Here is a 144,179-nt window from a genome sequence, read left to right on the forward strand (position 1 = left end):
CTCTGAATTCACTTCAGGTAGGTAACTCTGGTTTTCATTGCTATCCAGCTCTGACCTTTCTATCACACTTCAGTCCTTTTCAGACTGTCATAAGGAATGGAGGGCAACAAATACAGAATTCATGCTGGTAGGATTCCAGCTCAGTGAAGAGATGGAATTGCTCCTCTTTGGTATCTTCTCCCTGTTATATGCCTTCAACCTGCTGGCAAATGGCATGATCTTGGGACTCATTTCCCTAGACCCCAGACTGCACTCCCCCATGTACTACTTCCTTTCTCATCTGGCCATCATTGACATATCCTATGCTTCCAGCAATTTGCCCAGTTTGCTGGAAAACCTACTGAAACACAAAAATACTATCTCCTGTTTCTCATGCACTATGCAGATGCTTCTCATTTTGAGTTTGGTTCTATAGAGTGCCTGATTTTGGTGGTGATGTCCTATGACAAGTCCGTGGCAGTCTGCCACCCCCTCCAGTACACTGGCATCATGAACTGGGGATTGTGCATGGTCCTAGCCATCACTTCCTGGGCATGTAGATTTTCCCTGGCTCTAGTACAAGTAATTCTCTTACTTCTTCTGTGGGCCCCAGGAGTTGAACCACTTCTATGAAATTCGCTTTGTCCTCAAATTGGCCTGTGGTGAAACCTGGATCAATGAAATATTCCTCTTTGCTGATGGTGTGTTTATCTTAACTGTGCCCCTTTCCCTGATGCTGGTCTCCTACGTGCGCAACCTGTGGGCCATCCTGAAGATCCAGTCAAAGAAGGGCCACAAGAAAGCCTTTTCCACCTGCTCCTCCCACCTCTGTGTGGTTGGGTTCTACTTTGGCATCGCCATGATGGTTTATATGGTCGCCGACAATAGTCAATGAGAGGAGCAGCTGAAGATCCTTTTCCTGTTTTACACTGTCTTCAACCCATTGCTGAACCCCCTTGTCTACAGTTTAAGGAATGTTCAAGTGAAGGCTGCCTTCCGCAGAGTATTGCAGAAAAAGCGGACAATGTGAAGCAGGGTACAACTTGGTTCGGTGGATTTTTCTCCTTAAGAGATATGATTGCTGTTGCAAAAAACTAAATTGCTGGATCATATGGTAATTCTGTTTTTAGTTTTTTAAGGAATCTCCTTACTACTCTACATAGTGGCTGTATCAGTTTACATTCCCACCAACAGTGCAAGAGGGTTCCCTCTTCTCCACACCCTCTCCAGCATTTGTTGTTTGTAGATTTTCTGATGATGCCTATTCTAACTGGTGTGAGGTGATACCTCATTGTAGTTTTGATTTGCATTTCTCTAATAATCAGTGATGTTGAGCAGCTTTTCATGTGCTTCTTGGCCATCTGCATGTCTTCTTTGGAGAAATGTCTATTTAGGTCTTCTGCCCATTTTTGGATTGGGTTGTTTGTTTTTTTAACATTGAGCTGCATGAACTGGTTATATATTTTGGAGATTAATCCTTTGTCCATTTATTCATTTGCAAATATTTTCTACCATTCTGAGGATTGTCTTTTCATCTTGTTTATAGTTTCCTTTGCTGTGCAAAAGCTTTTAAGTTTCATTAGGTCCCATTTGTTTATTTTTGTTTTTATTTCCATTACTCTAGGAGGTGGGTCAAAAAAGATCTTGTTGTGATTAATGTAAAAGAGTGTTATTCCTATGTTTTCCTCTAAGAGTTTTATAGTGTCCGGTCTTACATTTAGGTCTTTAATCCATTTTGAGTTTATTTTCCTGTATGGTGTTAGGGAGTGTTATAATTTCATTCTTTTACATGCAGCTGTCCAGTTTTCCCAGCACCACTTATTGAAGAGACTGTCTTTTCTCCATTGTATATCCTTGCCTCCTTTGTCAGAGATTAGTTGACCGTATGTGCATGATTTTATCTCTGGGCTTTCTATCCTGTTCCATTGATCTATATTTCTGTTTTTGTGCCAGAACCATATTGTCTTGATTACTGCAGCTTTGTAGTATGGTCTGAAGTCAGGGAATCTGGTTTCTCCAGCTCCGTTATTTTCTTTTCCCTCCGGATTGCTTTGGCTATGTGGGGTCTTTTGTGTCTCCATACAAATTTTAAGATTTTGTTGTCCTAGTTATGTAAAAAATCCCGTTGGTTATTTGATAGGGATTGCATTGAATCTGCAGATTGCTTTGGGTAGTATAGTTATTTTCACAGTATGGATTCTTCCAATCCAAGAACATGGTATATTTCTCCACCTGTTTGTGTCATCTTTGATTTCTTTCATCAGTGTCTTATAGTTTTCTGAGTACAGGCCTTTTACTTCCTTAGGTAAGTTTATTCCTAGGTGTTTTATTCTTTTTGTTGCAGTGGTGAATGGGATTGTTTCCTTTATTTCTCTTTCTGATCTTTCATTGTTAGTATATAGGAATGCAAGAGATTTCTGTGCATTAATTTTGTATCCTGCAACTTTACCAAATTCATTGATTAGTAGAGTTCTGGCGGCATCTTTAGGATTCTGTATGTATGGTGTCATGTCCTCTGCAAACAGTGACAGTTTTACCTCTTCTTTTCCAGTTTGTATTCCTTTAATTTCTTTTTCTTCTCTGATTGCCGTGGCTAGGACTTCCAAAACTGTGTTGAATAACAGTGGTGAGAGTGGACATCCTTGTCTTTTTCCTCATCTTAGATGAAATGGTTTCAGTTTTTCATCATTGAGAATGATGTTGGCTGTGGATTTGTCATATATGGCCTTTATTATGTTGAGGTAGATTCCCTCCATGCTCATTTTCTGGAGAGTTTTATCAGAAATGGATGCTGAATTTTGTCAGAGATTTTTCTGCATCTATTGAGATGATTATATAGTTTTTATTCTTCAATTTGTTAATGTGGTTAACAATCACTGATTGATTTGCAGATATTGAAAAATCCTTGTATCCCTGAGATAAATCCCACTAGATCATGGTGTATGATCTTTTTAATATATTGTGGGATTTGGTTTGCAAGTATTTTGTTGAGGACTTTTGCCTCTATGTTCATCAGTGACATTGCCTTGTAATTTTCTTTTTTTGTGGTATCTTTGTCTGGTTTTGGTATCAGCATGATGGTGGCCTTATAGAATGAGTTTAGAAGTGTTCCTTTCTCTGCAATTTTTGGAATAGTTTCAGAAGCATACTTGTTAACTCTTCTCTAAATGTTTGATAGAATTTACCTGTGAAGACAACTGGTCCTGAACTTTTGTTTGTTGTGAGTTTTTTGATCACACATTCCATTACAGTACTTGTAATTAGACTGTTCATATTTTTTATTTCTTCCTGTTCAGTCTTAGGAGATTGTACCTTTCTAAGAATTTGTCCATTTCTTCTAGGTTGTCCATTTTATTGGCATACAGTTGCTTGTAGTAGTCTCTTACGGTCCACAAATTTTTCTGATGTTTTAAACTTGGACATTGGTCTTTCCCTGCCCTCAGACTGAAACTTACACTATCAGCTACCCTAGCTCCTCAGCCTTTGGATTCATACTGAAACTACAGCACTATTCTCCTGGATCTCCAGCTTAATGACTGCAGATCTGGGGACTTCTCAGCCTTGAACAGGGAGAAATGAGACAGTGGGACAGGGCAGAGAGGTCCGACTTGGGGTTTCAGCTGTGGCTTCCCTCCACCCCTGGCTACCAAGCTGCAGAGAAGGCAGTAGCTGGTGCCCCTGCAGGCTGCCCCAATCTCTCTCTCGAGTTTCCCATTCTGACCAGATATGTTCAAGACAAAATAGGAGCAGAGACATTTGACACAGAAATTGCTGGAGAGAAGTTCTCGAGTAGGAAAGAGGGATGGAATTTATAGTATAATTTGTAGGCTGGCCTTCTCTGGGGAAAAACTAGTAACTCCACAGGAAGGGCAGAGAAGTTGAGATAAATGCACAAATTCAGCAACTCAGTCAGTGTGTTAGTTAGGATTGCACAAACTGTCATCTGATTGCTTTTTATGGTCTCAGTTACTCTCATTCAGTAGCTAAGACTGTGGGTGGAAGGATTTATGGGAAGTTTAAAGAAAGAGAAAATAATTAAAAAAAAAACCCTGAGAGAAGAGACTAGGAAATACACTATGATTTCTGGGAGCATCAAGGGCCAATCAATGTAAATACTCATGAATTTAAGGGATCTGAGTCATCATGTTTGTTTGTTGTCCTGTGTTTCTATAGGTTCAGGAAAAGCCATCCATCATCTAAATCCAATGCTTACAACACTGTGCTTACAACAGAGAGGGGATAATGGCCTCTCCAGATATAGTATATACATTTAGGGGGCAAATATTTTTGAAATTGGGGAAATACTTAAGGTGTAGCTTAAAGCAGGGAAGCATTCAGGCAATTGGATTCAACCTACATGAGTTTCCAAGTAATGATTAATATTTGCAATGGAAAAGTTTGATAATTATTGCACATTCGCACTTTTCAGCAGACAGAGATTGTTCACTCCCTGAGAAAGATATAGTCCTTTGAGGGGCTACCTTAATAAGCTCCATGGGGGTCACATTTATTACATCATGAATCTTTCCCAAAGTAAGATATGGAGACAGGAACAATTTCAAGATCAAGTACATAACACATTCGTATCCTTGGGGATTTTACTATGGGAGATAATCAGTAACGTATGACTTATCTGTTAAATTTTTATACCAAGATCCTCGAGCACAGACATCTTTGCCATTCTTCATGAGTTCTAACTTCTCTGCATGAGCAGGTGCACACATCTATGCACACACACACACACACACACACTCACACATGCACACCTGTACACTATCAAAGATAACAAAGCAGGAGAGCCAAGAGGGGAAGGGGAGGTTTTGCACTGCTTTGTAGGAAAGACCTAGAATGGTGGGAATATGATTTGTAATTCGTTCCCTGGACTCCACAGGAATGTCTCTGGGGAATGGGTTGGTTTTAGTTGATCAGACTATAAAGCCTATATATATATATATATATATATATATATATATATATATATATATATATATATAAGTTCCTTATCCTCCCTGTGTCCTCTCCTCTCCATCAGGGTAGAAGAGGTATCTGGGACTCATCACACACTGCACTCGCTTCAGGAAGCAGGTGACTCAGCTCCAACCATTCCCCATCTTTGTGAGTTTTCCTGTACATTCAAGCTCATTTTGGGAAAAATACTAGAAGTAGTACCCACTCCCTCTTTGAAGAAATCATTATTTTTATACCAGTTAATGGTTTACAGAGGAGCAAGATAGAAGGCTGGCAGAAGTCATCAGGTTTAGAAAGAAGAAAAAGGCACCTTCATGAGACCCCTTTCTTGCACTGTGCCTGGGGTCTCAGAGTAACATCTGAATCCCATGCTGTCTAAACATAGTTTTCTTATTCCTCTTAATCAGAGCCCCTCCCCGGTCACACTTATGGGAAGCAACTGGTGAAAATTGATGTCCCTGAGTCATGATATAAAACTGAACAGGCTATAAGAGCCCTCTAATTCTGTTGCCTCCTTTTAAAAATGATGAAGCTGGAGGTGGGGTGTGTAATTTGTCCTTCACTAGCTTTAATTTCTTCCTCTGCTGAGGACCATCTTCTTACACTACGTACTGGAAATATCCTCCTGCCAGAGAAGTGAGGAACATTAGCATCCTTTTCTTTGCTGCCCACGAGGGAGGTGTTAAGTGGAAGGGAGAGACTTTGAGGTTAAATTTATATAAGCTTACAACAAGAAACAGAAAGAGAGTTTATTCTCTTCCGAGGTTATGAGTCATACCCAGGGAAATATGTGTAGGAATTCTGGAGGCTTCTGAGATTGGTGAGAGTTGGTAAGGATTGAGGAGAACAGGTGAAGCTTTCCTGAGAGGTCATTTTAAGAGCTTTTGAAAATGGGCGTAGGTTCAGGAGTTAGAGCAGAGGATTTGTTATCTGCGCATGTAATTCATTCTTGGCCCTGGTAGTTGATAGAGTGGACAATATATTTCTCTAATTTCATAATGCACACCTATAACGTGGTGACAACATATTAATCAATTCACAAGATTAAATAAAATACCATGTATGGTGTATATACCTGAGGTTCTGAAACACAGTAAACACTAATCAACATGTGTCATTATGATAATCTCATCGCTTTGCATCCCAATCTCATTCTTCAGTAGATGAAAATATGCATCTACTTGAGGGGACGTAGTCCCCTTAGAAGTGGCAACACAGGCTCTAGTCACCTGTTTATTGGATATTAGGGAGATACAGATCTTAATAAGCCACCAGGGGGTAAGAAGTTTGAATTAGCAAAGCTATTGTATGGCCAAGTGTTATGTCCTCTACATTGTGATATTTGCTTCAGGTTACGGCCTTTGAGAGGTTTGAAAATATATTTCCATTCTGTGATAACATATCTGCTCCTGACTTTTCCCAGAATATTTCCTGCACAAACAATCAAACACGAGTGATCTTTGTTTTCCTCCAGGGAGAATGTTCATCAAAACTTTTTTCCCTCAGGAAAGATGTTTATAGGTGTCATGACTAATGGGTCCTCCTTGGAACATCTAAGTTCTCAAGAGAGTTATGAGAATTGTTTGTATTGAACCAATTATAAAATACAACCTTTGGCAGAGGCAAACTATTACATTTAGAATGAATAAACAATAAGGTCCTACTGTATAGCACAGGGAACTATATCCAATCTCCTAGGATAAACCATAATGGAAAATACTGTTTTAAAAAAAGAAGGTATATATGTGTATAACTGAGTCACTTTGCTGTACAGCAGAGACTGACACAACACTGTAAATCAACTATGCTTCAATTTTTTAAAAAAAGAAAAAGAAAAAGAGAAAACCCCAAACTTTGCTCCCAAAAGTGGAGAGAATACAGCTTTATGATTCTCCATCATCATCAGAAAGTGAAGCAAATATTTTCAACTCTGGAATTTCTCACTATGGAGACTACTATAAAGAGGAACAGTCTACTTTCTGTGGGACGGTCTGTAGGTTAAGGTTGAATCTTAAGGTAACAGCCAGAACTAACACCATCATATGTAGCATTAGTAGTAGTAGTTTTAATTAATAGAACTCCCTCTTGAGCCTCCCTCCCACCCTCCCTCTCCCACCCCTCTAGGTCGTGGCAAAGCACAAAGCCAATCTCCCTGTGCTATGCGGCTGCTTCACGCTGGTTAAGAATAGTCTTACTTTTGATGTCAGTTACATAAGGAAAAATTCTTAGATTAGACCCTAAAATTGAGAGGAAAATCACTACATTGGATAGAGTTTTAAAATAGTTTTATGTATGAGCAATGGTAAATGTTTCATAACAAACTTTCTAAAGGGGGAGGAGGGAGCCTTACAATTTCAAGCAATCAGTGTGTCATCACTGTGCACAGAGTGGGAAAGGCAAAAGAACCATCAGTGCTAGTCAGCCAGCAAAAAACAGTTCCCTCAAATGTTGCAGCTACAGAGGTCATCAGATGTCCCAGTAATGCCCCATATTTACGAGCTCTCTTTAAAATTAGAATGACTACATGTGACTGTTTCTGGCCTAAAAAGTGAGCAAAAGTAACATCAGTCATTTCCAAGCTAAAGGTGTTAGGAGCAGATATGCATCTTCATCTGTTTCCCGACTGTGATCCACTATGTTCCACAGGGCACAGCTGCAAGATCACAGCGGGCTGCCTTGCCCACATCTGAAGTTGTTTGAGTGTAAAATACATATTGCTATACAAGACATTGACGACTCAAGGAGTATCTGTTGTGTTGTGGCAGCTGGGTATCGTGTAGGAGGATTAAAATGCAGTGTATATGAAGGAGTTGCCGTTTGGAAAACTTCAAAAACCTAGAAAGTAAGATATGAAAACGGGATGTGTCAACGATTTGGGATTTGAGGACAGTTAAATCAAGGCTCAAGGCAGAGGGTAGAATGAGACAAGGTCTCAAGGTTGGTGATTATGGGAGGATCAAGGTCTGCATATTGTTAGTCAGATTGTCCCCTGTGGGATCCTGCAGAAGCAGACACCACGGTGGAGTTTGGCATGCAGGATATTTATTAGGGAGTAACATTGGAGAATGAAGGGGAGGCAGGAAACCTGCAATGTCAGTCAGTGCAACAGAGGCTCATTCAACCCCACAGCCAACTGTGAAACACATTTTTCCCACGTTGGCTCAGACTGTGGGGCCATTAAATCCCCACCACCATCAGCCATGGGTTGTGGGCAGTACCAGAAGCACGTGCACAATCTGTGATGGGATGAGGCCTCTCTGCAGTCTAGGTAGCCCTGAAGGAGCTGATTGCTGGAGGCCACCTACTGGCATCCGGGGCAAAGCAGTCCTCTCTTGAAGTCACGGCTCTCCTTCTCCACCACCCAGGTTGAATTCAAGTTCAAGGAGTCTCTATTTTTCTTTTTTTGTTGTTGTTGTTTTCTTATTTACCACTTATCAAGTAATTGTAAGAAAACCCCCAAAGTAGCAGGTTATTCCCCGTTTGAGCCAGAGGTTTAAAGAGAATGCCTCTTAGGAGTCAGCATGATAGAAATGCCCTTCAGGTAGGGCAACTACCAGGGAAGGATGAATTAAGCTTTACAAACTGCTGTCATTTCCCACTGAGGGTTTCTTGCCCAGGTGAAGCTTTAGATTATCTAACTGCTTGGCTTGCTTTTACTTCTTTCTTAGCAAGCAAATAAAGCATCCTTTGCCTCACCAGTTCCATTCCTAGGAATATATGCTAAGCTTTTAAGTTAAAGGATAGATAGGTAGGTAGATAGGTAGATAGATAGACATACATACATACACATTTTGTATATATACACACATATATCGCACACATACACACATGCATGTACATTTTTTGCCCCATAACACATCATGGCGAATAAAATGGACATAGTCCAAAACTTAATTGTCAAAAAATGAGATTCACTAAGTTACATTGTATGTATGAATGAAAAAAAAGCTGCTTCACTGTTAAATGAATGTCATAGAAGATTTTTCACATGAGAAAGTGTTCATAAATGTTATTGCCAAAGGAAAAACAAAGGATAGGTATAATATTTGTTTCTTATCGCTTTAAAATTTCTAATATATAGCCGGTAGATATATATGTATTACAAAGACTAGATATTCACATATCAAAATAATTAAAATGCTTACCTTTACATCATAGATTTCTTAGTCATTTATATGACATTTTATTTTTCTGTTTCTAGAAAGTAGAAAATTGAATATAGTATCATCAGATATGACATGGATCTTCTTATTTTCACTATGACTCAGTCTTTTGAAACTGTGACCTGTGACCTAAAATCGTGAGGAGTCAGCAAATTTTTCATACAGAAAGAAAAATAAGTAAAGGTACTAAGTGAATAACTAAAATAAAATTCTAGAATTGTAAGATTTTTTTTTTTTTTTTTTTTTTGCGGTACGCGGGCCTCTCACTGTTGTGGCCTCTCCCGTTGCGGAGCACAGGCTCCGGACGCGCAGGCTCAGCGGCCATGGCTCACAGACCCAGCCGCTCCGCGGCATGTGGGATCTTCCTGGACCAGGGCACGAACCCGTGTCCCCTGAATCGGCAGGCAGACTCTCAACCACTGCGCCACCGGGGAAGCCCTAGAATTGTAAGATTTTTTAAGCTAAAAATAAATCATCAGTTCATGTAAATATTGTTAAAGTACTGAAATAATTAGTTTCTTTATAAGGAAACAGAAAAGCTGAAGTAGAGGATCAAGAATAAAATTACTGACTCTATTACCCCACAATATTATTTTTACACTATGGTAAATACTTTGTCCTTCCTTTATAAATGTGGTTCTGAAATATTTGCTACATTAAGACTGAAAATAATTGAAACAGAACAGAAATTAGTATGTGTTTCCTCTGAATTCTTTTGAATTAAATAACTTCAAGTTTTATTAATTCTTTGGACTAATCTTTCTGTCATCCTTCTGTCCTTGGCAGACTATCTTTAGATGTGACGTGGGTCGCATCTTGGTAGGATTTCCACTCAGTGCAGAGATGGCAGTGATCCTCTTCTGAATGTTCTATTTTCTGCCTTCAGCCTGCTGGGGAATGGCATGATCTCTGGACTCATCTGTCTGCATCCCAGATGGCACAGCCTAGTGTAATTCTTCCTCTCTTACCTGTCATCATTGACATGTCCTATGCTTCCAACAGTGTCCCTGAGATGTTGGTAAACTTAGCAGATCTGAATAGAACCCTCTCCTTTGTTCCATGCATAATGCAGACATTTTTGTATTTGACTTTTGCTCACATCGAGTGCCCGACGTTCGTGGCGATGTTCTATGATAGGTTTGCGGTGCTTTGTCGTCCCCTCCAGTACACTGTCATCATGAACTGGAGAGCATGCACGGTCCTGGCCATCACTTCCTGGACATGTGGATTGATCCTGGCTCTGGTACATGCAGTTCTCCTTCTAAGGTTGTCCTTCTGTGAGTCCTAGGAAGTGGACCATGTCTTCTATGAAATCCTACCTGTCCTCACACTGGCCTGTGCTGACCCATGGATCAGTGAAGCTGTCATCTTTGCTGCCTGTGTATTCGTCTTAGGTCCCTTTGCTTGGCGCTGGTCTCCTATTCTAGCAGCCTCTGGACCATCCTGAGTATCCAGTCAGGAGAGGGCTGAAGAAAAGCCTTCTTTCTTCACCTGCTCCTCCCACCATGGTGTGGTTGGGCTTTTCTTTGGCACTGACATGGCACTGGTATGGTCCCCGTACTCTAGTCAAAGAGGAAATAAGAGAAAAAGCTGTTATTGTTTCACAGTGTCTTCAGTCCAATGCTGGACCCCCTCATCTACAGTCTCAGGAATGCTAAGGTGAAAGGTGCTCCAGGGAGGGAACAGCAGAAGAGGTCCATGTGAGGGGTGGATAGAACTTTTGGCTAAGTAGAGCCTTCTTCCTTTGGAATGTGGTCGGAGGATGACTTCAAGGTCAGAAAAATTACCTAACAGCAAAATTTGATAAGAGAATCTGAATTGTCCAAGACACTACCTGAAAATAGGAAGAATTTTGATGTGCAGGTTTCATCTCTTGTGTTAAGCATTTTTGTCCAGAGATGAGACATCTGGATTATCAATATGCTTAAAGCCATAAAAATCTAAAGAGCACAATTTTTTCAAGAAATGGATTAATAGCTTATTTTTTAAATTCTTGTTGTTTAATTATTGAAACAATGTCATTACACTAAGTAACCAATTCAATCATAAGCATTCACATCGCCTGGTAACAAGTGTTAGTTTTCAGGGAAATGAACACCCAGAAGGAAAATTCCTGGCTGCAGAATGTTGCTCAATACATACAATCATTGCAGAACTAAATGTCTCTACAATACCAGTTATGAGTCAAGTGAAGACAGGACTGGGATTCACTGTTGGATAGCGAATAATTTCCAAGTCGTCTGACAAGAGTTGAAAAATACGTAGTATTGACCAAAAAAAGATAACACTGTCTCATAACCCATTATAGAAATGTTTCCGTCCCTCCTTTACTTCTGCTTTGATTTTTACCTCTCACCTACATTCTCTGTCTCCCATTTATGTTTTACAACATGCATAATTAAATGCAGATTTATTTTCTAATTACCTCACTTTCCTACTATTTTTATATCTCTTAACAAGGTTTCCTCTGAAGCTTCTGCCTTTTTATTTTCAAGACTAGCAGAGTATTTTCAGGCAATAATATTTCACTTTATTATGTCTCTCAACCATTAAAAAAATAAAAAGTTAAATAGTAAACAAATATATAGTGGAATATAGTAACATATTAGAGACTTGACTTCTTAATGGGCAAAGATAAACCACACTAATGATTATGCATGGAGTGGGACTTCCAGAAAATGTCATGCAAAATGACCATTACTTCTAAAACAAACTTTCCACTCCTGGATGAGATTTTCCCTCATGAAACCAAATTATTAAAACCCCTTTTTTTCAGTAATCTTGTAACTACTATATTTTAATTAAAATTTTAAGTGCAGGGAAAAGATTTTCTAGATTCACATGAAAAATAAATTAGTATGTGTCTTGACTATACCAAAATAGCTGGTATTAGATTTACCCTCCCACCATATACAGCTATACAATCTCAACAACATATAGAAAACAACTTTTGTCAATTGTTGAAGAAATGGAGGGGATGCATATGAGGTGAATACATTGGCCCAAACTCTCCCAGAAAGGCATTTTCCTGGACTTTGTACAGGAATATGGAACCCAAGGAGGGATCAGTGGTCTTGGTGACCGGAGGAAGCAATGATTAGAGTTCAAGGCTGCTAGATCAGTTAGGAATTGGGGGTCAACATCCAATATGAGGAGAGCAATAGAGAGAGAATCCTAGAAATATTCATGTTAAAATGTCATTTGTTTCCTGAGTTAACTCCCTAGCTGTGTAAAAATGGGCTAAGGAGAGACCTAGCAGAAAGTAGCAGCAGCAGCTGGAAGACTGAAAGAAGAAAAAAAACCTCACAAATTCCTGGGGAGATGTTAGAGTTCAGATCCAGCCAGAATGGGAAGAGATTGGTCAAAAGCAGACAGAACAAAACAAAACTTAGAAACTCAGATGGGGCTCTAGAAATTCCATGTCTTGGGAGAATTCCCATGTCCTGGGACTAGGGGCTATGTTACTTACCATAACACAGCTAAAACTGAACCTTAAGAGGAGCAAGGTGATCTTCAAGTAGTCTAACTGCTCTCCAGAAAAAAAAAAAATCTCAAAACTCTTGAGAGTTTCTATAGCATATTATCCATAACTTCAACATTTAAAAAAATCCCTAAACATGCAAAAAATGATTGGTAAGAGATAGTAAGTTACTAGGAAAAAACAGATCGTTCAGATATTGGAGTTAATAGAAAAGGATATTAAAATATCTGTAATTGATATAAAAGAAATAAAGGAGAGAATAGATGACAACATGTAGTATTTCGATTGAAAATAAGAATCTGATTTTAAAAGTCCAGTTACCATTCTAAATCTTTCCATAAAAGAAATCTGACAAATAACTCATTAGATGTATTTTACAGAAGACAGGCTACAACTGATGTCAAGATTAGTGAAGTTAAAAACAGTTCAATAGGGCTTCCCTGGTGGTGCAGTGGTTGAGAGTTCGCCTGCCGATGCAGGGGACGCAGGTTCGTGCCCCGGTCCGGGAAGATCCCACATGCCGCAGAGTGGCTGCGCCCGTGAGCCATGGCCGCTGAGCCTGCGCGTCTGGAGCCTGTGCTCTCCGACAGGAGAGGCCACAACAGTGAGAGGCCCGCGTACTGCCAAAAAAAAACAACAAAAAAATACAGTTCAATATATATTGCCAAAACTAAAGAGAGAAAAAAATAAAGAACTCAAGAGGGCAAAATGAAGTTGTAAGAAAGAGTCAAAAGGTCTAACATACATGTAATTGGAGTCCCATAAGGAAAAAAGAGGGAAAAATGGGACAGGTGAATTACTTGAAAAAAAATAATGACAAGAAGTTCTAAAATCTGATAGGCAATATCAACACACTGATTTAAGAAGCTTGGGAGAACTCAAACAGGATAAATATAAGTAAAACCTCACTGAGAAATATATTAGTCAAATTGCTGAAAATGAAAGGTAAAGAAAAAACATTACAACTGGCCAGGAAAAAAAAAATCCATTACTTTCAAGGGAACAACAATAAGATTATAGCTGACTTCTTAACAAACATCATGGAAGACAAAATAAAATGGAATACCATCTTAAATTACTGAAATTAAAAACTGTCAACATAGAATTCTATACACAACAAAGCTGATCTTTAAAAATGAATTCTCTAAACAGAAAAAAAGGAAACTTGGAATATTAGGAAGAAAGAACATGGTAAGAGAAATTATGAGTAAGTTCCATAGGCTTTCCTTATCCTCTTGAGTTTCTCAATTATGTTTGATGGTTCAAGCCAAAATTATATCTTTTTTTGGTACTTTTCTAAATTTATGGAGAGGAAATATTGAAGAAAATTATAAATTGGAGAGAGTAAAGAGATGCAAAAGGAGATAATATTTCTATACTTCATTCAAGCTGGTAAAAAGTGACATCAATTGACTGTTATATATATATACACACACATATATAATATAATATCTAGACCAAGCACTAAACTATAAAAAGCAACCAAAAAGCTATACAAAGAAATATACTAAAAACACTATAGATAAATCAAAATGGAATTCTAAAACAATATTCAAGTAACCCACAGGAAAAATAAAAAATAGAGAGTTGAGACTGAAAACAAAACAAAATAAGACTTAAGCCCTAAAGTATCAATAATTAGATTTGATATAAATGGTCTAGATGCATCAATTTAAAGACAGAGAATGACAGTGTATTAAAAAGCATGACCCTTACTTCTGTTTCTTGAATGCCGTCTATGAGAAACTCACTTCAAGTTTAGCAACATAGGTGGGTGGACTTAAAGAATGGAAAAAGATATATCATGTAAACATTAATGGAAGGAAAGCATGAGTAGCTATATTAATATGAGATAAAGCAAAGAAAATTTTCAGAAACAAAGAGGAACTTTACGTAATAAAGAGTTTAATCCACCAAGTAGACATAGCGATCCTAAACGTGTACCACCAAACAAAAGAGTTGCAAAATATATGATACAAAAATGTAGACAAATCCACACATGGTTAGAGACTTCAGCACTGCCATTTCAGAACCTGATAGAACAACTAGAGAGAAAATCAGCAAGAATACGGAAGAACTCAACAGCTCCATCAACGAAAAGAATCTAATAGTCATTTATAGAACATTCCATAAAATTTATAGAACAACAGCAGAATGCACATTCTTTTCAAGGGCTGACAGAACAGTTAGATCTATTCTAGCCTGTAAAAACACCTCACCAAATTTAAAAGAAATAATCATATGGAGTAAATTCTTCAACCACAATGGAATCAAACTAGAAATCAATATAAGAAAGACAGAAAAATCTCCAACACTTGGAAATTTTAAAATACACTTTAAAAAAACTTATAAGTCAAAGAAGAAGTCTCAAGAGAAATAAAGAAAATATATTGAACTGAATGAAAATAAAAACACAACATTTCAAAGTTCAGAGAGGGAAACATACCAATAAATGTGTACATTAGGAAAGAGGAAAAGTTTCAGATGAGTAATAGATGTCCTTACCTCAAGAACCTAGAAAAAGAAGAGCAAAACAAATTCAAAGCAAGCAGAGGGTGGGAATTAATGAAGATTAGAACAGAAAACACTGAAATTTTAAGCAAAAAAATCAGTAAAGCAAAGAGCTGTTTCTTTTAACGAATCAATAAAATTTAGAAATTTTATCAGTAAATCAGTGAAGCAAAGAGCTGTTTCTTTTAACGAATCAATAAAATTTAGAAAACTCTAGCAGGATTTATAAGGGAAAGACACAACCTAAAAATATGAGAATGAAACAGGGCATCACTGCAGACATCAAAGGATAATAAAGGAAATTGTAAACAACTCAACACATATAAATTTGACCACTTAGACAAAATGGAACACTTCCTCAAAAAAAAGCAATCACAACTCACCCAATATGAACAGACAATTTTCATAGCACTATAACCATATAATATGAATTAAGAAAAGTTAATTAATAATTTTAAAATACCAAAAATCAAATTTAGGAAAGCGAAGACTTATGTTTACACAAACACACCCCGCCCCCCCAAAAAGACCCTGTACGTGTATGTTTATAGCAGCTTTTTTTGTAATAGCTCAAAACTGAAACAATCAACAGGCGAATAGTTAAACTGGGATACATAGAATATGGCTCAGTAATACAAAGGAGCAGACCACTGACACATGTATCAACCTGGTTGAATCTCCAGAGAATTATGCTAAGCGGGGGGGCGGGGGGAAGCCAAGCACAAAAGATTATCTACTAATCGAACTGTATGATTACATTTATGTACTAATTTTGAAATATCAAAATTATATAGAACAGATTTGTGGTTAAGGACGGAGTGGGTGTGGGAGGGAAGTCGATGTGGCTAGAAAAAGGCAACATGAGAGATTCTTGTGCTGATGAAAATGTTATGCACCTTGACAATATAGTGATTATGATATTGTATCATAGTTTTGAGAGATGTTACCAGTGGGGAACCCACATTCTGGAAAAAGATGTCCTCAGTACCTATATTCAACAAAATGCTCATGTCCAGACTCTTTAAAGAATGCTTACAAATTAACAAGAGGGGAAAAAAAAAAACCCTCAAAAATTGGGCAAAAGATTTGAACAGGCACTTCATACAAAAGGATATCTAGGGCTTCCCTGGTGGCACAGTGGTTGAGAGTCCGCCTGCCGATGCAGGGGACACGGGTTCGTGCCCCGGTCCAGAAAGATCCCACATGCCGCGGAGCGGCTAGGCCCGTGAGCCATGGTCGCTGGGCCTGCGCATCCGGAGCCTGTGCTCCGCAACGGGAGAGGCCACAGCAGTGAGAGGCACGCGTATCGCAAAAAAAAAAAAAAAAAAAGGATATCTAAAAGGTCAACGAGCATATGATAATGTGTTCAATACAATTACTCATCAATAAAATATAAATAAAATCACAGAGAAATACCACAGTGGTTAAAATTACAAAATTAATATCAAGTGCTGGTAGGAATGTAAAATTATAAATCCACACTGGAAAACTGTTTGGCAATACCTACTAAAAATAAATCTGTGCCTATCCTATGGTTTGGTAATGCTATTCCTTGGTATATACGCAGTGAAAACATGTATAAGAATATTCATAGAAACTTAAGTTACAATAGCCAAAAACTAGAAATAACCCAAATGTCCATGAACAGTAGAATAGGTGAATGAATTTTGGAATGTTTGTATTGAATATTATGCAGCATAAAAAAGAATGAACTTCTGATACCCAAACAACGTGGGTGAATCTCAAAAACATTATATTGGGTGAAAGAAGCCAGAGACAAAAGCATCCATAGTGTGTAATTTATTTATATGAGATTCAAAAACAGGCAAAACTAATCTATGTGATGGAAGTCAGAATAGTGGTTACCTCGGAGTAGGAAAGTGATTTCTAGCGATGAGGTGGTCACAGGAATTTTCTCTTGTGATGGAGATGCTCTGTACTTTCGTCTGGATGGTGCTTCCACACGTGTATTGATATATGAAAATTCATTGAACTATACAGTTAATATTTATAGCTCTAGCACTTGGAACTTTTGACTGGCAGACCATGTGGATCTGAAGGTATCTCTGGTAGATAAAGATGTCTCTGGTAAGCCCCAATGGGTGAATCATGGGACAGGCCACAGGGACTCCGCATCAAAGCTTTCCATCTCCAGCAGAAGACAATACACCTTTCTCAACACCATTCCTCACCTATTGCTGAGACTTGGGAGAGACTAATCATAGAGTATCCAGTTACTATAAATCCAGAGTTGCCTGTCTTGAACTGAGATGCTATCAGACTCACCAAATCATAGGAGAGAGTCATCACAGCAATCACGCATCATATACTGAATGTGGTATAACGTAGGACAAGAGCAGGTGCAGAAGACAAAGTAAGTTGGATGGACAGTTGGCCCAGATCCCCATATCACCTGTATCACTGATGCTTCTCTCTAATGTATGTATGTATTTTTGTGTATGTGTGTGTGCACACGTGTGTATTATCTCCAAGAGATTTCCTACAGCCAGTTGACAATTTAGGAAGAAAGGCCTGATACAAGGATGATTTGGCTAGATATATTGGTGCAATATATGTAACACTCAGGTGGGGGGCCTTAAAGGTAATTAATGAGGGTAAACTTGTCATTGCCCATAGCTAGCCATTCAACTATTCCTCTACCTTGTGGAGAGAAAAGTTTCCTGAGATAAGATATTCATGGACTCCTGAAAAATGGCAAATGTGTTGATTGACTGATAATGGATCTGGAAGGAGGACAGTTGGAATATTGGGTGAATGGAGGTATGGGAAAAAGATGTGGGATGGTACACAAAGTGTATGAATCTGTACATCCCATATTCATGCCAATCAGAGACATCATTGCAGAAGAGGCATTAAACAACCAGGTATAGCCAGTAAGTGTCAGGCAGCCTCTGCTTTCAGCCACTCCAGTGATTACACAGTGAGCACACAAATGCATTAGGCATGGTAACAGAGGTGGGGGCTTTGCACCAGCACAGTCTGCACCTCACCAAGGCTGCTTTACTGTGCTGAGTATCTGTTCTCAATATGGTACCTTCCTCTTAAGGAGACCAATAAGTCAGTTGGCGACATGCTGATTCCTTCTACCCTACAAAGGGCAATGATTCACTGTGAGTGCAGATGACACACATCACAGGTGTGACTTTCCCTTTCTTGTGTGCGGTATCTTGATTAGTACCTCTTGGAGGGCCATTAGATTATCTGATTTCTGATATGGTTTCCCACATAGTATCATCTCAGTCCAATAGGCCTATTTCACAGCAAAGGAAGTGACAAAGGGCAAATGACCAAGGGATTCACGGGTTCCAACACATATTGCATTGCTCAGAACTTGTAGACCTGATAGAAATTGTAACCTGACACACAGATTTAAGGCAGTGGACTGTTGATAACACCCTGAAGAATTGGAATACTGTATTCCTCCAGTATAGACTGGGATAGTAGTATTTGCCTACTCCGATAGGTAGAATACCTATAACCAGCCCCACCATAAGGGTAGAGAGGACAGGAGTTGGCCCTCTGCTTTTACAGAGCTCTATCTTTCCCATAGGGCAGGTCCGGAAATTATCAAAAAGGGAAGTTTTTCAAAAGTAAGCTTCACTCAGCCCTTGGGCCTTATTCATTCACCCTCCAGGCAGATCACCGAGCTGCGGGCCATGTCCACCGTGAAACCCTAACAGGGGCGCCCACACGTTTCCGGATCTGTGCTCAAGGATGCAGCTTCTGAGTCGCTATCTAAAATGATTTCATGGTTATCGCCTTTGAATACAAGTTTATTCTCCTATAAGGTTCACGGCAGCTGGGAAACAGGACTATGTACGTTAAAAGAAATATGGCTTTGGGAGTTAAGGTCAGGTTTCTATTTCACTGTCAGACGATAACCAGGGATGAATCTCTGCATCTCCTGAGTGCCTCTTGAATGTTTGGGAGCTGGAACAACATAAAAATTCATGAAACTATAATAAATTCCTATATTTGGGTACCTGTAATATGGGGTCACCAGAGTGACTTAATATGTATGTATCCTTTTAATTATGAAGGTATTTCCTGTTCTTATCTTAACCTCTAAAGATCTCGCTATTTCTCTGGCTTCCTCAGAGACAGAGACTGCCAATCCTCTTCAGTCTCAGAAGGGGAACAGTGGTTGGCTTCTTTACGTCTCTATGGGGAGCACGCTGGTGTAAGTGAGACCTACTGTCTCATGCCCTACACAAAGCCCTCATGACAATTGAGAAGGTGCCCTGTGGAGATAATAAATGAATAAAGCCTTCTCTTCTTTTAGGCAACATGAAAAGCCAATATCCTTCCTTGGCAGTTCTCAGAGGAGGAACAAGCCTTCCAGCACCATCAGGAAATTTAGCCACACCAGGTATGTTTGCTTTTTCTGCATGAAGATTTTGTGAGGTCCTTACACAAAAATCATCCCTAGATACACAAGTTTCTTAATTACTTTTGTGAGTTCTGGTCAAATATATTTTAGCATCATTTTCATTGCCTGTTAGCTTTCACTGTCACTCTTCAATATCATGCAAAAGTATATTTTTATTAATGCTCAAATTTTTCTCATTGATAGTAAAAATAGTAGGCTGAGTAAAAGATACTATTAAGCAATATATCAATATGTTAATATAATCAATATATGAATGGTTATTTTTTACTGGTAGCTATTTTTAAGGTAACGAGATAAGTGTGTACGACTTTCTGGTAAATGTTTAATATTAATCAAAAAAGTCCACTACCTTTTAATTTTAAAAACTAGGCTTAAAGTACCACTAGGCTTAAAGAACCACTGCAGAGACAGTATCTAAAACCACGTATAGAGGGAAGTCAAATATCTAAATATATAAGGACAAATATTCAGTTATTGGATAAGTGTACAAATAGTTATGTATTTATGTACAGTATTATGAGACCAGAGTCTAAGCAGTTAGTATGTGTTCAGAGTTCCTATCATTGATAGCTCCACCCTCAGAACATTGGTAGGTATGTAATAGGAAATCAATAAATACCAAATTATTTTATTTTCAAACTTCTGGACCTGACACTTATCATTGGAATAGCAATAGGGGAGTAAGAAGGCAAATGGGATGATTTTTAAATGGGTTGATAATTTTATAGCCATTTAAATGGAGAATTACTTCTCACTCTTGCTCTGTTCAAGACAAGATGATTTTACATTAAAAAACGGGAATAGGGCTTCCCTGGTGGCGCAGTGGTTGAGAGTCCGCCTGCCGATGCAGGGGACACGGGTTCGTGCCCCGGTCCGGGAGGATCCCGCGTGCCGTGGAGCGGCTGGGCATGTGAGCCATGGCCGCTGGGCCTGTGCGTCCAGAACCTGTGCTCCACAACGGGAGAGGCCACAACAGTGAGAGGCCCGTGTAATGCAAAAAAAAAATGGGAATAAAATTTAAGCAAGAAGGGCAATATCACGTTTCTACGTACATTCTAATTGTGGAATCATAGAATAAGAAAGATGATTTAGTTCAATGTCTCAAGGAATTTAAAGACCCCTTTGCAGCATCCCTCACAGAAGTCCTCTAGCTATTGCCAATCACGTGCAGAGACAGTATCCAAAACTGGGTATTTCTAGAGTGTTTATCAATATTGAGTCAAAATCTAACAAAGTTACTGAATCTGTTTTTGTGTTTAGATAAACAACACAGTACAAATCTATTCAGTCATTCATATAAATGTTCATCTAAGTATTTTGAAAAGCTAAATATGAAAAAATAGACTTTAGGCTGAAAATAAGTCATTATATTTGAACAAGAAGAGATTTTGTGCAATATTAGTTGTGGAGGTGACAACAGATGCAGGAGTAGAAAGTGTGTTTCGACAGGTAGGTGAGAGGCTAATGGTGTATCTGGGAAGTGGTACATCTACCTTTAGTATACCCTGCCCTTGATGAGCCCTTCCAAGTTGAGATTAGATGTACTGCAGCTTAAGGACTTTAGCATGTGTATCAGTTAAGGGTCATAGTTTTTGAAAAAAAAAAAAAAACAGAAGTAACTCTAATATGAGCAAAGAAAAGCAGAATTTATTTGAAGGATATGAGGTATCTCAGTGAAAGAAACAAAAACTATGTATTCTATTAACATGTGGCAACATAGTCATTGGGTTGGCCCAAAACTCTGTTCGGGTTTTTCGTACCATCTTAACATCTTACAGAAAAACCCAAACGAACTTTTTGGCCAAACCAATATTTTGAAAACTTAGCCTCTAGTAAAAACTTAACAACAAGAAAGGAAATATATGTATATATGTGTTTATGTGTATGTATGTATATATTTTAAGGTTACCAAATAAATTCTTTTTTAAAAAATTTTATTTGTTTTGTTTATTTATCTTTAGCTGCGTTGGGTCTTCGTTACTACCTGCAGGCTTTCTGTAGTTGCGGCGAGGCGAGCAGGGGCTAGTCTTCATTGTGGTGCACAGGCTTCTTATTGTGGTGGCTTCTCTTGTTGCGGAGCACGGGCTCTAGGCACGCAGGCTCAGTAGTTGTGGCTTGCGGGCTTAGCTGCTCCACGGCATGCGGGATCTTCATGCACGAGGTCTCGAACCCGTGTCCCCTGCATTGGCAGGCAGATTCTTAACCACTGCACCACCAGGGAAGCCCCAAATAAATTCTTTAAACGTTCATTTAAAAACATAAAAATTCACTGAAAGTGTTTCTGAACACTTTTTTATACCACAGAAAGGTATAGTTGACATAAATCTATTTTCAAAGACTTCTCTTTAACCATGGACATTAACTGAATTTCCTGTGTCATAGGGATATGGGAGACAATATGACATGTATCACAGAGTTCACCCTACTGGGATTTCCCCTTGATGCAACGATTCAGATGCTTCTCTTTGGGCTCTTCTCTCTGTTCTATGTCTTCACCCTGCTGGGGAACGGGGTCATCCTGGGGCTCATCTCACTGGACTCCAGACTGCACTGTACTTCTTCCTCTCACACCTGGCCATCATTGACATAGCCTATGCCTGCAACACCATGCCCTAGATGCTGGTAAACCTCCTGAGTCCTGACAAGCCTGTCTCCTTTGCTGGCTGCATGACACAAAGCTTTGTCTTTTTGACATTTGCTGTCACAGAATGTCTTCTCCTGGTGGTGATGTCCTATGATCACCATGTAGCCATCTGCCAGCCCCTCTGATACTCTGCCGTCATGACCTGGAGAGTCTGCATCATGCTGGTGGTGATTTCCTGGACCATTGGAGTCCTTCTGCCTTCGATTCATCTAGTGTTACTTTTACCCTCACCCTTCTGTATATCCCAGAAAATCAATCACTTTTTCTGTGAAATCATGGCTGTTCTCAAACTTGCTTGTACAGATACACACATCCATGAAACTGTGGTACTGGCTGGAATGATTTCTGTGCTAGTGGGACACTTCTCAATTGAAAGCTCATATATGTGTGTCCTCTGTGCCATCTTCAGGATCCAGCCTGGGGAACGTCAAAGAAAAGCCTTGTCCATCTGCTCGTCTCACCTCTGTGTGGTTGGACTCTTCCATGGCATAGCCATTATCATGTATGTTGGACCCAGATATGGGAACCCCAAGGAACAGAAGAAATATCTTTTCCTGTTTCACAGACTTTCAGTCCCATGCTCAACCCCCTTATCTATACTCTTAGGAATTCAGAAGTAAAGAATGCCTTGAAGAGAGTGCTGGGAATAGAGAGGGCTTTATGAAAAGATGGTGGTATCGGGGTTGACAGTGACCTAGGAGGATATTATCTTAAGAGGTCCCAAACCCAACTCAGCATAAGGTTATCTAAGACTCTTATTAAAAATAGAACTGTTGGGGCTTCACTGGTGGCGCAGTGGTTGAGAGTCTGCCTGCAAATGCAGGGGACGCGGGTTTGGGACCTGGTCTGGGAGGATCCCACCTGCCGCGGAGCAACTAGGCCCGTGAGCCACAACTACTGAGCCTGCGCGTCTGGAGCCTGTGCTCCGCAACAAGAGAGGCCGCGGCAGTGAGAGGCCTGCGCACCGTGATGAAGAGTGGCCCCCGCTTGCCACAACTAGAGAAAGCCCTTGCACAGAAACGAAGACCCAACACAGCCATAAATAAATAAATAATTTTTTACAAAATATTGAGTTCCCTGTGCTGTACAGTAGGTCCTTGTTCATTATCTATTTTATATATAGTAGTGTGTATACGTTACTCCCAAACTCCTAACTCTCACTTTTATAGTGCTATTCTTAAGCATAGGTAAGGAAATTCAGTCCTCTATAAATGTGAACCGATGGTTATTCTGCTATGGGGACAGTTTGAGGAAAAGTTAATCCTAACTTTTTGAACATATTCCTCACAAATAGTGTACGTATGTGTAGAATTTGGTTAACTTTGTTCTACACAGTGGTTAAGTAGCTGCATGAAAGCAATAACCTTGTGAACATTGACGCTAGATAAAAAAATATGAAAAGCCTGTGTGATAGATTTAAGTTAAATATATGGAATCATTTTCGCAAACCAAGGAAGATTATACTGGGGTGTATTATGGAGTGATCTTTCATTTCAGGGGAGAATGACATTAGTTCAGTCCTTGTGTTTATGTCTCATCAACAAAACCACAATATATAATCTATGAAGCCCATACACATCTTATCCATTATCCATAACTTGGAGAACAGGGTCAGATACACAGAAAATACTTTAAATGTTAGACTTTCCCAAACCTGGAATGTACATGAATGTATGTGTGTGTGTGTGTGTGTGTGTGTGTGTGTGTGTGTGTGTGTGTGTGGTTGAGGGAAGTGAAGAAAAGGTAAGGAGTTGCTACTTAAAGGATAATCTCTGTAGTTTTTAATAGAATCGTCACAGTTTTGTGCTCTTTTTAATCCCTAATATCGCTTCAACTAATCATGCACTTTCCCAATAAAACCATTGAAAGGTCGGAAGCCAAAACCTGCTTTCCTGATCCTTCAACTGTATATTATCCACAAAATCGCATTGTTGACTTACATTGTAATACTTACAATTCCTGTGTGGCAGGAATGTGCTCAGTTTTTTGTCTCAGTTAAATCATTTAACTATTTAACACGTATTATCTCAGTCTTCACAACAACCTCATGAAATAGGTACTATCACTTTTCTCCTTTCAAAAACGTTAATACTAGGGCTAAGGGGTGAAGAACTATACCCAGTCATCCAAGTAGTAAATGTGTGTCTGGTCCTTAAGCTTCTGCTCTTTAATTACTACTCTGTAGTGCCATATACTATCGTACACGAACAATCCAGCAGGAGGAAAATCAATAAGGATATAGCTAAACACCACCATCCATCAACTGGATATAACGGACACCTATAGACCACTTCATCCAACAGCAACATACACATTCTTCTCAAGCTCACATGCGACATTCACCAAGATACAGCACATTTGGGGCCATAAAACACACCTGAACAAATGTAAAAGAATAGAAATCATACGATGTCTGTTCTTAGATCATAATGGAATTAAAGTAGAAGTCAATAACAGAGAGAGAGCTGGAAAATCCCCCAAATATTTGGAGATTAAACAACATCCTTCTAACTAACACATGGGTCAAGGAAAACAACTCAAGAGAAATGTTAAAATATTTTGATCTAGGAAAGAATCAGAGAAGGGTTCTATTGAGTACATTAATTGTCACAAATATTTCCTATAACTGGAAAGTAAAACATGCAGTACTTAAGTTGAATTGAGGATTTAAAAATAGCTTTCATTTTTAGGAATGCTATGTGACTCATGCCCACAACATTAGAAAAGAGTTTGTCAGTTCATCAGGTCTTAAATTTTACTTTTTGAAACGTAGGCCACATCTAGTGCTGACATGTTTGTTCGTGTATAAAGAAATGATTTCAATCTTAGATATTTACTTTGAAACCACAGAGATCATAGATAACATATTAGTCATAAAACAATTTGCCAACTTTTAAAATGCTAACTTGTACATACATATAAGATGTATCATTTATAGCATCAAACAATGCTTGAATGTTGCATTCGGAACAACAATATATTTAATTTCTTTCTTAGTCTCTCCTTTCACTTCTGCTAGTCCTTTAGCAAATTCAATCCATTTGAGTTCAGGTAAGATGCTTTTAATAACATGTAGAATGAAATAAAATACGAGGGAACAAAGAAAGAAAATAGAAGTGTCTTTCAAGTGTTCAGGACTTAAACATTTTGAGATTCTACAGTTGTTATTATCAAACTTCAGTCAGTGTTCTTTTTGGCTTTGGGATGAATGTCCTTAATTGGGTATGATTATGGTCAAGATTTAAGCAAGTCAGAAATTACACACCCAGTCCAAGAATGGTCCAAACTTTCAACATTTAGGCATTCACTCATTTATGTGTATTCATTCATTCATTTGTTCACTCAGTAAACATTTGCTAAGTGCCAAAATTACAAAACTAGATACACCTGTTCCTTGTTCACAAGGAGTGGGTTACAATTCAGTTGTCAATATGTCAACTGTTTTTGTAAAGACTCTTAATGTACTTGTTAGGACCTTCTTTCTCTTTTTTCTCCCTTTAGGTTTCCAAGAGATTCATACTTTGTAAGTAGTGTTTCTTTTTCCTTTATCTAATCATTTTGGAAGTTACAGAAGGAAATAAAGGAGGACTGAATAAAGAGATTAAGCATTTTATAAGATGCAGGTTCAAACTCATTTTCACACCTAAATATTTTAATATGTTTTCCAAATAAATTTAAAAGGTTGTCCTAGCACAGGAGTATTTTATATACTCCTGAAAAAAAATAAGCCTTAGTCGCATGTTAGGAGTTCATAGTATGGTAGATTCTATTGTGTCTTGGTAATATAATAATTTATTGATAATACTTATTTAAAAAACAGTCGTTTGTTGCTTCTAGAGAGGAATCTAGTGGGGATGTCCTTCAGGATTTCAATTAGCTTCTCAGAAAAGCTTTCCTTGGGTTGTATTTCTACGTGATTATCTCTGTCTAGGGCCTGGCCCTCACTTTGTAGATCCAGCTTCGGAAATTTTATTCATTTCTCATCTGTATCGTACTACTCAAACTCAAAAAACGAACCGTGAATAACCCTGAATGGAATTATTTATTATAAAAAGATTGGCAAGAACTTTGCTTACCAGCACATTCCCTCTTTGTCAAAATATCTGCATAAGAAGGTAAATTAATACCTCCCAGTTGATTGGTGAGCATGGAATCGGGGCAGGGGGCGTTAACTGGAGATTTTATCAGTGAGGGTTATTGATCCCTGATCACTCAAGCCATCTGAGCTGTAGACATAGACCTGCCAGGAGGACAGCACTCTCATACCATCAGGCCACACTCCCCAGGACAGTGCTGAAGACGTGCTGATAACCACTGGCCCCATGGGTAACCCTCTTCTTTATTCCTCAGTCTTACTGTAGACAAGTATCTCACACAACTGTCACATTTGGGTTCCTGAGTCACGATCAGATCCTCTTCCGCCTCTTCCATGAGATAGCATCAGAGCTCCTTGAGTGGAGTTTTTGGATGCACTCAGAACTTTCCAGTTATATGTCTACACAGGTTTTCTTGTTTTCCTCCTCCAGTTCTTCCCATCCATTATGAGTAGATTTTACAAGTTTTGCTTCCCCAAAATCAGTATTGTTTCTCTTATTTCCAAGGTCCTCAGGGAGCATCTCATTAATGTCTCCATTGGTATAACGACAACTGGACCAGGATCTTATCAACAAAAGCACCCTTCCATACATTAACCCTGGAGAAGTCTTTTCTTTAGCGGCAAGCAGGCGCAAATTCAGTAGCTCAGCCCCAGGTTATTTTTGCCCAGCAAAGGTGCAACTAAGTGTTTGCACCAGCAAAGATGCTAGATTTCTACATGGTATTTTGAGGCAGCTGTTATCCAGGACTTAAGGACAAGCCAACTATTGTTTGGTACATCACCAATTCACAGAAGCATCAAATACTGGGCCACCAATTTAATGCTATGTAAATCTGTAAAATGAAAAATTCACTAAATTTTCTCTTTACCAAAAAGAAATTAGCTATCTGTAAAGCAGATATCAATTCTTGTGTTGCTGAAGTAGGGCAGAGTTGATTTTTTAATGAATTGTCATTTCTTGTCTTTCTGAATTTCACAAATGAAACATGATGCAAACGTTAAGCCGTCACACAGATGGCGAGGCCTGCAACACACTGTTGTTCCAGGTATGGCCTTTCCCAGTTAGATTATGACCTAGACTTTCTCTTTCGATAGGAGTAGAGTAGTAGGGTTACAAGTAGCACATGGGGAACTATGTCTTGAAGTGCAAGCACATAGGGAACTATGTCTTGAAGTGTGCATCCACACTCGCCACAGCCTTCAAAACGATGTGTGAATGCCTGACTTCAGACTCACACCCCTGCGCACAAGTCTAGATTCACAATACATGAACACTGGGCAGGCCCCCAAATCCAATTCCTACAAATTGTAAGGATTGTTTTTCAATAAAGTTATTTGGTAAATCAGTAAGTGTGAACCCGTCAGTACGTTAATAGCCAAATGCCCAGTGGTTGGTTTGATTTCACCACTCATGAGAGCTCACATGGAGCATATCCACTGATTCCTTCTTAGCAACTTAAACAATCACATTGTCATAAAAGTTTCATTTTATCTTTTTCTTCCTCCTGTTATCAGGTAAGCTGCTTTAGAGAGCAAAGGTTGATTTCAGCTGCTGAAAGTGACGCAGTTGATATTTCTCTTGAGAAACTGGAATTACATCTCTTTTCTAGGACTACTCTAATTCCCATATTTGGAGTTCTTCCATTACTGATTACTTCTGCATCCCAGAAATCCTCATTGTGATGTTGACACGTGCAGCTCCAAGATCATCCGTATTTCATGGTTATTTTATTTCCTCTTTTGATTTGACAGTCTTTCTCCCCATCACAAGTGTCAGTGACTCTAGGTAACCTATCATTGGTGACACAATCCCCTTCCTATAAAACTGGATGATAGATTAAGTGATTAACTTAATGAAAAACTAGTCATCACCCTAAAATTTTGTCCTTTAAAAATGACTATTTTTATGAAATAATGTCTAGATATTTTTGATAACTCTGTCCTGAGCAATCCCATTTTATCCTTTTCATAGTGAAATGGGGGGAAATCAGACAGTGGTTACAGAATTCATTCTCCTGGGATTTTGTCTTGGCCCAAGGATTCAGATACTTCTCTTTGAGCTCTTCTGCCTGTCTTACACCTTCACCCTGCTGGAAAACAGGGTCATCCTGGGGCTCATCTCACTGGACTCCAGACTGCACTGTACTTCTTCCTCTCACACCTGGCCATCATTGACATAGCGTATGCCTGCAACACGGTGCCCCAGATGCTCCGAGACCTCCCGAGTCCAGCCAAGCCCATCTCCTTTGCTGGCTGCATGACACAGACCTTTCTCTTTTTGACTTTTGCTTACGCCGAGTGTCTTCTCCTGGCGGTATTGTCCTATGAGCAGTATGTGGCCATCTGCCACCCCCCCCCCCCAATATTCTGTCATTGTAAGCTGGAGCATCTGCATCACCCTGGTGGTGATTTCCTGGGCAGGTGGCTCCCTCCTGGCCCTGGTTCACGTGGGCCTCGTCCTGAGACTGCTCTTCTGTGGGCTTCATGAAATCAACCACTTCTTCTGAGAAATCCTGTCTGTCCTCAAACTGGCATGTGCTGATACCTGGCTCAACCAAGTTGTCATCTTTGTTGCTTCTGTGTTTGTCTTAGTTGGGCCCCTCTGCTTGGTGCTGGTCTCCTCCACACGCATCCTGGTTGCCATCCTGAGGATGCAGTCGGGTGAGGGCCGCAGAAAGGCCTTCTCCACCTGCTGCTCCCACCTCTGCGTGATCGGGCTCTTCTTTGGCAGTGCCATCGTCATGCACACGGCCCCCAAATCCAGCCACCTGGCAGAAGATCCTTTTCCTGTTTTACAGTTTTTTCAACCTATGCTGAACCCACTGATCTATAGCCTGAGGAACACAGAGGTCAAGGGTGCCCTGCAGAGAGCACTGTTCAAGGAAAGTCATTTCCAGTTGGAGTGACATTTTTTTTTTTTTTACATCTTTATTGGAGTATAATTGCTTTACAATGCTGTGTTAGTTTCTGCTTTATAACAAAGTGAATCAGTTATACATATGTTCCCATATCTCTTGCCTCTTGCATCTCCCTCCCTCCCACTCTCCCTATTGCACCCCTCCAGGCGGTCACAAAGCACCGAGCTGATCTCCCTGTGCTATGCGGCTGCTTCCCACTAGCTATCTATTTTACATTTGGTAGTGTATATATGTCCATGCCTCTCTCTTGCTTTGTCCCAGCTTACCCTTCCCCCTCCCCATATCCTCAAGTCCATTTTCTAGTAGGTCTGTGTCTTTATTCCTGTCTTACCCCTAGGTTCTTCATGACATTTTTTTTCTTAAATTCCATATATATGTGTTAGCATATGGTATTTGTCTTTCTCTTTCTGACTTACTTCACTCTGTATGACAGACTCTAGGTCTATCCACCTCATTACAAATAGCTCAATTTCATTTCTTTTTATGGCTGAGTAATATTCCATTGTATATATGTGCCACATCTTCTTTATCCATTCATCCGATGATGGACACTTAGGTTGTTTCCATCTCTGGGCTATTGTAAATAGAGCTGCCATGAACATTTTGGTACATGACTCTTTTTGAATTATGGTTTTCTCAGGGTATATGTCCAGTAGTGGGATTGTTGGGTCATATGGTAGTTTTATTTGTAGTTTTTTAAGGAACCTCCATACTGTTCTCCACAGTGGCTGTATCAATTTACATTCCTGCCAACAGTGCAAGAGGGTTCCCTTTTCTCCACACCCTCTCCAGCATTTATTGTTTCTAGATTTTTTGATGATGGCCATTCTGACTGGTGTGAGATGATATCTCATTGTAGTTTTGATTTGCATTTCTCTAATGATTAATGAAGTTGAGCATCCTTTCATGTGTTTGTTGGCAATCTGTATATCTTCTTTGGAGAAATGTCTATTTAGGTCTTCTGCCCATTTTTGGATTGGGTTGTTTGTTTTCTTTGATACTGAGCTGCATGAGTTGCTTGTATGTTCTGGAGATTAATCCTTTGTCAGTTGCTTCATTTGCAAATATTTTCTCCCATTCTGAGGTTGTCTTTTGGTCTTGTTTACGGTTTCCTTTGCTGTGCAAAAGCTTTGAAGTTTCATTAGGTCCCATTTGTTTATTTTTGTTTTTATTTCCATTTCTCTTGGAGGTGGGTCAAAAAGGATCTTGCTGTGATTTATGTCATAGAGTGTTCTGCCTATGTTTTTCTCTAAGAGTTTGATAGTTTCTGGCCTTACTTTAGGTCTTTAATCCATTTTGAGCTTATTTTTGTGTATGGTGTTAGGGAGTGATCTAATCTCATACTTTTACATGTAGCTGTCCAGTTTTCCCAGCACCACTTATTGAAGAGGCTGTCCTTTCTCCACTGAACATTCCTGCCTGGAGTGACATTTGAATCACCGCCCTCAGTAGTCTACTTGGAGCCTTGGGTACTGAATACCACCTAAGCTCACCACTTTCTTTATGTCTGAGACTAAATGATCCAAGACACTCTGTAAAGCATTCTCTTTTCCTCCCCATAAAGTATTTAAGTTTTGCTGCATTCGTTATATTTAATTCTATCAAACATATTTATTTTTTCATTTAACTGCTTGGTGCATTAAGACTATCTAGAGGTAAAAATTTATTCCATCCACTACTGAGGGGCCAAGAAGGTTAGAATAGACACTCTGCCTCTGACTTCGTCAGGTGTGTGCAGTGATAGTGGAATGGCAGGCATTACTGATGGAGCCACATCAATAACAATTCTTTACGGTACTGTAGCTACAGGTAGAGACCCAGAATCCATTAATAACTTTGTCCATTTTTACCCCCCACATTCGGATGTTTCCTCTCAATTGTAAATCCTCTTACAAATAGTAAATGTACCTAAATGCCTACTTAGGCTTAGGGGAAATTGATTTTGTTGATTAAATCCTATCATCTGTCTTACAATTTCTGAGATCAGAGAGTCAGTCCACACACGTTCAGATGGCATCCCAGGGAATTACCCAACAAAATCCACTGTCCAGTCTGCCCTGGGCTTTTGATGGCCACTTGTTTCCAAACTCTTTTCATCTTCTCAAGAAAAATATCTATGATTCTCTACACTCTTCACTTAGGAGGAGCTAGCAAGTGCTACAGCCCGACTTTCAGTCGCTGGGTATGAATGGAAAACCCTAAGCAGAGGCAGCTGAATGGAAAAAGGGGTGTTAATAATAATAATAATTAATAGTACTATTAATTACTCTGTGCCACCCATTGCACATTGACAGCTAGTTTACAGAGATCACCACATTTCATCATCATAACAAATCCATTTCTCATTATCATCCCATTTTATAGATGCAAATATTAAGCAGATGGCAAATGTGAGACTCATACCCCAACAATCTGACTCCCAAGCCTTTCCTACTTAACAGGACAATGTAGTACATCACTATCAATGTTATTAAATTAAGAATAAGGCTAACCTATCGCATCATAAGATATGTTAGGAGAGTGTGGGTTCCTTCTCAGTCTAATATGTGCCACAATGAGGCTGGGAGAGTCAGATATTACTTACTGAAGGCTTCTGGTCCTGGTCAGTGAGTCCGGTGGGCATGGTCGCTAAAGATGTTCAGAGTTTTGGAGCAGCACAGAGAGGGTGGGAACGGAGGCTGTTCTCATTGAAATTAGAGGTTAGGTATAGACCTGAGCATGGTGTTAAGACCCAGAACTAGGACATCTCTGTTTTCACATATATCACTCACGTGTTCATACACATGCATGTGCATGTGTGCACACATATTTACTGAGTACTCACTATGGTGGGGCACTCTTCTAAGCATCTTATAAGTATTAGCTTTTCAAATCTTTGTAACAGCCCTATGAGAAAACAGAAGCACAAAGAGATTAAGTAACTTAACCAAAGTCTCACAGGTAATAAGTACCTAGTCTGGGATCAAACAAAGGCAATCTAATTACCAAGACACAACCAATATATAAAAATCAAAACGATTGTGATGTTTCAGAAGAAGGAAGAGGAGAGAAGAAAAAACTTTCAATGTCCAGCCAAAGATAGGCCTTGAGCTCCATATAGAAATAGTACTTAAATTTGCTGAAGAAAGCAGTTTCACTTTATACTGGCGTGAAAATGAGAGGGAGGTAGCAAGAAAGGACTGTGACTCCAAGGGTCAGGGATGGAGGAAGAGCCTCTCAACTAGCAGGAGAGTGAAACTGAAAACAATGCAAGAAAGAGTCCTGCATTGGGATCTTGGAAGATCCCACATGCCGCAGAGGAACTAAGCCCATGCGCCACAACTACTGAGCCCATGGGCTACAACTACTGAAGCCCGCGTGCCTAGAGCCCGTGCTCCACAACAAGAGAAGCCTGCGCACCGCAATGAAGAGTAGCCCCTGCTTGCCACAACTAGAGAAAGCCCGTGTGCAGCAACAAAGACCAAACACAGCCAAAAATAAATAAATAAATTTATAAAAAACTAAAAACCTGGCAAGAGGGTGGAGACAGTTATGCGTAGAAGCTCCCAGAAATGATAGGAACGGGAATCCATGTGTGGCAGCAGGTTCATTTGCTGCCTGATAGTGGCACCTGTAGCATCTTTGGCATGTGGACAAGGGATTGCCAACCACAGACCTGAAGGACTGTTGTTTACCATTTACTGTGAATGTAGAGTATCATTGTTAAATATGGGTTGTTGCGAGGGGGCAAAAACAAATGAAAGGAGAATTGGAATGCTCTCCCCCTGGGTGAAAATGTAGCTATGTTTTCCCAACCAGTGGGGAAGTGTCTTATACTTCCTGCTTTCTTGACAAACTTTGAAGAGCTTTGACTCATTTTGATCTTTTTTTAACCTGTGCTTCTCTTTGTTTGTTTCTAATTTTTGAAATCATGTTGGGCCAAAAGGAGAGGTGCATCCTTGAGCACAGCGATTCAGTCAACAGAGTGCTGGCTTAGATTCGGGATATCTGGGTTCCTGTCCCAATTCCCCCACTAAATCACTATATGACCTTAGAAAAGTTGTTTTATTCCTCTGGTCTACAGTTTCCTCATCTATAAAATAAGAAGTCGAACTAGACAATCTTTAAGGTTCTTTCTTAATTTTCTGTCTGCTGGTTTCCTCACATTTCACTGGAATTTGGATTTTCACTTTTTCCAAAGAAATATAGAATAAGTTTAAGGCAGAGAAAATGAAATGGATTCTTAAAATAATTGAATATCTTGGTCTTTAAACATGGTAGGAACACAAGAGTAACGGCTGAATTAATAAATGAATTGAATATTTTAGTGCTCCAGGAAATAGGAATTCCATAAGGCTGGCTGAAACATAAGGTGAAATGCCCACTCTAAGAAAAGTTAAGTTTTATTAGCCTTCTTGGAGCTTGTTAAGAGTAACTTCACTGGGATAGGTTCTAGGACCTGGAATAAAACTTAAACGTCCAATTCTGTATCTCTGTTACCCACATTGTAAATAATAATTTACTATCTAATATTTATTGAGCACGTACGTTTCAGGCATTGTGGTGAGATACATGCATTATTGTCTTGTCTAAGCTTCGTAACAATTCTATGAGTCTAGTACCTTTACTGAAGTCATTTTTAAAAAGAAGCAATGGAGGCATAGAGACGATAAGAACTTTCCTGTGGTTACCGGAAAGTGTATGACACAACCTAGGTTCTAATCCAGGTCAGCCTGACACCAAAGACCACACCCATAATCACTAAGCATACTTCCTCTCTGTAGCCAGGACTTTTGGAATCTTTTTCTGTCTACAGTTAAGGAAGACTAAAAAAAATCATCCTGAATATTCTGAAAATCCATTTTAAGAAAAAGATAAAAATAGAGCTAACAGAGTTTCAATGGATGTGTAATGAAAAAAATAGTAATACAAAAACCAGTTTTTTAACGGAGGAAAAATTCCTAGATACAGTAGAGACAAATGAACCCCGCACAGGAGAACAAGTAAAAGCCACAAATGAACATGATGAGAGATGTATAGACTCTCTAATAATTAGAGAAATTAATTTTAAAGCATGAGATACCATTTTTTGCCCCTCAAGTGGACAAAAATAAAAAGATTGATACTTTCTAGCATGGCTGAGCATGTGGGCAAATAGGAATTTCCTCACAGTCTTGGTGGAAATATAAATTGATTTCATGGTTATTTGGGAATATCTCTTCCGAAATTAAAATGTGCATACCTTTGATGCAGCAATTCCAATTCTGGGAACACATCCTATAGAAATATTCACATATATATGTAAAAAATATGTATTTTATTTTATTTTAAATTGAAACATTTGCAATAGCAAAATCTCACAAATAACCTAATATCCTTCAATAGTGGGGTTGTTAAATAAAACATTATAAATCTGTATTCTGGAATATTATGCAGCTATTATAATAAACAAGTTTTATCTATGTAATGCTTGGAAGATTCTAGTAAGTGAGGAAAAAAGTCATATTGATATAGTACTTTCTCATTGCTATAGAGAAAAGCCTATGTGTGTGTGTGCATGTGTTTGTATGTGTGTGCAGACATATATTAAGGTACAGGAAAATATTCAAAATGATAAACATTAAAGGCTTAAAAAGATGACTCTCAAAATGGAAAGTGTACTACAAAAAATAATACTGCATTTTTAGAAAATTTTAAAGTAAAGGGTCAGTATTGCCATTTAAAAAAGGAAGAGAAAAAGTTCATTTAGGCTTTACCTTATTCTGATCTCCTCTTGACTTTCTGGCTCTTAAATACATATCAGCACACATTTGCTCACACACTACAGTTGAACCCAGGACAAAATAAGCAAAGATTAATATCATTGAGGATTTTGTTAGACTGTTTTAAATTGTACCAAGGTATTTTTTTTCAACATAATACAATTTTTTTTTCTTGTTCAGGGAAGGAGTTCCCAACCAGTAAGCAATTAGCCATCAACTGGTGATTCAGAGACACAGGGTCCTCACACCTTGTGGATCTGTCACCATGTCCATGTGGTTCCCAAGGTTGTCATGTGTGTTGGAAGGAGGAAAAGCATGGAGGCTTTAGTGGGCCCGGCCTAAAAGGGATTGGCTCTTCTGCTCACATCTCATTGGCTAAAACTCGGTCACATGGTCATACAAAACCACAAGGAAATCTGGGATATGTGGCCTATATATGTTACTTCCCAGGAATAATAGGAAACAGTTTTGTTAAACATCTAGCAGTCTCTGCCACAGGTAATCAGAGGCTCTGAGTTCCCTAGCTCTCTGGCTCTTCAGGACAACAGTGAAACTCGAGAGAACTGGTGGTACTAAGGGGTGGAATAGAGAGACTTGAGCCCCCTCCCAGGCCCTCAGCAGCAGCACTCCCACTGATACGTACGATGGATTTGTGTTCAATTTTATGTGAAATACAATCCAAATAAAGCTTCAAGACAAATCCTCTAGGCCCCACGACAGCAGAGCTATTCTGAATGGCTAACACTCCCCAGACCACTTCCTGAGGGACCCAGCCAGTGTCAGCCCTGATCATCAAATCTCTAGATGGGAGGGGATCCCAGGGACCTGAGTTCAGGTATGTCCTAGTCAGTCTTTTTGCTTTGTTTTGCTTCCCCATCTATAGAATGATGATAAGATGCCACCCACCCTATCTGTTCCAAAGGGGTGCTGGGAGTTTCAAAATGGTAATATACATGTCAACAATTTTTAAGCTGAAAAGTACTGAACATTATTTCTAGTACTACAGCATAGAGATTCATCATTTCTCTTCTCTCACCTTCTTTCTTTACTCCTCCCCTACTTTCTCTATGTATACTTTACCTGACTCCTTATAAAACAGATAGAGGATTTGAAACGTGCTCTCTTTAACTAAAACCCACTACAGTTCAGTTCTAAGGAAGACAGATTGTCTGAACAAAAGTCATAACTGGGCAAAGGGTTAGATTTGGGGTAACCTGTTAGACAGGGATGTGATCGTTTCTTCCCAGAAAGTAGGATGTAATGGGAGATTGGACAGCTGATACTTTAACTTTTACCTCCACCAGAGGGTAAAAAGGCTGGATTTCCAGTTATCCAAAATGATATTCCCATGTTGTTTGTATTGAACTGGAAGAGCAGAAAGGAAGTAGTGGCTGATGTCGGTCAAGGGTCAAGATAGTAAGTGATTGAATCTTCCGGTGTGCAGCAGACATCCAGCGCTCCATGCCTGGGTTATTCGACCTTTCTCCATCAGATCTAGCAGAACAAATTGTTATTGTGTGTGCAATGGGAATCCTTCTGTGGGCTGCAGCAATGTTACTGATAGAGTATTACTGACCTCATGGGCTATTTGTCCTTTTGGGAAGTCAACGCCTACCCAGTGTGACTTCAGAGGCACCCTAGGCTTACAATGATCTCTTCCTCTTGTCTTCAGATACTCAGAATTTCTTTAGCAAAACCATCCTTTGTTTCACAATCATAAATAAGCATGCAGATGCACATATTCATGCTAGGTTGTGAATAGTAGGTACTAGGGGACCTGTTTTGATAAGAGTTACAGTCCTAAATACCTAACAAGGCTGGCACTCCCCATGACAATTTCACCTATTTTAATCCTTACCTCTTCTGAAACCAGTGGCCACCGAAGATTTTTAGCTACCATCTAAGTCTCTGAAACCCTCCAGGAGACAAGAAAATGGCAAAAACAATACCAAGTAAGAAAAATACACACTAAGTTCCACCAGTGGGGGCTGATTGAGTAAAGAGCAGTACCTCTGTGCAATAGAATGTCATGAAGTTAGCAACAAACAAACAAAAAACAATATGGGGCTTCCCTGGTGGCGCAGTGGTTGAGAGTCCGCCTGCCGATGCAGGGGACACGGGTTCGTGCCCCGGACTGGGAAGATCCCACATGCCGCGGAGCGGCTGGGCCCGTGAGCCATGGCCGCTGGGCCTGCGTGTCCGGAGCCTGTGCTCCGCGGTGGGAGAGTCCACAGCAGTGAGAGGCTCGCGTACTGCAAAAAAAAAAAAAAAAAAAAAAAAAAAAAAAAACCAATATGGATGTTCTTCTATATCTTACATAGAAAGTTTCTGAGTTACACTGAGAAAAGCAAGTATAATGGAAGGAGGTGTGGATAATCTATATCTGTATGTGCTCATATGTACATAAAATAATTCTGGAGGGATACATAAGAAACCGAAGAGAGAAGCTGGAAACTGGGATGGTGATGACAAGCAACAGCATAACTAGGCTGAAGCTTATAAAACTTTGGGCAGCTTCTTTAAGAAAAAGAATGTGAATTCATGACTCTAAAATTAGTTCTGGCCTTGGAAGGGGCCCTTGGTAGGGGCTCTGAAGCTTAAGCTTCACCAACATTGTGGTAAATCTACCTCTTGGGACAAGCAGGGGAAAGAGAATGTGAATGAAAACTTTTGAATGTTAGACGTTTGAGCCATTTTTAACTACTAAAAATCTAATTTAACAAAATCTAATAAAACAATCTATATTCCCAGGGATTTTGTTTTAGTGGACCCAATAACATTTCTAGAACATGATTCTGTAAGTTCCTGGAAGGTATGCATTTTTCCCTGAGCTCCCCATTACAGTGTTTTAGCTCCTTAAATACAAAGGACCTCGTTTTCTCAACTCCTCTGAAAAGAGCCATGACAGCCAGTGTTTCCTCCTTTATTTTCATTGGGGATTTAGAGTTGCTTTGCTACTTCAAAGAAGACGGGATCCCTTGGGACATGGTTAAAACCCAAACCTGAGGACACAGAGCCTAAAAGAAATAATCCTAAAGTGAGAGAATATTGGATCCTAAGTGTACAGCATTATTCTGAAAATAAGAAAGTTGCCACTGATTGAGAGCTGCTGACTCAGCCATCAAGATTTAGAATCTATGAGAAACCTTTTGCTACTTGTAAATTGTGTGTTCCAAGCATGATTTAGAGCCAAGAACACATTTCATGATTGATTTTTGCAAAGACGACTACTCTTTTCAGAACAAAAAGGCTTGTGACCTAAAGCGTTTATTTCCACAAGATGGCGCTATAGCTTCTGCCAAGCAGAAAACTCACATTTCCTTCAGAAACGAGAAATCCAAAACACGTTTTGACTGGGGACCAAATTTGTGGAAGATTCTTTGAAAGAAGCACTTTGTGCAAAAACGTGCTGGGGGAGGTTGATGTGGGCCACGAGGGTGAAGGTTATTTCAGGTGATGATGGTTCCACCACCTCCACACATACCCGAGTTGATGTCTCAAGGCTTCACGCTCACCCTGCTGCCCACTCCTTCTCCAAAATGTTGCTTTTACCACTGTCAGGCACGTGTCAGGAATGGAAGCTGGGTATTCAGGAGCGGCGCAGAGTATCAGCCATCGTGGGAATGTATCTCCCACACCCGCCCACACTTTCTACCCAGGGGCAGCTCACCTCTTCAGGGGAGCCTTTCCTTACCACTTTAATCACACTTTCCTTTAACTTTCCCTGGCATCGATGTTTACCTCCTTATCAGAGCCTGCTTTAGAATGTTATCATTGGCATCTACATTTTCCAAATTCTTCAGGGACAGAGTCCATGTCATCATTGCCATTTTATGTCCCACAACAATGAGCACCCTCCCTTGAATTTATGCAGTCATGATATCACGAACACAGACGATCTAAAGTAAGTGCTCAGTAACCTTGGTAGCCTGAGCTATCGAGAGGATGCTTAGCCCACGTGGCCACTACCTAGGAGCTAGGGGTCTGATCTTTTAGATCACAACCTCTCTGGAACTCTTGGAACATCAAAAAAGGATAGGATTGAACTGTCCTCCTAACTCTTTTAAATATTTTGCTTCTACGTCTTTAATGGCTCCAGTAGCCCTGTCTTGAGGGAGCCACGGAAGCAGGAATATTTGTATCATAAGGAACTAGAACGATGTTTCTGCTGAAGTGAATGGCATCTCTCTCTCTCTCTCTCTCTCTTCATCTTCATTCTTGTCTCCGTTTTTCTGTCTCCTCTTCTGTGCCTTGGCAATCAAAACTGTGACACGGCAATACATGACTGGTCACCCCCTCTCCCTTTGCTGCCACGACCTCTCGGGGCACGGTGACACCAGGGTACTATGGGCCTGCTCTTAGGAGTAGGATGGAAAACTGCTGTGCAGCTGTGGGGGTTGTGGCTGCATTTGGGAGAAGAATGGGGCAATATGGATTAGGGTGGAAGAGGTACACTTGTACCCAAGGACAATTCCTGGGGACTTTGAGAGGGGGAACAAGATACTTCCAGAATTAGACATCAGGGCTTGAGATTAGGAATAAGGCCAATGACTTTCTACTAGCAAAAGGGAAAGACAGTGTTTAACTAATAAGATCATCTCTGTGTTCAAAATAACCAGCACGTGGTTATCAGTTTTTGCCTTTTATCACGGCCATCAGGAGAGGCAATACACAAAGACCCAACTTTTTCTTTCAATAATATGATGAGATTTTAGTCTAAAAAAGACAAAATGCACACACACAAAAGACATAATGCACTTTTCCAGCTTCTCCTAAATAAGAGAAAAAAATAAAATACATATTTATATAAATGATAGAAGAAATATTTGACTTTAAGCCCCCATCAGAGGAATTCTTGGGACCCTAACTCCCTCTTCCTGCTAATGTAAGAGCTGGTATAAACATTTATGTATATATCAGTATGTATCTCTGTGTGTGTACTTCTCATACCAAAAAGAATATAACATGGCTCATAAATATATATTTGCACATGCATATGCACATATAAGATAAAATTAAAGGAGGACAGAAGAAGCAAATAGGGCAACAGGAAAATAAAAATGAAGGGATAAGGGTTCACAGAAAAAAATGACTAGACCTTCCAAATTTATTCTGATCGGAAAAAGTGAAAATCATAAGATTGATAGCCCAGCAGCATTTATGTAAATTAAGTTAAAAATATGCCCATGCAAACAATACAGAGGTTTTTTTTTAATACAAAAGGAGTAAATGAGCAAAACAAAGGAGGAAACGAACAAACCAAAGGAACCAGAGACCACAGTGTGCCATGAAGATTGTAATCACTCCAACTTCCTGCACCTGCCCTCCCCAAGTAACAATTAAGCAGGTAAATTATAATAAAACCTAGGAAGTGCTATCATGGAGATCAGCTCCAAATGGTGAGGAAGTCTGGACTAGAGAAGCGGGACGGCTTCACCAAGGAAGTAACCTCACTGTTGGATGTTGAAGGCTGTGTAAAAGTTTGCAGAAAGTAGGAACAGGGAAAGTGTAAGCTAAGGGCAATGGAAAAGCAGAGGTTCCTAAATACAGTCAAAAGATAAGAAGGGAAAGATTACAGATAATTTATTATATTCTTAAGTGATCATTTTGAGATGCACTTTTAGCCCTGTCACCTCCCTGCTTTAGATCCTTCAATGGCTTCCCTTGCCCTCAGGATAAAGACAAATCTTTAATGTGGTCCCCGAGGCCCCCATAATTTCTGGTCTCCACTCACAGCATCAGTTTCATTTTGTGCCTATGTCCCTCCCTCCACCCTGACCCCTAGATCTGAAACACTCCAGCTTTCCTTCAGTTCCTGAAATGAGCCTATGACCTTCCCGCCTCAGGGTTTTCAAATCTTTACCTCCTCCTGAAACCCTATTTCCCATCCTCTTTTCCTAGTTCATTTGTATTCATCCTTCAGAGTTCAGCTGAAATATTACTTCCAAACTATTGATTTCTCCAACTCTCCAGATAAAGTTATTCTCTTAGGTTAAACATATGTACCTTTTGTACCCATTAAGATTATAATAACGTAATTATTAAGTAATCACTTGTCTAGTGTTTATGTGTTGTCGTAATATAAGCTGACATTATAAGGACCACGTGGACCACGATATCCCCAGCCTCTCATTCGATGCCTTTCACATAACGGGAACACAAGAAATATATGTTGGATGACTGAATGAATGAAATAATTGAGTGAGAGTGCCTTACTTGGGTTGGGCAGGGGTGATTCTGCTTCTAGACAGCTACAGGAGATCATAAAATCTAAATAAGAGTTGAGGTCCAGTTAAGGAAGCACTGATCCCGTTCTTTCTATCAGGGGTCCACACAACAGGATGCTCAGTGGATCTATTGGGAGAATGGGATGAAAATATTAGAACTTTTCATTATATTTGTTTTCATCTCATTATTGAAAATGTCTGTTTCACATTAATATAAAGAAGTACATGTATATTGTTTACAAATGAATAAAACACATACTGGGGATACTTGTTGAAATATTTTGATTGATAGCAAGTCAGATAAAAACTGTTTTAAAACCATTGCTGTAGATCAGAGAGTCCCCATTATCGTCACGCGTCCAAACCAGCGAGGAGCCATTTTCCAATAGTTCCGCTTGAACCTGTGCCATTGAAACTCCATAGATTTGGGGCAACAGTCAATTCATAAAACTTACCAGGTGATTATGATAAAAGCCTCTGGTGAAGAACCATTGCTTTTATATCAAGAGTCCCAAATCTGGCTTCTCATCATAATCACATGGGACACTTAAAAACAAACCAACGAATAATAACAAAGAAAAAAAATCTTCCCTAAATATTTTGCTGATTTGCCAGGTTTGGGAACCACTGCGATAGAGCCAGAACTCCACTAAATGGGCTTCATTGGTTTTAGTCTCTTTGCCAACAGAGATCATCACCATCTTTATCCATCCTTATCTTCCAAGATTTGGGGATGGGAGAACTTCTGAAACATTCCCAAATGAAACACTCAAAAAAAGTAAGACAATACGAATAATAGCACTTCCAGGGACTGCTTACTGCAATACGGGATAGGATCCTGCTGTCACCTGATAACTGTTGGCACTCTCCAAGGCTGTAACCATTCTGTGGAAAGATGTGGTCACTCTCAGACACTATTTCCCAGACGTTTTGAAGAGGTTTAATTGAATAAGATGCAGAGGCATATATATTTTCCTATGATATATGTGCCCAAGTTAAAAATATACCTATAGGAGAAATTTCAAGAGCTATGAGCCTCCAGAGACCTGGGGAGAGTGAGAAGTCAGGCCATGAAACGTCTTGAAGGCCATACAAGCTACTGAGAGTTTGGACCTTATGCTTCCAGAGATGCGTCTCCTCTAAAGGATTTTGTTCAGTTTTATTGAGGATAATTGACAAATAAAAATTGTATATATTTAAGGTGTACAACTTGATGTTTCAATATACATATACACTATGAAATGATCACCACAATCAAGCTAATTAACATCCACCACCTTACATAGTTACCACTTCTTTTTTTGTCTCTGCCATTTCTTTACCATACTTCATGTTAAGCCCACTATCTGTTCTTCCCTGAACAGAATGTGCTTGTGCTTCTCTTTTTGCATATTCCATTCCCACTGTTGGTATGCCTTAACTCTAGCCTCCTCTCCACCATGTAACAGTGTACTTTTTAAAGGCAAGTCAACTCAAACATCACCTTATCCTTGAAGGCTTCTCTTGCTCCCCAAGCAGTGCTCTCTCTTTTATGCGTCACACTTTGTGTAGATATCAGCATAATACTCATCACACTCTGCTATCATTATTTGCTACTTGTTTCTCTCCTCCATTGGATTGAGAGCTCTTTGGGGGCAGAGAGTTGGTTTTTGTATATTGACTTCTAGAAATGACTATTAAGTCAACGAATGAAAAAAAGAATGAGGCAATTACATTACATTTAGGCTGGCACCAATGTACAAAGGTTGAGAAAAGAAATAAAGGGAAACCGAGGAAAGACATAAAGGGAAACCAAGGATGAGAAAGAAAAACATGTTCATCAGAATAGAACAGGATAGTTAAGAACCACACTGGCCAAGTCAGGGTGGATTTAAAGGAGAAAGATAGACAGACCATGGTTGGCCAAGTTAAGAAAAGAACTGAGTTCAAAATCACTTCAGAAAGGTTCAAAGGTGGGTCACGGGATCAGGTAAAAAGCAGAATCAGAAAGGCCAGAGTACTATTCAAAGAACTAGTGCTGGATCCGTGGAGGGTCAGTTAACCAAGTGGGAGGCCACACAGCCAATAACATGGGATGGTGGCATCGGGTCAGGGCAGTGACAGCCCCAGGGAGAACTCTGATGAGTCCCTGCTTCAAAGAAGGTCACTGTAATCCCTTTGCTCCCAATACCTAGAACTATAGAGGCCAGTTCTCTGTCCTTCCTGCACCATGGCTGGATCTCAAGGGCACTGTCTGCAATTAACATGTCCCCCCAAACGAGAACCTTTTACTTTTTTCCCCCACTGAATACAGCTCTCATTTTCAAATAACTTTACTTTGAATGGGTTTACTTTTCCCGTCTCTTATCACCTTGATATTGTACATTTATTCATTCAACATACAGAACTATCAGGCACTGTTACGAAAGGAAACCATTACCAATCACCTTCTACACTTGCACTGAGGTGATCCTATACGTTACCTTGCTGACTCACCACCACAACCCAGTGAGGCAGGGATTATTGGATATTATCCCCACTTAAGACAGCAGGATAATGAGGCCTGGAAAGATGAAGATGAAGCACAGGAAGATAATATGCCAATTTTTTGCATTAAGCAAGTGGCGAGGGTGGGATTCAAATTGGCCCAAAGCACCCCATGTGAATCTAAATCCCATCCTCTTTCTACTGTATCATTCTCTGTCCTCTCTGGTCTTTATAGAGGAAATGGCCCAAATAAGATATCAAGATCTTGGTATAGGATGACAGGCCTGATTCAGAAGCCCACTCATCAAGAGCAAACATCAAGAAATGGAAAAGAAGAAAGAAGAGAACGCCAGTGTGCAAAGCGAAGGCAAGAGAAGGCTGGGGCGCTAGACGGTTCGCACATGCAAACACCCTGCAGACAGGGGCGCTCCGTGGGAAGGATCAACTCCCTAAGTGGTAAGTTTTAACTCTCCTACATGTCACTACTAGTTGAAAAGTCAGGTCGAGCCTTGTATGCTTAACTCTCAATGACCCCAAGATCATTGAATCAGGGGCGGTGACTTAAGAAAACAAAAACGCTGATAGGTCAGAGCTGGCAGAATGAGAGGAGCTCAAGTCTATGAGACTTCACGTTCCGAGAAAACAAAGGGCTGGAGGGAGAACCAAGGGAAGCCACAGTGGAGCAGAAAGGATAGCCAGGGTGGTTTAGAAGGCAGTTCCGGCACCTGTGACCACAGTACCCACTCCCAGGAGGCAGTATGAAACAGCAGAGATCGGTCACTTCTGCCCAAAGATCAGGAGTTTGCTTACTTTGCTCAGCCATTAGAAGTCAAGGGCTCTCTCACACCCTGGACTGAATTCTCTCTGGCAACTGAGAAATAGACAGTTCTAGCTTAAAGTTTTGACTTTCTGCACTCCCCACCCTTATCCTCTTGCTGAGCTAATGGCATGTGTGAGGCCTGTCCTTACGTACCTGAACTCCTACTTCTGGTTTTCCCCATGGCTTCCCACGCCTTACGTAGCAGCTCAGAGTAGGCTAAAGGCTGCTGGACTATTGAGGGCTTAACTCCTTGGAGTGCTACAGCCAAGGCAGCGCATTCTTTGAATATAGAGCTGCTTTGGGACCCTATTGGAAAGGAAACCATTCTGCCTTAATGACATTCTACGCTAAAGCCCCCTTCCAAGTACTCTTAGGCCTACGCAGCTGGGATCAGCGCAGCAGCCAGTGGGCACAGTAATCTGGAAATGGTCTCACCGAATAGCTGTTTGGGCTGATAGATCATGGCAGTCCTAAGAGCAAAACAGCCAGAAAGCCCGTTAAGAGTCTACTTGACTGGAGTAACGAGTGAGGTTGGGGGCTGATCTAAGTGAGATGAACATACCAAAAATCTCTGTCCCCTACATGAGGGATTCTTACTCTGTGCGTGTGTGTGTGTGTCTGCAGCGTAGAATATTTTGGCATTCTTTGAAGTCTACAGAGAGGCATAAAGATTGACCCACTCAGGAAAAAAAAAAAAAAAAAAGATTGACCCACTCAGCCTTGGACTCAGAGACCAAGAGAACACAAGGTTTCCCTGAAAATATCAGAAAAAATATATATAGGCGTGAGAAAACACACAGGCCTGAGACATAGGCTTAGATACTTACGTACAAACACACACAAGTCCTGGGGAGAATGCAGGAGGAACACACACCTTGGGAGACATGAACTCAGATAATGCATGGAGGAAAGACCTGGACACGCTGTTTTAGAGATGCACGTTCCCAGGCCCTAAGAGACGCCCTCTTAGGGAGTCAGAGGGAGGAAGGAGAAGAGGGAGGGGCCGGCGCAGGGAGAAAGGCAGAGAGGGAGCAGGATACACCCTTCCTCATAAAGGGAGAGACAGGTAGCCGTCAAGGCAGAGAAATTAACATGGAGGCCTGACGATGCACAGGCAAATACAGACGGACACAGAAACTCAGAAGTTCAGAGACACAGACTGGCCAAGAGATGAACATCAACAGGGGAAAGATCGGCATGGGTCCGGCTCAGGTAAAGACCTGAAGAAATACTGGGGAGAAGAAACACCCAGGCAGGTGTGAGAGACCTAGCCGGGCCCAGGAGAGGCCCCGCGCTCCGCTCTCCTAGTCCCACGCCCTCGGGTGGCCCCCGCCGGCCGCTGTCCCGCCAGCCCCGGGCTCCCCTCCCGGCCCGGCCAGCACTTCCCAGCTCTGACGCGGGCGCTCCCTTCACACCAATGAGGCTGCGGCGCGGAGGGGCCCCGGCCCTCCTCCAGGAAGGTGTGTCCCTGGTTTCCTCACCTGAAACTTCCGAAGAGAACCAGATCCCTCCCTCCCGGCCGGGCGGGGCGGCTGGGCAGCCGGGGCCTGCGCTGGGGACTGCCGGCCGGCGCCAGGGACCCGAGGGGACTCTTGGGCCAGGACAGCATGTGACACTTCCCAGGTGGGTGCCCTCCTCCCCCGCAGCTCCCGTCTCCGGGCGGGCGGCTGTCGAGCCCCGGCGGAGGTCAGGGAGTGGCGGGAAGCGCCGGAATCTAGGCCTTCACCTTGGGGCCAGCCCCGGCTGGGTCCGGGGACGACGCAGGCTCCGGAAAGGGGGGGCTGGGCAGAGAGGCAGAGCTCGGGGTGTAGGACCGAGTACCTTGGTCTGGAAGAGGAGGGAAGCTGGACGAAAGGTTCTTGCCTGGAAAAATTTGCTTCCGGCCTGGTCTCCGCCTTGCAAACGGGCACCCTGCCCCTAGGTGTTCCGCGGGCCGGTAATGAGGGCTCGCTCTTCTAAGTCTAGGCCCTGGGGAAAGCTAACCCCTATAATAAGGAATGACTGAGATTCCCTTTGTGGACGTGCTCCCTGCCTGGAGATGTTTTGTTGCCTCCTGTTTTCTTAACCAGGCCTGGGCCTTCCTTCCCTTACTTTCCTATGAGTTCGCATACTGTGTATGTCTGAGTACATAGCTCTTCCCTGTTAGCCGAGGTGCTTTAACCTGTAAACAACCGCTCCTGCCCTGTCCTCCACCCGGTTTCCCCACATATGGGGAGTGCTTCCAAAGCTTCACGTTGATCACAACATTGCATTCAGAACTCGGGGAAGTGGGAAGAGAGCTATTCAGAGTTGGGGTGCTAGAACACCTTGCTGAGGTCTAGTATTGAGCATTATTCATAACCTCCCCCCAGCAAGACTGTCCTAGGAGAGCCCATCCCGGTGGGTGCCCCTGGATTCTCAGATCTCGGCCCCTCCTCTCCTTCCTGGATCTGGGATTCCCAAGACAGATTTGCCCTCCTGTCTCGCAAGGAGTGAGGAGTGAACTCTGGCTGGGACTCTTGACAGACAAGGGAGGGAGAGTGACTTTCTTTTGTAGCTTCTTCCCCCATTTGCTCCCGCACTGCAGTCCTGGGTCTTGCATCCTTGGCTACCCCAGAAATCTCAGCTCCTGGCTAAACAGCTCCTAATGTGGCCCTTTGTTCAGACTTCCTGGTTTATCTACACCTGGGCCCCGGCAAAATGGGGGTCATTCGTTAACCAATCTGTGGGCCTGAAACTGGAGCCATGTCCGTCGAGGGGATTCTTGGGGGGCTGGGGAGGGGAAAGGATGTGGGGTGTCAATTCTGAGTGAGACTGTCCAGCAGTAGGAAGGTCTGTCATTGTCTTGGTGGGAAAGAGAGAGAAGTCAGGAGGTGGGGGAAGGAATCCCTCTTATCAAAAGGATACAGTGGTTCTAAATATAGTCAAGAGTCTTTATAGATTAGGGGTCCCTAGAGCGTATGGCTGTCCACAACGTGGTCTCTCCGGGGTTGCCAGTCGCTGCATTAAGCGCGGTGTGTGTGGGATAGACAGGAACATGTCATTCATGGTGTCTGGTGTGGTCAGTCACTATGTGGTAGGACAAGAACAGGATCAGTGTTACTCAAGTGTCACTCAAGTGGTGTCAACCCAAACAGATGATTTACAGAATCTGGTGTAGACAGGGGTGAGTCACTCACCATGTCTGTGGAGTAAACAGGAGCTGGTCACGTGCAGTGTCTACAAGGTGGACCAGGACAAGGTGACCGTCAGGGCCTATGTTAAGGACACAAACCGGTCACTCACACTCACATCTGTGTGGGTGGCACCAGGGCCACAGGTGGGCTTGTGGGGTATATTTCAGCATTGCCACTAATGATGGTCTGTGTGAGCCCATCAGGGCTACAAGGCAGTGGATGATGTGATATTTTCAGACCTTAGGGGTAGATAGAGGTGCTTATTACAGTTTTCACTCGGATGATAGGGCTTTCCGGAAATGGGTAGAACACAGGTCTTAGCAGTTAGCGGTCCAGAAAGCTACTCTTATTTTGATGTCTTTGTAGCACTGAGGGCAATAATGTGAAACAGTGAATGGTGGCATCCATCTATGTGGTGATCTTATGTTTGAAATCAAAATGAGAACATTTCTTTTGATTTGGTGGGTATTTTCCTAAAATAGCATATAGGCGATACAGTGTAAATGCAGGAGTATTGTAACCTCAGGAGTATCTCAGTGACTTGTGGTGTAAGTGAGAATATTTGAAACTGACACTGCTAGACAATCCAGGAAGCATGGTCCTCAAATGTGGACCATGACACTTGACGCTGGATTGAAGAAGAAGCAGTGTAATGGGGGTGGGAGACAAGGAGGAGGGATATCTTGGAAATACAAACTGATGTCTGGTGACTGGAAATGGACAAGAGCTAAGGTACTGGGGGCTCTAAGGGGACTATTGAATTCTGTCACACGCTGTGTCAATGGGGTGACTTGGAGCTTTGCCTTGAAAGAAGTCGCATGTGAACAGGGGCAGCAGATGCAAAAACGGCCCTGGTCTGGAGGAAGGCCGGATCACCGTGGTACCACGCTCTGTCTTTGCCTGTGCTCAGGGAAAAATGATTATTCACCCCCCGTGCAGAAGGCGATGAGGAAGTGACTCTTACAAAGTGGGAAGTGCAGAAGAAATCTCTCTCCTGATGCCCTTACGTGAGCAAAACCATGTTTTCCAGATTTCCTTTAGCTTTGTCACGTTCTAGACTCATAATGCTTGACTGTCATAGGATTATAGGACAGGACCACGTGTAGGGACATGGGGGCCGAGCCGGTGACCACCAGTATTTCCAAAAGGGTAAAGGTAATGTTAGAAATAGTGTCAGTGGGGTTGCAGGAGACAGACACACATGGTGTCACTAGAGTGGAACTGAAGACGTTCGTGTAGCACGTGCTGTCTGTGGATGTAACCTGAATATAGCAGAAATACGCTGGTGTGTTTAGAGGCTGCTCGTTTTGAGGACATGAGAGCGTCTATGAGTACAGGGCCGGGACGGTACACGCGCCAGGGAGGGGAGGCTACGGGTTTAATCACAAGGTCTCCTTAGGCAGGTGGGAGCCAAGTTTCAGAAAGTGTTTACGGTGAGCAAGTATATTATTTAACACGTGGTTGGGAAAACAGGGTCACGTCACAGCAGTATCATCTGTAGTGATTATAGTGTTTTGTACTTAGGGCTGGATGTAGGGGCCACATCACACACTGTGTCAATTAACTGGAAAAGGACGCTTGTGTTAGACACGGCCCTTTACCCCATAGAGATGGGTATCTGTGTCTATGAGGTGACCAGGAGCTTGTCACGTACTACAGCTGCAGGGTGGCTAGGGAAGTACCCATGTGGTGATGTCATGCTCTCCTGCGTAGAACCTGCAAGAGTGGTTTATTTTTATTTTATTTATTTATTTTTATTGATTTTGGCTGCGTTGGGTCTTCGCTGCTGCGCACAGGCTTTCTCCAGTTGCGGTGAGCAGGGGCCACTCTTCGCTGCGGTGCACAGGCTTCTCATTGCAGGGGCTACTCTTGTTGTGGAGCACGGGCTCTAGGTGTGTAGGCTTCAGTAGTTGCGGCATGTGGGCTTCAGTAGTTGCGGCATGTGGGCTTCAGTAGTTGTGGCATGTGGGCTCAGTAGTTGTGGCTCCTGGGCTGTAGAGCCCAGGCTCAGCAGTTGCAGCACAGGGGCTTCGTTGCTCCGCAGCATGTGGGATCCTCCTGGACCAGGGCTCAAACCCATGTCCCCTGTACTGGCAGGTGGACTCCCAACTACTGCACCACCAGGGAAGTCCCTGCAAGGGTGGTTTAGTGTGCGTGTGTATGTATGTATGTTTATGCAAGTGTGTATGCACGTGCATTATCACAGGACAGCAGGCCTTTGGGGCAGTGGGTTTCCGCTTTACGCCTAGACCAGACAGGAAAGATGTGAGTCCAGGTGCAGCTGTGAGTTCTATAAGCCCCCAGGGTCTTCTCTGCACTAGTGACCGGCCAGCTTTCTAACAGCTGGACTTCTGGTTGCTTATGGTAGACTGAAGTGAGAAGGCCCTGGTTTGAGTTCACCTGTACATTTGCTTAGGAAACTTGAGCAAGTGTGTAGGTTATCTGAGTTCAGTTTCCTCATCTGTAAATTAGGCGAAGTTTTCTATGTGTCTCTAAAAGTCATTCCAGCTCAGAAATCCTGTATTTCTCTCCTACACGTTCTCTCTTTCTCTCTCTCCAACAATACTTACAATCCCTGACATTTCTATTACCATCAGTGTTATCAATGCACTTTTTAATTTTTTACGTTGTCGTGTTTAATCTTTATTAGAAGTCCTTGGAAAGTGAGTGCATTATCCCCTTTCTAAAGGTAAGAAAATGAATGTTCAAGTAAATTACATGATTTCTACAACTGTGTGAAAATTATCAGGATGCAAGAAAAAGTAGAACTAAAAGTTGGACAACACTCTTTTAACTCTGTGTTCTTCCTTTCTTCATTTATCCATGCAGTGAATCTTTGTTGAGGGACAGGTAAGCCCCAGGCAGAGGGGATTGAGCAGTTAAATATGGCAGTGTCTGTGTTCTCGTGAAGTTCATGGTTTAACCTAGAAAATAGACACTAAATTTGTAACTACAAGTGCAGTGAGTGTGAGAAGTAAAGGGTTCTCTGAGCAGGAGAGTAGGATTCCAAGTAGAGAAGCAGCACATGTGAAGGCCTACAGGTGAGAGAGGGAGGTGCGCCGAGGGGACTGAAAACCGACAGGTGTTGACAGGTGATGAGTCTGCCGGAGAGGAAGGCGGAAGCCAGGTTGTGGAGGGCATGTAACCCACAGTGGATATTTGGGTTTCATCCCAATGGCAGCAGGAAGCTACTGAAGAATTTAAACTAGAAGTGGGGCTTTTAAGGATCACTCAGGAGCTGGGGCGAGAATGCCTGGGAAATAGGGGAAGAGAAGCCGTGTGGAGGCCAGCGGCCAGCTGTGCCCCATGTGCAGTGGCCTGGGTACGAAAGGGCAGCAGGGTGGACCAGGCTGTCGCAGCGGAGATGGAGAGAAGTGGACAGACTCGAGGGATACTCAGGAGGCGGGGTCCATAGGACTTGGTGGCTGATTAGATATGGGGAATGCGGGCCAGGAGGGAAATAAGGATTTTATTCTGTGATGGAAAAATATTTATTGAGTGCTTAGTATGGGCCAGGTATTGTGTATTAGGTGTAGACAGTTGAGCAAGACAGACATTGTTCTTGATCTCGTGAAGCTTACCGCCTCTTGTCTGAGATAGATGGTAAATCAAAATACGCACGTAACTATATAATTATAATTGTATAAATGCTACAGAGGAGAAGTAAAGTGAACTCTGGTTGATACGTGCTACAAAGAGGAGCACAGTAACCCAGGTAGAGGATTGGGGAACACTTAAGGGGTTACATCAGGAAAACGTCTCACGAATAACAAGAAAGAGTACTTCTAATGTCAATTTTGTGTCCAATGTAGTGTCATGCTGGCAAGAACCACCAAAATAAGCATCCCTAGAGTCTTGTTTGGAGTTAACAAGTTAAGGTTGTAGGAGAGATGGGCAGAGTGGGGCTACTGAAGCCCAGCTAGAGGTAGGTGAGATGTGAGGATATGAAGACCGCAGATGTGAAGAATTCCACTTACACAGTGGAAAGACGAGAAAGACATGAACATGCTTAAATTCTGGTGGGATGCTTCCAACAAAGAAGGTGAAGGTATGAAAGAATGAGATAATCCATGGCATCAGGTCCTGAAAAGGCAGGCTAAAGAAGGTGGCACTTAGAGAGGAGGGATGCTCTTGCATTGTCAGAGGGGGAGGGTGGACACAGTGAAGTGTGGGTCTCTCTGAATTGCAAGAAACTGAAGCAGTTCCTCTCCGCTGGTTTGTAAATTCTTTGCAAGGTGAGAAAGAGAGGTGGAAGGTCAGTAACGTGGGCAGTAATGAGAAGAGTTCACACGGTTGGTGGAGAGAAGGGGAGAGTAAGATAGTGAGGGGTACACAGTTTGATGGCCCTCATTGAAGTGGGTACCCATTGTATCTGCTCTGGTTCTCATCTAGTAAGTCTAGTTATCGTTCCACTTTCCAACAGCTGCCTCTATAATTGGAAAATCAATTTTTTTGTTAATTAGTTACAGATTCTGCCAGACACTGTGGAAAATAAGATGAGTGAAATCCAGACCCTCTGTAAAGGAGATTACACGATGCCGTAGTACCTCAGATGCTGGCCGTAATGGCCAGACCTGTTTTAATCCCCTCTGCAGCTTAGGTGGAGGATACCCTCCAGACACTGCCTCTCTGGACTCTTAGATCTAGGGTGTGTCACTCACAGTGTCTGGGAGTTACATGGAACTGAGTCACTCTTGGTGCCCAGAGAGTAGACAGGGAGACACTACGACATAATACAATCTAGAGGGTAATGACCACTGGGAATGCTTGGTACCCTTTGACAACGGTCTTGTGCCCTAATGTAATTGTTTATCATCTGTCTCTCCCACAAGACTGCAGGCTCCATGAGGATACAGTCTTTGCCTTGTTCACTACTGAGAGGGTCACTTGGTAAATATTTATTAAAGGAATAAATCAGTGACAAGTTTTATAGAGGCTATTGCTTATTTTGTGAAGTACTTTTTGTCTCAAAGAATGACAGTAAATGGCACCAAAGAAATCATCACACACTTGTTCTCTATGGTCTGTCCCTCTGATAAATAAAAGCAGAAGAGGGGATAGAAAGTTTGTCTCTTATTCCTCTCTAGGATTCAGCCCTGATGGAAGCTGAGGGGCCCCAACACGGAGCGGCGACCCCCGTTCCTGCCAGAGTGGAGTTCAGTACTATCCTGGCAGCTCCCATGAGAAGCAGGCAGACCCCTGCCTTGGGGCCTGAAGCTGAAGAGGGCGCGGACCCACCCTATCAGTGGGCGGAGAGACACGGACTCTTGGAGACCCAGCAGAGACATGCAAGGGATGTGAATGACTGTGCGACTGAGAGCATGACCTCTTTTCCCGTCGAAGCCTCTGCAGATGTGGAGACCGACCAGGAAAGCCTGATGGCTGGGGCCTGTGACACCCCAGAGCATCAGGAGGCAGGGCCCCAGCGCCCAGCGGATAGACAGGCAAGGCCGCCAGCTCCCCTGGAGCTCTGGGCCTGCCCCAGCCAGGGTGAATATCTAGACACGGCCTCAATAGCCGGTGAACTGGGTAGCAGCATGGAGGTGGAATTTAAACCAGAGCTCACTTCTTTGATATTGGAAACCGGACAAGCCGAAGGAGAGGAGGGAACTTCCCCAGACACCTCTGCCCAGACCAGATGTGGGCCTTGCTGTGAAGAGCACCCTGCGGAGACCAACCAGCCGCAGGACTCGGAAAGTGGACCTACCAGGCGGGAAAGTCCAGAGAGAGAAGGGGCCATGTGTCTCCAGACGGCCGAGGAGCTGGAGGGATGGGGACTTCAGGGGGAGGGGACTCTGCGGGAGGATGTTTGCTCTGATGGGCTTTCGGGGGAGCTGATGGGAGAGCAGGTTAGCGGAACAGAGGAAGAACAGAGACAAAAACGGCAGCAGATTCAAGACGATGTGATGCTTGCAGAGCAAGGAGAAGGCAAGGGCCATAGTGGGGAACTGGGAGGTCTGAGTTCTGGTGGGCGGGACTGGAGGGCTCACGGCCACAGGAATCTAGAACAAGGGGAACAGGAGAGCGGGGAGTTGACGGGGCCAGAGGAGAGTAACGTGGATGCCCAGTATGAGGAGAATGAAAGCTTAGTGGGGAAATCAGTGAAAGTCGCTGGAAAGCAAGAAGATCAGGGTCTACAGGGGAAAGCGATGCCAGTAGAGGGGCAGGAGGAGAAGGCAGGGTCAAGCGAGGACGTAGGCAGTGGGCGTGGGGACGCCCTGGGGGCAGGGGGAGAAGAGAGGCCTACAGAGGAAGGAGGAGAGCGTGATGTTCCTGCCACACTGGCGCTGGTAGCCCCTGAGGTCTCTTCTCCCCATGACTTGTTTCCAGATGCCTGTTGTCCCACAGCCAGGATCTCCGGGACTCAGACAGAGCCTAGGGCTGAGGAACCGTCCCCTGCACCTCTGACTCCTACCCTGGAGCTAGTAGGACGGTCCCAGCAGCTCATTTCTTTACCTCATTCCTTTCCTGCCGCGGAGTCGCCTGACCAAGAAACAGCTCAGTGCAACCCGCGAGTGGGCTCTGAGCTGGGGGAGGGGACAGCATCCAGCCGGGGAGAGGAGGGGGTCTCTGTGACCCCTCCAAGGACAGCAGCGTCAGCCCCTCCCAGCCCTCCTGAAGTCTCCCCCGGCATGGCTGCCTCATCCTCTGCGGGCCCCCAAGTCGCCTTCCGCAGGAGGGAGCCCTGGGTTGCTGCATGTTCTCCAGAAACCTCCGGAGCCTCTCGACCCACCGACAGCCCATCTCCCTGTGGGGCTTCTGCGAGCCCTGCAGCTGCCCTCCACGGCCTCCCCTCAGCAGGCCAGGCCAGCCCTCAGGGTCCCCCAGGCAACCGCACCGGGGCGGCCCAGCACCGGAGGGGCCACTCCTACCCGGGCTCTCATGGGACAGAACCGACTCCGGACCTGGCGGGAGTATCACTCTCCTTCTCCCACTCAGAGTTGCCCCAGAGACCCCCCAAAGCTGCCATCTATGGCTCTGTGATCCCAAGAAGGGCCAGGAAAGGCGGAAGGGACTGTACCATCATTCCGGGATCCTCGAGTTCGCTACCCGCTCCAGGGCAGGACTCTCAAGGATTGACCTCAAACCCAGCAAGGCCTGGCAGCCCCCAAAGCAGCCAGCCGTGGGCCTCCACACACCCCTCGGCGTTTGCCCCAGGATCTCCTGCCCATGGCCCTTCCCCGCCCACTGTCTCCGTAGATGAGGGGACCCGTGAGCCTCCACCCCCTCCTGCCCCAGAGAAGAGGCGCGTCCGCTCTACGGTGGAGGGAGACGGCCCTCGCTCTGCCGTGGTCCCCACGCAGAGACGGTATAGCCATCCTCCGCTGGCCCTAGGTGTAGGGCTGCACGGCCACCCCAAAGGCCCACTGCCCCGAGTTCCTGACCCCCTTGTGGCAAGGCAGCACCGACCCCTGCCCTCTACCCCGGACACCCCCGACCATACTCAGACCTCTTTCTCTCCCAGGCAAAGATACAACAAGCCATTACCCCCAACTCCCGATTTGTCTCAGCCACACCCTGCTCCTGTTTCTTCTTTGAGGAGCTCCAGGATCTACAGGCCTCTCCCCCCTCTCCCCCCTCCTCTCCCTGTTGCGAACCCTCCTACTGAACCACCACCGTTACCCCCAAAGTCCAGGGAGAGGAACAGGCTCGCCCAGGGGGGACTCGGAGATTCAGGGGGTCAGGCCAGGACCAGGCCAGTTTGTCAAGAGCGGACCATCTCCACTCCCCATTCTGCGGGACGTGTCTCCTGGCCTCCGGCCACGGGCAGATCGACAGACTCTTCGTCTCCCGCCAGTAGGAGTAAGAGTGAAGTGACCCCTGGCATGGCTTTCAGTAACATGACAGCTCTTGTAAGTCCCCCTTTCCTGACCACCCCCTGGACTCTGGAGGTCCAGGGACCCACTTCGGAAGAGCCTGAGGTCCCTGCCAGAAGATCTTTCAGAAGGACCTTCCCCCAGGAAGGAGCCAATGGCCTGAGGAGGTCGGATCTAGGCCGAACAAGGCAGCCAGAGAAGCCCAGCCATCCCCATCTAGAGAAGGCGTCCAGCTGGCCTCACAGACGGGACTCGGGGAGACCAGCGGAGGGCAGCAGTGGACAGGTGGGGGTCCCTAGTGAGGGGTCGAGTAAGCACAAGGACTGGCACCGGCAGGGCCTGCGCAGACCCTCCATCCTACCCGAGGGCCCTAAAGGTGAGTGAGGGGCAAGGACCGCGGTGACATTCGTGTCAGGCCGAGCTCTCTCCAGCCCTTCCTTCCTCATCCGCCTCCTGTCCCCCAGCCTCCTGCTGGCTTCGCTCACCCACCTACACAGCCCCAATGCAGAGGAAAGTCCTGAGACCCTCTCTGAGCTCACGGTGCTGCCCTTTCTTCTCCTTCCCCTCTGTCTCCATCCATCACCCAACCATGGGGTGCTTTTATTGTGTATCTCTTTTCCCCAAGATTGTTCTGAACCTCCCCCCGCCCCACTCCGCCTCTACTTTCCAGTTACAAAGACCTGCTTGATGTCCTTCCAGTAGAAGAGAAGGCATCTTCTACTTGTCCAGTTCACGTTCTGACATGAGGGACGGGGACAGACCTGGTACTATTGTCCCCAAATGCTTTCGACTTCGGCACTGTCCTCTCTCACAGGTCCCCAGTTGAGCCCTTTTACCCACCTACCACCCCCCACGCCCCACACCGATGCCTGCATCTCCCACTCTAGATCTTATGTTCTTTGGCTCTCTCTGAATGCCCCTTCTGAAGTCCCAGTTACTTTACCCATTTCCATTTTCCGACACAGGAGGTCCAGCCGTGGAAAAATCCCCTAGCCTTTCAGATGCCATTGTTTTTCGGTGAGTCACCCTCTGTCCTAATGGATACAGTTTTACTCTTTTTTCTTAGGCTACTGAGATTTTCATTAGTTGACAATGGTTCTGGGACCCTGTCTTTTCCAGGGTTAAGGAGGGGAAGAGACAGACCCCAGGTTTCCAGGGTGTAGGGAGACTTTTTATCTATCTGCTTCCGTCAACTGATTCAAATCTCCCATCCCTCTATAGGCCACTTGGCCCCATGAACTGAACCCCACCCCCCTAAAAAAAGCTTGACATCCAAAGAAGCTTCAAACTACCCAGAAGTGGGTCAGGCTCCAACTTGCCTCTCCAGGGGGTTTGGCCCTGACGTTCAGTGGTTAGAGACTGTCTTATCTGTAGTCACCTGGGGCTTCTCCGTGTCTGAAGGCCAGCAAGCACCACGGAGCCCTTCTTGACTCCACAGGGAGAAGAAGCCAAAGGAGGTGATGGGGGGCTTTTCAAGACGTTGCTCCAAGCTCATCAATTCCTGTGAGTAATTGAAACAGAACTGCGGACCCACACGAGTGTTCTGCCCAAGACTGGAGAGGGGTTCCTGGCCATCAGCCGTGGGGCGGGGATATCTGTAGGGAGAGAGGGATGCCGGGAGAGCCAGAAGCAGCTCGGTGGCTTCTGTTCGTGCACCTCAACTCTGCAGCTCCCTAATTCTCTCCCTCTCCCCTGCTTCTTCACCCCTGTAGCTCAGCTGCTTTACCAGGAGTACAGCGATGTGTTTCTGAACAAGGAGATCCAGAGCCAGCAGCGGCTGGACAGCCTGACAGAGGCACCGGGGCCCGCCTCCCCCCGGCAGCCCCGAAAGGCCTTGGTGTCCTCGGAGTCCTACCTGAAACGCCTCTCCATGGCCTCCAGTGGCTCCCTCTGGCAGGAAATCCCCGTGGTGCGCAATAGCACGGTGCTGCTCTCCATGACCCACGAAGACCAAAAACTCCAGGAGGTACCTAGCAGGGCAAGGTGGGGCAGGGGAAGAGGCTACAGGAGGGAAGCAAAGTGCTCTCGTCCTTATCTCCTACTCCCCTCCGCCACCATGAGCGGGCTGTCCCTACCACATACTCACCACACACACGTATTCACCACACACACGTGCACCCCGTGACAGTGAGTCATCCCCATTGAATTGCTTTCTGAATGTCACCGCTCTCCCTCCTCTCTACCTCCTCATGCCATTGTTCATTAACTCCTCCCTGTTATTGGTTTGAGCTCGTACAAAGTGACCATGCCCCTGAATTTGTTGGGAGGAGTGTGGAGTTAATCTAGTTAATCTAGTTAGTCTAGCTTCAGGCTAGACTAAAATTTCCTTCTTCAACCAGGGTTTCAGTCTACACTAAAGTTTTCCTCTTCAACCAAGGAGCATGCAGGGGCTTTTTGTTGGGTCCCTTGAAGAGTGGCCCTTGCAGCTGTCCTGTGATTTTGGTCTTCTAGAGGCTTTTGAATGACCATCAGTCTCTGCTTGGTCCTTACTTCCAATAGCAAGACCATAGGAAAGGCTGTTGGTCTGATGTTAAGTTACTACCATTAATATGTTTTACGTGGAGAGCTTATCTTAATAATCAATCTAAAATATGGGTTAAAACCTTTCTTCCTGGGAAGATAGTATGGCACGATGGAAAGGCATTATGGAACAATGTTTAAGTATTTATTTTAGGTTCTGGCTTAAATAACCTGGATGTGAAGCCCACTTTAATATTTGCTAGCTATTTAACTTTGGCCAAATTACTTGATCTTTCTAAGTTTCTGTTTCCTCATTCGTAAAACTGGGTTGCAAAGAGCTACTGGGAGAATCAAAAAAAAGGTAAGTTCCTGTTCACAGCAGTACTATTTATAATAGCCAAGACATGGAAGCAACCTAACTGTCCATCAACAGATGAATGGCTAAAGAAGATGTGGTACATGTATACAAATAGACTCACCGACATAGAAAACAAATTTATGGTTACCTGGGGTGGGAGAGAGGATAAATTAGGAGCTCGTGATTAACAGATGCACACTACTATATATAAAATAGATAAACAACAAGGACCTACTGTATAGTACAGGGAACTATATTCAATATCTTGTAATAACCTATAATGGAAAAGAATCTGTAAAAGTATATATATATATATGTGTGTGTATGCGTATATATGTGTATATACCTGTATGTGCATGTATATATATATATGTACAACTGAATCACTGCTGTACACTTGAAATGCTGTAAATCAGCTACACTTCAATTAAAAAAATATTTTAAAAAAGGTAAGTTCCTAGTACATAGTAATCAATCCAAAAATGTCTACCACTTTATTTTTTTTTTTACTGAAGTATAGTTGATTTACAATATTATATTAGTTTCAGATGTGCAACATAGTGGTTCAATATTTTTAGATTTTTTATTTAAAGTTATTATAAAATAATGGCTATATTTCCTTGTACTGTACAGTATATCCTGGTTACTTATCTATTTTATACATAGTAGTTTGTACCTCTTAATCCCATACCCCTATCTTGCCCCTCCCCTCTTCTCTGTCCCCAGTGGTGACCCTAGTTTGTTCTTATCTCTGCGAGTCTGTTTCTGTTTTGTTATATACATTTGTTTGTTTTATTTTTAGATTCCACATACAAGTGATAACATAGAATATTTGTCTTTCTCTTTCTGACTTATTTCACTAAGCATAATACTCTCTAGGTCCATCCATGTTGTTGAAAATGGCATAATTTCATTATTTTTGTGGCCAAGTAGTATTCCAGTGTGTGTATATATATATACCACATCTTCTTTATCCACTCCTCTGTTGATGGACGCTTAGGTTGCTTCAATATCTTGGCTCTTGTAAATAATGCTTCAATATCTTGGTTCTCGTAAATAATGCTGGTATGAACGTTGGGGTGCATGAGTCTTTTTGAATTAGTGTTTTCATTTTCTTTGATATATACCCAGGGGTGGAATTCCTGAATCATATGGTAGTTCTATTTTTATTTTTTTGAGGAACTGCCATACTGTTTTCCATGGTGGCTACACTAATTTATAATCCCACCAATGGTGTACTAGGGTTCCCTTTTCTTTCTCCACATCCTTGCCAGTATTTGTTATTTGTAGACCTTTGATGATAGCCATTTTGCCAGGTGTGAGGTTATATCTTATTATAGTTTTGATTTCCATATCTCTGATGATTAGCAATGTTGAGCATTTTTTCATGTGCCTGTTTGCTATCTGTATATCTTCTTTGGAAAAATGTCTATTCAGTTCTTCTGTCCATTTTTTAATCAGGTTGTTTGCTTTTTTGATATTGAGTTTTATGAGCTGTTTATATACGTTAGGTATTAAACCGTTATCAGTCATATCATTTGCAATAGGTTGTCTTTTTGTCAGTGGTTTCTTTTGCTATGCAAAAGCTTTTAAGTTTAATTAAGTCCCATTTTTAAAAGTTTTGCCTTTATTTATTTTGCCTTAGGAGACAGATCAAAAAAAATACTGCTACAATTTATGTCAAAGAGTGTTCTGCCTATGTTTTCTAGGAGTTTTATGGTTTCTGGTCTTACATTTATGCCTTTAAGTCATTTTGAGTTGATATTTAATGCAATTCCTATCAGAATACCCATTATATTTTTCATAGAACTAGAACAAATAACCCTAACATTTATACAGAACCACAAAAGACCCCAAATTGCAAAGGAATCTTGAGGAAAAAAAACAAAGCTGGAGGTATCATGCTCCCTGATTTCAGACTATACTACAAAGTTACACTAATCAAAATGGTATGGTATTGGCACAAAAACAGACACATAGATCAATGCAACAGAGTAGAGAGCCCAGAAATAAATGCACAAACTTATGGTCCATTAATCTATGACACAGGAGGAAAGCATATACAATGGAGAAAAGATAGTCTCTTCATAAGTGTGGGAAAACTGGACAGCTACTTGTAAAATAATGAGATTAGAACATTTCCTAACACTGTATACAAAACATTTGCTACTTTAATTTCAAATCAGGCTGACCTGGGTTTAAATCCTGGATCACCATTTACTAGCTGTGTAACATTAAGCAAGGTATATAACTTCACTAAATCTCAGTTTACTCATCTAAAAATCAAGGATAATAATGACTACTTTTCAGGGTTGCTGTGTGGTTTAAATGAAACAACACCTATTTAGCTTTTAGCATGGTATCTGGTATATAGTTTGATACACACATTAGTGCCATATCCTCCCTCTTTCAGAAGTGGGAAGGAGTAAAATTTTGGCCGTAAGGACTTATGGATAAACAGTGCTTTTACCAAGCCAAACAGATATACATTTTTAGGTTTTTTGAAGCTCACACTTGGGGGCCTTGTGCTGACCTCAACGTTTAAAGCATATGGAAGATATTTAGAAAATCACTGGTCTGCCCATATTTATGGACCAAACAGTGGGCAGATGATTTGAACCCTAGCTCTCTTTCACCAACTCCAGAATTCAAGGAAGTCCACCAGGGCTCCTAGGCCAGCCCTGGTCTCACATTTCTGAGAAGAAAAGCCTCTATACTTATACACATATGTGCCTTTCCTGAATGAGCACTTCTGGGAAAAAGTGCTTTCACTGACTCCATTTCTTTTGACTGTCACAACATCTTTGTGAGGAGAGGGTCACTATATCTATACAGATAAGAAAACTGAGGTTCAGAGAGGGTACCTGAGCCACCCAAAGTGATATACTCAGCGAATGTCAGAGCCAGGACGCAAATGAACCTTCAGTGTCCTGATTCAGTGTTGTCGTGTGTGAGCGACCTCCAGCCATGTCATTAGTTATCCAAGTCACCACCACGGTGTGTGTGTGTGTGTTCTTTCTCTTTCCTGTCCATGCATCTGTCTTGAAGCTGCATACTTGAATGAAGAATAGAGAATAGGGCTGTGAGTCATTGTGTCTCCTGCTGGAACTTCCCAATAACTGGGCTGTTTCCATTAAACCACAGTTGCGCCATCTCCTTCTCAAACATCCTGCTTCCTTCCATTGCTCCTCAAACCTCAGATTACCTTCATCCCCTAAATCTGTTCCTCTTCCAGAGTTCTCTAGTTCAGTAAGGAACTCTGTCATTCACCCAGTTAAACTCAAAAACTGAGGCATTAGCTTTGACTCTTCCTGTTCTTTCAGCCCCTGTTTCTAGCAAATAAACAAGCCCTTCCAAATCTCTCTCCTATATAATTATGAAATTGGCTTACCTCTCCCCATCCCCATGGCTATTTAGACTTTCATCTCTCCTCTGGAATTACTATGACGTTTCCCTAACGTGGCTCTCTTGCCCCCCTCTAATCTTTTCTTCATACTGTGCTCAGAAATATCTTTATACAATAGGAAACAAATTAGATCAAGTTAGTCCCATACATAAAGCCTCTTTTCATTACCCCACTGTCTTAAGTCTAAACTATTTTACCTTCTTTACATAATCCTCCAGACCTCCTCTCTGCCTCTCCAGCTTCATCTCCGGCCACTGCTTTGGTAGCCTTGGTTCCAAGGATACTCGGTTTATTTGAGTTTCTTGAAAGCATCTTTTTCTCTTCCACCTTTGAGGGTTTGCACATGTTTTTCCCTCAGCTTCAAAGGTTCTTTCTCTCTCCTCCCTGATATCAGGTTGGACTCTGGTGTTGACTGTGAGCTCTAAAAGGATCTGTCTTGTTAACCGCTCTACCCCTGAAATACTACACAGTGGCTAACATACGCCAGGGATTCAATGTTTTTAATTAGTCTTCCTCCTCCCTAACCTCCTAGGCCAAATTTGAGCTGATTGTGTCAGAGGCGTCCTACCTGCGCAGTCTACATATAGCCGTGGATCATTTCCAACATTCAGAGCAGCTCCGGGCCACCCTTTCCAACCAGTATCATCAATGGCTCTTCTCTCGTTTACAGGATGTGCGTGACGTCAGCACCATGTGAGCTTCCCCTTCTCCCCAATACCACTCACTCAGCCTCACTCTCTTTAGTCTGTAAACCTCTCATTGGCTTTTCCTTTTTCAGAACCCTCTCATTGCTCCCTCCATGATTCCCAGCGGCTACAGGGATAGAGAGAGCAAAGAGAGGAGACTGTGAGTGGGTGGTTGGAAACAGTAATGGGTAAACGAATGAGAAATGCTTCCTGGGTTGAGGTTTTGCATGTGCTGTGGGCATGCAGAGCATTGGAGATGACGTGGGAAACATCTGAAGATCAGAAAACCAGAACAGGATGAAAAGAAGAACAAGAAATGGGATATTAGGACCAGAGAGTTAGATCAGGGGCAAATGAGCGGCAGCCTTGGAGAGAACTCTAGTGCATGGCAAGCAACGCAGAGCTAAGGACAGTCAATAGAAGTTATTGGCTAATGGAGGGAAGAAGTAACAAGCTCAAGCTATAGCAGCGGTCAGCCGACTCCTCACTTGAGACCCACAAGTCTGATGAGACTTGTTTTAATCCTGTACAGGTTCCTTTCAGACCTGGAAGAGAACTTTGAGGGCAACATCTTCACCTTCCAAGTGTGTGATGTGGTTCTGAGCCATGCCCCCAACTTCCGCCGGGTCTACCTGCCTTATGTCACCAACCAGACCTACCAGGAACGCACCTTCCAAAGCCTGCTGTGAGACCTGATCCCCATCCCGTCCCCACATGGGCCCTGCAGTGACCTTGCACCAGACCCCCAATACCCAGCCCAGAGGGCTACCCCGAGAGCACACGTTCTTGTGCCTGCTCTGTGATCTCAAGCCCACCCCGCTTCCAGATCAGACGCCCTCAGCCATCACATCTGGGGCTCCTGTACATTGGACCCCACCATTCTTTCCCAACCTACAGGCGTTCCACCGAGCCCCCACTCCCCACGCCTTCACTGTGTCCCCCAATACTCGCCAACCCCTCCTCACCCAAGGCTCCCTGCCCACACAGGAGTAGCAACAGCAGTTTCCGAGAGGTCCTGGAGAAGCTGGAGAGTGACCCCATCTGCCAACGCCTTTCCCTCAAGTCCTTTCTCATTCTGCCCTTCCAGCGCATCACCCGTCTCAAGCTACTGCTCCAGGTAGAGCAGATCCCACCTCAGCCCACCCTTAATCCAAAGGACTATCCTTTCTCCTGCCACTCACCCACCCGCTGTGGACAGTGTGAGCGGTCTCCCGTATCACCACCCCCACTCTCCTTTCTCAGAAATATTTGCTGCTAAACTTTTGTTCCTGAACTTCTCCATTCACCCACCCTCAATCGCCTCTTCCTGTTTGCCCATCCCTTCTTTCCATCTGGCTCCCGCCTACGGTTTGTTCTGTAGAACATTCTGAAGAGAACACAGCCTGGCTCCTCGGAGGAAGCAGAGGCCACGAAGGCACACCACGCCCTGGAGGAGGTAGGCAGCTACCAACCCCTACTCGGACCCCGGGATTGTCCTTCACAGAGAACTCTTCCCCTGCCCCGGCCCATGACTCCAGAAAGTACAGGCCCCTCAGCTACCTCACCGCACCCGCCAAACCTCCAAGCATTCACACCCCACAGCCTCAAGGACACTCCATGCCAAGGGACTATGCTCTCCTGCCACGATCCCCAGATTAAATCTTACTTTCACGCGGCCCAGGAATGTCCTGTCAGGTCTCTACAAAGTATACCGTAGTCCTAGAGCTTCAGCGTCTGCTTTATTGGCTCCCTTCCAGGCTGGTGCAAAGACTAAAGCTAATCGCAGCCAGTTTCCAGATTTCTTGCAGGGGACACAAAACCAAAGCCTCTAACAGGGATCTCTTCCTCTCTCTTCACCCTGCTGAACACGCAGCTGATCCGAGACTGCAATAATAACGTCCAGCGGATGCGACGGACGGAGGAGCTGATCTACCTGAGCCAGAAGATCGAGTTTGAGTGCAGAGTAAGTTAGTCCCTTGGGTCCCCACCCTGCCGGGAAGCAGATCCCACAGGTCACCTTCTATCACAGAACCATCTTGCTCACGGCATCCCAGCCTCTAACCTGATCTCTGCACACCTTCTGTTCTGCCCTGTTTCTGGGATGCCCAAATGCCTACTTCAGTCTCCACGATATATTGTTAAGTGCGAAAGGGGAGATGCAGCCCTAAGTGTGTTATATAGTATCTTGCCTTTGGTGAAGAAGTAGGGTAGAAATCTGAATGTGCCTTTGCTTGTGTATACGGAAAGAAACCCTGGAAAGGTGCCTAAGAAATAAAGGACAGTGGTTACCTGGGGGGGAGAGGGTGCCTTTGGGAACTGGGCAGATGAGAGAGAACTTATCAATGTAAGCCTTTATAAAGATACATTTTTGGTACTTGAATTATTCAATATTTTATTACGTCTCCGTCTAGTCTAAGCAAAGCAGTATAAAATTGAATCCAAATATAGAGCCGAAATCTCTCATCCAAATACAAATTTAAAATAGACATTCCACATTCAAATTTCAACTCAGAACAGATACCATCCTTACCTCCCAAGAAGAGAGGGAAAATCCCTTAACTACATATTAATTATTGTTCAATACCCTTATCACTACCCAAACTCCAGCTCTAGGCAGACCCCACCGGTTCTCTTTATTCTCATCCCCACGTCTGATTCTGACTGCTTCTCTCCTGTCTCTGGTTATCATCGTAGAAAGAACGGATGTCAGAACCACCCTCAACTTTTAACGTCGAAGAGACATATCATACTGTTCTCTGCTTTGTTTGTTCACATGCCCCAGTCGGGTTCTCCCATCTCTTCTTCAGTTCCAGCTTCCAGGGCTGAGCTTTCTCGTGTAGTCACTCTCCTGGGATGGACCATAGGCACCTTCCGTTTGCCTGAGCTGGGGACGTGGGAGCCACGCCGCAGTAGACAGTGGTAGTTAGACGGTTCCGAGAGAAACAGAGTTTAAGTGGATGGGTCATGAGCAAGGAGGAAGATGTGAAAGAGACGATTGTCAGGGGCGGGACTTATGAGGAAGAGGCATGGTGAGGGGGGCAGGCCCGGGAGAAAGCCTCGTGCTTGTCCCGTCTGTGACACCGTCTTCTTTCTCTTCCCTGCTCTGTAGATATTCCCGCTCATTTCACAGTCACGCTGGCTGGTGAAGAGCGGGGAGCTGACGGCCCTGGAGTTCAGCGTCTCCCCAGGGCTGCGGAGGAAGCTGAGCGCACGCCCAGTCCACCTGCACCTCTTCAATGACTGTCTGCTGCTGTCTCGGCCCCGAGAGTCAGTGACTGGAATGGGAGGCCAGAGTACAAGGGGGAAATGGGAGGAGGCGGGAGGGAAGCACTAAAGGGACAGGGAAGGGTCATGTGCCTATAGAGGAACGCTTCTCAGTGTCATCCCGTGGAGGCCAGGTCATGACCCAGAGAGGAGGAAAATGGTCCAGAGCAAAAAAGGGGATCCCACCGAATTATATCCCGAGATCGCCTGGCAGGACCTGGACCATGTTATAGACACAGAGCAAAAGGCAGCAAATTAGCTTATCCCATTTTCAGATCAGTCCGTTTGTGCTTTCTTTGGGCTGGGCTCAGCCTACTAGCCTAGCATCGATACTTAGCCACTTCTCTTGTCCTGAGGGGCTTAGAAACTTTATATTGGCTCTGTTTCTTCATCTCTTTGAAGCGGTAAAGCATCCATTGCACTGGATATGTGCTTTGCCAAGCCATTGACGAATCTCTTCTGGGAGCAAGTTGACACCATCTTACGGTTTTTATGAGAATTTGCAGGCTGCAGATGCTAAGGCCAGGGATTTTGAATTGGCAAAAGATATGAGGGTGGAGGAAGCATGATAACCCTAGAGTCGGGCTGAAAAGCGTTGTACTTTGCAGGGGTAGCCGTTTCCTGGTATTTGACCACGCTCCCTTCTCCTCCGTCCGAGGGGAAAAGTGTGAAATGAAGCTGCATGGACCTCACAAAAACCTCTTCCGACTCTTCCTGCGGGACAACGCACAGGGCTCCCAGGCTGAGTTCCTCTTCCGCACCGAGACTCAGTGAGATGGGGCTGGGCAGGGGAGCCGGGGGGAAGGGAGGGAGGACAGCCTGGCAAGGAAGTGGGACCAAGGCAGAAAATGTGTCCAGAAAACAGCCACAGTACCGCTTAGTCCATTCTGGACTGGGGAGCATCTATAGAGCGTCCTGAACCCAAACTTCTAGAGCTAATAAATGACTTATAGGAGACTGGGTGGGAGAGGGTGTAAAGTCGCTGTCACTACCAAGGCTTAGCGTCTATTATGCTAAGAAGGGCAAAGTCTGTGTAATTGGATTACTGACGTCCACAATTGAATGTGTATAAGCCAGACATTCCTCAGTGCCCAAGGCTGGTGGGGCATAGATGTGAATAAGACATGAAAAAGGTAAGCACTGGGCGGCCTTCCGCTTTCTTTGCTCCCACCTTCCAACCCAGTCCTCTGCTGAGCAGAAATCCATAGCGTTGAGAATTTTGATTTGCTCATCTTTTTAATATTAATAATAATAAAATACATTCACACATATAAACACTGTGAAGAGTATTAAAAATAATACCTATAAAATCTGGTACACAGTATCTAACTTAATGAACAATTGTAGCTATTATTGCTGTTATAAAAGATATAAGAAATCTCTTCTTTAAAAAGTTTGACAAGATACTTAGTGGTCTGAACATCCTTATGTTGTAGACACTTTGCATTTTTGTCCCTTAGAAGACACGTCAGGGTAGGATCAATAATACCTGCCCTCGGGCTTCCCTGGTGGCGCAGTGGTTGAGAGTCCGCCTGCCGATGCAGGGGACGCGGGTTTGTGCCCTGGTCTGGGAAGATCCCACATGCCGCGGGGCGGCTGGGCCCGTGAGCCATGGCCGCTGAGCCTGCGCGTCCGGAGCCTGTGCTCTGCAACGGGAGAGGCCACAGCAGTGAGAGGCCCGCATACCACACGCACAAAAAATAAAAAACTAAAAAAACACCTGCCCTCACTTATGGAACAGAGGGGCTGGTACAGGTGCAAAACATCACCTAAGTCAAGTCATCAGATACAGACTCGTGTTCTTTGTGTAGCACTTTGGGCAGCATCTTCCTGGAACGGTAATAGTGTCAGCTCTCAATTACTCCAGGATGTTTGGAAGCAGAGGTGAAGGTAATACAAAAACCTTCAGATAATTACAAAATTAGGCTTGGATTATATTACATGACCAAAACAATAGTAGATATATCTCCCTGATCTAATCATGATTACAGAATAATTTTCATCTCTGAGATATTTGATTGAAGGAAGGTAGGCAGAAGAGTGTCAAAAAGTATGCAAAGTGATAGCGGGAATCTCAACTGAGATGAACATTTTGCTTAGTACACTTCCCAAAATGGAAAATCGACATGTGCATAATTGACAGTTGACTTTATGCCCCTACTTGAAAGATACGAGATGCCATTAAGAAGATAAGCTTGGAAAGAGAGGGGGAAAGATAAAGGATGATAAGACACATGAACATATAGTTCATGATCCTGTCAAATTTCCATCCAAGGGGAGTCCCATTGACTTTTGTCCTGGATATCACTGAACTAGACAACTTTTTGAACTAGACAAGTCTTTCCCACGGAACCTTCCCTTCCCTATCATTGGCCCCTGTCCTATACCCGCACCCCCCCCCCCCCCCCACCAGAGCTGCAGTTGAAGCAATGACCCTGCTTTGTTTTCTAGAAGTGAAAAACTTCGCTGGATCTCAGCCTTGGCCATGCCAAGAGAGGAGTTGGACCTTCTGGAGTGTTATGGTGAGTGAAGGTCTAAGAGGGAAAGAAAAATGGTGGGGTCAGAAGTCTCCTTTAGATGCAGGAGTTTAGGACGCTGGGTAGTAACTCAGGGAGGCTTCTGTTTATTACTTTTGTCCAGAATTTCAGAGTGGAGGGCTGGTCACTGGAACTTAAACACCTGGGATGCATCTGCTTAAAGTTCTCATCACCATGGCAGTGCCTCCTCCCCAGCACCATACATTCCTTGCCTTGGGCAATAGTTTGCTCTTTTAAAATATCTGTAGATTAGATAGATATTTAGATTTTACTGACTTGAAGTTCTTGGGGAAATAGGGGGAGAGAGTCCATCTGGAGTAGGGGTTGGGGAGGATAGCAACACAGTAGATTTGTCCTGACCACAACTCCTCCTGTACAGGATGACCTGAGACACTGCCCTCACCCCAGGCTTTCAGGTACTCATGGGCAACCACAGGCACACACATTAGGAAGTGTCTGCATTCATGCTAAGAATGGACTTCTCGGTCTCATGTAAGCCCCACAGTTGTCGTCCAGCAAGGATTCTCTAATTCATATCCAAGAGGAACTGAATTCAAAGGAACACTGAGCCTTTAGTGACTCAAAAGAACAAACAAATACAAGGAACTTTGTAAAAGGAAATAGGAGAACCAGGCTGTAAACGGAGTTCTGCTCAGTGTTCAATCCGTCTGCTGGGCTTCAGTTCCCCAGTAGGTAAGGAAGGCAAGATAATTCTTCCTCCTTTACTGTGATCTTGTGAATGGTATATATGGATAAGCTTTGGAAATACAAGTACAGATAACAGTGCAGTGTTCTGTTTATTTTCTAAGAGAGCCAGCGCAGTGTGGTAGAGCAGAAAGCCATAAACCCATGTACGATAGACGGCTGTGGGTCAGGCGTACTCTGGGGCATCTTATTTGGAGCTTCAAAACTGTGGAAATTTCTCCTCACTCACGAAGATATAGACATACAAAAAACCCAGAATTTCCTTGATCAACTCAGTCATTTATAGATGAGGAAGGGTGTTCAGTGCCTTGCTTAGATCATACCTCGAACCCCACTGGATAAGTCTCTTCTAGTCCCACATCTTGTACCATGAAGAGAATGAAGAATGAGTCACAGACTCAGAATTTGCAAATTAGGTGGAGAGGCAGAACACAAACATGAAACAATTAGGTGAAAGATAAATGGATTGCCATAGACAGTCAGTTTTTTTTTGGTTTTTGTTTTTGTTTTTGCGGTATGCGGGCCTCTCACCGCTGTGGCCTCTCCCGTTGAGGAGCACAGGCTCCGGACGCGCAGGCTCAGCGGCCATGGCTCACGGGCCCAGCCGCTCCACGGCATGTGGGATCTTCCCAGACCGGGGCATGAACCCATGTCCCCTGTGTCGGCAGGCGGATTCTCAACCACTGCGCCACCAGGGAAGCTCGACAGTCAGTTTTAAAGGAGTTTAGAATCCATTGAGGACAATCAGGGAAGGTTTCAGTGGGAAGATGGGTCTTTAGCAGAATATCAGTTATTTGTAATAATGAGTCACTAAAAGGTGGTCACAACCTATTTCTCCATCTTTGCTGGAGAAATAGAATTTTTGATTCATTTCAAGTCCGGCATTTCTATTTCCTTATCAACCATTTTGTTCCCTGGTAGAAGATGAAGACTTTTCCAATTGTCTTTCTTGTGTGTAACTTTCAACAGCCCAAACTTTCTCTCTCCCAAGTCCTCCCAAGCTCCCCCTGCAAGTCCTTTCTCATGTTCTAGTTGCCTACCTTTCCTAACCTCTGTCACACTCTTCTCTTCCAAAGAGTCCCCACAAGTACAGTGCCTTCGAGCCTACAAACCCCGAGAGAATGATGAGTTGGCACTAGAGAAGGCAGACGTGGTGATGGTGACTCAGCAAAGCAGTGATGGTAAGAGGGAGAATCCATGAGGAGCAGGCTGGGCATTGAAGGTGGGACACTATGGGTGGATGTCTTCATTTCCTAAGGCTGCTCTAACAAAATAGTACAAGTTGGGTGGCTTAAAACAATGGAAATGTATTCTCTCATAGTTCTGGAGACTAGACGTCCAAAATCAAAGTGTTGGCAGGGCCATGCTCCCTCTGAAGACCCTAGGGGAAGGTCCTTCCTTGCTTCTTCCAGCTTCTGGTGGCCCCAGCTTCCCTGGCTTGTGGCAGCATCACTCCGAGCTCTCTCTCTTCCTTCTGTGTGTGTGTGTGTATGTGTCCAAATTTCCTTCTTTTCATAAAGATACCAATTATATTGGATTAATGGCACACTTTACTCAAGTATGACCTCATCTTAACTTTACCAGTTACATCTGCAACAACCTTATTTCCAAATAAGACCACATTCTGAGTTACTTGGGCTTAGAACTTCAGCATGTATTTGGGGAGAATACAATGCAACGGGTAAGAGTGGAGAAGGCTCAGGAACAGGCAGCTGTGGACTGTGCCAGACCTACAGCAGCCAGGGTGAGTGCACGGGGCGGCTGGATTTCCCAGGCTGCGGCCTCTCCAGTCCTATCAGCCTTACAGTTCAGAAGAATTTCTGGGAAGGAGGTCTGGGGGAAATTACTGTGGGTCTTTTCCAGGTAATTCTTCTTCCCACCCACCCTGTGCCCATAGGCTGGCTGGAGGGCGTGAGACTCTCCGATGGGGAGCAAGGCTGGTTCCCTGTACAGCAAGTGGAGTTCATTTCCAACCCAGAGGTCCGTGCACGGAACCTGAAGGAAGCCCACCGAGTCAAGACTGCCAAACTACAGCTGGTGGAACAGCAGACCTAGCTGTTTTCTGGGAGGAATCCCCTGAGCTTAAGGACAAGATGTTCCTGCACAGGGCTGGCCCCAGAATCTGGCCACAGAGGCCTTCTGTGCACCAGGAACTAGACCTTCTGAAACCCAAGGATGACACCGAGCTGCCAGTCGCTAGTCCCAGGCCTCCATTTTTTGTGCTTTGTGCTTGGTGGGGGGATTTTCAGGGACTTTGCACTGGACTCTGGGAACCTTTTCTCATAGGAAAAGGGACCAATGGGGCCTAAGCCAAGGAACTTTACTTCTACTACCCTGCAGTCCTTAAACGTTCTCTGCTTCCAGAGTACCAATTCCAGTGACCAGAGTTTCCATCACGGCCGTGTGTTAAAGAGAATCTGACCTCAGCCCACTGGAGGGAGCTGTTTAAGGGGGATGAACACATCAGTTGGGAGGGTTAACCTGGTGACCTTTTAAGATATCTTCCAACCCTAGAGACATCCCATAATTGTCAGGGCGAGGTCAGTGCCTGCGTCTCTGGGATCCATTGGTGGCTGTGTGAGGGCGATCCTCTCTCACTCTAATAAACTTGGCACTTCTCCGAGTGTTTTCTCCCCAGACCCTGGAACAAGGTTCAGAACGTGGAATCCTATGAGGATTCCAGGCTATTTGATTTAGGTGTCATGAAGGACCACGGTGGTACCTGGGTTATGGTAGTAGTCGACTCTCTTTGACTCCTCAGAGTTTGGGCACTTTTTCTGCTTGTTATGGCCTCAGAGGTTGTATAAGGAATTAAAATGAGTTGATGGGTGATGAATACCCCATTCAAACCTTCTTTTTTACTGAACCCACAAGTTAAGGTCTAAGCTAGTTTAGGTGGATTTGGAAATCCTACTCTGACCATTCATGAGTTTATATTTTGACTTGAGTTATTGTGAAGGTATCATTACCTCTGTTTCATCCTCTTTGTGAGAAGCAGCATGGAGTAGAATCCTAGAATCCTAGATTCTAGGAAGGAGTCTGAGAATCCAAGTCACGAGACCTAAACTCCAGTCACCGCCCGGCCACGAGGCAGCTTGTCCACGTCTCAGTTTCCTTCAATGTAAAATTCAAGATCGAACCCATTAGCCTCCAGACTCCCATCCAACTCTATGACGTATGATTCTGTGTCTCCCCTCAGGTTGCCTTTCTCAGTTGAAGAACATCACCCTTTACCTTTTTTTCTCATATTGAGCCCTCATACAGCAGTGGTAGCATCATCTTTTAAGTGGGCTCACTGTGGTTCTTCCCTGGACATTCCACGACTCTGGTTTATCTTTAGGGGGCCTTGAAAGTAGCATGGCATTGCAGCTTTGTACAAAGGTAAGAATCATATGGTAAACTTTGTCCTGTACCCAATTAATGATGATATGACACAGTAGTACCACTTCTGATAAGACATTTTGTTTTTAATCCATCCTCAAATGTAAGTTAGCTTGCTTAATCCTTAGAAAAGTTATCACTATAGTAATTGAGTTTGGGTTAATATTAATTTATCCTAAACAGGCTGACACTGCTAAAAAAATCGAAAATAGGGATGACTTCGGAGAAGGTCGCTGGAGATTTTTCACTCTTTTCATAAAGCTAGCTTTTTATTATTAATATGTGATATATGTATGTATTCTAAGTAAACTAACAACGGATTCTTCTTAATAGCAATAACAGTAATTATAATCCAAATTTTTTGTTCACACCAGTATTTGAACGCTGGCCATATGGCTCAAACAGAGCCATATCCAGCCTTATATTTTCCAGGCAAACTCTCCCTTATTTTCCCAGAGAGGTAACATATCAACGTCTGAATGATACACATGTAAAAAAATGTTTTTAGTTGAATGACTGCTTCCTTGCTTGAAGTTGCTAAGACTTTCTGAGCACCTTCAGAGCTGACTTCTATAAGACCGAAACTGTCTTTAGGGATTTAATATATATTTGTTTAATCAGGTTATTCTCACCTAATCTGGGAAATTAAGAGACAATTGGCTTCAACTTGTCTTTAGATCCTTGGTTTTAAAAACAAACAATGACAGCTTAGGTATGAGTAATCTTTCCTGAATTGAATTACTAATTTTTTTATACTTTAGGTTTCAGAAAGTTGGGCACAGTTCTACTTATTGTCCCTTCCTTCTTCAGATTTCCAGAATTTAATTCAATTTTTTCTTTAATCCTGCTTGGCATCAGTGTGTTAGAAACTTAGCAATTTCTTATGAGAAATTCTGAAAACAACCGTTAACTAACACTTTTTGGACAGACTGTATTTGAGGCATATATGAATATACAGTATTTTGTTGGGATTTTTTGAGCTAAACCAGGTGGGAATAATGTCTTCAGGAGACACAAACCACAGTCCTTTTCATTGCTCCTTTGCTGAATTGTAACAAGCTTGGAGCTTACAATCCTATAGATCTATGCTGAATCACTTCCTTTGGGCCCTTGACCACATTGAATTTCCTTCTGTCACTTCTACCTACTCACAACTTAGAGTACTACTTTGTAAGGTTTATTTTCACCATCAACTTTTCACGTAGAGTTAACTGTGATCTTAAGCTTTTTATTGTGCAGTAGTTGCTCTGTCAGTCATTTATAATGACTTTAATGAGATCAGCTTGCACGTTAGTATCCGGAAGGCTCACAGTTTGAGATGTGTTTATTCTCCCTAATTTTGTTTTCTCTTAAACAACTTCTGTATCCACGACACGAGGATTTTGGTCCTAGGATGACTGATTTTTTTCTTTTTTTAATTAGCCTTTGGGATAGAAGTTGTTTAAAAGTCTTTGAAAATGTAAAGAAATTACATTCACTGGCTCTCCTTCTTTTATACACATATTTATCCCCCTGATATATCCTTTTGGACCCCATGTTGCTCTACCCATAATTGTCTGCGTGCTTTAAGGTATTTAGTGCCCTTATCATAACCTCTTCTCGTTGATGAAGTCAAATTAGAAATGCAATATTTTGGTACGGGAGCCCTTTATAGACACGATCGTTCCTCACCCACCTACCCCGAGACACATCACTGAGACTTGTGCGTGTTTGTACACGGTTTTCCAAACCTCTGCGTAAATACCTTTTGGTGGTGGTGACTGCCCTATCACTCACAGTTCAGTTACCTTAGAGCCGCATTTGCTGTTAACATGACTCAGGAGCTGCATGATTATAGCAGCTCAAAGCCTGTTGTTCAATGTAATCTTCTAACTCTTCAATCAGGTGTGCCAGGGGGCCAAAGGTTACAAGCAAATGAGCTAAAGGGAAGCAGGTGCCAGACTCAGTCTTGATTCAAATAGACTGAGAACATTCTCTATACTTAACGGCCGTTGACGGATTTCTTCCAACCCACCCATTTTCAATGACAATTACGGAGTGGAAATTTCACTCTCCTCTTCCTTGGAAGAGGAAGAAGCAAAGCATGCCTTCAGTCTGCAGAATTCTCAGGGAAGGTCCCCTAAGCGAGGCTGCGGCACAAAGAAGACTCGGGGAGTACAGGTGAGTGGGAGCTTGTGAAGGAAAGGAGCTGTGTCGGTGTGAGCTGGAAGCTTTTTCCAAACTGGTGAGGGAGCTCAGAGGGAGTGACTACAGATCCCGGCTGCCTGGTGCATGAGTCACTGGCCCTGAGGGCTAGAGCCTGCTGCAGGGAGGGGCCTGAGCCTGGCCCGCAGAGTTCCCCAGGCACCAATGGGCAGACAGATATTCTCCTGGCAGTTTACCTGAGCGATTCAGAGAGGCAGTTGTCTGTGAACAATGCAAATGGAAAGCCAGGAGTAGAGCAGGAGCTGCGTCAGTCAGTTTGCACCGAGTGAGATGGAGGTTCTGAATCTGTTCACAGGCCACAGGGCTCCAGGGAGAAAGTTCGGACTCTGCTGGGAAAAGTGGCTGAGGGCGACTGACCGTGGGAGACCATGGGAGAGTCCACGAGAGTCACGAATCCAGCAAGAGACTTCAGCCATCACAGAAGCCGTCTCCGGGAGAAAAGGCAAATGCAGAAGGAAAAGAGGGATCCGTGGGTGAGGCTCTTCCAGCCAGTTCTAGAGCGTTTCCTTACTGAGGTCAACCCCGTGGGGCTGAGACAGTCGTCCACTGTTGGAGCGGAAAGAGCCCTAAAGATCTTTGTGTCTAACCCCTTCACTGTCACAGTGGAGCCTGGTGAGGGGACATGATTTGCAGAAGGCCACGCGGCCCGTGAGTTGTAAACTGCAAATCAGAACTGCCTGCCCTTTAGGATGTAAGCACGTGATCTGCTGAGTGTGTGCTGCTCACAAAGGGCTGAGGGTGACTTGCCATAAAATGCGGAGATTGAGTAAACAGAACATGTGCAGGCAGATGATTTCTGAGAAAGTGAGAGGAGCTGGTGGTCAGACTTGTGGAATGATTAAGAGGCAGGTTTTAGGGATTGGATTGAGCCTGGCCAGGCAACAGACTGGAAAGAAAGATAAGGAGAGGTTTTTGCGGCCATTCGTCATCCTTACGCAGCAGGGCCCTAAGAACTGGAGAGTCTCAGGAGTGCGTGCGTGCGTGCGTACATGCGTGCGTGCGTGTATCTATCTGTGTGTTCAGCTTTAGGGGAGGAAAGGACAAGAGGATCTTTAATAGAAGTTGGAATCTATGCAGAGAGACTGGGCTTCCTCCTTGAAATCAAATGATACTGGCATTAACAAATAAAAGGGGAAAAAAAGATGAAGGAGTTTCCAGTTGGGAATCAAAGAAAATGATGTATAAAATATTTTTCAAACATTTGACAGTTAAGTCCTTTGAATTGATTCTGGGGAGACCTTTTAGTTCACTGGGTATGAAAATGTACCTGATTTCCCTGATGCAAATAACAAAGAGTTATAGTAAGTGGCAGAAAAGTCAAACCAAAATGAATAATGGGCAGGAAGGTAAAGAAGTGGGCAAATTGGGACACTTGGGAAGATGCAATGCTTGTTGTGGCTCGGAGGGGGGCTCTGAATAACAGATTGCACCCCTGGTGGCTACAGGAATACGGATTGGGACAAGGGTGCCAAGCTGGAGAGAAGGGTACCCTGGATAGAATTAGACGGAAAGGATGACACAGCGGCCGTGGGGCGAAAGTACGCCAGAAAGGACCGTGGAATCTGTGTGGCTGGAAATTCCATTCTCAGACAACAAAACTGTGCATGGATGAATGTACCTGAGGCAACTTGACCAGAGTAATGAGACTAAGAGACAACGTGTGAAAGCTACACATGAAGATGCAGAAGCTATAAGGCGGAGGCAGAAGCCAGCTCCGTATTTTATAAATCATTGTCCTAGAGGCCTGGGCTCTATAACCTGAGGTCAGTTTGCCATTCTCTCCTTCCTACCCAGACAGTCACATTCTGTTGTTTTCCTCCTAGCATCACTCTTGTTCCCCTACCACCATTTTAGTCTCAACACCTCATTCGGGGACACTGGCATGATGTCCCCACGGATCTCTGTACTCCCAGTCTTTTCACCTGCATCTTTTTGGAAGAGTGCATTATAACGATCTCAGATTTGACTGTATTCTCTTTACCCCTCCCATTAGCTACCAGGTAATAAGCCTGGACCCACCCTAGCCATCCAGCCTCACCTCCCTCTTCTCACGTGGCCCCTTGTAGACACTTTCCTCCCCTCCAGGCCTGTTCCTTTCATGCATTCCGATTCCCTTTCCATCTTTGGAAGTTGCAGCTTCCGCTTCCCTCTTACCAGTGTTCTCTTCTCCCTCTTACGTCTCACAACGATGTCCCTCCTTCTTTTTTAAATCAAACAGTACTGAGTGTTGAAGTTATTTAAGCACAGACTGAGGGTCTCTGGAGGGATTTTATTCTAGATCTAATCGAGATCACACACTGACCCCCTCCTTCTGACCTTCTTTCTTGTCTCCTCTAAAGCAAAACACTTTGCTTCTTGAAATTGGTACCTCCTGACAGACTTGGCATCCTGTCCAAAATTTATTTATTTTGCGACTTCGGGCAAATTCGTAAACCTCTCTTGCGTCTCAGATTTCCACCTGTCAAATGGGTGGAAATCTTATAGGGTTGTTGTGAAATGAAATTCCCTATTAAAGAGCTAGATACACAATAAATGCTAAGTAAATGGTTATCACCATCATTAATATTTTGTCTAAGGACTAATTTCTGAGTAAAGTAAGTAAGCTATTTCAGTGCCTCCTGTGGTCTCATAAAACATACACAAAACTGGCTATCATTGATAGCCTCTTACCTATTAAGGATCTTTCAGCTTTTTACGTGATATGTGGACATCCAGGAAGCAAGACTCCTCTATCTGCATTTGGTGAAGTGGAAAATAAACTCAAAAGACCTCTCGGTTACGGCATCCTTAGGAAATCATTGAAACCTCATAAATTCAGATCATGAGACCTCATGTGCAAATTATTTGTCCAAGCTCCTCTCCAGGCCTAACTGACCCAACTGGACTTCTGATCTTTCCCCATCCAGCACCTCTTCCAGCTCTTTCCACCTCTGCTCAGCCATCCCTTACCAATCTCAATGCCACCTTTTGCCTCACACTTCTTTCCTTTGTTGGTGTTTCCCTGAGTCCATCCTAAGATCACTTCCTTTGTTCTACGTGCTCTCTGTCTGAGCCATTTTGTATGGTCTCTTGACCTCAACTAGTATTTTCTATGCTGAAGAAGCCCAGGAGTAACCTCTAGTCCTAACCTCTCTCACAGACCCTAGCTCCATATTTGTCTCCCTAGACATGTCCACCCAGATGAACACAGGAACTAAAGCCTCAACACACACAAACTAAACGGCCTCCCTTTCCCCATATTTGCTGCGTCCTCATTATTTCCTTTCTCAATTAACAGCATTTTTTAATTACCGACATCTTTGTCTACTTCCCTTACTCTTTGATTCCTTTCAGCTAGTTTTTTCTCATAGTGATTCTGATTCTTAAATAGTTCTCCGATCTGTCCCTCTTCATTCTTTACTTTTCTCTAGCCTCTCGTCACCTCTCACTTAGACTAACTCAATAGCCCTGTCTGGTCTCCCTGCATCTCCTCTCTAAGCCCTCCAATCTTGTGCTCCATTTGTCTTTCTGAAACCTGAATTATGTCAAGTCATATGCTTGAGTGAGAAATGCCAGTGCCTCTCTAATCACCCAAAGAATACAGCTCGAGCATCTTAGTATGGGATATGGGGCCTTTCCCTTGTCCCTTACTGGCCTCAGTGACGACAGTCCCCCCATTGGCCTCTCTACGTACAAATCCAGCCACTCCGACCTTCTCCCTAATCATCTTTCCAGTCTCAATGGCTTTCCACTCACTATGCCTTTTGCCTGAAATACCCTTTCCTCCCTTCTCTGCTTATCCAAATTCTACTCTCCTTTATGAGTAATGCCCTGGACTCTGAAGCTTTCTTAGCGCCAGCAGACATGGCTGCCGCAACTTTTAGACGTGTGTCACACCTTGTTCTCATGGCTGGTCCTGCACACCATCACCCTCCTGCAGTGTAACTGGTCATTTGTGTTGTCTGACTCCCCAGCAAGACTGTGAGTTCCCTGAAGCCTGGAAGGACATTTTATTGCTATTGCTGCCACTGAATGATGGAAGGAGTGTCTGCTTTCATTTCTCGGGACTCAAATGAGAGGGTATTTTTGAAAGAACATTATAAACTAAACTACAAATATAAGAACCCTAAATAACCCAGACTTTCCCTGGGCCCTAAAATGACACCGCTTCTGGGTGAATGAAGGAGATTCTTCACTTCCCGGAAATCAGACTTATTCTTAATCAAGACCATTTCAGACTTGGAGTGGAATCAACAAAAGCCAAATTGTCTTTTGCAGCCTGTTTTCCTGTGTTCTGTCGGCGCAAATGACGTTAAAATATGCATTTCAAAATACATTCTAATGGACTATCTCAGAAATATATAAGTAACTAATTAATAATGTGGCTAACAGGAACAGAAAATATAATAGGATTCCAACAGATTTTAGAGCGTTTTTTTAGACAAGTGTGGAGCCTGAATAATGGCAGGAGGGAGGAAAATACTAAGTGAACAGGACCGTTCAGAGCCTGAAATGCAAGAAAGTTGAGTAGAGATGCAGAGCCCAATTCCTGGCTCCTGGACAATCTATTTGAAGTGCGAAGCTATGGTGGATGTAGCTGTCCCCAGCAAAGTGCTGCAACTAGGGCTACCAAAGTTAGCAAATTAAAATACAGGGCACCCCCATACTGCAGGAAGCATACTTATACTAAAGACATTATTTGTTGTTTATCTGCAGTTCAGATTTAACTGAACGCTCTATATTTTATCTGGCAAACTAAGCAGCAACCCAAGGGACTTTAATATCTTTGAACCTGATCTCAGTGGCTCTAGGGCGTTTGAGAGAAAGAATTATTATGGGCTTTCTTATCGTAAACAACCAGAATACTTTAAGGCCACAGTTAAAGTGGTGGTGGACCGCCATCTAGTGGAAAAATTGTGAGAGTGCAAGCTTAAGTTGGAGGCGTAGAAGGGGTTTTTTCTGGAGTCTGCAAGGAAGGATTCTACTCCCGCCAACTGCACACTGTTGCACTGTGGGAGGGTGATCACATCAAGAGGATGGGGACTGTGGGGAGGCGGCACGGGGGGAGGGTGATGGAGGAGGAGTGCTGAAATGTGCGTGCCTGTGATTTAAGGAGAGAAGTCGCCTGACCATGGCCCTCCAGCATGCAGTGTCTGCTCCCTCACTCCCACCAAATCCAAAACAAAAGCTAGAGCTAACTCTAGCTCAAGATCCTTCCAAATGGGGTTGGCTCAGAGGCATGTGGAACTATGACATTCTGCGGGTCTAATCCCAGGTGATTATTATGAGCAATGGAAGAAGTCATCCAAAAGGTAACACTGTGGCTACAAGCTCAGATTTTAAAAGGGCTGAAAAGACGTACAAGTTAAAAGGAGGCACATCCTGGAATTTCAAGGGTAATATCTCAAGGTGTGGAGCCCAGAAACTCAGTGCTGCAAAACATGCTAAAGACCAATACTAACAGTAAGACTAGCAATGATAATAATAAAACCAAACTTGGAACAGGAAGAGCAGGGAAAAGATAAATGTACTTCTCAAGGAGCACATTATAACGTCAACATATAATACCGAGAACATATGGCTCTTATTTTAGTCTGTCTTCTCCAGAAAGGACAACATTCTAGAAATTAAAAGCGTTGGGCAAAAAAACACAGGATGGTCTCAAAACCCAAACAAGAGTCTTATAGCTGATTTATATTTAATTATAGATTATATTTAATTATATATTTCTTCCAGAGCAGAACAGGAGAAGATCTCTAAGATTTAAAAGATTTTCTCTAAGATTTAAAAGAGGCAATTGTCCTAATTTTCAAAGAGATGATTTGTAGAAACTAAAGGAGAATAAATTTAATGTAAAATTCTCATAAATTACTGGAAGAGAGTATTGAAAGATGGTTTCTGAACATTTAGATTAAAATAATCATAAAAGACAATAGGTGTTCCTTATGAATGAGCCATGCCAAATTAGTCTTATTTATTATGTTGTTAGGTTTCCAAGAACATTAAATTATTAGAGTGCTATAAAGAGAATATGTTTTGATTTTAGTGAGTCATACAGCAAAGTTTTTTTTTTTTTTTTTCTCAAAATCCTTTTCTAAAATCCTGTAAACGGCAAAGGATGGCCCTGGATGATAATATAGTGAAAGAGGATTTTAGCTAGTTTAACTCTCTACTCAAAAAAGTGCTCATTAATATTTTCAAGGAGTTACGTCAAAATGTTCTGTACTTGCTTGTATCCTGTTTACTAATTTTGAATGACTTGGTCATAAAATTCCTAAAACATACTGAACAAACTTACAGGGAGAAAAAAATTGCAAAAATATGGCTAATCTATATAAGGACTCCAAACCATCTTAACAGTGTCAATAATGGGTTAAAATTAACCAAATGAAACTAAACAAGCAACATAAATGTTTGTACATTTAGATTCAAAATGTCAATTCTACAAATACAAAATGAGAGAGAACGGCTTTAAAACAGCTTCTATTAAAATGACCTAGGGGGTCATAGTTGACAAAAAGTTTGTCTTGGATCAAGAATATGAACTGGCTAAAAAAATAAAGGCCCATTTCTCTCCAGACAACATTAATTGAAGAGAAAGTCCTATGTGATGGAGGTAAACAGTCATACTGCACAGTGCAATTGACGAGAACTCCAAGTAAGGTTCAGTTCTGGCTCCATTCTTTTGTTTTTTTAATCATATTGGAGTACGGTTGATTTACAATGTTGTGTTAGTTTTAGGTGTACAGCTACGTGACTCAGTTATACACATATCCATTCTTTTTCATATTCATTTCCCATATAGGTTATTACAGAATACTGAGTAGAGTTCCCTGTGCTATACAGTAGGTCCTTGTTGATTATATAGTAATGTGCATACGTTAATCCCAAACTCCTAATTTATCACTCCCCCCATCTTTCCCCTTTCGTAACCATGTTTGTTTTTAAAGTCTGTGAGTCTGTTTTGTAAATGAGTTCATTTGTATCATTTTTTTTAGATTCTACCTGTAAGTGATATCATATATTTGTCTTTCTCTGACTTACTTTGTATGACAATCTCTCGGTCCATCCATGTTGCTGCAAATGGCATTGTTTCATTCTTTTTTATGGCTGAGTAATACACCATTGTATATAGGTACCACATCTTTATCCGTTCCTCTGTTGATGGACATTTAGGTTGCTTCCATGTCTTGGCTATTGTAAATAGTGCTGCAGTGAACGCTGGGGTGCATGTATCTTTTCACGTTATGGTTTTCTCCAGATATATGCCCAGGAGTGGGATTGCTAGAACCTCCATACTGTTCTCCATAGTGGCTGTATCAATCACATTCCCACCAACAGTGCAAGAGGGTTCCCTTTTCTCCACACCCTCTCCAGCATTTGTTGTTTGTAGACTTTTTAATGATGGCCATTCTGACTGGTGTAAGGTGATACCTCATTGTAGTTTTGATTTGCATTTCTCTAATAATTAGTGATGTTGAGCATCTTTTCACGTACTTTTTGGCCACCTGTAAGTCTTCTTTGGAGAAATGTCTATTTAGATCCTCTGCCCTTTTTTTTTTTTAACATCTTTATTGGAGTATAATTGCTTTACAATAGTGTGTTAGTTTCTGCTTTTTAACAAAGTGAATCAGTTATACATATACATATGTCCCCATATCTCTTCCCTCTTGCATCTCCCTCCCTCCCACCCTCCCTATCCCACCCCTCTAGGTGGTCAAAAACACCAAGCTGATCTCCCTATGCTATGCAGCTGCTTCCCACTAGCTATCTATTTTACATTTGGTAGTGTATATATGTCCATGCCACTCTCTCACTTTGTCCCAGCTTACCCTTCCCCCTCCCCGTGTCCTCAAGTCCATTCTGTAGTAGGTCTGCATCTTTATTCCCGTCCTGCCCCTAAGTTCTTCATGACATTTTTTTTTTTTTTTTTAGATTTCATATATATCTGTTAGCATACGGTATTTGTTTTTCTCTTTCTGACTTCACTCTCTATGACAGACTCTAGGTTTATCCATCTCACTACAAATAACTCAATTTCATTTCTTTTTATGGCTGAGTAATATTCCATCGTATATATGTGCCACATCTTCTTTATCCATTCATCTGTCGATGGACACTTAGGTTGTTTCCATGTCCTGGCTATTGTAAATAGAGCTGCAGTGAACATTGTGGTACCTGACTCTTTTTGAATTATGGTTTTCTCAGGACATATGCCCAGTAGTGGAATTGCTGGGTCATATGGTAGTTCTATTTTTAGTTTTTTAAGGAACCTCCACACTGTTCTCCATAGTGGCTGTATCAATTTACATTCCCACTGCCCATTTTCTGATTGCGTTGTTTGTTTTTTTGATATAGAGCTGCATGAGCTGTTTGTATGTTTTAGAGATTAGCCCCTTGTCAGTTGCTTTGTTTGCAAATATTTTCTCCCATTCTGTGTGTTGCCTTTTCGTTTTGTTTATGGTTTCCTTTGCTGTGCAAAAGCTTTTGAGTTTAATTAGGTTCTGTTTTATTTTTGTTTTTATTTTCATCACTCTAGGAGGTGGATTCAGAAAGATATTGCTTTTTATGTCAGTGTTCTGCCTGTTTTCCTCTAAGAGTTTTACAGTATTCGGCCTTACATTTAGGTCTTAAATCCATTTTGAGTTTATTTTTTAAAATTTATTTATTTGGCTGCATTGGGTCTTTGCTGCGGCATGCAGGATCTTTTTTGCACAGCACGAGCTTCTCTCTAGTTGTGGCACGTGGGCTCCAGAGCACAGGGGCTCAGTAGTTGTGGCACTCGGGCCCTCTAGTTGTGGCGCACAGGCTCTAGAGCACGTGGGCTTAGTTGCCCCATGGCATGTGGGATCTCAGTTCCCTGACCAGGAATCAAACCCACGTCCCCTGCATTGGAAGTTAGATTCTTAACCACTGGACCACCAGGGAAGTCCCCATTTTGAGTTTATTTTTGTGTATGGTGTTAGGGAGTGTTCAGATTTCATTCTTTTACACGTAGCTGTCCAGTTTTCCCAGAACCACTTATTGAAGAGGCTGTCTTTTCTCCATTGTATATTCTTGCCTCCTTTGTCGTAGGTTAATTGACTATAGGTGCGTGAGTTTATCTCTGAGTTTTCGATCCTGTCCCATTGGCACCACTCTTAAAAGGAACATCCACAAACTCATACTCATTTGAAGAGAGGAATTTAAGGTGGTAAAGAGTGAGACGGGGCCACTTGAGACAAGGCTCTGAGGAACGACACACAGTGCTCAGATTTCGTGATATTAGGTTTATTCTTTGTAGCACGTGGAAAGCAAAACTCATATCAGTTAAACAATATTGACTTCCTCCTAGTAGAAGAGAGAACTTCATAATAATTAAAGCTCTCAAACATTCTGTAGGCTCTTGTGTAAAGGAGCTAGCCGCCCCCTCCTTTGCAGCCCCCCCCTAGAAAATCAAGACTGAGTGATCCTCCATCAGTGGTGGTATAGAGATCATTCCTGCATTTGCCAGGTGGTTGGACTTCTCAGCCTAGGAGTCTACGCTTCTAAGAAGTTTTCACCACTTTCTGTTTGCTTGGTCTATCATTCATTCTCAATGAACTTATTTTGTTTTCAGTATACTATTAGATTGCCTAACACTTTAAACCTAATTGTTGCATATAAGCACAGATCTTAAAGCCCTTCACCCTTAAATTCTTGGCTTTAGATATCTACTGTTTTGCTATCCATACCAGGCGTTACTTATCGGAGCGGCAGGAACCTAAATCAGTTAAGATCTGGAGGAGAAAATATCCAGCCTCCTTGTAGGGCCTTGAAAGCAGCAGTATGCCGTGGTGACTGATGGCAAGAGAGGAGGAACAGCACGGAACTGAACACTTGTTGTTTTTACCCCTTACATAGAAGAATCTTTTCCCCTTACGTCTGTTTTTAGGCTGCTCATTTCATGGGCGTCACGAGACAAAATGTGAAAACAAAAGAGAGACGTATATTTTAAAAGACCTAGCTACATCACAATATAAGACACTATTTCAGCATATATGTTGCAATCCCTAAATTAAGGCTACTAGGATCCTTGTGTGGCTGTAGAATAGTAGTGCAAAGCTACTAAATACTGTTGGTCTTTAAAACCCTACACAGATACCCGGACATGCGTTTGTGTAGCTAAGACACTTCCTCTCCATTTCTAAATACTTTTCCTTTTCGGTTCTCGTGAGCCATGACGCTAGAACTAGTACGATGGATTTAAGTTAATAATTGCTTGTAATACATGTTTTAAAAAAAAAAGTGTGTATTTTCCAATGATCGTAGCATTGGAGGTCCAGGATGGTACCCGATGTACACTCGTCAAATGCACGGTGAGGTGGTCCGAGAGGAAGATCAGACCAGCCATGGCCCCTCATTCCCTCCCCCGCCCCCCCCCACTCCAGAAAGAAAGACCACTGGAAATATCAGTCATGGTTCACAATTCTAGAGGCTTAATCTAAATAGCCCGGGGCTTCTCTCGGTAATCCTATCCCTGCAGGGCCCTAATTCCAGAGAAGGGCCGCGGCGCAGGTGTGCTCAGGCTCAGTTCTGGGTTTGGGGCTAGAACATGGTTTCATGGCAGGAGCAAAGACGCAGTCCAAGAGGCCCAATTCCTCCCCCAGCAGGAGACGGGAGGATGCCAGCCTCCACGGGATCCTGCCCCATGGCGGGGACCTCACGCGGGCCGCCCGGGACACAGCTGGTCAGCCGAGTGGAAAGCAGAGACGAGCCCGGCGCTCTTCACTGGCGTGAGCGGGGAGACGCATCATTACAGAGAGAAACCCAAGGGTAGACTAGTTTACTGCTTCCAGTGGACACTGTGGCTCGTCTGCGTAGCGAGGCAAGAAAACAAATGGATACAAACTTCGGAGGTGACACAGGCCACCCTCTTTCTTCAGGGCCACCATCCAGAGGTGTGGGGAAAAGGGCAGGGCCAGGCCTCTTCCTTCCCAAATCAGTGTCCGGAAAGATGAGTCCACAGAGGGGGAAATGCCCTACTTCCACCCCCATCCATAGACTCCAGGCTTTCCTAACACTTCACCTGCCGTCTACTCTGGGGCGTCCCAACCCTCCCCAGCAGGGGGGGCCTCTTCACTCCTCGGCCCCGGCACTAGGGGCCATGGCCGGTCTGGTCTTCCTCTCGGCCCTCCTCGGGGGCTGAGGGCAGCTCCACAGCGGCGGTGGGCAGCTCCTCTTGGGCCTTGCTGAGTAGGGGCTCCGCGCTGGGCCTGGTCCCTTCAGGAAGCCGGGTGAGGCCTGGAGAAGACTGCCTGCTCGAAGCCTGAGCACAAGGGGCTGCAAACAGATCCAGGAAGTAGCCGTCCCCTCCCGGGGGGCCCCCCAGAGCTGGTGGACAGAAGGAACTGGGGAAGGGCAGGTCTGGCAAGCAGGGGTCATTCCAGGGGACTGTACCTGTGGGATCAAAGAGCAAAACAAAGAGTAAGTAGGATGATGGGTACCAACCACGTTCAACGTGTTCTGTGACAGAGTCCCCTCCCTGCTCCACAGAAACACGGGTTAGGACCCTGGAGCGAGTCTCCCCTCAGCAGCAGGCAGGCTCCTGTCTCGAGGTCCTACGTCTGGGTAACAGTGACACAAAGGGGACCGTGGGTCAGGCCGAGTGAGTGCCCTCTCGCGCAGGCAGGAGACTGGGAACCAGCATCTTTCTTCCCCTTCTGCTGGAACTGAGTCCTCCTAAGATGGTCACTTCCAGGATTTCAGGGTCCAGGTGGCCCATCGGATACTCACATCAGCTCCCACCTATCCCGTGCCAAGTATTCCACACCTGTGGTTCCTAATCTTCAGCAAGCCCTCTAAGATACGGGAATATTATCCCCGTTTCAGAATCCAGGAACCTCAGGAGAGCCCAGAGCTGAGCTGGACTTTAAACTTTGCGTTTCCTCACTCCAAAGCTCTCTTGCTGAGTCTTACTCTGCTCTGAAACCTCCGAGAAACTGGAGGAAGGAGAGCTTCATAAGGACAAGCGGGCTTTCTGTAAGTAACAGTGATTCACTCACCCCACGCCTTCCCTCCAGCTCACGAGGCTCTCTCCCTTCTCACCGTCCTCAGTCACCAGAGGCCCCTTTCTGTGCCAGCCCCGACTCACCCATGTTCCCAGCGGGTGGCTGCAGCAGGATCTGCCCTGAGGGAGGGCCCGGGAAGTAGCCCTGGGATGTGCCCCCGCTGGGGCCATAGGACAATGCAGACAGAGAGTCTTCCAGCAGTGGAGGGGTCAGGGAGCTGGGCATGTGGAAGGGGAAGGGGTGCAGGTATGGAAACTGGGGCTGGGGGTGTTGGAAAAGCTGGCTCTGTGGAGCCTGGGAGAACTGGAACGGTCCTGGCTGGCTGCTGGGTTGATATTCCTGGGGTTCCAGCTCCTCCAAGTACGAGCAGGCGGGGGGTGGCGTGACGCTGAGAGAGACAGAGGAGTAATTTTTTTTATTTTTATTTTTTTTGCGGTACGCGGGCCTCTCACTGTTGTGGCCTCTCCCGTTGCGGAGCACAGGCTCCGGACGCGCAGGCTCAGCGGCCATGGCTCACGGGCCCAGCCGCCCCGCGGCATGTGGGATCTTCCCGGACCGGGGCACGAACCCGTGTCCCCTGCATCAGCAGGCGGACTCCCAACCACTGCGCCACCAGGGAAGCCCCCAGAGGAGTATTTTGTGCGGCTCGGGGGGCAGCCCCATTCCTACTGCGCAGCGAGGCTCCCCTCCCCCATCCCCACGACCCCAGACCTGCCACCTCCTGTTCTCTCTCCTGCTCTAGCTTCTCATCCTCGTTCCTGTGCTACTGCTGTGATGTCCTAGATCCTTCGCACCCCAATCCACTTACCCTTTTAATCCTTACCACATTTACTACTCCTTGCTTCTCTCAGTCACCCTCCCCCCTCCCAAGCTCCATCTATCTTTCCTCCTCCCGTACCTCCCCCAGGATAAGTCAAGTACCACCGCCATTAGGTTGCGTACCTTGTCCCCCACGACCCACAAGGGCCATCCTTGCGGCTGCTCTCGTTGCCTGGGGTATCCAGCAGCAAAGACATCAGCTGGGAGGTGTGCACGGGGCCGAGGGGGAAAGGAAGGTTGGCTCTTCGGACAGGTGGGGGGCTGAAGAGTGGTGGGGTCACTTCCACCCTCTGGGCACCCTCACTCTGTTGGGTCGGGGCCAGAGTCTGGTCAGATGTCAGCAGCATGGGGGGCTCTAGGAACAGAGGTCAAAGGGGGGTTGTAAGAGTACGAAAGTGGGGGGCAACCTTGGCAGCGCTGGTCCAAGTGCACAAAGCCCGGGTCCCCCTGAACGAAACCGTGGGGAGCTCCGGCCACTCCCAGGTCTTTCAGGAAACAGCCCTTTGACTCTGCTGTCTTCCGCGCTGCTGTATTTCCCAGACAACCCTTGGAGGGTGGTCAGCTCACCTGGAAGGGGATCCAGCGGGGACTCCTGAGCGAAGGTCCCAGGCTCCCGGTCCGTGGGCACAGCAGGTGGCGGTCCGGCTGCAGAACTAGAGGGAGACGAGCGAAGACTGTAGCTCGGGCAGTCCCTGGATTCAGACTGGGGCTTCAGTGTAGGGAAAGGGACCCAGATTTCCAAACTGTGCCTCCTACAAGGCACTGGGCAACTTCCCAACCTCATGCAGTCAAAATCCCTCTATTAGCCAACAACTCCCTACGCCCAGCCTTCCAGTCCCTTCTCCCCCTAGAGCCCAGAATCCCAGCTTAGCCCCCAATTCCTGCCCACGGGGATGGGCCCGGAAGAGGAGAAAGGCTTACCTGCACTGGTTGCTGGCGGGGCTGAGGGCAGGGCCAGCAGCAGCGTCCGTGCTCTCCTTCCCGGTCATTTTCTCCACTTTTCGCCACTTTGCCCGGCGATTCTGGAACCACACCTGTAGGGGAGAGACACCCGAGGAGCTTGAGAAACAGGGTAGAGCCTGAGGCTCAGTCCTGCTGTCCCATGATGTCTCCGTGACTGTAGGAGGTCACTGCAGCGCTCAGGCTGGCAGCGAGAGGTTCATCGAGATGGCCTCTGAGGCACTTTGCTCTTCCCATATTCTAAGGCTGTGGCAGCGTGGAAACAGGCAAGAACACAGCCCCATCTGAGGCCTCACCCCAGCCCCTGTCCGGGAGCTGAGTACTTGTTTGGCTCTCCCAGAGTGCCGGCGCGTGGGTTCTCCTCCACCCCGAGCCTGAGGGCAAGTACCCTTACCATGATGCGCTGGGGGGTGACTCCCACTGTCTGGGCAATCTCCCGGCGCTTATCGCTGTCTGGATAGTGGTCTTCTTGGAAGAGCTTTTCTAGCTCCTCCAGCTGGTCTGGAAGAAGAAAACACTGGCTTGAGGATGAACACCAGTGATGCGGAAGCAGAGGAGAAAAACAGATACCCTCCAGAGGGGACCGCTGTCCCCAACCCGAGGGCCTCCCCAGAGCCCTGCGACTAAGCTCCCCATTGGGCTGGGGCCTCCTGTCTCTCAGGCTTTGTGGCAGGGAACTGTGTGGTGTTTACTTTCCTGCCCCTTCTACCCTGGGCCCAATTTCATGTTCTGATGAGAAAACCCAACCTTTCCCTCTGAGGTCAGAGGTCATGGCCTGCACAGGTCAAGAGAGGACCCGGCCAAGGTGATGTACAAACCAACCACACTCCTCTCTCCTGGGGCTGCTGCATGCTCTGTTGAGCCCAGCTTTCCCAGAGATGAGGCCAGGTCCCCTAGGTTTCCGCTCGCCTTCAGGGACTTACCCGAGCGGTATAGAGTCCGCGTCTTTTTCCGGCCTTGGCAGGTCACATCCGGGGACTTCTTCTGGTCTGTGTTTTGGCTGTTCTGGGCCAACGTGCTGAGGAGGTTGGCCAGATGGCAGGAGCCCCGGCCTGACCCACAAGGCACTGGGTTGTACGTGGCCCGGGCTGGGTTAGCGACACTGGGAGATGCCGTGGAGTCCAGACCCACGGCGTTAGGCTTTTTCTGCTTACCGGTGGCTGGAGAGTAGGGTCTCTTCCCCAGCTTCCCCTCTCTCACCGGGAGAGGATGCCCTTCCCCCTGAGGCTGGGGTCTAGGCGGGCCCAGGGCTCTGTCTTTGCGGAGAGCCCCCGAGCCCTGGCGCTGGCAGGCTCTCCCAGCACCGGCCCCAGCTACTTCTCCAGGGGCCTCTGATGGCTGCTTCTCCCCGGGAGCAGCGCAGGAGAGGGGCACGTCCTCACTTGGGGCTTCCTGAGTGTGGGGGGCTGAACTCTGCAGGGGTTCCTCCTCCTCTAGCCTGGCAGCCGGGGGCTTGTCTCCGCCCTCCTGACCTGTGGAGAGCCAGCACCCGCTGACCTTAGCTCAGGAGAACGAACAGCCTGGACCAGGAGGGCGTGCTGCTTCCTGGTCTGCGACGGGTGTTCTGTTTGATCTGAAGCTTTAATTTGTCCGCTTATCAAATGGGGTAATCATTCCAGGCGTACCTTCCTAACTCTGCTACTGTGAGGGTCAAATTAGATGATCCCACAGCTTGGAAACGCAAAAGCAAATGGATGCAGCCACGAGGAGCCTGAGCTCGCGCACCTAGACGGCGTGCAGTCCTAATTTGGGGGGAACTTACTCTCTGTGAGTTCCCTGTTTTCTCCCCGAGACCTGGAATGTGAGTTTGAGGGACAGGCATCTATTCAGGGGTTTCTAGGGGACACATGTTGGCGTGGACTCTGGGAAGAGGGAGAGGAATCGATGGAGACTGCTGTTTCTCAGACTGGATCTCGTTCCTGCGGCAGACACAGGCATCAGTGCTCAGAGCAGGGACGCGGCGGGACGGAGTAGTCTCCAGGAGCCCAGGCGAGGACATCAAAGGAGCTAACAGGAATGTCCACCCTGACCTCCCACAGAACTCACTGTGTCCTCGGCCGCCCCCCTCTCCCTCATGCACACCCCCGTCCCCTCCCTGCAAAGCAGAACCTCACTCAGGGGCCTCGGGCCCAGGTGAGCGCCCTCCTTTTACAGGTAAGGAAGAGTGACCTGGCTGGCACTCATCCTCCAAGCTTGTCTGTCCTTCTCTGAGCTATGACTGATTCATCAGTTTACCATGTCCCAGGCATTGCGCTAGGCACCTTTCAAAGATTAGTCCAGCATGCATTTAATCCTTGTGAGGAAGGCATATGTATAGCTCATTCTAATATGGAGAAACGTGGATGACAAATTTGAGCGGTTTGCCCAAGCTCACACAGCGCCGTGCTCTTGACCACTAGACAGAGTCCTTCCTGGGGTCACCAACCCCGCCCCCATTCCCCTCCCAACTTACTCATAACCTCCAGATCCCAAACCGTCTCAGCTCAAGGAGCTGCTTTATCATTTCTAACTAAATTGGAACATTTTTAAGAGGATGCTCACTACTAAGAGCGAGTTTTGTTTTTTTTAATGAAAGTTGCATGAGATAGGCTGTCTTAAGGAATGACTTTCTAACGATGTGTAAGAAAGCTGTAGGTCATGGGCTAAGGCGCTTTGTCAGATTGTTTCCTAGGGTACAAGCTGGTGAAGGGGGTTTGCAGGCCTTTATGGCGCTGAGGCTGGATGGTGAAATGGGGAAGGAGGGACACACCGGTTTTACAGCATTTTAGGGGCGCTCGTAGCCTAGCAAACCCGGTACACAGTAGGTGCTCAATAAATGCGACGTATCCGGGTGATAGGCCCCGGTAAGAAAGGTGATGGGTGTGGGAACCTAGAGCAGAAGAATCACGGCCCTGCTTTTCTTCCCTTCATCCTCAGAGATCCGAACGCCAAGGATGGGGGGCGCGGCGTGGTGGGCTCCCTGCCCCCCCCGCCCCGTCCAGCCCCTCTCAACTCCCCTCCAACCCCCTACCCTCGGCCTGCCGCTGGGCCCCAGCCCCTCAGGCCCCCGCGCACTCACCCCGCGGCTCCGGGCCGCGCTCCGAGCTGAGCTCCATTGCCTGGACTCCAGCACGCGGCCGTCGGACTGCTTTTGCGCGCCGCCTAATGAAGCCTCGCGCTCGGGCAGGTGTGCGAAGCTGTGAGCGTGGGGTGCCCGCGCCCTCACCCCGCCGCCGGCGAGGCCCACTCGGGAGGGCGGTGCCTGGGGCAGCTGCGGGCTGCCGAGGCCCGGGGGCCACGCCGCTTCCCGCCCCCGCCGAGGCCCAAGCCGGGGCAGGTGCGGCTCCGCTGCGGCCCCTCCCCGGTGGGTGGGGGTTGCACGCGGGGCGTGGGCGAGAGCCCGCCTACTGGGTCGCGGTCGGGAAGCTCGCCCTAGAGGGCCAGGGCGTTCGGCTGGGGGAGGGTGGCCGGCTCCCTGGGCCGGACTTGGTGGCGCCGTTGGCCTTGGAGACAGAGTCCTTCCCGTGGAAGGCGACTTGGGGAGCCACTTATCAAGGGAGCTCCAAACCCTTAACAAGGGTTCCCTGTCTCCCAGCTGCATCATTGAGGTTTCCCCAGGCCTCAGGATTAATGAGCCCCCAAGACGCCATGCTGATTGGAAGGTCCGTAGAGCACGGAGCTGTCCTGAGGATGAAAGCGAGCTGGAAGAACCCAGGCTGCAGGGTGGACACCTCTTGAATGGGACGCAATTGTACGCGCACGGGAGGCCGCAGGTAAGCCGGGAGAAAGCACTAGCTCGTCAAAGTTTTGTCTCATGTTTCCACCCACTTGATATCAGTTTTTCTGGCCGAGAATGAAGGAGTGTCGCGTAAGGGAGATCTCACAGGTGTGATCTTTACGACTCCCAGTTCCTGGAATGTTTCTTGTCTGCTTTATAACATAATTTCAGGATTTAAAATCCTCATGGCCTCTTCCTTCCATCTGCCCTTGAGTGGGAGGCGCTGGCCAGATGGAAACAGGTGCTTGGTGCTGTTTGGGGGTGGGGGTGGGGGGTTGGTCAGAATAGAAATCAGGTGTTTTGCTTTTAGGATTTAAAAGACTCTGGACGCCACGTGCTTTCCCGCTGTAATCACCTATTGGTAAGTTTCCCTGTGCCTTAAATGCCTTTCAGGGGCTTGGCCTACACACATGAACTTTGAAGATATTACCAGTTCTTTCTGAAATATAAAAATTATAAACGAGTTAACTCCGTGACAACATGACCAAAATTCCAGGCACCTGGTGTTTCATTCTGACTCCTATAAGACTAATATCCTCTAATAAATGAGGGCTTTAAAAATAGGGCCCAGTTTCAGCTAGAAAGGAAGCATTCTAGGCCATGTGAGCAAGGAATGGGGGGCAGTGAAGTCGCTTTCTTTGTGGAACATCATCATTTGGTGGTGACGTGGCGGTAAATGGAATGCAATCGTCTGCTTGCTTAAACATTTACAGGACACCTACCGTGTGCTGGGTACTGTGCGCAGGTCACTTCCTGCCTGCACAAGTTTACTGGCAGAGCGCGGGTTAGAACAGTGACACAAGTAAATGGACAGTGTCCATACGAGGAGGTCGGTGGTGAGTTAGAAGGATGCATAGAGGAGCAGGAAGCTCTGCTGGACTCGGATTGGGGGTGGGGCAGGAAAGGCTTTCTTGGAGAGGGTGACACATGAGCTTTGAGCTGAAGTTTAAGGGAGAGGCATTCTTACCATGTCACAGCCCTGCTTAAACCCTGAAGTGGCCCTTGCCTGCCTGTGTGATAAAAACCAACCTCCCTAACCAGGAGAGGAGGCTTCTGAGGTCTGGTTCTTTCCTCTGAAGCCTCAGCTCTCCTGCTTCCCACACCCAAGTATTCCAGTTTTAATGTCTCTTTTGACCTAGTGTTTTTCAAGGAGTGTTGACACCCTGGATTAGAATTTCTTAGGGAATTTGTTTAAAATGTGGCTTGCTGGGCTTCCCTGGTGGCGCAGTGGTTGGGAGTCCGCCTGCCGATGCAGGGGACACGGGTTCGTGCAGAAACAAAGTCAACTAAAACCAACACGGGTTCGTGCAGAAACAAAGTCAACTAAAACCATCCCCAGGGATGGAGATAGGGCAAGTGGATGGTGGGGGACTTTGTCGGGGAAGGAGATGACCTGTTGTCCTTTACTGAGGTGTCTGCTGCAGTGAAAGTGGGTCACAATTAATTTCTTAATAGGTTATCCTATCTCATTAAATTAAGAATAAATCATCCTTCCCTGCCATCACTTATGTTGAATTTCCTCTCGCCGTCTCTTTGCCCTCTGCCTGGGTGAAGGTCAGAAAAGCAAAGACTCAAATCACCCATAGACTGGACACCACCCTTACATAAAACTCTGAAAGATACAGAGTCTGACTGTATAAAAGGGTTTGCTCTGAGACTTAAGGAATTGAAGATGTTGGCATTTTCTAAACACATAAATAATTGAATTTGTTGGGCCTGGGCTCTGACATGAGAGAAATCGAAGCTTTCCTCCTCTTTGTTTCTCTCTTTCTTTCCTCCCTTCCTCAGTCTTGATATTCTTGCCTTGTCGTTTTGTGTGTGTGTGTGTTTTTTTTTTTACAAATGATATCGTTTTCTTTATTTACATGAAAATTTGATTTAGCGGCTGCAAGTGAATTTGGTCTAAGAAGGCTTGGGATAGCGTCTTGACGTGTTTGGTTGAAAAGGGATTGTACTTATGATATATGCTGTGCAGAGTGCTACCTTTCAGATAGGGAAGGGGGACTGCTCTTTATTGGGAGGACAAAAAGATACTGTTTTAGGGGTACTTGGAAATATTTATTTCTACAACTTGGTCCATGGCATCTTCGTGATCTTAAGGCATGTTCATAGACCAACCTTGTTTAGAGGGAAGGATTATTTTGGGGGGGGCAGTGCGTGGAGGGGAGGAGGTTGTCCTTAGTTTTCAGAGCCAAACTATAAACCACCACTTCCACCCTCTTAGCAAGCGCCAGTTATTCCAACATCTTTTTCTTCTCATGGATAGAATGACAACAAAGAGGAACAGGTCTGATGCTACTAAAGGGTATAATTAATCTTTTGTTTTTCCCATTCTATGTAGAGTTAACCAACCGTACAATGAGTTTAAGCAAGTGAAATAGATTCTTTGTCCTTCCTCCCTCACTCTCTATAATGAGAAAAATAACCAGTAGAAGGTGGTTGACTGAGAAAATTTTTCAAAGAGGAGACACATTCTTGTCCTGCATGCCACTCCTGGGAGTAGGCAGCAACAGGTCCTTGGAAATCCTGGGACCAGAGGCAAGAATACGGTTGTGAAAAGGCAGAAATCTGAACGGGCCCTGGGTCGGGAGATCACAGTCCCAGCAAACACGGGAGGTAAAGGCCCCAGGAAACAACCAGGAGGCGAAGCTCCATCCAAGGCAGGGGAGGGCAAAGGGAAACCGGAGCTCATCACAGGTTCGGGGACCAGGACGTCCTGAGCCCGAAGGAGGTCCTTGGCCGGATGATCAGATAAACACCGTGGGCTCACCATGACAGAGCTGAGGGTGCCAGTGTCGGGGGAGACACTGGGAGTTGCCGAAGTCTCTGCAGAGCTGCTTCCTTTGGAAACCCCGGGAAAGGCTGGTTGGAGGTGACGGGCATTGAGAACACCTGGCTGGAGCAGAAACTGCCCTGGCGGGGAGAAAACAGGTTCTGGCATGAGTGAGCCTGAGCACTTCTAATCCCTGTGCCCCAGACTCCCAAGTTTTTATGCATCTAACAAGAATAGTGACTGTGTCTAAGCAACGTGGCTGCTGCTAGTTTTTAATCAGGCCGTCCTCCTAATAAATCACTATTGCTTGTGTGTTTTGTAATTTACAAAGTACTTTCCCTTGCGTTCTAATCCCCTCCTGATGTACCCATGTTTTGGAGACAGACTGTCTTCTTTCTGCTCTGTTCTGGCCTTCTCCAGGATTGCAAAGCTGTAATGCTAACTATAGCCTGGCATTCAAGACCCGCTCCAAACCCAGCCCTGGCCTTCCCTCATTCTGCATCTGTGGCTGCTGTCCTTCCCTTCTCCTCTCACCCCACTCACAGACCCTCGTCTAGTCTCCTCATGGTGTCCTCTCGTTCCAATCTTGTGGGCCTCTCTCAGAATGGCCCCCGCCTTCTCATGCCTCGGGACCACAGAGCACATCGTTTTATAGGCCTGGAACATCGTCCCTTCCCTTTTATTTCTGTTAAAGTCTGACTCACACTTGAAAGCCCAACCCAAATAATCTCTTTCCCGTGAAGCCTATCTTAGCTTTCCACCGCCAGGAGGAACTGCTCCTTCCTGTATCCTCCCACTGTGCCGTGCTTACCTTGATATTACATCACCTAACACAGGCTGACCTGATGAGAGCTCTGTATGTTCTCCACCGGATGGTGAGCTCTTACATGTGTTAACATACATCTGTTCACGCCAGGCGCTTTCTACTTGCTCTACAGATATCAACTCATTGAATGCTCACGACAGCCCTCTAAGGTTCTATGGTTAGCCCCATTTTAGCGAAGAAGGAGCTGTGACACAGGGAGCTTAAGTGCTTTGCCACAGATCACACAGCTGCTAGGTGGCACGCCCAAGATCTGAACCCGGTTGGTCTGGTTCCCGGCCATACTCCTAACCACTAGGCTTTCCTGTTTATGTCATTTATATTTGCATCAAGATCCTCCAGGGAACTGAATGTCAATATTATGACACAGTGTGAGTGTGTTGCGTGTGTGGTAACTGCAATCATTGTTGCTTTTGTTGTGGTCATCCGTTTACAGTGCTTGGTGTCAGTCTATTTATCTCTTGTAAAAATAAAATACATTGTGTGTGTGTGTGTGTGTGAAAAAAGGTACAAAGTTTCAGTTATACAGGATAAGTTCTGGAGATCTAATGTACAGCATGGTGCCTGGAGCTAACAGTATGTATTGTATATATAAAATTGGCTACAGGGTAGATCTTATATTAAGTGTTCTTATCCCACACACAATAATAATGATAAAGGGGTGCGAGGGAACTTTGGGAGGTGATGGAAATGTTAACGGACTTGATGATAGTGATGGTTTCATGGTCATGTATTTATCCCCAAACTCATAGAGTTGTATACATCCCATACGTATGATGTTTCAAATGTCAGTCAGAACTCAACAAAGTAGTTTTAAAAAGTAAAAAAAAAAAAAAAAGATCCTCCAGGGCTTGGCATGGTGGTTTCCACATGGGGATCAATGATTGTTCGTTGACCAGAAGTTGATCACCATTGCCGGGAATTAGAGGGTAGCGTGGGGAGTAGGTGGCTATGGCTGTACAAGGGAGCAACAGTGATGGAGCCGTTCTGAGCCTTGACCGTGGGGGTGATCGCATGAGTCTACACGTAAGATAAAATTGCATAGGACTAAACAGAGTTGACCCTTGAACAACACGGGTTTGAACCGCACAGGTCCACATATGTGCAGATGTTTTAAAATAGTAAATACCATAGGACCGCGTGATCCGTAGTTGGTTGAATCCGCAGAGGTGAAATCTCAGGTAGGGAAGAGCCACGGATACAGAAGCCAACTGTGAGTTATACATGGATTTTCGACTGTGCAGAGGGCTGGTGCCCCGACCTCTGCGTTGTTCAAGGGTCAAGTGTATATACGTGTACACACACAAATGAGTGTGTGTGAAACTGGTGAAATCTGAATAAGGTCTGGGGATTGTGCCAATATCAGTTTCCTGGTGTGATACAAGATGTTTCCACTGGGGGAAGCAGATACGAGATCTCTCTGTATGATTTCTTAACACTTCACGTGAAACTACAATTATCTCAAAATTAAAAGTAAAAAATACATGTGTACATACCTACACGTACATATATACATAGACGTGTATACATATATATATATATCTATATATTAATCCCAGTGTTTTGACCACAAGTTTAGTTTTCCCGGATTCAGTTAAGTGTAATTGACAGAAATAAGATTTCATGTAGCGCAGCACTCTTAACCTTTTGTTGACCGTGATTTTAAAACATTTAGATTTAAATTATATCTATTTCTTTAAGCGGGCTGTTGACAGGCAAGCAGAAGAATTTATGTCTAATTTGTTTTAAAAGTAAAATAACTCTCTCTTAATAGGAATGCAAATTTATCAGGAAAATATTGGTAAATAGTAGAAATGATTAGAAAAGAAAACAGTACAATTTTCCATCAAACAGTATCAGTTGTAGACAGTTTGGTACCCTTCCTTACAGTATTTCTGCCATTACCGTGTTTCATATATGTTCTACATGATTGTAATTAATTATATATATATATAATTTTGAGCATTCCTCCCTGCAAAACGTACTGTGAAAAGCGAGTCCTTTATTTTTTTTCCATCTTAGGAACTTATTGCGTGACCATACTGTAATTGAACTATTCTCCACCTGTTGGCAAAAACTTTTAATTTGAAGGTCTACATTTTTTTTAATTAAAAAGCAAACTTGAAATAAGGCTTCTAATTCTTTTTTTTTTTCCTCTTACAGACTTTGAAAAAAAAATCTCTTGGTGATTGATCTGACCTATGGTTTTTTTTAGTCCCAAACCCATGAGGAGCCACAAAGTTGTTCATTGTACAGAAATAGGCAGCCAGGCTGGCAAGTGTACAATGAAAGTACTTCATCAAGGAGGGGCCTAAGCTAGACGGGCCAACCGGGCAGGTCTAGTGAGAGTTAGAAGATCCCCAGAACAAGGTGTTTTTCCTCCTTTGCTGGCCCAGGTCTACACCTCTGCCAGTGGCTTGACTGACTTTTCTGGTGTTCAGGTGTAGGGTCGTGGCTCCCAGGAGAAAGTGCTCTGCCAGGAGCCCTCATGGTGCAGGAAGAGAGCTCTGCTTTCTGGCCAGGGTGTGGTCCTGACCGTTCTATTGGTGCTTTTAGGCCATGGACTCATGTCCTCGTGGGCTTTGAAGGCTTTGAGCCTGTGCGTCTGGTACCCTGTGACCCAGGTACCATCCCCTCCAGGTCCAGTGAATAGTGTGAAAGGTGGGGCTGTGTCGTGGTCGGCAGGCTCCTCTGTGCTTTGGGGCACCAAACTTTAAAGTCCACCCACATTAGAGTGACAATTCCAGCTCTTTGGAATTGAAGATGGGCTGCCCTTGTCTCAAAATGTCTCCTTTCTCCTGATATCCGTCAAGGGCAAGATCAGTAGTACAGGGAAGAAGCTAGCAGCAACTTCCTCTGCGTGCAGGAGGGGATGGTGAAATATAAGGCATGCGTTTAAATGGGGCAGAGAGATGAAATGATAGACAGATTGATTAACCGAGAAATAATCAGGCTGGTAAAACCTGTCATGCAGCTTGCTGGAAAGACAAAGGAGGAACCGTATGGGCTGCTAGACCCACTCTTCAGCTTGCAAAAGACTTTTTTTTTTGTTTGTTTGTTTTTGCAGTACACGGGCCTCTCACTGCTGTGGCCTCTCCCGCTGCGGAGCACAGGCTCAGCGGCCATGGCTCACGGGCTCAGCGGCCATGGCTCACGGGCCCAGCCGCTCCGTGGCACGTGGGATCCTCCCGGACCGGGGCACGAACCCGCCTCCCCTGCATCGGCAGGCGGACTCTCAACCACTGCACCACCAGGGAAGCCCTGCAGAAGGCTTTTGATTGTCTCTATCTTATAACTGGGGTGCTGTGTGCGTTATTAAATTGACCCAAGGAAGTGTGGGCCTTGCCTGGGCCACCTGAATTCAGTCAGGCTGTCATTCAGAGCAGTCCCAAGGAGAGGGAGGAAAAAGCAACAGAGGTGGGGAAAGCCATATTTGGAATTAGAGATGCACCAGGCAATATTAGATCCATGTTCTTTAGTTGGGAGATATAATTTCTGATCTGAACTCTCAGAGATGCTGCTCAAAGGCCCAGTTGGTTTGGGCTCATGAGCAAGGGCAAGCACTGATGGCTTTCAGAGTTTTTAAACTTAACCTCATTCTCAAACTGAACTTCTGATTCCCACCCCAAAACTTGTAACACCCCCAGGCCTCCCTCTTTTTGTTTCAGCCACCCAGTTGGAATCATCCTTGACTCTGCACTCTCCCTCACAGCTTACATATAAGGTGCCAGAATATTCCAGCCAGTTCAGCCTCCGAAACGCATCTCCAATCCTTTAACTTCCCTCGGTCATCACCACTCTGGCCCAAGCCCCTCTCCTCTCCTGCCTCTTCTTTAGTGACCGCTTCCTAAACTTCTCGCCCTGTTTCCACTCCTGTCCCATTATAATCGGTTCTCCACAGGCTGGCTAGGGAGACAGTTTTAAAATGGAAATTGTCATGTGTGTCACCCTGCTATTAACATGCTTTAATGACTGTCCATTGTACTTAGAGGAAAATGAAAACATCTTACCGTAGCCCTGCATGATCTGGTTCCACCATTTCTGCTTCATCTCAGGTGACTGTTCTTGTCCTTCAAGCATCTTGAACATATTCCATTCTTCTGCCTCAGGGTCTTTACATGTGCTATTCCTGTGCCCGGAACCTCTCTCTCTCGGTGGTTCTTATGGCTAGCTCCTACCCAGCTCTTGGTTTAAGTGTTATTTCTCAAGGAGGAGTCCTCTGGCCACATTTTCTACTTAACACCCGCCTCCTAATATTTTCTCTTTGTTTTTATTACTACTCTTAACACAACATGTACTTATATTTTCATTTACAGACTGTCTCCTCTACTATATGTTAAGCTCCATGGGTACTGAAACTACAGCGGTTTGTTTCACCAATATATACCTGTGTCTACAGATCTGGCAAAGTGGCTGCCTTACACATGTTAACTATTTGGCTGATGAATGAATGAATAAAAATATGGACGTTTTAGTTGGAAGGGGGAAGAAAAGGATTATCAGATTCATGGCACAAATTACGGTTTCTGGTAATTCATAACCTGATGTCTAACAGGATTTGATAAGGCCGTTAAGTTGGAATGCTTCCTGAAAGTGTTGACCGTTTTTTTTTTCTTTTAATAAAGGGGTAATATAGTATCACCCCCTGTTTTTGTTTTGTTTGTTTGTTTAAATGTATTTATTTATTATTTTTTGGCTGTGCTGTGTCTTTGTTGCTGTGTGTGGGCTTCTCACTGTGGTGGCTTCTCTTGGTGCAGAGCACGGGCTCTAGGCGCACAGGCTTCAGTAGTTGTGGCTTGTGGGCTCTAGAGCACAGGCTCGGTAGTTGTGGCTCACGGGCTTAGTTGCTCCGTGGCATGTGGGATCTTCCCGGACCAGGGCTCAAACCCGTGTCCCCTGCATTGGCAGGCGGATTCTTAACCACTGCGCCACCAGGGAAGTCCCAGTGTTGACCGTTTTGAGAACCGAGGAAGCCAGAAGCCAGGGATAAAATGTGGCATTTTAGTGCTTGCTGTAAAGAACACAGTGAAACTTGGCATGCCTCTTTGGTAAAGTCCATATTCACCAGAGGCCATGACTTTTCAGAGGAAAAGCGTGACTTTTCAGAGCTGCAGCTTTTTAGGGCTGGTGCAGTCTTCAGAGATGAGCACAAACAACCTTACATTTAGAGCGGGTTTCTTGTAGACAGCATATAGGTGGATCTTGGATTTTTTAATCCAATATGAGTCTCTGCCTTAAATTGTTTAAGTGTTCAGACCACTCGCACATAATATATCATGATTATTGATATGGTTGGGTTTCAATCTATCCTCTTGCCACTGTTTTCTATTCATCACCTGTGTTCTTGGTTCCTCTTTTCCTCTTTTTATGCCTTATTTTTGAGTAATCGGGTATTTTTATGATTCAGTTTTTTCTCATTTGTTGGCTTATGAACAATAACATTGATTTATAACGTTTATTGACTTTTTTAGTGATTGCTTTAGGACTTTGGGGATACATGTCTAATGTATCACAATTTACCTTCAAGTGACATCATACCATTTCACAAAAATATAAGAATCTTACAACAGTTTATTTCGGTTTTCCTTCCCATTCTTTGTACCCTTCTACATGTTATAAAACCCATGATACATTGTTCTTATTTTTGCTTTCAACAATTATTTCTTAAAAAAATATTTAAAATAAAAAAATAGTATTTTATATTTACTTACATATTTACCATTAGTAAGCATTCATTCCTTTGGAAATAAGAGATTTCCATCTGCTATCATTTTCCATGTTAAAGGAATTCCTTTTACATTTCTTGCGGTAAAAATCTGGTAATGGAGTTTTCAGCATTTATATGTCTGAGTAGTCATTATTTTCCTTTTATTTTTGAAAGCTGGATATATAGACTTTTAGGCTGACAGTTTTTCTTCCTTTTGGTGCTTTAAAGATGTGGGTCCACTATCTTTTGTCCTTCATTGTTCCTGAAGAGAAGCCTGCTATCATTCTTAACTTTGTTTCTCTGCACCTGTATCTTTAGTTGATTTTAAGATTTTTCTCTTGATCACTGGTTTTAAGCAGATTGACTATCATGTACCTTAGTGTAGTTATTTTAATGTGTTTTGTGCTTGGGGTTCATATAGCTTCTTGGATTTGTGTGTTCATAACTTCCATCAAATTGGGAGATTTTTCATCCATTATTTCTTCAAATATTTTTTCCATCTCCCCTTTTTTCTCTTCCCTTCTTTGGGGACTCAAATTATACTTAGCCTTTTGAAACTGTCTTATGGTTCACTGATGCTTTATTAGGCTGCTTTTCTTTTTCAACAGGCTTTTTCTTCTCTGTGTGTCATTTAGGAGAGTTTCTATTGCTGTGTCTTAAAGTTTTCTAGTCTTCTTCAGTGTCTGTAGTTAATTCCATTCAGTTTATTTGTCATCTAAGACATTGATTTTTTTTCATTTATAGTACTGTAATTTCACTTGGGTCTCATTTATATCCTCCACATCTTTACTTATCACGCACATATTTTTCTTTACCTTCTTGAATATATGGAATATATTTACATCACTGTTTGAATGTTCTTGTCTACTATTTTTGGGTCTGTTTCTATCAAGATGCTTTCGTCCTAATTATGAGTCATATTTTCCTGCTTCTTTGCATGTCCTGAAACGTTGTTATTCAATGTCAGACATTTTACCTTGTTGTGTATATGTAGGTGATGTGCATATAGATAGATATATCTATATCTCCTATATATACAACAAGGTGTGTATGTATGCATGTATATATGTGTGTGTGTATACACACACACATAAATACGTATATATGGATATGTGTGTGTGTATATATATATTGTTGAGCCTTGCTCTGTGTTCTGTTACTTGGAAACACGTTAATCCTTTAAAGACTGACTTCTAAGTTGTGTTACCTAGAACCAGAGAAGCCTTCATTCTGACGCTAAGTTTCCCTATTCCTGAGGCAATATCCTTCTGAGTACTCTACTCAGTGCATCATGTATTGCAAAGTTCTTCCACTCTGGCTATAGGAATACAGACTATCCCTGGCACTGTGTGAACTTCAGTGGTGATTTTGCCTTTTCATTGGTTCTTTTCCCAACTAGGGTAGTTTCTCCACACACATGCAGCGACCAGTACTCAGCTGAAGATTTGAGGGGAACCCCCTGAAGTCTCTTCTGCAGTGTTCTCCTCTCAATGCAGCTCTCTTCTCTCTGTGTAGTGCTTCCTTTCCAGCACTCCATCCTGTGACTGCCAGCCACCTTAGTCTCCCTGAATTCTCAGTTCTGTATCCTCAACCCTGCCCTGCAACCTGGGAATTTCCTCCAGACAGTATGCTGGGGTTATTGTAGGGCTCAGCTCATTTGTTTCTCTTTTCTCAGGAATGACTGTTGTGCATTGGCTGTTGTCCAATGTCTGAAAATAACTGTTTCCTAGATTTTGTATAGTTTTTACTTGTTTAAGATGGTAGGGTAAATGTGATGGTGTTTGTTACTTCATATTGGCTGGAAGTGCCCACAGACTACTTGATGAATTTCAGTTAGCTCTCCCCTGCCTACAGGATAAAGTTCAAACCCCTTAGTTTAGCATTCTGAGTCCTTTATAAGCTGACCTCATGACAACCCCAATCCCCAGCCCACCCACTTTCAGTAAATCAAAACAATTTGCCAAATCTTGATCGTGTCCAAACTTTTTGATCCTCAAGAGCATTGCACATGCTCTTCTCTCCACCTAGCAAGACCTTCTTCCCGTGCATCCCCCATCTAGCCAAACTCTACTTGTTCTTTAGGACCCAACTCAATTATGAATTCCTCTGTTAAATGTTTCCATACCTCAGTGTTTGTTGCTACTGCTGTGTTCCCACAGCACTCAGGCTATACCTCTGTCGTGTACTTAAGACTCTTCTGTGGAGATCCTTAGTTAGGCTTCTACACCTGACTGAGGTCTTCTAATCTTCTTAAGGGTAATAACCTCTACGTTTTATTTACATTTTCATCCCTCAGCCTAGCCCAGGACCCATCTTGTAGTAGATCCTTGGCAAATGTTTGCGTAATGAATGAATGTCCTGTCACAGTGTATACTCTTGCTTTCTGCAGGTAGTATTGACTTGCCCACTTGAAGAACTTGGAAATTATCAATAAGAAAACCAGAATAAAACTTGCACTAGAATACCTGCCATCCTCTACCAGGTGTTCCACACTGTGCTTATCAGTGAGGGTGCTGGGCAGGTGCTGTTCCCTTCCAGGATATCATCCCACCATTAAAGCAGTTCATAGCCAAGAGTTTTTTCTCTCTTCTTAACAGATGGTGCAGTTCTGTGGCTGATCTCTGTAAGAAGTAAGTGCAGGAAAAGTTAGTCCTTGGGAGTTCTTGGAGTTAACGTAATCATTGTCAAAGCATCAGCTTCAACTCTCAGAGATGATTGGAATCAGGATACTTCTGGGCTGACTGAAGGCCAGGATCTTAGAGACTTCTGACTGAGATAGCCCCTGAATTGCCCTGGACATGTGCAGTCAGGATGATGCATATTGGAAATTCAAGATTCTTGACTGTTCTTGAAAGCTGACAATTTAGAAAACAGCAAGCCTTTTGGAAGCCTGTCTCCATAATCAAGATGGGGAAGGGTAATCAGGTGTGTCACCAAATAAAACAAAGTCCACCAGAACGATAAAGGAAAAAAAAATCCTAAGTTTATTTACTTGCTTGCCAGACAAGAGAAGACACAGCACTGAAAAAATTCACTAAATAATTAACTTGGGGGGTGGGGGGGAGCAGGGATCAAGGAGCTTTATCTGCTAGAATGAGAGCTTCATGGTGGTTATGCTGAGCAATGACTGAAAACTGCTTCCTCTCTGAATGGCAAAGAATGACTCCATCAGTCTATACATGATTGACTAAAACAAGTCCATTTTTCAGAAAAGGGTCTGTGGCTTGATCCCATGAGGGGCTGCCATACCACATGACTCAAAATTCTAAGTCCTTTATCAGCTTGGTTTGGATAATGATTTGCTGAAAGTTTGTGATAGTTTAATGATATCACCTGGTTGGAAACAGTTTTGGTGAATCCCAGCTTTCAGTTTTGATCTCTGCTAGGCATGTGTAGCTGTAAGTGGAAGATTTTCTTTTATAGGCGTGATAATGTGATTTTTCCCATGAAGAAGTTTGGAAGAACACACCTGATTTAGCTTAGAGAAGGGTACAGCGTGGGCTTTGTATTGGTAGGAGAAGATGAACGATGTTACACACCTAGGACTTCTAACAAATACACTTTATCAAATGCTGAAGCAAAGACTTTGGAGAAGGGAAGGGTTGGTTTTGCTTAGCTTGATAATTTCACCTACGTCTCAGTTTTGTCATGTAAAGCAGAGGTAACGGTATCAGTCTCATATCAGTTAATGGGAAGATTAAGTGAGATGGTGTATGTAAACCAAGTCCCACAGTCGCCTACCTGCTCCTTACGTGATAAACAGCAAATAGCTGATGGCTTTCCTGCCCTGCAAACTCTCACCCACATGCACCCTCATATATGGAGCCTCAACTGTCCCTCCATCCACCCTGGACTCCTGGTCTCCTTCTGAACATGCCCTTGCCATATTTGCCCCCTTCCCCTTTTCCATGTTTATCCCCTTTTATTTCTCCCTTCGCCTTTCAGTACTCAAAATACCATTTGCAGGTCCAAAAGCTGACCTTTATCCATACCCTTCATTAATAAGTTAGACATAACTTCAGTACAGAATTCTTCTTTGTTATAAGATTCTCAAGGCTTAGTGTTGGAAATTGAGCTGCTTTGGGGAAGGCAAATAGTCAAATGCAACTACAAAGGAATTTTAGATTTGGGAACGCCAGAGAACCAGCATCTTAGATGCCCAGAACCAGTAGGTATGTCTCCCTTTATCCCTCATCCCAAATACAGAGCCCTATATAGCCTATAGCATAATCCTAATTTTCCTCAAGCGGCAAAGACCTTCTGTGACTAGGCTAGAACACCCTGAAATATTTGACAGTCATTGAGTGAGGCTGGGTGATCTGTCATTCTTTGTGATCACAGGAGAAAATGGGCAAGGTGTGGGGATTCTAGGAGACAGAGGAATTAGTGGGATTATAAACTAACAGACGCCCAAGTTCCTATAGAAAAAGGTAGAGAACTGGGTACCTTGTTATATCAAAAGAAATTATATGTGTTTGAAAATTTAGGAGACTCCTGGATTACTGGCCCTAAAACCTGAGAGGAGCTCTCAACTTTCTCTGCCATTGTCCTACCATACCGAGTTTGAAGCTTTCTCTTTGTTATTGGAAGAACTTTTCTAGAGGGATGACACAAGTGCATGGTAGGTAGTGACTTAGAATGACCACTGTGTTACTTTGCAGCTTTTTTAGGCAAGTTTGAGACTCTAATGTTGATTGTAGGTAGAGGGCCATCCATGAAAGATGTGGACAGTGTGAATCTTGAAGCCAAATCTGGCCTCTGTACCCCGATACTGAATTAAATCTCGGAGACAGAGTTTTGGGTGGAATAGAAAAGAATAGCTTTATTGCTTTGCCAGGCAAAGGGGGGGCACAGCAGGCCAATGCCCTCAAAACTGTGTGTCCCAACCTGGAGGGGGTCATGAGGAGTTTTCTAGTGATGGTTCAAAGAGGGCGTGGTCAGCTCGTGGACATTCTTCTGATCGGTTCGTGGGGAGGTAATTGGGAGTCAGCGTCATCAACCTTCTGGTTCCAACTAGTCTGGGGTCTGTGTGCTTGTGGGCAGCATGCTGTTAACTTCTCCCACCTGGTCAGGTTTCAGTATCTGCAAAACAGCTCAAAGATACTGTGTATCCCTTAAGGGGAACCAGGACCCTGCCCTAAGGCTGTACTATTGTTTCCTGACTGTTCCTCCCTTGTCTCCACATCCCCTCCCTTCCCTGATTAGCAACTGTTTGAACCTGCTCCTCGGAGCTCAGGGAAGCTCATGGAGGTTGAATGAAGCCTATTTCTTATAATCAAGAAATGGGGGACACAGACACAGAAAGGCTTTTGTGCCCAGGGGACCCACAGGGTCCTGCTCTGTTTCAATCTTATCAAAGGGGAAAAAGAAGATTGCAAGGTAGATGTGACAGATTAGGATAGGATCAATTATGCTGCAGTATTTTAAAAACAACCCTGAAATTCCAGTGATTTGAAACAACAAGATTTAGTTGTTACTCAGATTACATGTCTAGCATTAGTCAGTGGGGCATCTGCTCTATATACTCAGGGACCCAAGTTGACCATTGTATTGACCCATTGTCTGGAAACCACATCCTGTTTCTCAGAACTGCCCGCAGGGGAAGTGAGGGCCTTTCAACTGCCTCATCTTGGAATTGACTCCCATCCCTTCTGCTTATATTTTATTGCCCGGAACCAGTCATTGCCGGAACCAGTTGTATGGCCCTGATTAATTGCAAGGGCACTGGGAAATGTGTGAGAAGCTGCAATACGGTGGGGGGGGGGGGGGAGCATGATTGTCTCTGTCTTAGACTGTTCTTCTCGTCACCAAATATCTATTTGCTTCCTTCCTCCCAGTTTCTAGAGACAATCTAAAAGTTCTATTTGATCAGTGCATCTGGCCCCAATTCCAGGATCCCTGAGCGCTATTCACCAGTCACAGCATCAGGTTAGGTCATGGCCCCTCTTGGTCTTGTCAACTAAAAAAAAAAATTCACAACCTAAAAGTTGAGAATTATGTTTTATTTGGCAGGAATTTTTAGGACTTCAAGCCCAGGAGGCAGCATCTCAAGCAACCCTGAGAGAACTGCTCCAAGGAGGTGAGGGGGGAGCCAGGATATATAGAAGGTTTGCAATGAAGGGCGGGTAGTCTGAACGACAAAAGATTATTGTTAATGAAAGAAAACCAGATATCCCAAGTTAAGGCATTTAGCGCTTTTCTATGTATGGGAAGATGCAAGAGTCTGGGCTCACTGAAATCATTTCTTTGAAATGCACTTCAGCTATCTAGGGTCAGTATCCTGTGTTTTCATATCCTGAACTTCCTCAGGGCTCACTGTGGGGAGTGACTGCAGTCCGATGGCTGCTAGATGACAGGTATTCTTTCCTTCCTGAGTTCCCTCAGGGCTCACCAGCTCACCGTCAGGTGGTGGCTGCGATAGCTGATGACTGTGACATCCTTTTATGGCAGGAAATATTCCATTTCTCAGTCTGGAGATACAAGAGGTAAGAGGTAAGGTTACCTGCTGCCCACAAACTAGGACATGAAGGTAGAACAAGAACAGGTTAACTGCAATAAACACTCCCCTTCTATAAGGTCATGAATGGGGGTTCTGTATAGTCACTCTTCGCTATGGCCTCCTCTCACCAATAAGAAGGGCCTTTTCTTCCACTTTCTGGACTTTCCCTGGTATCTGAGAGGGGTCTGACATTTCTAAATATAGGCTCTCTCACTACATAATTAGTCCAGTTCTTCCAGTTTCTCTAGGAACTTCTACCCACCTATTTGTATTCTTAAGTCTCCCCACTACCCCCAATTGATTTCTTCCCTTCTACTTGAATGAATTTTATTTCTATGTGTGTGAAGCACATTCTGTGTGCAAAGCAGGATGCTCAGGTTGTAGAGTAACAGATGAAGAAGACTCTTGATGCTCAGTGGTGCTCATGATCTCATGGAAGTAGGTGGGAGAGAGATAGTGCAAGATAACTTTTTGAGATACTAATTTGCACAGGCATGCCTTGGAGGTATTGCAGGCTCGATTCCAGACCCTTGCAGTAAAGTGAATATCACAATAAAGCGAGTCGCATGAATTTTTTGGTTTCCCAGTGCATCTAAAAGTTATGTTGGGACTTCCCTGGTGGTGCAGTGGTTAAGAATCTGCCTGCCAATGCAGGGGACACGGTTTGATCCCTGGTCTGGGAAGATCCCACATGCCGCAGAGCAGCTAAGCCCGCGTGCCACAACTACTGAGCCCACATGCCACAATTACTGAAGCCTGCACACTCTAGGGCCAGCGCGCCGCAACTAATGAGCCCGCATGCTGCAACTACTGAAGCCTGCGTGCCTAGAGCCTGTGCTCCGCAGCAAGAGAAGCCACTGCAATGAGAAGCCCATGCACTGCAACGAAGAGGAGCCCCCGCTCGCTCGCCGCAACTAGAGAAATCCCATGCACAGCAATGAAGACCCAATGCAGCCAAAAATTTTGAAAAATGAAAAAAATAAATTTTTAAAAAATACATAGATTCCTGCTAAAAAAATAAAAGTTTTGTTTACACTATACTGTAGTATATCAAGTGTGCAGTAGCATTATGTATTTTAAAAATGTACATACCTTAATTTAAAAACTATTGGTTAAAAAAAATGCTAGCCATCATCTGAGCCTTCAGTGAGTCGTAATCTTTTTGCTGGTGGAGGGTCTTGCTCGATGTTCACGGCTGCTGGCTGATCAGGGTGGTGGTTGCTGAAACTTGGGTGGCTGTGGCCATTTCTTAAAGTAAGACAACCATGAAGTTTGCCACAGCGACTGACTCTTCCTTTCGTGAGCGATATCTCTGTAGTATGCAATGCTGTTCAATAGCATTTTACCCACGGTAGAACTTCTTGCAAAATTGGAGTCAGTCCTCGCAAACCCTTTCTTCAGTAAACTCTGCCTTAATTTCTGTGGTATTGCTCATTCCTCAATCCTTATCTTAAGCAATCCTTTGACCCTTTGCTCTCTGAGCATGCTTTCTCTGTCTCATATCTTTGTATTTCTTTCTCTCCAGTGTCCGGAGGAAGTTAGCGTAGGTTCTATTTTTGTCCTGTAGTGTTCTCCAAATCTTACAAACTTAGGCAGAAAAGGAATTTATTGAAAAAGATATGAGTAGTTCATAGCTTCAGGGCTGGGGTGAGGCTGAAATGTCATACATGGAAAAATGACTCAGCAGAAGTCAAGTTCCCACCCAAAGAAGAGTCTGGAATGGGTATCACCATGGGCACCTTGACACTAGGGAGGTCAGTGCTGTGAATTATTTATTCAGTCTTTCTTGCATCTTTGAGACTCTCCTTTAAGACTCAAAGTCCTCTGTAGAAGCACCTTAATGACGTGGTCTTGATACATCCTCACACTCCAGCCACTGACGGGTAGAGGCAGGAATAGCTGGTTTCTAGGTTCTGATAGCGAGAAGTAGAGCCCTCCTTCCACCAAAATCCACACAGTAAGCGTTCTTCCAAAAGAGGAAGGTATCTGGACATTGACTATATAAAGAAACTTGCCCTCTGCGTGTTATTATCTGCCTGTATTTTATTAGGAAATTCAGATTCATCCTAGATTTGTAACTCTAGCCCTGACCTTTTCCTCCTTTTGAATCCTGTCTTTATGGTTGCATTCAGAGCCTTCCTTTTGGGTGCTCCGTGGTCCTCCAAACTTATAAAGACTGACCACACCATCTTTCTCCCCTTCCCATACTATGTATTCCTTCAAGAAGCACTTGGGAAACCAGTTAAAAATGCAGATTTCCTTGATTCACTTCCCCTCCCCCACAATTCTGATTTTGTGCTTCTGGGCCAAGGAGTCTTCCGGTTTTAGCAGGTGGCCCAGGTGATTTTGCTCCTTGTAATGGCTCTTCTCTTTGAGAAACAGGGTTCTCATCAGTTACAAACTCTGGCCAACGTTTTTCTCTGCCATCTCTCTCAAATCTTTCTTTTCCTCAAAGCGATGTGCCTTCGCTGTTGTGAACAGTATTTTCAAGGCCACATTTTTACCTTATTGGCTTTGTTCTCCATGTGTCTCACCATCGCTGGTGTAGACCTTCTCGTAGGCATCTCTGCGGTGGTCACATCAGGCAGGTAAAGGGAAACTGTCTTCTGTCTTCCACTGCCCCTGGAGATGCGGCTGTACTTCCAGAAATGGGGTTGTGTGTGGTTGCTCTGGGTGATACAGTAGTAGCTACTCAGCAACCCCACGGGCTTTCACCAAGGCCCACCCGCACAGTCATGCCCCGAGTCAGATGAGTGGTCAAGGTGACCTTCTGACTCCCGCTAGGGAGATGTTCTACAAACTGCGTGCTGAACGTGACCTGCAGTGAACACTACTCCCTTGTGTGGGGACGTTAGGTCAGGGCCTTAGGAGTTCCTTGAGACATCCTCCTTTTCAAACTTCACACTGTATTCAAAGCTTTGTTTTGTTCCATGACGCTATTCATAGGAAATAATTGTGAGAATTTTTCTGGTTTTCCCTGCCCTGCCACCAATAGTACAGCTTTACTTCCTCTCTTTCCGGTCCGTAAGGGGTTAGAATAAGGAGGCTGCCTCCCCCTGCATGGACAGTTTTTTATTAAGAGCATTCAACAATGTTCATTTATCTTGTACTTGATATATTGATGTGGTTTTATGTCTTTTCTCACCTTGACATATTTTTGGTAGATTTTCATTTAAAAGTTGAAGAGGGAGGTCTCCTTTCCTTGATTCTTTGACCTCTGAGCCGGAGGATGGTTGTAGTAAATCATTAGAGGCAAAGAGGTGAGAAAGCACCATTTATTCTGGGCGCAAGCTACATCGTGCATTTGACCTTAGACTTAGAATAATGCTAAACACCAGGAGAGAAGCATCGTGGTCTCCGTTCCTGACCGGGAGTAAGGAACGAGCATCATCTTGTGGAGCCGGTGAGAACCCGCACGGCACACTGCTCCCTTGTTTCTGTACGTTACGAGAACACCACGCCTCCAGAGAGTCCGCCTGCCGATGCAGGGGACGCGGGTTCGTGCCCCGGTCTGGGAAGATCCCACGTGCCGCGGAGCGGCTGGGCCCGTGAGCCATGGCCGCTGAGCCTGCGCGTCCGGAGCCTGTGCTCCGCAACGGGAGAGGCCGCAACAGTGAGAGGCCCGCGTACCGCAAAAAAAAAATAATAAAACAAAACACCACGCCTCCTGATCCAATCGGGAGACTAGGAGTGCAGCCAAGAGCTGAGTGCACAGGCTGAGTAAATACCGAAACTTACCTTGAGTGTTTCCAGTTTCCTTCATGACCGTGGCGGGCATACGGATGGAGCTTCACGCGTTCTGGTGTGTAAGAAATAGCGCACTTCTTACGTTCTCTCAGTCATTCTCCTTTTGATGCTAAACATCTGTCTCTCTAGGCTGCCAAGAAGTTCAACCTGTCATTCCGCAGGCTCCTCCCGGGTTCTGGGCCTGATACAGTGGGCACCGCCTGGCTTTCTGTCATCCGTCCCTCTAGGTCATCAGTGGGGCATCTCTTGTCCTTGTCTACAACATCCCCTCAGGCCCGAGCGCTCCCCGCGGGGGGTAGGGAATCTTTGGCAGAGTGGGTCAGGGCTCCTGTCTCTGTAGAGGCAGCATACTGTCCTCTCTGAGGCCTTGCTTCTTCCTCCCCCCATGGTCCACCACTCAGCCCAGGGACAGCCCTTTCTGTCACAGATGAAGCGTCTTCCTCTTGTCTGCTTCTCCAACACACTCCACTGCCCCCCTCAAACCTTGTTTTTTGTTTGTTTGTTTTGGCCACACCAGGGCTTGCGGGATCTTAGTTCCCTGACCAGGGATTGAACCTGGAACACGGCATTGAAAGCGCTGAGTCCTAACCACTGGATGGCCAGGGAACTCCCTCAAAACTTGTTCTTTTTTTTTTAGAAGGACATCAGCTCAGCTTTCATTAATTAATTTTTGGCTGTGTTGGGTCTTCGTTTCTGTGCGAGGGCTTTCTCTAGTTGTGGCGAGCGGGGGCCACTCTTCGTCGCGGTGCGCGGGCCTCTCGCTATCGTGGCCTCTCTTGTTGCGGAGCACAGGCTCCAGACGCGCAGGCTCAGTAGCTGTGGCTCACGGGCCCAGCCACTCCACGGCATGTGGGATCTTCCCAGACCAGGGCCCGAACCCGTGTCCCCTGCATTGGCAGGCAGATTCTCAACCACTGCGCCACCAGGGAAGCCCCAAAACTTGTTCTTAAACTGAACTGTTAGCAACCAAAATTTTACTTTTCCTTTCCTTGAGAACAGGGAGGACAGAGGCTCAGAAAGTGAGGGGAAATTTTGCTTCCCATCCTTCTAGTGTAGCAGAAAAATATAGAGGGAAGTCTGGGATTAGAAGTCTCCTATGCTGGCGCCAGCAATCTGTTAGTTCCTACTATGTGTAGCGTTCAGTACCCTTCCTTCTTCTCACGAACTGGCTCTGGCTCTTTCTGAGATGCTCTGCTGAGCACTGAAGGCGTGTTGTAGTACTTGCCAACATCAGGCAGGGTTCTGTGGTGCAGCCAGCCAAAACCCATTCTTGCCAATTTAAGCAAAAAGGGTCTGGAGGCATCAGGAAAGCTCCCCCTACCCAAGAAAAGAAGGAAAGAAATGATGTGCAGTTAGGCAGATAAGTGCGTGGTAAGAATCAATGGTAAGAGGAGATTGAAGAAACAAGGAGGGGCCCAGCACTGGAGAAGGAGAGAGGAAACGCAAATGACTAATGTAGTCTCTGCCCAGGAAGGACTTTACAGCTTGGTAGGGAAGTGGACTGCCCTGCACAGAATGTGAGAAAATGACTGAAGGGAGGCAGGGCTTAGCCACAGCCCTGCTTGGAAGCAGCCAGCCTCAGTGTTCCCAGAAGGAAAGCTGGTCTTGAGCGCCGTGTAGCTTTTAAGGGTTAACGCTTTTAAGTGGCAGAGTTGATGATCAGGTCCTTCAGGACGAGGGCCAAGAGAACAGGCTGTCTTGCACTATGACTAGAGCATCCCCAGTGGAGAGGCCACTGTAAAATCCTCTTCCTGCAGCCTTGCTTTGTCAGTGGGAAAATGTCATACCTGACTTTGGAAGGAACCGTCAGAAACCATGTCATTTACATTGTTGATATTGAACATCTTGCAGAGAAGGCCATTTCCATGGGGCCCCGCCCAAGTGAACAGACACAAGCATGTCCATATGCCATGCTACTTACTTTTCGTTGATCCAGGGCAGTTATATTTACACACATTTTAGTTACTGGAAACTAAAGGAAATTCTCCAGTAGGTGCATTTCAGAATTGAACAGGTAAGTAAGATGCACGTGCCGTTAGTCAATGGTACGTTTGGATGCCTGGAAAAGTATTCTGAAATAGTTTGGTGGCCTTAGGGGAATTAAATTAATAGAACTACATGAATATAATAACTGTAGAGTCCCGTCTCTCTGCAAATAGGATTACTCATTAATCAAATAAGCCTCTAGCACCAGAGTCAATGTCTTCTAGGGTTCTTTCCAGCTCTCAGCTTGTGCGAGTGTATACCTAGCTCTGCAGAACAATTTTTTTTTTTTTTTTTTTTTTGCGGTACGCGGGCCTCTCACTGCTGAGGCCTCTCCCGTTGCGGAGCACAGGCTCTGGACGCACAGGCTCAGCGGCCATGGCTCACGGGCCCAGCCGCTCCGCGGCATGTGGGATCCTCCCGGACCGGGGCACGAACCCGTGTCCCCTGCATCGGCAGGCGGACTCTCAACCCCTGCGCCACCAGGGAAGCCCTGCAGAACAATTTTGAGGCCAGAATGATTAGGGTCCTTGCTGCCAGATGGAGCTGGAGTAGAATCCTAACAAGTCTAGCCCAGGTGTGAAAACTCCTAGAAACCACCCACTTGTAGAACAGATCACGAGGAGCACATTCGACCAGGAAAGAATCCCCATTTCCCTCTATCAGACGACAGCCCTGTAGGCAAAGAACATGTATGTAAAGGTAAAACAGAAAGTCAGGCGAGGTCAATTTTAACGATGCCAGGTACCTGATAGATGTTCCTTAAGTCGACTTCTTCCAGTGTCTGAAAGGAGCACAAAAGCCCAGGGAGAATAATCCATCTGCCTTTGGGCTCTGGAACCATCAAGGACATGAGAAACATCTTGACATTGTGGAATGATGAATGTAAGAATATATTGCATCAAATTTATACCCCTTCCCAAATTTCTTTGGCTTCATTTTCCCAGGCCGCTGGCTGCTTGGTTCATGAGAACCACTGTCCCCTCGCTAACACTACTGTCCACCTCGTTCTCCCCCAAGGTGAAGGCTGAGTTCTATGGGTCTCGTCAAGTCAGGCATGGGCACCAATGCGGCCCTCATCCTGGGAGAGGCCGAGGCAGACTTCAGTGAAGTACCTGGGATCCAGCTTCCCTGGCAGCTGCCCGGAAAGCCCGGTGACAGATCTAGTGGAAGTGCTAGGGGTAGGGACTGGGCTGTAGGACATAGCTTGTGCAAAAGCCTTGAGACAGCAGAGAGAGTTCAGAGAACTGAAAGGTGGCAGGGTGGCTGGGGCGCGGCGAGCAGACAGCAGAGGAAAGCAGAGGACAGACGACACAGGGCCTGGCAGGATGACCTGGGACCATCGCCTGAGGGCAGCGGTAAGCCATGCGTAGAAGAGTTACACCAGCAGGGTTGCCTTTTAAGAAGATCACTCTGGCTGCAGTGTAGAGATATGACTGGAGGAAGACAAAACTTGGGAAAGAGAGACAAGTGAGGAGGTGTTTGGTGGAACAGAGGCTGGCGCTGACAGTGGCGCCAGGTGGTGGCAGATGACCTGCAGGCAGGTGACCAGAGATCTGCTTCTGGCTCTGCCTCTGTAGCTCTGGGTGAGTTATTTCAGCCTCCTGATGCTTCATGTTCTCATCTGTGTGCTGGAGTTCCAACTACCTGATTCCTGGTCTTACCCTGAAATGAAATAAGGTCACGTGAGCATACTTGCTAAATAACAGATGCTTCAGAAGTCCAATTTGGGTGTGAGGTATGAAGAAGGAGTGACCTCCCATGACTAGCCCAGCTGTCCTGCCAGTTAAGCACGGTCACTACAACATCCTTCCCAGTGGAAGCCCCGGCTTTCCTCATGTTGAGTAACACAGGTGACTTCCCTGGACCTGTGGAGGCTCATCTTTAAATATGATCTCCACTGGGTTAAGGATGGAAGCAGAGCTATTTCTGGTAATAGACATGTCAACACCAAATGGCTGGCAGACCACTTGAAACAGCAACGTAGAGATGTACCAGCTCATATTTGCTGCACGCTGTGCAGGGCATGACTTAAAACACAGGCCAGTGAACATTGCCATTAACAATCCTGGAGTGATGCTGTGTTCCTACAGTAAAAACAGGTGATGGATTTGAAATGCAATTTGAACTTAATCATTTGGGTGAGGTTATTTCATAGTTGACTAATTTAGCAAACCATTTTTAAGGGTGCTAATTAAACATTGCCCAAGGTTATCAATTTGCTGCCAGAACTGCAAAAAAAAAAAAAAAAAAGGGCATGGAAGGGTTTCAGTCCAGCTAATTACTGAATAAAGCATAAGACTTGATTACCACGTCAGGGGAATTTTTAAAATGGCGATAATTTTATTTGGAGCATGTCTTTTTATTTAGAGGAGGAGTTATCTATCGAAAGACTAAAATGACATATAGTGTCTTATGTGGCTTATTTTGTTCATCATTAATTACATCTAGTGTCATCAGGGCAAACTCTCTTTTACATACGGGACTGAGGAACCTTGGGGTTCTGTTTCCTAGTCTCTTGATTGTCTGGGATGGCACTGAAGCCTGAAAGCACATGGTTGTCATGTCTGTTTCAGTCATCAGAGTCTGATGGTTTCGTGAGCGCATTTAACATGCCGTGAGAGTGGCTGGTGCAATTCTTCTTGATGCTTTTCCACTTTCTTTTGAAGATTATATGAAGTAGTTGTCTCCAGAAAATCTGCAGAATTAGAATGTAAGCTTCAAGGGGACAGGCACCATGCTTGTCTTATTCCGTGCTCAATTTCCAGTGCGTGGCATGCGGCAGATTCTCAATAAGCACTTGTTAAATACAGACATCCACTATGGGCCAGGTGTTGCTCTAGGGGCTTGGGATATGTCAGTAAATAAAGCAAAGATCTCTGCCCTTTTGGAGATTGCATTCTAGCGGGAAGAAGAGATAACATAATAAATAAGTAAATTATATGGCATGCTAGAAAGTGATAAATTCTTTGGAGAAAAATTAAAGCAAAGTAAGGGAATTGAAAGTACCAGAGTTGGGGTGATGTGGAGTTGGGTAGTCGGGCCTGTTTCTTTATTAAAAAGCATGCTCCAGGTAGACCTTGTTGAGCAGATGAGATTTGAGAAATGATTTGAAAATGGCAAGGGCAGTAGCCTAGTGGATTCTGGGGAGAAGCGTTCCAAACAGAACAGCTAGAGCAAACACCCTAAGGAAGGAGTAGGAGTGGGTGTATTTCAGGAATAGCAAGGAGGCTCATGAAGCTTGAACAGAATGAGCAGGGGGCTTATAAGGTTTTCCTAAGCCACAGCAGGGTTTTGAGTAGAGAAATGCCATGATTAGACATGGCAGCTGTGCTGAGACTAGTTGGGGAGGGGGAGAGAGAAAGTAGAAATAGGGACCATTGGGGGGTGATTGCAGTGATTCAGATGAGAGATGATAGTGGCTCGGACCAGGGTAATAGTGGCAAAGGAGGGTGAGAAGTGGCCAGATTCTAAATGCATTTTGAAAGAGCTAGAAATTGTGAGAGAATGCGGAGACAAAATGACTCAAGGATCTGGGCTTGAACAACTGGAAGGATGGAGTTGCTGTCATTGAGATGGGAAGGTAGTATGTGGCGCAGGCTTTTGAGAGAACAGCACAGGTTCAGTGGTGGATGTGTTGAGTGTGAAAAGTCTTTTAGATATTGGAGTGGGGATGTTGGGTAGACAATCTGATATGTGAGTTTCCATGCAGATGTTGTCTGAAGTCATAAGTACTAGATGAGATCACTGAGAATGAGCAGACATGGTGGGAAAGCAAATAGGGAGTAATGTCTTTGATCCTTTGTATTCCTGTGATGCTGGTCATAACTTCTTTTTTATTTCTGATTTTATTGATTTGGCCCCTCTCTTTTTTTCCCCTGATGAGTCTGGTTACAGGTTTATCAATTTTGTTTATATTTTCAAAGAATTGGCTTTTAGTTTTATTGCTTTCTATTATTTTAAGTCTCTATTTCATTTATTTCTGTTCTGACTTTATTATTTCTTTTCTTCAGCTAACTTTGGGTCTTGTTTGTTCTTCTAGTTCCTTTAAGTGTAAGGTTAGGTTTTCATTTGATATTTTTCTTGTTTCCTGAGGTAAGCTTGTATCACCAAAAGTTTTCCTCTTAGAACTGCTTTTGCTACAGTCCATAGATTTTGGATTGTTGTGTTTTTGTTCTCATTTGTCACCAGGAATTTTTTATTTCCTCTTTGATTTCTTCAGTGACCCATCCGTTGCTTAGTAGCATGTTGTTTATCTTCCACTTGTTTGTGGTTTTTGCTATTTTTTTTTCTTGTAGTTGATTTCTAGTCTGATAGCATTGTGGTCAGAAAACATGCTTGATATGATTTCAGTCTTCTTGAATGTACTGAGACTTGTTTTGTGGCCTAGCATGTGATCTATCCTGGAGAACAGTTTGTGTGCACTTGAAAAGAATGTGCATTCTGGTGCTTTTGGGTGGAATGTCCCATATCTATTGTCCATCTCCTCTAATGTGTCATATAATGCCAGTGTTTCCTTATTGATTTTCTGGGTGATCTGTCCATTGATGTAGGTGGGGTGTTAATATTGTGCTACTGTCAATTTCTCCCTTTATAACTTAATATTTGCTTTATGTATTTAGGTGCTCATATATTGGGTGCATATATATTTAAAATTGTTATATCTTCTTGGATTGATCCCTTTATCATTTTCAAAAATCCTTCTTTGTCTCTTGTTACAGTCTTTGGTTTAAAGTCTATTTTGTCTGATATAAGTATTGCTATTCCAGCTTTCTTTTCATGTCTATATTCATGGAATATCTTTTTCCAACCTCTTACTTTCAGTCTCTGTGTGTCTTTAGATCTGAAATGAGTCTCTTGTAGATAGCATATATATGGGTCTTATTTTTGTATCCATTCAGGCCTCTGTATCTTTTGATTGGAGCATTTAGTTTACTTAAAGTAATTATTGATAGGTATGTACTTGCCATTTTGTTTATTGTTTTGGTGTTGTTTTTGTGGCTCTGTTTTATTCCTTTTTTCTTCTTTTGCTCTTTTGTGATATGACTGTTTTTAGTATTATGTTTAGATTCCTTTCTCTTTCGTGTGTGTATCTATTATAGATTTTTGGTTTGTGGTTACCATGCTACTTATTTTCTTAAGAAATATGGAAAAAGACAGAAGTAGAGAGAAGAAAAAGTTACCTACAGTTTCATTATTCAAAGCTAACCATGGTAAAAATTTAAATATTTCTCTTCCAGTATTGTCTAATATTTACATAAATTGTGATCAAAACGTTTATACGCATTGTGTCCTTTTTGCTCTTGACATTAACCTATTACTAAAAAATTCGCACAAATGTCTTTTTTTTTTTAACTGGATACATAAACATCCGTCTTTTACTGCTATGTTAACCGTTGTGTTAATATTTGAAGGTAATGCTCACTAGCATTACAAATGGATTAGAAAGGGAAGCAAACGTTCCTCTTTTTCCTCTCTTCTTTTTTCCCCATCTCCTTCATCCAAGGGGAATGTCCCATTTTTCCTGTATTTTTTCAGTCTTGCTTTGTCTCCATCCCCATGAATCTTTCCTTTTTTCCTTCTCTCTCTTCCCCATTTCTCTTTCTCCTGTTCCTCTCTCTCTCATCCCATTCATTTCATGATAATGTATGCCTGTGATGGCATCATTGTACTCGTGTCTGCCACGCAGTAGGCACTCAAATTTGTGTTTAAGGACAGCAATGTGTCAATTTGGAATATCCCATTTAACTGGATTTTCCGCTTTATTGAAAGTTAACTCATTGTTATAATGAAATGGCACAGGGTTAGTCTCCTGCCTGGGACTTTGGAACTCTCGTTGAACCAGGGAAACTCATTTTTATCTACATTCTTTCATCTGCATTCTTACAGAGGTCAAACCCTTCACCAGCCATAAATTTCCAACCTAGAAACCTGACTAGCAGATGCAATAGCAGTAAATTTTCAATGAGGCCATAAGAATACATTTGTAGGACTTCCCTATTGGCGCAGTGGTTAAGAATCTGCCTGCCAATGCAGGGAACATGGGTTTGAGCCCTGGTCCGCAAAGATCCCACATGCCATGGAGCAACTAAGCCCATGAGCCACAACTACTAAGCCTGCAGTCTAGAGTCTGCAAGCCACAACTACTGAGCCCACATGCCACAACTACTGAAGCCTGTGTGCCTAGATAGAGCCCATGCTCCACAACAAAAGAAGCCACCGCAATGAGAAGCCCGTGCATCGCAACAAAGAGTAGCCCCTGCTCGCCGCAACTAGAGAAAGCCCACATGCAGCAATGAAGACCCAATGCGGCCAAAAATAAATTTATTAAAAAAAATACATTTGTAAAAAATACAAAGTTAAAATTGCTTGTGATACTTTTAGCTAAGCAGCACACATGTAGAAAGCAGCATATTCTTGCCCTCAATTTTCATATAGGTATAAAATCTTGGATTCCTGGGGAGTTATTCAACATAGAATCTTGGAAATTAATTTAGAGGCCAGATCCCGCAACTGTTAGTCCGGCCTTGCATTGTCCACCAGGGAGCTTGTGGCATCACGAGGGAGTGAGTCCATGCTGTGACTTCTGGAGGGCAGAATTGTTAGGGGATTCCTTTTTACGGTAAGATGAAATGTGCCTCCTTGAAATCTACAGAAGGTCCTGTATGTGGAATGCGTTGAGTAGGCAAGAATACGAGTAAGTGGAAGCTTAAGTAACTCGGGGCTCCTGTAACTCCTAATTCTTTGTAGTCAATCCATTCATCCTATCTTCTTGAATCTGATTTTTGTGCTGTGGAGCTTCAGCTCCTATAAATTATACATCTACCCAAGAGAGAGGTGAAAAAGTCTTAGGGCAACTTGTGCAAAGCTATTTGTTCCTGAATGTAGGAATAAATCACCATAGCATCTATGTGACTAACACCATTTATATATTTATATGGATACACAATTACTAGCAACATCTAATCTAGAGAAGAAATTATGAAAATGATTTGCATAGCCGTGTCTTATAATTTAGAGTAAATTTTTCTTTTTGTGGAAAACTTACTGTCTTCCTAAAAAGTCTCTATCCTGCTTCCCTTTGGCCTTGAAAAGAATATATTGACTTCCTCATGATTTAATATGTGACTTTTTCTCATGAAACTCATTGTTGGTGCCACTGGCATACAGATATTCAAACTGACCATGTTGCTCAATTCCTTGCAATGGAATTGAATAAAAACTTGGATTAAAAGGTCAACTTTAAACTATGCATAATAGATTCACTGAGTAAAAGCTATCCCAACAACTTTCTGCACCGTTTCTCTCCATCTCATTATTCATGTAGGCTTCCCTGAATTTAAAGGAGTGCAAATAAAAGAAGAATGTGTAGAGAGACTGTTGGGGCCTAGAAAATTTTTTTCATGAATAGAGAATGAAACATAGATTGAAAAGTATTCTTCTTAAATTAATGAAGTTGATATAGTCAAGAGAGAATTGATGGACAATTAACATTTCTGATAGGACAAAAAGGTAAAACCTCTCTATTGTAAAAAGTCTCTTATTCTATGGCGTTCATATATTTGGTCCCATGGCCATAGTATTGAAAGCCTATTTTTGAGATGATTATTTTTAATAACCGATTTTATAATCGATACTAAAATTATTGGGGTTACCCAGCAGGGAGTGTTGGGACAAAGCATGGGGATTTCTAAAAGGTCCAGGTGAGCAGAATGTCTTAATATTACATAGAATGCTTGTTCGTGCATTCTACAAATATTTTCTGAGTTACCACTTGTGTTAATAAAAGGAACGTAAAGGCAAGTTGTTTTGATAAGATAGGGGTTTTTTGATAAAAAGCTAATTCTTTTGTGGCATTAATAATTTTTTACAAGTTAGTTAACAGTGCTATTTATTTATTTATTTAAACATCATTATTGGAGTATAATTGCTTTACAATGGCGTGTTAGTTTCTGCTTTATAACAAAGTGAATCAGTTATACATCTACATATGTTCCCATATCTCTTCCCTCTTGCCTATCCCTCCCTCCCACCCTCCCTATCCCACCCCTCTAGGTGGTCACAAAGCACTGAGCTGATCTCCCTGTGCTATGCGGCTGCTTCCCACTAGCTATCTATTTTACGTTTGGTAGTATATATATGTCCATGCCACTCTCTCACTTTGTCCCAGCTTACCCTTCCCCCTCCCCATATCCTCAAGTCCATTCTCTGGTAGGTCTGCGTCTTTATTCCGTCTTGTCCCTAGGTTTTTCATGAACTTTTTTTCCCCCTAGATTCCATATATATGTGTTAGAATACGGTATTTGTTTTTCTCTTTCTGACTTCCTTCACTCTGTATGACAGACTCTAGGTCCATCAACCTCACTGCAAATAACTCAGTTTCGTTTCTTTCTATGGCTAATATTCCATTGTATATATGTGCCACATCTTCTTTATCCATTCATCTGTTTATGGACACTTAGGGTGCTTCCATGTCCTGGCTATTGTAAATAGAGCTGCAATGAACATTTTGGTACATGACTCGTTTTGAATTATGGTGTTCTCAGGGTATATGCCCAGTAGTTGGATCGCTGGGTCATATGGAAGTTCTATTTTTAGTTTTTTAAGGAACCACCATACTGTTCTCCATAGTGTTTGTATCAATTTACATTCCCACGAACAGTGCAAGACGGTTCCCTTTTCTCCACACCCTCTCCAGCATTTATTGTTTGTTGATTTTTTAATGATGGCGATTCTGACTGATGTGAGATGATACCTCATTGTAGTTTGGATTTGCATTTCTCTAATGATTAATGTTGAGCATTCTTTCATGTGTTTGTTGGCAATCTGTATATCTTCTTTGGAGAAATGTCTGTTTACGTCTTCTGCCCATTTTTGGATTGGGTTGTTTGTTTTTTTGATACTAAGCTGCATGAGCTGCTTGTAAATTTTGGAGATTAATCCTTTGTCAGTTGCTTCATTTGCAAATATTTTCTCCCATTCTAAGGGTTGTCTTTTGGTATTGTTTATGGTTTCCTTTGCTGTGCAAAAGCTTTTAAGTTTTATTAGGTCCCATTTGTTTATTTTTGTTTTTATTTCCATTTCTCTAGGAGGTGGGTCAAAAAGGAACTTGCTGTGATTTATGTCATAGAGTGTTCTGCCTATGTTTTCCTCTAAGAGTTTGATAGTGTCTGGCCTTACATTTAGGTCTTTAATCCATTTTGAGTTTATTTTTCTGTATGGTGTCAGGGAGTGTTCTAATTTCATACTTTTACATGTAGCTGTCCAGTTTTCCCAGCACCACTTATTGAAGAGGCTATCTTTTCTCCACTGTATATTCTTGCCTCCTTTATCAAAGATAAGGTGACCATATGTCCATGGGTTTATCTCTGGGCTTTCTATCCAGTTCCATTGATCTATACTTCTGTTTTTGTGGCAGTACCATACTGTCTTGATTACTGTAGCTTTGTAGTATAGTCTGAAGTCAGGGAGTCTGATTCCTCCAGCTCCGTTTCTCTTTCTCAAGATTGCTTTGGCTATTCAGGGTCTTTTGCGTTCCCATACAAATTGTGAATTTTTTGTCCTAGTTCTGTGAAAAATGCCAGTAGTAGTTTGATAGGGACTGCATTGAATCTGTAGATTGCTTTGGGTAGTATAGGCATTTTCACAATGTTGATTCTTCCAATCCAAGAACATGGCATATCTCTCCATCTATTTGTATCATCTTCAGTTTCTTTCATCAATATCTTATAATTTTCTGCATACAGGTCTTTTATCTCCTTAGGTAGGTTTATTCCTAGATATTTTATTCTTTTTGTTGCAATGGTAAATGGGAGTGTTTTCTTAATTTCACTTTCAGATTGTTCATCATTAGTGTATAGGAATGCTAGACATTTCTGTGCATTAATTTTGTATCCTGCTACTTTACCAAATTCATTGATTAGCTCTAGTAGTTTTCTGGTAGTATCTTTAGGATTCTCTATGTATAGTATCATGTCATCTGTAAACAGTGGCAGGTTTACTTCTTCTTTTCCAATTTGGATTCCTTTTATTTCTCTTTCTTCTCTGATTGCTGTGGCTAAAACTTCCAAAACTATGTTGAATAATAGTGGTGAGAGTGGGCAACCTTGTCTTGTTCCTGATCTTAGTGGAAATGGTTTCAGTTTTTCACCATTGAGAACAATGTTGGCTGTGGGTTTGTCATATATGGCCTTTATTATGTTGAGGAAAGTTCCCTCTATGCTTACTTTCTGCAGGGTTATTATCATAAATGGATGTTGAATTTTGTCAAAAGCTTTCTCTGCATCGATTGAGATGATCGTATGGTTTTTCTCCTTCATTTTGTTAGTATGGTGTATCACATTGATTGATTTGCGTATATTGAAGAATCCTTGTATTCCTGGGATAAACCCCACTTAATCATGGTGTATGATCCTTTTAATGTGTTCTTGGATTCTGTTTGCTAGTATTTGGTTGAGGATTTTTGCATCTATGTTCATCAGTGATATTGGCCTATAGTTTTCTTTCTTTGTGACATCTTTGTCTGGTTTTGGTGTCAGGGCGATGGTGGCCTCGTAGAATGAGTTTGGGAGTGTTCCTCACCCTGCTATATTTTGGATGAGTTTGAGAAGGATGGGTGTTAGCTCTTCTCTAAATGTTTGATAGAATTAGCCTGTGAAGCCATCTGGTCCTGGGCTTTTGTTTGTTGGAAGATTTTTAATCCCAGTTTCAATTTTAGTGCTTGTGATTGGTCTGTTTATATTTTCTATTTGTTCCTGGTTCAGTCTCAGAAGGTTGTGCATTTTAAGAATTTGTCCATTTTTCTCCAGGTTGTCCATTTTATTGGCATAGAGTTGCTTGTAGTAATCTCTCATCATCCTTTGTATTTCTGCAGTGTCAGTTGTTACTTCTCCTTTTTCATTTCCAATTCTATTGATTTGAGTCTTCTCCCTTTTTTTCTTGATGAGTCTGGCTAATGGTTTATCAATTTTGTTTATCTTCTCAAAGAACCAGCTTTTAGTTTTATTGATCTTTGCTATCGTTTCCTTCATTTCTTTTTCATTTATTTCTGATCTGTTCTTTATGATTTCTTTCCTTCTGCTAACTTCGGGGTTTTTTGGTTTTACTTTCTCTAATTGCTTTAGGTGTAAGGTTAGGTTGTTCATTTGAGATGTTTCTTGTTTCTTAAGGTAGGATTGTATTGCTATAAACTTTTCTCTTAGAACTGCTTTTGCTGCATCCCGAAGGTTTTGGGTCGTCATGTTTTCATTGTCATTTGTTTCTAGGTATTTTTTGATTTCCTCTTTGATTTCTTCAGTGATCTCTTGGTTATTAAGTAGTGTATTGTTTAGCCTCCATATGCTTGTATTTTTTACAGATTTTTTCCTGTAATTGATATCTAGACTCATAGCATTGTGGTCGGAAAAGATACTTGATACAATTTCAATTTTCTTAAATTTACCAAGGCTTGATTTGTGACCCAAGATATGATCTATCCTGCAGAATGTTCCATGAGCACTTGAGAAGAAAGTGTATTTTGCTGTTTTTGGATGGAATGTCCTATAAATATCAATTAAGTCCATCTTGTTTAATGTATCATTTAAAGCTTGTGTTTCCTTATTTATTTTCATTTTGGATATCTGTCCATTAGTGAAAGTGGGGTGTTAAAGTCCCCTACTATGATTGTGTTACTACCGTCGATTTTCCCTTTTATGGCTGTTAGTATTTGCCTTATGTATCGAGGTGCTCCTATGTTGGGTGCATAAATATTTACAATTGTTATATCTTCTTCTTGGATCGATTCCTTGATCATTATGTAGTGTCCTTCTTTGACTCTTGTAATAGTCTTTATTTTAAAGTTTATTTTGTCTGATGACAATTGCTACTCCAGATTTCTTTTGATTTCCATTTACATGGAATACCTTTTTCCATCCCCTCACTTTCAGTCTGTATGTGTCCCTACGTGTGAAGTGGGTCTCTTGTAGACAGCATATATACGGGTCTTGCTTTTTGGACCCATTCAGCCAGTCTGTATCTTTTGGTTGGAGCATTTAATCCATTTACATTTAAGGTAATTATCGATATGTATATTCCTATTCCCATTTTCTTAATTGTTCAGGGTATGTTATTGTAGGTCTCTTCCTTCTCTTGTGTTTCTTGTCTAGAGAAGTTCCTTTAGCATTTGTTGTAAAGCTGGTTTGGTGGTGCTGAATTGTCTTAGCTTTTGCTTGTCTGTAAAGGTTTTAATTTCCCCATCAAATCTGAATAAGATCTTTGCTGGGTAGAGTAATCATGGTTGTAGGTTTTTCTCCTTCATCACTTTAAATATGTTCTGCCACTTCCTTCTGGCTTGCAGAGTTTCTACTGAAAGATCAGCTGTTAACCTTATGGGGATTCCCTTGTGTGTTATTTGTTGTTTTTCCCTTGCTGCTTTTAATATTTTTTCTTTGTATTTAATTTTTGATAGTTTGATTAATATGTGTCTTGGCATGTTTCTCCTTGGATTTATCTTGTATGGGACTCTCTGTGCTTCCTGGACTTGATTAACTATTTCCTTTCCCATATTAGGGAAGTTTTCAACTATAATCTCTTCAAATATTTTCTCAGTCCCTTTCTTTTTCTCTTCTTCTTCTGGGACCCCTATAATTCGAATGTTGGTGTGTTTAATGTTGTCCCAGAGGTCTCTGAGACTGTCCTCAGTTCTTTTCATTCTTTTTTCTTTATTCTGCTCTGCAGTAGTTATTTCCACTATTTTATCTTCCAGGTCACTTATCAACTCTTCTGCCTCAGTTATTCTGCTATTGATCCCATCTAAAGTATTTTTAATTTCATTTATTGTGTTGTTCATCATTGTTTGTTGGCTCTTTAGTTCTTCTAGGTCCTTGTTAAGTGTTTCTTGTATTTTCTCTATTCTATTTCCAAGATTTTGGATCATCTTTACTATCATTATTCTGAATTCTTTTTCAGGTAGACTGCCAATTTCCTCCTCATTTGTTAGGTCTGGTGGGTTTTTACCTTGCTCCTTCATCTGCTGTGTGTTTTTATGTCTTCTCATTTTGCTTAACTTACTGTGTTTGGGGTCTCCTTTTCTCAGGCTACACGTTCGTAGTTCCTGTTGTTTTTGGTGTCTGCCCCCAGTGGCTAAGGTTGGTTCAGTGGGTTGTGTAGGCGTCCTGGTGGAGGGTACTAGTGCCTGTGTTCTGGTGGATGAGGCTGGATCTTGTCTTTCTGGTGGGCAGGTCCATGTCTGATGGTGTGTTTTGGGGTGTCTGTGACCTTATATTGATTTTAGGCAGCCTCTCTGCTAATGGATGGGGTTGTGTTCCTGTTGTGCTAGTTGTTTGGCAGAGGGTGTCCAGCACTGTAGCTTGCTGGTCGTTGAGTGGAGCTGGGTCTTGGCATTGAGATGGAGATCTCTGGGAGATTTTCGCCATTTGATATTACATGGATCTGGGAGGTCTCTTGTGGACCAGTGTCCTGAAGTTGGCTCTCCCACATCAGAGGCACAGCCCGGACGCCTGGCTGGAGCACCAAGAGCCTTTCATGCACATGGCTCAGAATAAAAGGGAGAAAAAATAGAAATAAATAAATAAAATAAAGTAAAATAAACTAAAATAAAGTTATTAAAATAAAAAATAATTATGAAGAAAAAAATTTTTTAAAGTAAAAAAAAAAACAAACCAAAACGGACAGAACCCTAGGACAAATTGTAAAAGCAAAGCTATACAGACAAAATCACACACAGAAGCATACACATACACACTCACAAAAAGAGAAAAAGGGAAAAATATGCATATATCTTTGCTCCAAAAGTCCACCTCCTCAATTTGGGATGATTCGTTGTCTATTCAGGTATTCCACAGATGCAGGGTACGTCAAGTTGATTGTGGAGATTTAATCCGCTGCTCCTGAGGCTGCTGGGAGAGATTTCCCTTTCTCTTCTTTGTTCGCTCAGCTCCCGGGGTTCAGCTTTGGATTTGGCCCCGCCTCTGCGTGTAGGTCATCTGAGGGCGTCTGTTCTTCGCTCAGACAGGACGGGGTTAAAGGAGCAGCTGATTCGTGGGCTCTGGTTCACTCAGGCTGGGGGGAGGGAGAGGCATGGAGTGCGTGCGGGGTGAGCCTGCGGCGGCAGAGGCCGGCATGACATTGCACCAGCCTGAGGTGCGCCGTGCGTTCTCCCGGGGAAGTTGTCTCTGGATCCTGGGACCCTGGCAGTGGCGGGCTGCACAGGCTCCCGGAAGGGGGGTGTGGCTAGTGCTCGCACACAGGCTTTTTGGTGGCGGCGGCAGCAGCCTTAGCGTCTCATGCCCGTCTCTGGGGTCCGTGCCGTTAGCTGCGGCTCGCGCCCGTCTCTGGAGCTCCTTTAAGCGGCGCTCTTAATCCCCTCCGCTCATGCACCAGGAAACAAAGAGGGAAGAAAACGTCTCTTGCCTCTTCGGCAGGTCCAGACTTTTCCCCTGACTCCCTTCCGGCTAGCCGTGGCGCACTAGCCCCCTTCAGACTGTGTTCACACCGCCAACCCCAGTCCTCTCCCGGTGCTCCAACCGATGCCCGAGTCTCAGCTCCCAGCCCCCGCCCGCCGTGGCGGGTGAGCAGACAAGCCTCTCGGGCTGGTGAGTGCTGGTCGGCACCGATCCTCTGTGCGGGAATCTCCCCGCTTTGCCCCCCGCACTCCTGTTGGTGTGCTCCCCTCCGCGGTCCCATAGCTCCCCACTCCGCCACCCACAGTCTCCGCCCGCGAAGGGGCTTCTAGTGTGTGGAAACCTTTCCTCCTTCACAGCTCCCTCCCACTGGTGCAGGTCCCGTCCCTATCCTTTTGTCACTGTTTATTCTTTTTTCTTTTGCCCTACCCAGGTACGTGGGGAGTTTCTTGCCTTTTGGGAGGTCTGAGGTCTTCTGCCAGCGTTCAGTAGGTGTTCTGTAGGAGTTGTTCCACGTGTAGATGCATTTCTGATGTATCTGCGGGGAGGAAGGCGATCTCCGCATCTTACTCTTGTGCCATCTTGAAGCTCCCTAATCAACAGTGCTATTTATTAATAGAGAACGCTGAATCAAAGTCACAAATAATGAGATTTTGTGTGGGTAATGCTGTTAGAGATAACATACTTTTTTTTTTAATGGTTTTAGACTCCCCAGCCTAATTTCATATCCATGTTAAAGGTTTAATTTGTGGAACAAGTAGATGTAGACACAAGCAAAGGAAATAGCAGAATTGCATGCCATGGTCTCTAAGTATTTGAAAATAACATATATTCTTATCTGTAGTCTATTTCAACAAATGACAGCCAAGGGCATTCCTTGAACCACCGAAGTTAGAAATAGCTGCAGCTACACGATTCCCAACTCTGAAAAATTTCTTTGTTACCTCTTGTTTCTCCTTTTTTCCTGGCAGTTCAGGCCAATTGCAAGTGCTCTTCACATTTATTTTGACCTTGATTCTTTTTTTAAAAAAAATAAATTTATTTATTTATTTATGGCTGAGTTGGGTCTTTGTTGCTGCATGTGGGCTTTCTCTAGTTGTGGCGAGCGGGGGCTACTCTTTGTTGTGGTGTTCGAGCTTCTCATTGCAGTGGCTTCTCTTGTTGCGAAGCACAGACTCTAGGCACGCAGGCTTCAGTAGTTGCAGCATGCGGGCTCATTAGTTGTGGCACGCTGGCCCTAGAGTGTGCAGGCTTCAGTAATTGTGGCACGTGGGCTCAGTAGTTGTGGCACGCGGGCTTAGTTGCTCTGCGGCATGTGGGATCTTCCCAGACCAGGGATCGAACCCGTGTCCCCTGCATTGGCAGGCGGATTCTTAACCACTGCCCCACCAGGGAAGTCCCCGATCTTGATTATTTTAACCAGTTTCCCAAACCTTCATCATAATTTGCCCATGGCTCTCATTTTCCCTTCTCTGTCCATATCAAGCAACTTCAAGTTCCTTGATCTTTTGATTTCCTTTGTGTTACTGGCTGTATTTTGTCTTGGATGATGTCTTTAAGGCCAGCTTTGGCACTGTGAACATTATTTCCTTCTTCAGATATGTGAGAGAGCAAGTTTATAACCAGGTCTGCCCAGTCTAGAATTAGGCACTTATCTTTAGGACTGAGGAAACCGTTCAAGAGAAACTTTAGCATCTAATTAAATTTTGGATAGTTAGGGATCAAGGAAGGAAAAGAATGACAGTTTCTAGGGGCTAGGGAAGTCATGCAGTATGTTCCTGGGGCCTGGGTCCAAGTGGGGAGGTTAGTTAAGGCACCACACAAATATTTTTTGCACCCCTGCTGCAGGCAAGGCCCTATTCTAAGACAGAAGATATAGCAGATAACAAGGAACACAAAGTCCAAACGCAAACTCTCAAGGACTTTATATTCCAGCAGAGGATCCATACTGTTAAGCAACGAAGCACAGACTTAATTATGCCATTCAGGTGGGCGTCTGCTCAGTTCCTGCAGAATTGTACACTCCTAACTCCCCATGTTTATTGTTCAGAAACATAACTGGCTATTAAATATTCACTGGTCTTTAGGGCTTAAAGGTATGTTTAAAAGAAATAAATAATTAAGCTATGATTTATAATCTTAGTCTTATCCATTCCTTTTACAGTGAGTTAAAAACCCTTTTCAACCTTTGGACGAACACCGTATTATAATGTGAGATTTCTTGGTTCTCAGGGACTAGCTATAGGTCTATTAGGAAAAATTTCTTATTTCTTAGCAATGGATAATCTCAGCTCCTTGCTGATGTTTTTCAAGTTGTTTGCAGAGATGGCCTTAGGTTTTCTTTTTTGTTTGCTATGTACTGTACAAAGCCCTTGCTTTCAGTGGTAGAATTAAGTACATAGGGAACAAGTCCTTGAATCTGTTTACTTATCCATTACCTGTGACGAAGAATGGTGTTGCCATGACCTCTCTCCCAGGTTGTAACTGTAGCTGTTGTGTGCACAGTGCTGAGATCGCAGATTAGCTCTGAGCCCCCGGGGGTGCCAGGGCAATGCAGAATAACTGATCGTGGCTGCGTGCAGAATTGTTCTGAAATGACACTCAGACCAGGGCTCATCAGAAAAGAAAACTATGATTGATAAGTGGAATCTGCTGTGGGCAAGGAAGGGCGAACGTGTACTGTATGAGCCAGGAATTTTCCATTCCATATATATTGACACCCTGGGAATGGCTTGACCTTGTGGCTTCAGGTTTAATCTTCCCCAGGTATGGGGATCATTTATTCTATTTTGAGTAGAATGTTTTAGACACCATTTAAATAATCTAGCTCTCCTCCCCATTCCTAATGAAGTTAAATTGATTTTCTTATTCCCCAATAGGAGCACATTCAGCCTGCTGTCATTGGTGGCTTATTCCGCTTAGCCCACATCTGAGAATAAAAACTGTTATTAAGTGGTGAAGATACAGTGGTAAACTATAGTCACACTGTCCTAAACTTAGGAAAGACACGTGTGCCTAATGCAGAACCGTTACACACACTCACTCACACACACGCACGCACAGTTTAAAAAATCCCTTTATGCATTTTACTTTACCCTTTTCTGTATTTTTTTTCAATCTAGAATAGACTCCTGGGTGTTTTTCAATTTAGAGTAAAATTATTAGAGTACACTGTGTGTGTGTGTGTGTGTGTGTAGAGTAGATTACAAGACAGATTGTATTTCTTGTGGGTCATGGTCAATACAGTTTGAAAGTCACAGTTCAGACCGTACTCCTTTTATAATCCCAGAGCCTTAGGGGAGAGAATAGTTTCTTGCCACTTATGGACTGCACGTGTAGCATCAGTCTCAATCACACCAAATCCACGTGCTGCTTTACTTTGGTTGTTCAAGTAAAGCTTTGGAGGCATGAATTTGGGGCAGGAGTAGTAAGCAAGGTCCGCTTAAAATGCTTTCCACACATACGGAAGCACAACACGAAACCCTGAGCAGTTACCTTTATGAAGGCCCAGGCTGTCATGGCCCCCTTCTCCATGCTCTGACTGACCCCTGAACTAGTGAAATGGCCCTAGGTCCCATCCCAAGTGAAAACTGCTCTATGTCTGCTTAGCAAAAATTAAGGAACGAAGATGTATTATTCTGCCCGACCTGTGTCTGGAAGCGTGGTCCACCTCCAATTCCTCGGACAGCACACGAAACTTACTACATTTCATAGTCACTTGTGACTCCGACCAGGGTTTCCATAGCTGCAGCCATTTCCCAGCTGCCTGAAGAGTGATCACAGCTTATCTTCACTACTCAGTGACTTACGCAGCCAGATGCCATTTTGGGGTGACCATCATTAGATTCATAAAAGCTATAAATCCGACCCATGAAGAGGAGAGACAGACCGCGGTCAAAAGGGCCAAGGAGCACAGGCCACTTTCCCGGCAGAGCCCAGCTTCCAGTTTCTCTTCTGGCTGCAAGTGGGAGGTCAGGGTCCAGACTGAACATGGGGGCGGCAAGAGGGGCTGCCTGGGAAGGCCCAGAAAGTTCACTGGGGGCCCCTGAGGTCCATCGTCAGACTCCTCATGTTAGTATAAAAGTAAGTGGTTCCTTGTTTAAATGATGTGGTGAGGAAGCACAAAAAGAGGATTCCCTGGTGGCACAGTGGTTGAGAGTCCGCCTGCCGATGCAGGGGACACGGGTTCGTGCCCCGGTCTGGGAAGATCCCACATGCCGCAGAGCGGCTGGGCCCGTGAGCCATGGCCGCTGGGCCTGCACGTCCGGAGCCTGTGCTCCGCAGCGGGGGAGGCCACAACAGTGAGAGGCCCGCGTACCGCAAAAAAGAAAAAAAAAAAAAAAAAGAGGAAAATTGCACTTAGGTAGTTTTAAGGGCTAGAAAGGGGTCAAATACCTAGTTCTTCAGTAGCCTGGCAGGATTGGGAGAGGAGCCCTATACTTGAGGGGAAGGGCTTCCACGGGCCTCCAGTGGGTGGTCTGGGATGAATCTCAGTGCTTTTGTTCCCCCCTCACCTTCAGCAAACTATATTCTTCTTGTCAAGTATCTGCTTATTAACACTGGTAAAATTTTCAGGGTACATAGGGCACGACTCTTTTGCAGTAAAATCTTAAAACAGTGGACATATTTTCAGATTCCGTATGTTGTGAATACATTTTTAGTAATGAACAGGTAACAGCTGAGCCTGAAACTGTAAGTGAACCAGCGCTCAGTATCAGGTACTGGGAGGGCCCTTTCCCAGTGTCCTTCCTCTTTCTAGCTTCTTCTGGCGCAGGCGCTGGCTGAGGCAGTGGCTTGGAGGTCTTATGTTGTATTTTCCCGTTGGAGGTTCTGAGTTAAATGGGCCAGCTTAGGAGCTAGTGCTTGACTGAGCTTTCTTCTAGCTATTTTTTTAAATGTATTTTATTTAAATTGAAGTATAGTTTATTTACAATGTTTCAGGTGTACAGCAAAGTGATCCAATTATATATATATGTATCTATTCTTTTCCAGATTCTTTTCCATTATAGGTTATTACAAGATATTGAATATAGTTCCCTGTGCTATACAGTGGGTCCTTGTTGTTTACCTATTTTATATGTAGTAGTGTGCATCTGTTAACCCCAAATTCCCAATTTATCTCTCCCCCACCCCTTCCCCTTTGGTAACATAAGTTTGGCTCTAGCTCCTGCCTTCTTTACAGTTGTCTCTGCTGTGGGTGGGAGGAGACAGTAGGGGGACAGAAGCTCTGGGCTCTGCATCTGTGCTAAGAGGCAGAAGGGCCTAGAACCGGGCCTTCCACTGTAGTACCGATTGTATGATGTGTGACTCTCACCTGTGCTCTGAGCCCTTCTCTTACTCTTCCCCAGGGTTCTTCCTCCACCAGTTTTCTTCACTTTCTCTACCACGGAAGCGCCTTCCCTCTGTTGGCTCTTTTTTCTCCAGCATGTAACAATCTTTGAAAGCAATCTACCTGTCCTTCCTTTCTAAGTCCGACAAGGTAAACAGGTGCTACCTATAATCCCTACTTTATAGATGGGGCAATGGGTCCAGAGAGATTAAGTGTAAACATGTGGCACATGTGCTCTAGAAAGTAACTTCCATGGAGGTTAGAGAAAGTGTTGACAACAACACTGGGTTGCCTCCCCAAAATCAGAGGCGTGAACAACTATACCTATTAATCATCTTTTGAGCAAATTTTTTTTTTTTGTACAGAAACACTGATTAGGAAAGACTGGTCATTATAAACTACAGGTGAGAAAATGGATTGTTTTCTTAAAAACTGACCACAGGCACATGGATAACTAAATATTTTTATTTGACATCTGGATTCAATTTCACATATATTTGCATAAATTATGAATAATTATCTCTAATGATTGACTATGCACAACTGCACGCTAGTTCACCTGATCCCACTTTCACTCTCCACTTACAAGGCAACCGTCACTGTTGTAGCACCAGAAAGAAGAGAGCTGCTGGTCCCTTTCCTTAGGGCAACACCGGCTTTGCGCTTTGTAAAGCTGCTGGGCAGGTTCTGCCTGTTTTACATTTTAATAATCAGGCCAATCATTTTAAAATTTATTATGAAAAGATAATACCAGAAACCATTAAGGCCAGAATAAAATGCAGTTCTAGCATCCCAAGCTAGAAGGAATTATTTTTTCAGTGAAAGGGAATACATATAATACAGAAAGAGCTAATATTATTAGACAGAAGTAGCCTTTGGTGTTAAGCAATTATGAACAGGAGGAGGGTTATGTGCTGGACAGCACGGAGCCTCAACAGAGCCTTCTCAGGTTCAAACCTAAAAACAGTTTTCTAGGGCTTCCCTGGTGGCGCAGTGGTTGAGAGTCCACCTGCCGATGCGGGGGAACGCGTGTGCGTGCCCCGGTCTGGGAGGATCCCACATGCCGCGGAGCGGCTGGGCCCGTGGGCCACGGCCGCTGAGCCTGCGCGTCCGGAGCCTGTGCTCCGCAACGGGAGAGGCCACAACAGTGAGAGGCCCGCGTACCGCAAAAATAAAAGCCAACAGTTTTCTAGGATACATGGAATGATTAATAACATAAGAATGATCAGTCCTGAATTTTAGAGTGGAATAATCCACATTAGTTTTCCAACTGAGTGTAATTTACTTTCTTAAGAAATAATGATTTCCCCCCGTCACTGTACAATTGAGATCTGTCATTCATAATGTTTATGAATATAACATATTTAAACATATTTAAAACTAGCAGGCTTCTCAGGGACAGGTTTAGATTCCTGCCAACCAAGGTGAACTGTTCTTGTGGAGCATGAAGTTGTTGGCAAATGAGGTCAGAGGCACAGCTGCGGAGGTCAGTCATGGGTGTTTTTGATGGCCATGGTCCAGAGGAGGGGATGGTCTGTTTCCACAGTCACAACACCAGATCCATCGTAGGTATTGGAAGTGCTGACCAGTGTTCCGAAACTAATCCTATGATTTGCTGTAAGAAAATAAGAAAACAAGTTTGGTGAGAGCCAAGCTCCCTCCAGTGGAGAATGGCTTTGTCAAGAGTTACCAAAAAGCAATTAAGCACACACTTTGATAGATGATCTGTAAAATGCGGGATGGGTTAACTTAATACCTGCCCTGCAAACAGACTGTACCTTTTTTTTCTCCTGTGCTTATACAGTTAGGCCCCCACCAGCCATCTGCTTCATACCGAGGAGTGTACGTATGTCAATCCCAATCTCTGGCGGGGAATGGGGAGTTAGTGTTTAATGGGGGCAGTGTTTCAGTTTAGGAGAAAAATTCAGTAGCTGGATGATGGTGAGAGTTGCACAACAGTATGAATGTACTTAGAGCCACTGAACTGTACAGTTAAATATGGTTAAGACAGTATGTTTTATGTGACTCTTACCACAATAAAAAATTTTTTTAAAAATGTGGGATAGGTGAAATGTATGATATGAGATTCTAAACCTGAAAGTTTCTATAGCTTGTTATAACCAGTCATCCTGGAGTTGGTTATTGGTTATTTACCAGTTTGGGATATATGTCACTCTCAATACTAAATTTCATGAAATTTTTTTTTTTCCTTTACCAGTTGTAAAACCAAAACCCATTTCTGCAATAGGTTACTTCCTTGCCTGGGTGCAATTTTAATCTTTCTTGATGATTCTGAATTACCTTTTTTTTTTTTTTTTTTTTTTTGCGGTACACGGGCCTCTCCCTGTTGTGGCCTCTCCCGTTGTGGAGCACAGGCTTCAGACGCGCAGGCTCAGCGGCCATGGCTCACGGGCCCAGCCGCTCTACGGCATGTGGGATCCTCCCAGATCGGGGCACGATCCCGTGTCCCCTGCATCGGCAGGCGGACTCTCAACCACTGCGCCACCAGGGAAGCCCCAGAATTAACATTTTTATATTTGACTAAGCTCTATAAAAATACAGTTTTAGTTTTAATTATAAATGATATGGGGCAGAAAGCTAATTACTTAAAAATAAAAAGCATGGGATTTTGGTCATTTTTTCTCATAAAGAAAAGCCAAAGTGAACAAGGCTTGCTTTCTGTAAAATTAATCAGAACTCGGAGGTCAAAAAGCAGACTTCCAAATGTGTAATCTTGAGCGTGCCACTTAAACTCAGCATACAATGAGGGCACAAGATGAGATAATCCTTTAAATTACTTAATTATGAAAATAAAGGCTTTGGAGTTAAGGTATATTATTAGAATTTATATATTTATAAATTACAAATTTATAAATTACATAATTACATATAAATTACGTTTATATATATATATATTTCCTATCAAGTTCGTTGAAGTTAATACCTGGGCACCCATTGATAACCTTACTTCCCTTTGCTTATAAAAGAGCAGTTCACGGTATCAACATGACTTGAAACCATGACTGTCCTGCAAACATTCCTTGATAATCAGTACCGATTTCTTCGCTAAGAAATTAGAAAGAGAAAAGTAAACAAATGTTATGGAGAGAAATAAACAAATGTCAGAGTCAGAAAAGGCCCCTTTTCCTTCAAACGAAGTTCAACAATGAAGTTACACAGCTTTGGGGTAAATAATTCAATTATAATGGTCACTTCCCGCTAGAGGGAGCCTGTTATCTTTCTGAGGAAATCTTGAAAAGGCAATTTAAAAATTCAGAAGTAGTATTATAGGATAATTATGACATCAGTAATTCACACAGTTTACTTATTAAAACTCAAACTATTTCTTTACTAGTTACTAACGTGATTAGTAAACTGTCAACACGTTTACTAATGCAAACATGAAGTTATAAAGTAAAACTACAGGAATACAAGAGTGAACCTCGTGTGACTGTTGCCCTAACAGGTAACTCAGTGCAAGAAGCTTTCGCCTCTCAGTAATCTGGAGCTTTTCTGAGACGATGTTTCTGAGTGATATTTATGATAAGCACATAAATTTACAAATCCAGGCACTATTACATAGATAGTGAGTCTGTCAAGGAAAGAAGCCTTGCTCTCCTGAAGGGTGACTGTGCCTGGAATCCGGGTGCACCAGATCCCTACTGACATCCATCCCAGGCCCAGGGTTCCCAACAGCCCTCTGAGGAAGGGCTGGGGAACAGTTTACACATTTCATACCATTTATTCAGAAGTGCCTCAGTGGACCAGCTTTACAGTGGAAACCCCCCAGGGAAGCGCCAGGTGCACACAACCCACCTGAACGTGAAACAATGTGTTTAAGATTCTGGCAGCTGATTAAGTTAAAATCCTGTTTTTTACCTGGGCTCAAAGGACATGAGTGCAAAATTATTTCTCTAGTTTGTAGTTGCACGTAAATTCCTTTCCGATTTTCTGAAGGTAGACTATGGATTTTGGATTGTCCTAGGTAGACAACTATATTATATATATTGGCTTTTCTAAGACATTGTTGCATCCTAATTAAGTCTTAAATGGGAAAAGAAGTGAAATAGCTTTATTAGGGTATGAGAAGGTACAGTTTTTACTTTGCATGAAATATATAAGGCCATTATTATCCAGGCTTATAAATCATGTTTTCTTTGTATTTTGTAATGTTAAAAGAACCAGTTATTAAACATTTCTTAGTTGGCTTTGGGCTGCTGTAACAAAATGCCATAGGCTGGGTTGCTTAAATAGCAGACATTATTGCTCACAGTTCAGGAGCTTGGGAAGTCCTAGATCACGGTGCCAACATGGTTGAGTTCTGGTAAGAACTGTTTTCCTGGCTGGTTTTCAGACAGCTGCCTTCTTGCTGTATCCTCATATGGTGGAGAGATCTCCTGCCTCTTCCTCTTTTTATAAGGGCACTAATCCATCATGAGGGTCCCACCCTCATGACCTAATCCAACCCTAATTATCTCCCAAAGGCCCCACCTCCAAATACCATCACATTGGAGGTTATGGCTTCAATATGTGAATTTGGGGGGACTCAAATACTTAGTCCATAACAATAATTACAATTAATTAAAGGTTACAGTGAAATTGATTTGATTATCTCCAACTTTATGGAAAGTAGAATAAAAATGATAGAAAAAAAAGATGAATAAACTGAAACATAAAATCATGAAATTCTATTGACTATGTCACTACAATTATTTTGGAGTATGTTTTCTCCAAAGAATCATGCTTTTGGACAAAACTTTCAAAAGTCTTCCTTAGAAGAAGATCTTTTTTTTTTTAAAGAAAATGTTTGGAATTAATACTGAACTCCCCTCTCCCCAGATGTTTGAGGGTCAATCATGAAATAAAATACATAAGACTGACAGAGAGATAACTTCCTGCAGATAGCAATACAACAATTACTTCCTTTTATTATTTTTTCTTCCAGTTTTATTGAGAGATAATTGACATATAATAACACTGTATAAACTTAAGGTGTATAGCAAAATGACTTGACATATGTATATATTGTGAAATGATTACCAAAATAAGTTTAGTTAACATCCATCACCTTATATAATTACATTTTTTTTTCCTTGTGAGAACTTTAGTGTCTACTCTCTTACCAACTTTCAAATATACAATACAGCCTTGGCAATGATACTCGTCATGTTGAACATTACACAGCCAGTACTTAAATTTATCTTAAAACTGAAAGTCGATATCTTTTGACCACCTTCACCTCATTCTCTCCACCCTCTGCCTCTGGTAACCACAAATCTGATCCTTTTTTCTATAAATTTGAGTTTTTTAGCTACCACATATAAGTGAGATGGTACAGTACGTGTCTTTCTCTGTGTGACATTTCATTTAGCATAATGCCCTCAAGGTCCATTCATATTGTTGCAAATAGCAGGGTTTCCTTTTTATGGCTGAACGGTATTCCACTGTATATACACCATATCTTTATCTATTCATCTGTCGGTGGAAACTTAGGTTGTTTCCATGTCTTGGCTATTGTAAGTAATGCTGTAATGAACATGAACATGGGAGTGCCATTACCTTTTGACATAGTGATTTTGTTTCCTTTGGATATATACCCAGAAGTAGGATTGCTGGTAATATGGTAGTTTTATGTTTAATTTTTTTGAGAAACCTCCATACTGTTTTCCATAGTGGCTATACCAATTTACATTCCCACCAACAGTGCACAAAGGTTCCCTTCTCTCCATATCCTCTCCAGAACTTGTTCTCTTGTCTTTTTGAATGACAGCCAATCTAATAGGTATGAGGTCATAACTTATTGTGGTTTTGACTTGATTTCCCTGACTAGTGATGTTATCTACCCTTTTCATGTACCTATTGGCCATCTGTATGTCTTCTTGGAAAAATGTCTATTCAGATCCTTTGGCCATTTTTAACTTATTTTTTTTTCTTTTGAGTTGTGTGAGTTCTTTATATATTTTGAATATCAACCCCTTCTCAGATATGATTTGCAAATATCTTATCCCATTGCTTAGGTTGTCTTTTCATTTTGTTATCGTTTCTTTTGCTGTGCAGAAGCTTTTTAGTTTGGTGTAGTCCTACTTGTTTATTTTTTATTTTGTTGCTTGTGCTTTAGTCTTTTGTGCTTTGGTCTTTTGCCAAGACCCATGTCAAGAAGCTTTATTCCTGTGTTTTCTTCCAGGAGTTTTATGGTTTCAGGTCTTATGTTTAATTTCTTAATCCATTTTGAGTTAATTTTTGGGAGTGATGTAAAATAGGGATCTAGTTTTACTCTTTTACATGTGACTATCCAATTTCCCAGCACCATTTATTAAAAGGACTGTCTTTTCTCCATCAAGTATTCTTGGCTCTCTTTTCATGTTAGCTCACTGTATGTGTTGGTTCTCAATTTCTGGGTTCTCAATTCTGTCGTATTGGTTTATGTGTCTGTTTTTATGCCAGTACCGTAATGCTTTTATTATTATATCTTTATAATATAGTTTGAATTCAGGAAGTGTGATGCCTCCAGCTTTGTTGTTCTTTCTCAGGATTGCTTTGGCTGTTCAGGGTCTTTTGTAGTTTCATATGAATTTTAGGATTTCTCTTTCTTCTGTAAAAAGTGCCATTGGAATCTTGATGGGGATTGCAATGAATCTATAGGTGGCTTTGGGTGGTATAGATATTTTAACAATATTAATTCTTCCAATCCATGAGCATGGAATATCTTTCCATTTATTTTAATCTTCAATTTCTTTCATCAATGTATTATAGTTTTCAGTGTAGAGATCTTTCATCTCCTTGGTTAAGTTTATTCCTAAGTATTTTATTGTTCTCGATGATATTGTAAATGAGATTATTTTTCAGATAACTCATTCTTCGTGTATAGAAATACTTTTGATTTTTGTATGTTGAATTCTGTATCTTGCAACTTTACTGAATTCATTGATCTAACAGTATTTTTTTTTTTTTGGTTCAGTGTTTAGGCTTTTCTATACATAAAATCATGTCATCTACAAACAGAGATAATTTTGGGTCTTCCTTTTCAATTTGGAAGGCTTTTCTTTCTTTTTGTTGCCTGCTTTCTCTGGCTTGGACTTCCAGTGCCATGTTGAATAGAAGTGGTGAGAGTGGACATCCTTGTCCTGTTGGAAAAGCCTTCAGTCTTTCACCATGGAGTATGATGTTAGCTGTGGGCTTGATATACATGGCCTTACTTTACTGTATTGAGGTGCATTCCTTTTCTATAGCTAGTTTGTTAAGAGTTTTTATCATGAATAGATGTTAAATTATGTCAAATGCTTTTTCTGCATCTATTGAGATGATCATATGATTTTTATCTTTCATTCTATTAATGTAATATATCACATTTATTGATTTGCATATATTGAACCATCCTTGCATCCCAGAGATGAATCCTACTTGGTCATGTGCTTTTAATGTGCTGCTGAATTAGGTTGGCTGTTTTGTTGAGAATTTTTGCATCTATATTCATCAGGGATATTGGCCTGTGGTTTTCTTTTCTTGTAATGTCCTATTTGGCTTTGATATCAGGGTAATACTAGCCTTGTAAAATGAGTTTGGAAGTGTTCTATTCTCTTCAGTATACCTGGATATTTTGAGAAGGACTGCTGTTAATTCTTCATTAAATGTTTGGTAAAATTTACCAGTGAAGACATCTGGTCCTGGACTTTTTTTGGGAGATTTTTGATTAACAATTCAATACCCTACTAGTAATTGGTCTGTTCAGATTTTCTAGTTCTTCCTAATTCAGTCATGATAGGTTCTAGGTTTCTAGTAATTTATCCACTTTTTCTATGTGTTGGTGTATAGTTGGTCACTGAAGACTCTTACGAACCTTTGTATTTCTATATTATCAGTTGTAATGTCCCTTCTTTCATTTAAAATTTTGTTAATTTGGGATCTCTCTCTTCCCCTTGGTTAGTCTCAATAAAGATTTGTCTGTTTTGTTTACCTTTTCAAAGAGCCAGCCCTTAGTTTTATTCAGTTTTCTCTATTTCTTTCCTGGTCTCTATTTATTTATGCTCTAAACTTTATTTCCTTTTTTGGCCAACTTTGGGCTTAGTTTGTTCTTCGTCTTCTAGATCCTTGAGGTGTAAAAGTTCGGTTGTTTATTTGAGATCTTTCTATTTCTTGAGGTATGCATTTATAGATATGAACTTCCCTCTGAGACCTGCTTTTGCTGCATCCCATAAGTTTGTATGTTTTGTTCCCATTTTCATTTGTCTCAAGATACTTTTAAATTTCTCATTTAATTTCATCTTAGATCGATCTACTGGTTGTTCAGGATAGTACTGTTTAATTTCCATGTATTCATGAGTTATCCAGTTTTACTCCTTTTACCAATTTCTAGTTTCATACCATTGTGGTCAGAGGAGATATTAGGTATGATTTTAGTCTTGGTTAATTTGCTAAGACTTGTTTTGTGGCCTAATGCATGATCTATGCTAGAAAATGTTCTGTGTGCATTTGAGAAGAATGTGTATCCTGCTGTTGTCAGACAAAGTATTCTGTATATGTCTGTTACAACTTAGTCAACAGTGTTGTTCAAATCCATTGTTTCCTTATTGATTTTCTGTCCGAATGATCTATTGGTTATTGAATGTTGGGTATTAAAGTCCCCAACTATTTGTTGTTGTTTGTTTATTTCTCCTTATAATTCTGCTAATGTTTGCTTTATATAGTTAGGTGCTCTGATGTTGGGTGGGTGCATAAATATTTACAATTGGTGTATCTTTTTGATGGATTGACCCCTTTATTGTTATATAGTGAAGTTCTTTCTCTTCCTGTCATTTTTAGCTTAATGTCTATTTTGTCTGATATTAGTATAGCTACCTTTGTTTTTTCTTCGTTATCATTTGCTTGAAATACCTTTCTCCATTCTTTCAGTCTCAGTCTGTGTCATTGAAGCTAAAGTGAGTCTCCTGTAGGCAGTATATTGTTTGATATTGTTTTTAAGTCATTCGTCCAATTTTGTATCTTTGATTGGAGAATTTTATCCATTATGTTTAAAGTAATTATTGATGGATAAGGATTTACTATTGCCATTTTCTTACTTGTTTTGCTGACTGTTTTGTAGCTCTGTTGTTCCTTGCTTCTTATTCTGCTGTCTTCTTTTGTGTTGATGACTTTTTTTGTATTGGTATACTTTCACTTGATCCTGATCTCTTCTGTAATAGGTTTTTCCTCTGTGGTTACCATGAGCCTTATATAAACTATCTTATATTTATAATATCCTATTTTAAGCTGACGACAACTTAACTTCAATAGCATCTCTAAAATTACAATTTACTTCTCCCCCATCACGTTACAATTTACATATTTTTTATATTATGTATACAGTAACAGACTATTGAAGTTATGGGTTTTTCTTAATACATTTTAAAACTTTTAAACTAGAGTTGTAAGAGAATTATGCACCACTATTACCATATTAAATAACTTTGATTATTTACCAATACCAGGAAGTCTTATACCTGTGTTCATCTGATTTTATCATGTAAATTAGCATCACTTTATTTCGCTTGAAGAACTCCCTTTAGCATTTCTTGTAAGGCAGGCCTAGTGGTGATAAACTCAATCAGCTTTCATTTGTTCAGGCACTTATTTATCTCCCCTTCATTTCTGAAGGACAGGTTTGCCAGGTATAGTATTATTGTTGACAGTTTTTTTTTTTTTTTTTTTCCCCGGTACGCGGGCCTCTCACTGTTGTGGCCTCTCCCATTGCGGAGCAAAGGCTCCGGACGCGCAGGCTCAGCGGCCATGGCTCACAGGCCTAGCTGCTCCACGGCATGTGGGATCTTCCTGGACCGGGGCATGAACCCATGTCCCCTGCATCGGCAGGCGGACTCTCAACCACTGCGCCACCAGGGAAGCCAGACAGATTTTTTTCTTTCAATATTTTGAATATATTACCCATTCTCTCCTGGCCTGAAATTCTCTTTCTGTCTTTGACTTTTGGAACTATTTGGTTTAATCTGTTTGGGGTCCTTTGGGCCTCATGGATTTGTATGTGCATTTCTTTTCTCATTTTCAGCCGTTATTTGCTTTATATACACTTTCTGTCCCTTTCTCTTTCTCCTTCTGGGGTACCCATAATGCAGATATTGTTTCTTCTGATGGCATCCTATAAGTTCCATAGGCTTTCTTCACTCTTTTTCATTCTTTTTTTTCTTTTGTTCTTCTGACTGGATAAATTCAAATACCCTGTCCCTGATTCTTTCTCTGTCACTGATTCTGTCTTCTGCATGGTCAATTCTGATTTTGAAGCTCTCTATTGAACTTTACAGTTCAGTCATTGTATTCTTTAGCTCTAGGACTTCTGTTTGGTTTATTTTTGATGGTTTCTATTTTTTTTTCTTCATCTCGTTTTGTTCATGCAATTTTTTCCCCCGAATTTTGTTATCTGTCTTGTAGTTCACTAAACTTCTTTTAAGAAGATTATCCTGAATTCATTGAAGTTCACAGATTTCCATTTCTTTAGTGTCAATTATTGGCATTTTATTAGTTTCCATTGGTGGTGTTGTTTACCTGATTTTTCCTGATCCTTGATTTCTTACATTGGTATCTGCACATCTGAGTAAACAGTCTCTTCTTCTAGACTTTACAGGTGTGCCTTGGCAGAGACAGTCCTTCACCAGTCAGCTCAGCTTGGGGTTCTGGACATGTGAGCTGACAGAGTCCTTGGGCAGGGGGAGCCTGCTATTAGGGTCTTCTTTGTGGGCAAGGCCACTGCCTGAGCTTTGAGGTTGTGGGGTATGTGTTGTGGCTGAAAACAGTTGGATAGGACTGCTGGCTTGGTTCTTTGCCCAAGTGAGGCTGTTGGATGGGGCTCTGTAGTTGCCTGGGTTCTCTGGTCAGGTTTCCTGGATGGTCAGACTTGGTACTATATTTAGCAGTAGTTGGGGCTATGATGTAGCTTCCCTGCTTGACCAGGGCAGCAGAATGGACCCCATGGCCAGCACAGCCCATGGTTTAAGGACCCAGATCAGGCAGGA

The 144,179-nt window shown here is 43.5% G+C and overlaps 5 protein-coding genes and 2 pseudogenes across 8 annotated transcripts in view; 5 read left to right on the forward strand and 2 right to left on the reverse strand.

Annotated features, from left to right (window-relative positions):
* The first annotated feature begins 214 nt into the window (after positions 1–214).
* Positions 215–1,009, forward strand: LOC132430803 (olfactory receptor 2A2-like). Its single transcript, XM_060020039.1, is given in 3 exon segments — positions 215–389; positions 392–575; positions 577–1,009. Coding segments are annotated over 3 exon segments (792 nt in total).
* A 9,003-nt stretch (positions 1,010–10,012) lies between these two features.
* LOC132430568 (olfactory receptor 2A2-like) lies at positions 10,013–10,814 on the forward strand (annotated as a pseudogene).
* Positions 10,815–21,899: 11,085 nt separating this feature from the next.
* Positions 21,900–22,821, forward strand: LOC132430804 (olfactory receptor 2A7-like; annotated as a pseudogene).
* Positions 22,822–28,229: 5,408 nt separating this feature from the next.
* LOC132430569 (olfactory receptor 2A1/2A42) lies at positions 28,230–29,159 on the forward strand. Its single transcript, XM_060019813.1, is given in 3 exon segments — positions 28,230–28,392; positions 28,395–28,603; positions 28,605–29,159. Coding segments are annotated over 3 exon segments (927 nt in total).
* A 16,797-nt stretch (positions 29,160–45,956) lies between these two features.
* Positions 45,957–71,618, forward strand: ARHGEF5 (Rho guanine nucleotide exchange factor 5). Its single transcript, XM_060020040.1, has 15 exons — positions 45,957–46,048; positions 52,668–55,773; positions 56,363–56,414; positions 56,836–56,900; positions 57,110–57,363; positions 62,154–62,314; positions 62,840–62,992; positions 63,295–63,424; positions 63,668–63,742; positions 64,160–64,249; positions 65,396–65,553; positions 66,159–66,320; positions 68,002–68,072; positions 69,869–69,973; positions 70,690–71,618. Exons 2-15 carry the CDS (start codon positions 52,680–52,682, stop codon positions 70,845–70,847), a joined length of 4,728 nt encoding a protein of 1,575 aa, XP_059876023.1. The 5' UTR covers positions 45,957–46,048; positions 52,668–52,679; the 3' UTR covers positions 70,848–71,618.
* A 13,855-nt stretch (positions 71,619–85,473) lies between these two features.
* Positions 85,474–91,745, reverse strand: NOBOX (NOBOX oogenesis homeobox). Its single transcript, XM_060019814.1, has 8 exons — positions 91,224–91,745; positions 89,089–89,662; positions 88,560–88,666; positions 88,127–88,239; positions 87,773–87,858; positions 87,329–87,560; positions 86,470–86,774; positions 85,474–85,775 (listed from the first exon to the last, which is right to left on the reverse strand). Exons 1-8 carry the CDS (start codon positions 91,743–91,745, stop codon positions 85,474–85,476), a joined length of 2,241 nt encoding a protein of 746 aa, XP_059875797.1.
* Positions 91,746–133,635: 41,890 nt separating this feature from the next.
* Positions 133,636–144,179, reverse strand: part of TPK1 (thiamin pyrophosphokinase 1) — a 334,385-nt gene continuing 323,841 nt past the window's right edge. For all 4 annotated transcript variants that reach the window (XM_060021056.1, XM_060021054.1, XM_060021055.1 and 1 more), the window contains one exon: positions 133,636–134,797. In XM_060021056.1, the coding sequence (XP_059877039.1) occupies positions 134,670–134,797 (128 nt within the window). In that variant the 3' untranslated portion in view covers positions 133,636–134,669. The remainder of the gene's footprint in view (positions 134,798–144,179) is intronic.

Source organism: Delphinus delphis, chromosome 9 (genome assembly GCF_949987515.2).
Source record: "Delphinus delphis chromosome 9, mDelDel1.2, whole genome shotgun sequence".
Classification (NCBI taxonomy): domain Eukaryota; kingdom Metazoa; phylum Chordata; class Mammalia; order Artiodactyla; family Delphinidae; genus Delphinus; species Delphinus delphis.

Bases quoted from the DNA above. Each gene is read 5' to 3' on its own strand.
- ARHGEF5 (XM_060020040.1), top strand. From the start codon at position 52,680: ATGGAAGCTGAGGGGCCCCAACACGGAGCGGCGACCCCCGTTCCTGCC. The intron at 56,901-57,109 runs GTGAGTAATTGA...TCACCCCTGTAG, and splicing joins CTCCAAGCTCATCAATTCCT to CTCAGCTGCTTTACCAGGAG. The intron at 66,321-68,001 runs GTGAGATGGGGC...TTTGTTTTCTAG, and splicing joins CTCTTCCGCACCGAGACTCA to AAGTGAAAAACTTCGCTGGA.
- NOBOX (XM_060019814.1), bottom strand. From the start codon at position 91,745: ATGCAGCTGGGAGACAGGGAACCCTTGTTAAGGGTTTGGAGCTCCCTT. The intron at 87,859-88,126 runs GTAAGCCTTTCT...GTCTCCCTCTAG, and splicing joins CCCGCCAGCAACCAGTGCAG to TTCTGCAGCCGGACCGCCAC. The intron at 85,776-86,469 runs GTGAGTCGGGGC...TTGATCCCACAG, and splicing joins GCCACCCGCTGGGAACATGG to GTACAGTCCCCTGGAATGAC.